Source organism: Prionailurus bengalensis, chromosome C1 (assembly GCF_016509475.1).
Source record: "Prionailurus bengalensis isolate Pbe53 chromosome C1, Fcat_Pben_1.1_paternal_pri, whole genome shotgun sequence".
NCBI classification, from domain to species: Eukaryota; Metazoa; Chordata; class Mammalia; order Carnivora; family Felidae; genus Prionailurus; species Prionailurus bengalensis.
The window spans coordinates 27,367,501-27,500,281 of record NC_057345.1 but is presented as its reverse complement, the minus strand read 5'-3'; the positions used below and the strand labels follow the sequence as shown (position 1 = coordinate 27,500,281).

Genomic DNA, 132,781 nt, shown 5'->3' with positions numbered 1-132,781 from the left:
GTCCGCTCACCCGTTAAAAAGATACAATGTGTATGTGCTCTATTAGCTTGCTAGGGCTGCCATCACAAAGTACCACAGACTGAGTGGCTTAAACACTTAAGTTAATTTTCTCCCAGTTCTGGAGGCTGGACGTCCAAGATCAAGGATTGGTTTCTTCTGAGATCTCTCCTTTTTGCTTGTAGATGACCGTCTTCTCAGTTTTCTTCACATGGTCTTCCCTCTGTATATGTCTATGTCAAAATGCCCTCTTCCTGTAAGGACACCAGTCGGGCTGGATTAGGGCCCAATTTACAGACTTCGTTTTAACTTAATTACCCCCCTTTAAAGACCTTGTCTCCAAATACAGTCACATTCTGAGATAGTACGGGTAAGGATTTCAACATATGAATTTTGAGGGGAACACGGGTCAGCTCATAACATGTAAAATGAGATATTCATTTGAGCACCTACCATGTGCAGCCAAACAACCAGGTAACTATCACATGTAATGATTAAAAATGTTAGGGGCACACCATGGCCAGGCACTGTATTGTGGACTTTATGCATCATTTAATCTTCACAACCACCTATAAGGTAGGTATTTTTAAGGAAGGTATTTGTACAGATGAGGGAACTGAAGCTCAGGGAAGATAAGGAAGTCAGTGTCTGCATCATATGATGCGGCAGTGGAGGATGGAAAAATTGGAATTCTAAATTCTGCGTTCTAGTTCTAGCTGCTTCCATCCCTGACTGGCAATGGAAGTGGAACTTTTAATTGAGTGACTAGATTTTACAGTAACTGATAACGTACGTATTCCAAGTTCTTTCCACAGCCCCATGCTACTTCTCTGCTAAACCAGATATTAACTGGAAACAGTAATAGAAGAGGGCAAGTTTAAAGACGAGGAAGTGTTCACTAAATAAGCAGAGTGGTTTACAGTTAAGAGGATAAGAAAAACCAACTGGAGGTCAGTCTTTGAGTTAAAGCTAGTAGCCACCTCCCTTTTTCTCCATTCCAGGCTAAATTCCTCCCATAGTTTAAACAGTGCTGGTGGCTTCCAGCCTGAGTTGGGTCTGACTTTCCCTCTTGCATTTCCTAACAAATTTCCCCCATGTTCTATTTGATACCCCGAGCAAAGACAATATAGCTTGTTTCCTGTACCAAAAATAGCCTTGGAAACCAGAGTGTGAAATGTATTGACCCTTCAGTTTCGGTTGGAGCTGCAAAACCTCAGTCCCTGTGTCTCAGTCTGTCATTCTTGACCACTCTGATCATCTACATTCTCATTTCCAAACTCACTCTCGCACCCACTGCTCCCTTTCCCAGGACCCTTCTGACTGAGCCCTCCCACACCAAAAGTCTGTAGTCAGTAACTCCCCTGAGCCTTGGCCTGTTCAGCAAGCCCTCCCTCCACTTCCTGCTGTGGCTCAGAATAAGCCAGGCCCCAAAATACCACTTCCCCCTCAGCTCTTTCTGATGGTGGTTACTCATTCTCCCACACTCCACACATCTATAGGATAGGGTGGGGGGTGGGTAGAGAATTTGCCCCCACTGCCCCAAACCTTGAATTTTCATTCTCATATTAAAACCACTTGCTGGGCACCTGGGTGCCTCAGTCGGTTAAGTGTCCAACTCTTGATTCAGCTCAGGTCATGGTCTCACGGTTCAAAGGATCAAGTCCTGAGTCGGGGTTTGGATTCTCTCTCTCTCTCTCTCTCTCTCTCTCTCTCTCTCTCTCTCTCTCAAATAAGTAAATAAATAAATAAAGATTTTAAAAACAAAACAAATGAAGAAACTTGCCATTTGGCCTAACCACCATAGGGCCTCCCTTGGTGGTATAATTAATTTAGCTGCTGGTTTTATGTTCAGTCCAGGATTAGCTACCATTATTATAAATCCTTGAAGGCAGGGCTTAAGCCTTATTTGGGTATTCAGGTTTGTGTCTCTGTTACTTAACACATTACCTGGCACCAAGTGCCTACTCAGGGAAATTTATGGGATGAATGAATGAATGAATGAATGATCAAGTAATGTATAAACAGCAGGAGCTAGACATTGTCCAATGGAGGGGCCTCTGGGCCCCAATGAAACCTCTGGGTGAACTTCCAGCTTCTTCAGAGCACATATTTTCAAATCTGATGATCCTGGGTTCAAATCTCAGTGCAACAACATACTAGCTCCAAGTACTTGGGACAGTCCCTTCACCTACTGCTAAAGGAGTCAGTAAGGAGGAAGTTAAATCATATATGTGCATGTTCCTGTGTGTCTGGCACAGAGTAAGTCCCCAATAGTCACTACTGTTTTCTTCCCTTCCTTCCCAACCCACCTACTCCTTGCTCAGCTAAAAGCTGCTCCCTGCCACTGTCTCCCTGTCCTTTGAGAGACAGAGAATCCAAGGTCTCAGCTCAGTCCAAGAGAGGGGAGCAAAACTGTCAGGGACTGAGCATCTTTACACATCTTGTACCTGGGCCACCAGAGGACAGGGACTTGGCTCACCCATCCCAGGGTGAGAGCCAGAACATGCTCACTCGAGGTTTATGAATGAAACTAAACCTCTCGAATGTGTCAATGCTCCCCTGAGACCAGATCGAGCCAGAGGGAGCCTTGCTAGTGGACACTGTCAGAAGGCAGGGCTCCAGCCCACAGCACTGCTTGTGACACTCCAACCCTTGTCTGGGCCGCTGCTCTCTTTTGATGTTTTGACTCCCTGGCCTCTCCTCACAGAACACTCCACAAGTCTGGAGCTTAGAAGCTGGGGAGGAGCTTCTTGGCAATTGATCGAGGGCTTTCATTCTTCTTTAGCTGGGGAACCCCTTATTCAAACAAAGATCTCAAGTGGGAGCTGAAGTGGAGCCACTTGGCTGAGGAGAGGAACCTGCATTGGACACTACTGAACCAGATAGCTTGCCAAGAGACACCACCTGGCATCCAAATGGAATTTCTGCCCACCTGCTCCTCCTCCATTGGCAGCCTTTTGCATTTTTTTTATTGGGATAAAATTCACATACTATACAATTTGCCATTTTAAAGTGTAAAATTCAGTGGTTTTTAGTGTATTCACAAGGTTGTGCAATCATCACCGCTATTTAATTCCAGCACATTTTCATCACCCAAAAAGAAACCCTATACCCGTTAGGAATCACTCCCCCTTCCTTCCTCTTCCCAGTCCCTGGCAACCACTAATTTACTTTCTGTCTATGGATTTTCCTGTTCTGGACATTGCATATAAATGGAATCATACAATATGTGCTCTTTTGAATCTAGTCTCTTTCACTTACCATAGTGTTTCAAGGTTTATCCATGTATCAATACTTCATTGCTTTTAAGGCAAATCTGTATTTCAAAGAACCTTTCTCTGCAGTAGATTTTGCACAGTTACACTTGAAAATTGTTAACTTTTTTGGCAGCTCAATAGGAAAGTTCAACTTTTTTTTTTCACGTAAACTGCTCGCTTATTAGCATTGGTACTGCAACATAACAGTTTCCAGAAGATATGCTGAGCTGCACAGAGGTGGCAGAATGAGGCAAGGCTCAGGTGCATGAACGCTGGGCTCCCATTTCTTCCACCTGTTATTGTAGTTGTCCCACTTGGCTGAGAAGCCCTGGGTCGGGCTGACCTTCATGTCAGGCATCCGAGAACCCAACATTTTAAACATGGTTGCACTGGAAAATTTGACAAGACTTTTACTTAGCACTTAAAAATATGTATAAATGTACATAAGACAAACCTAATAAGCATGACCTGGGGAAATGGTCAGGAGTTGTGTTGTGTTTTTGACTTTGAGAGTAACAAGTGACTAGAATCTGCCATGGCAACAGGCTTTAAAAAGACCCTTAAAAAGACACTGTCTCAACCATGGTGTTAGCACCAGTCAGCTCTCGATACATTTGCTAGCTTGTAGTTTTCTAGGACTGAGTAAACTTCTTTAAAAAGTGGGGGTCTGGTTTGTAACTTTCCTTGTACTTAATTTGGTCATAGTATTTTCCACAAACCACCATCTACTTTGTGAACACTCATCTTCTATTTCGTAAATTATGAACTGGTATAAATTTGTATAGTTCATATATATTGATTGTGGCAAAGTTGGAAATATTTCTGAATTTTGGATTGGAAATTTTTCTTCTCTTTATAAAAAATTGTTTCTTATCTTGGCATTAAAAATACTTCATTGCTTTTAATGCTGAATAATATTCCATTGTATGTATGCACCATATTTTGTTGATTTATTCATCAGTTGATGGACATTTGGATTGTTTTCATTTTTTGGCTATAATAATGCTGCTATGAACACCCGTTACAAGTTTTTATATGGATATGTATAAGTTTTATGTAAATATATAAATTTTCAATTCTTCTGGGTATGTACCTAGGAGTAGAATTGCTGGGTTATATGATAACTGTATGTTTGACTTTTTGAGGAAATGTTTTCCACAGTGGCTACACTATTTTATATTCCCATCAGAAATAAGTGAGGGCTCTAATTCTCCACATTCTTGCCAATATTTGTTATTTTCACATTTAAAAAATTATACCTATCTTTGTGGGTAGGAAGTAGTATCTCATTGTGTATTTGGTTTGTGTTTCCCTAAGGAGTAATGGCATTGAGTATCTGTTTATGTGCTTATGGGCCATTTGTATAACTTCTTTGGAGAAATGTTGATTCAAATCTTCTTTTTTTAACTGAGTTATTTACCTTTCTTCTTATTGAGTTGTAAGAGTCCTTTATACATTTTAAGTCTTAAAAAAATTTTTTTTAATGTTTATTCATCTCTGAGAGACAGAGACAGAGCATGAGAAGGGAGGGGCAGAGAAATAGAGTGATATAGAATCTGAAGCAAGCTTCAGGCTCTGAGCTGTCAGCACAGAGCCTGACATGGGGCTCAAACCCACAAACTGAACTGTGAGATCATGACCTGAGCCAAAGTCAGATGCTTAACCGACTGAGCCATGCAGGCACCCCTAGATCTTTTTTTTTAAGTCTGTTTATTTTGAGAGAGAGAAAGGGTGCATGTGCACATGTGCAGGGGAAGGACAAGGAGAAAGTGAGAGAGAGAATCCCAAGCAGGCTCTGTGCTGTCAGCACAGAGCTCAATGCAGGGCTCAAACTCACAAACCTTGAGATCATGACCTGAGCCAAAATTAAGTGTCAGATACTTAATCGACTGAGCCACCTAGGCACCCCTATACATTTTAGATCTAAATCCCTTATCAAATATATGATTTCCAAAACTTTTCTCCCATATTGTGGGATGTCATTGCATTCTCTTTAGACAAAGTCCAATTTTTCTTTTTGCTTTTTTGTTATCATATCTAAGAAACCTAATCTAAAGTCATGAAGATTTATTCCTGTGTTGTCTTTTAAGTGTTTTAGAGTTTTAGCTCTTACATTTAGGACTTTGATCTCTTTGGAGTTTACTTTTGTATATGGTGGGAGGTAGGGTTGAAATTCTTTCTTTTGCATGTGGACACCCAGTTGGTCAAGTACTATTTGTTTAAGACTGTTCTTTCCCTCATGGTCTAGCACACTAGTCAAAATCAATCAAATGAAAATGTAGGGGTTTATTTTGGGGCTTTCAATTCTATTTTGTCAATCTTTGTGTTTTGTTATGCTAGTATCACACTGTCTTGATTACTGTAGCTTTGTAGTTTGGAAATCAGGAAGTGTCAGTCCTCCAACTTTGTTCTTTTTCAAGATTGTTTTGGCTCTTCTGGGTCTCATGCATTTCCAGATGAAATTTAGGATCAGCTTGTCCACATCTGCAAAAAAAAAACAAAACAAAAAAACAAAAAAAAAAGCAGTTGGAATTTTGATAGGGATTGCATTCAATATGTAGATTAATTTGGGGATTATTGCCATTTTAATAATATTAAATCATCTAATCCATTAACAAAGGATATATTTTCATTTATTTAGGTCTTCCTTAATTTCTTTCGACAATATTTTGTAGTTTTCAGAGTGAAAATTTTATACTTATTTGGTTGATTTTACTCCTATTTTATTATAGTGTAAGTGGAATTGTCTTCTTAATTTCATTCTTGGATTACTCATTGCTAATGTGTAGAAATACAATTGAGGGGCAGGGACCTGGCTGGCTCAGTCAGAAGAACGTGTGACTCTTGATTGTGGGGTCATGAGTTTGAGCCCTATGTCAGGTGTAGTGACTACTTAAAATAAATAAAATTTTACAAAAGAAATACAATTTATTTTTATATTAATCTTGTGTCTACAACCTTACAGAGTTTGTTTATTGCCTCTAGCAGTTAATTTGTGTTGGGGGGGGGATTTTTTAGCATCTTCTATATATAAGATCATGTTATCTGCAAATAGAGATAGTTTTACTTTCTCTTTTCCAATATGGATGCTTTTTCTTTTATCTTCTTGCTTAATTGCCCTAAACCTCTAGTACAATGTTGAATAGAAGTGGCTTTTTTTTTTTTCAACAAACTGATGGTTACCAGAAGGGAGGTGGGTGGGGAGATGGGGGAAATAGGTGATGGGGATGAAGGAGTGCACTTGTTTTGATGAGCTTTGGGTATTGTATAGAAATGTTGAATCACTATATTGTACACCTGAAACTAACATTACACTGTATACTAACTGGAATTTGAATAAAAACTTTTTTAAAAAGTTGCCCTCTTTTCTATTTTGCAGGCAGCTTTCTACATATTCATGGTCTAGGGCCAGGAATAGAGAGACTTGGCAACTATATTTGATCTTGCCATCTCTGTCAATGAGCTGGCATAGCTACCAAGGAGAGCAGAACATGAGGCTTTGACAAACAAATCAGTTAATATGTTTGCTTTTACTTTCAGCCTTTATTTCCCCTACACTTTTGAACTGGGACATTTGACTTTGTTTCACTCTCTTCTTTAAGATGAAATAAAGGGAATGAATTAGGGAATTCAGATTTGAATTTCAGTTCTATATTGTAATTCTCAAATTTCAAGTCTATAGGCCACCTGACATTGAGTAAGTCACCTTATCTCTCTGAGCCTCAGCTTTCTCATCTGTGAAACGAAGATGACACTAACTGTTTCATAGGGTTATTTAGAGGATCAAAGAAGATAATGAATGGAAAGCATCTCACACAGTGCCTGGCACTTAGGGCTCAAAAAATGCCCAATCCTTTTGACTTTCTCCCCAGCCCTGAACAAGCCTTCTTTAACCTACAAGTTGGGAAAAAATATTAATTTATTATTTTTTAATGTTTATTTTTGAGAGAGAGAGAGAGAGAGAGAGAGAGAGACGGACAGAGCATGAGCAGGGGAGGGGCAGAGAGAGAGGGAGACACAGAATCTGAAACAGGCTCCAAGCTGTCAACACAGCCGGATGCGGGGCTCGAACTCCCAAAATGGGGAACTGTGACCTGAGCTGGAGTTGGATGCTCTACCAACTGAGCCACCCAGGCACCCTAAAAATTATTAATTTAAAAAAGACTTTTCTAATGCCTAGACTTATCCAAAGGGAGGGGTTTTCAGGAAGTAGTGAGCTCCAGACTCTGAGAGTATTGAAGCAAGTTTGAAATGATGAAAAGGTAAGGTGAGATGACTTTTATGGTTCTTTAGAGTCTATTAAGTTAATATGAAAATATTCATTGACTTATATGTTACTGAGGTTTTTTTTTTAAGTTTATTTATTTTGAGAGAAAGAGAAAGCACGAGTTGGGGGAGGGGCAGAGAGAGAGAGGGAGAGAGAGAATCTGAAGAAGAATCTGTCAGTGCAGAGCCCAATGTGGGGCTCAAACTCACGAACTATGAGATAATGACCTGAGCTGAAGTTGGACACTTAACTGACTGAGCCACCCAAGTGCCCTGACTTACATGTTACTGAGTTTTTTAGCAAATATTTATTGAGTATTTGCCATATGCCAAACCCTAGGTGGGCTAGGTAATGAAGACACAAGGATGAGACAGAATAGTGGGCTTCCCTAGACTATTCATGCAGTTCATTGTCTAGAAGTGAGACTAACAATGAAAAGAAAATAAACCAAAAGAATAAGATAATTACAAATCATGACAAGAGTTGTAGAATAAATAAAGAAAATGAGATAAAGTACCTAGGGGAGACCATTTTAGAGAAAGGAGGAAGGGATAGCCTCTCTGACACAGTGACATTTCCGCTGAGAACTTGTGGGTGGTTTTAAAATATGGCCACAAATGCTTTGACCTTTCACCTATTAAGAGGTGGGGTCTGTGTCCCCTCCCTTTGAATATGAACATGCTTGTGACCACTTTGACCAACAGAGAACTGCAGAATTTTTTTTTAATTTTTTTTAACGTTTATTTATTTTTGAGACAGAGAGAGACAGAGCATGAACGGGGGAGGGTCAGAGAGAGGGAGACACAGAATCTGAAACGGGCTCCAGGCTCTGAGCTGTCAGCACAGAGCCCGACGCGGGGCTCGAACTCACGGACTGCGAGATCATGACCTGAGCCGAAGTCGGCCGCTTAACCGAGTGAGCCACCCAGGCGCCCCAAGAACTGCAGAATTGATGCCATGTAGCTTCCATGGCCAGGTCATAAACGTCATGCAGTTTGTACCTTGCTTGTTGGAGCCCTGTCTCATAGCCCAGAGCTGCTATACAGGAAGTCTGACTACCCTGAGGCCATCACGTTGGAGAGGCCATGTGTAGGTGTTCCAGTTGACTGTCCCAGCTAACACCAGCTTTCTAGGTATTCCTGCTGAAGTGCCAGACATAAGTAAAAAACCCTTCAGATGATTCCAGCTACCTGCCATTTGAGTCACTCCTATCTATTTGAGTCTTGCTACATGAGGCTCCAGAATACAGAAAAACATTTCCACTATTATTTCTTTTTTTTTTAAAGTAAATTTTATGTCCAATGTGGGGTTTGAACTCACAACCCTGAGATCAAGAGTTGCATGCTATATTGACTGAGCCAGCCAGGTGCCCTCCACTGTTATTTTTCTGAATTCTTGACCCATAGAACTCATGAGCATAATAGAATGGTTGCCTTTTTAAAAAAAATTGAGATAGAATTGGCATAGAACATTATATTAGTTTTAGGTGTACAACATGTTTTCAATATTTGTATATATTGCAAAATAATCACCACCATAAGTCTAGTTAACATCTGTGACCACACATTGTTACAATTTTTTTCTTGTGATGAGAACTTTTAAGATCTACTCCCTTAGCAACTTTCAAATATATAGTATAATGTTATTTGTTATTTATTTATTTATTTGAGAGACAGCATGTGCACATAAGCAGAGAGAAGGGTCAAGAAAGAGAGAGAATCTTAAGCAGATTCCAACACTCCGCATGGAGCCTAATGTGGGACTCGATCCCATGATCCTGGGATCATGACCTGAGCCAAAATCAAGAGTCATACCTTCAACCAAATGAGCCACCCAGGTGCCTCTAAATGTATAGTATAATATTATTAACTGTAATCACCATGCTGCACATTATATCCTCAGGACTTATTTATTTTATAAATGGGATTTGGGACATTTTGACCCCCTTCACCCATTTCACACTCCTCCCTAACTCCTGCCTCTGGCAAGCACCAATCTATCTATTCTCTGTATCTGGAGTTTCTTGTTTTTGTTTGTCTGACTGCTTTAGATGCCACATATAAGTGAAATCATACAGTATTTGTCCTTCTGACTTATTTCACTTAGCATAATGCCCTCAAGGTCCATCCATGTTATTGCAAACAGCAAGATTTTTTATAGGCTGAATAATATTCCACTGTATATATACACAACACATTTTCTTTATTCATTCATCCATCAATGGACACTTAGATTGCTTCCATTTCTTGACGACTATAAATAATGCTGCAATGAATGTGAAGGTGTGTGTGCATATATCTTTTTGAGTTAGTGTTTTCATTTCCTTCAGATAAATACCCAAAAGTGGGTTTGCTGGATTGTATATTTCTACTTTTAATTTTTTGAGTAACCTCATTACTGGTTTCCCTAATGGCTGCACCAATTTGCATTCCCACAACCGTGCACAAAGTTTTACTTTTCTCCACATCCTCACCAACACTTGTTATGAAATGGTTGTTTCATTATGCCATTAACTTTTGGGGTGATTTGATACCCAGCCATAGATAACTATGACAGCAACAGATAAGTCTCTTTTCCTTTCCTTTCCCAGCTCTAAATCTCATTCCTACAAGTAAAAATGAGTGAAGACATGACCTAAGGGTTGTAAAGAGAAGGAGGAAAAGGAAGACAGTAAAGATCAGAGGAAAATGTAAAATGTGGAGGAAGAAGTTGAGGAGGAACATGAGGAGGAAGAGGAAGAGCATGAAGAGGAAAAGAATAGGAGGAAGAAAAGCCCCTACAATATCAAAGCAATGTGTGGGGTGGGGGTGGTGGTAGAGAGAAGACAATTAGATTCTCTTCTTGAAGCTGTAGCTAGTGGGAAATATTGAAGGAAGGAACCCTGCCTCATTTATTTCTGCATCCTTAATATTTAGCACATGACATAAGACCTTTGTACTTGTAGGCTGGGACAATTAACTGGAGCATCTACACACAGCCTCTCCAGCATGGTGGCCTCAGGATAATCAGATTTCTGACATAGCTGCTCAGAGCTCCCACACAGTGTTCCAGTGAGCAAAGTGGAAGCTGCGTGGCCTTTTATGACTCGGCCTCAGAAGTCATATAGTTCCACCATATTCTATTGGCCAAAGTGGTCACAAGCCCACTCATATTCAAGGAGAGGGGATGTAGACTCTACCTCTGTGAAAATGATGTCAAAGAATTTATTGTTATACTTTAAAATCATCATAGTAGCCATGGTTAAGTAGCTTGGAGGGAGGGGAAGAAAACTGAATGCTAGGAGACTAGAGATGTTTTAGTGCCTAGCTTCTCTTCTAGTTAGCCTGTCTGGGAAAGGAAGATATTCTACTAAAATGAGAGGGGAAGGAGTACCTGGCTGGATCAGTCATAGAGCATGTGACTCTTGATCTTGGGGTTGTGAGTTCGAGTCCTATGTTGGGCTTAGAGCTTAAAAAAAAAAAGTCCTATTTTGGATCTGTTTAATTTGAAATTCCAATTAGCTACCTGAAAGGGGCTGTCAAAGAGGCAATAGTATATTGAAATCTGGAGTGTAGAGGCCTGGTCTGGGCTGAAGATATAAAGTTGGAAGCCAATTTAAAGAGGATTACTCACTGGACATTTGTTAAAGATGGAAGGTAGATTTTATTCAAGACTATTGCAACAAGGGAGAGAGTCTGAGCTCAACTTTGAATACAGCAAAGACAGCCCGGGATTTACAGCCAATGAAAGTATGGGGGTCAATTTTACTAAGAGGAAGCATCAAGGGTAGAGGGACTCTTGATAAACTGGCTTAACAGGATTCTTGCTAAAGACAAGCCTAGGACTTAGACAAAAGTGTGATATGAGAACTTGATCAGGTATCAGGGGTGGGAGGATTCTCACTAAACTGATTTAGCAGTATTCTTGCTAAAACTAGGCAGGCTGAGAATAGGGCCCAAGGATGAGGCCTAGTCAAAAGAGGATTCAGAGGAGACTGTCTAAATCTTGATCAAGGATAGAGTCTTTGTCAGCCATCAGGTGTTGAAAACCAAACTACTTGGAGGGGCAGCTGGCTCAGTGGATGGAGCATTCGACTCTTGACTTGGGGGTTATAAGCTCAAGCCCCATGATGGGCATAGAACTTACTTAAAAAATGAAAGGAAAGGAAAGAAAATAAGAGAAAGAAGAGAAGAGGAAAAGAGAAAAGAGAAAAGAAAAGAAAAGAAAAAACCACTGGAACTGGATGAGATCACCAAAGGAGTGAGAAGACAAGAAGGCAGAGAATGAAGTTCTGAGTCACTCCAAGATTTAGAGGTTGGCTTAACAAGAAGCAGCAAAGGAGACTGAGAAGCATCAGCCAATGAGGTAGAAGCAAATGAGGAGAGTGGTATATTATCAAGCTAAGAAAAGGTGTTTCAAGAAGGAAGTGGTTAACCATGTTGAAAACTTCATAGAGGTCAATTAAGATGAGAACAAAAGAGAAGTGAATTTGGCAAACTAGAGGTCAATGATAGCTTTGACAAGAGCAATTTCAGCAGAGTGCAGAGGCTAAAAAGTTGGTTGGATCATTATCAAAGGTTAAGAAGCAGAGAAAGCAACTATAGACAACCTTTCCATAAGTTTTGTTATGAGTAGGAGTAAGTGGAATGTTAGCTAAAGTGAGATATGCTGTCAAGGGCGTATTTTGCTTGTATTCGTGTGTATTTTAAGATGAGAGGTCCTAAGGCATATGAATTTGGTGATGGAAATGATCCAGTAGAGAAGGAGAAATTGATGATACAGCAGAGAGAAGGAATTTGATCCTTGGGAAAGCAGAAGGATGTAGGATAAGAGTGTAGGCCCAGGTGAAAAAGCAAAGAATATGGATTGTAATACAGATCAGAACAGTTGGTAGAGGGGTGCCTGGGTGGCTCAGTTGGTTAAGCCTCCGACTCTTGATTTCGGCTCAGTTCATGATCTGGCAGTTTGTGAGTTCGAGCCCTGTATTGGGCTCCACACTGAGAGTGCAAAGCCTGCTTGGGATTCTCTCTCTTCCCCTTCCCCGCTCACACACATGCACACACACTCTCTCCAAATAAATAAATAAACTTTTTAAAAAGTTAAAAAAAAAAAAAGAAACGTTGGTAGATTAGGTGGGAGGAGGATGAATTTCAATGAATTACAAATTAAAGTCATATGAAAGTGAAGGGGGATCAGGTGTGTTGAAGGTTTGAAGGGAGAAGAAAAGGTCGTATTGGACAGTGGGAAAGCAAAACTATCAGCGGAATATTGCAGAATTGCTGGACTGTACTGAGTCTCATTTAAGGTTTGTAGTCAGAAATTTCATTTGAAAAACAAACTCCAGTTTCTGCAGCCATGTCCTGCTGCTCGGGAGCAGACGTGGACTACTCAGTTAGTTGGGGTTAGGAGGATTTGGAGTTCTGTCAGTCAGTGTAATGAAGAGAAAGTGACAAGAGAATTATGAGTATTTACAATATTGTGATTGCAATGATGTACCATGGAATCTAGAGTGGAAAAGAACATGAGGAGAGTGGGATAATTACTGAAAAGTGATGATGTTGATGGATCAGGGGACTCCATGAGGTTCTGATTCAACACTAGGAGATGTATATTGATTTCATTCTCTACATAGTGGAATAAAGGAGAAAAGTCATACAATTATCCCAAGAGATGCTGAAAAAGCATTCAGTAAAATCCCACACTCCTGTTAACACACACACACACACACACACACACACACACACACACACACACGAGCAAGTGGGGGAGGGGCAGAGAGAGAGGGAGACACAGAATCCGAAGCAGGCTCCACTCTCTGAGCTGTCAGCACAAAGCCCGATGTGGGGCTCAAACCCCACATCGATCTCAACCACAAGATCATGACCTGAGCCGAAGTCAGACAATTAACTGACTGAGCCACATAGGAGCCCCAAGAAGGAGATTTTCTAAATGAGTTAGTAAATATAACTAAATGAGTTTACATATGAAGCACTTTCAACAGTAACTATCACAAATATATGGTAACTTGTGCTATTGTTATTATCTTTCCACAATGTGATAAAAAGTATCTACCAGAAACCAAAGGCAAACATTATACTTACAGTGGAGGTTTCCCATAAGATGACCTCTATAAAGGCAATCATCCAGAGTTAAATAGGTATGTAAATATTATATACAGACGTATTCTATTAAATCAAATGCTTTATATTAAATGCAAATGCCTCCTATTAAGTTGAACATGTTACTGTAATATACACAAACTGTGTTAATCATTTAAGGAAGGGGTTTAAAGGGTAACTAAGAAAGTATTTGGGCAGGTCCTTAGTCTCCATGAAACTCACCTCAAGTCAACTGTTAACATCTTGTTCCTCTGGTTAGGACGTTTCTATGGGACCAAGGGGGGTTAGCTGCAGAATATCTCTTCTATGATGTCTTACTATCTGTTGAAGAAAGCAACTCTAAGTCAACAATTTGTTTAGATAGTACATTGATGCTTCTGATAATTGAGTCTACCTACGAAATTACCTATCACAATAAAAATGGCAAACCCCACTAAATTAAAGAACAAGAAAAGCATGCCAATGATCATCTCTACTAGTCAATATCATATTGGAGTACTTAACTATTGCTGAGAGACAAAAAAAGATGAGATATAAAAATTGGAAAAAAGACAATACAAGCATTTTTTAATTTAAAAAATTTTAATATTTATTTATTTTTGAGTGACAGAGAGAGACAGAGTATGAGAGGTGGAGGAGCAGAGAGAGAGGGAGACACAGAATCCAAAGCAGGCTCCAGGCTCCGAGCTGTCAGCACAGAGCCAGATGCAGGGCCCAAACCTATGAACCATGAGATCATGCCCTGAGCCAGTGTTGGAGGCTTAACTGACTGAGCCACCCAGGTGCCCCAATACAAGCATTATTTCAAGATGAGAGATAGTGCCTACAAAATCTAAGTGAACCAACTGAAAAATAATTAGAATTAATAAAAGAGTTAATAATATGGTTATATGTAAAATTATCATATAGAAACCAGTAGCTTTTCTATAGACTAACAATAATTTATTAGAATATGTCACAGAAAAGAAGAAATTCACAATTGTTGCAAAATCTATAAAGAATCAAGAAATAAACTTAGCAAGAAATGTGAAAGTCCTATATGAATAAAATTATGAAGTTTTACTATAAGATATAAAAGAATATCCAAATAAATAAAGACATATGGAAGACCACTTATTTTAAAGATGCCATTACTGGGTGCCTGGGTGGCTCAGTCAGTTAAGTGTCTGACTTTGGCTAAGGTCATGATCTCACAGTTCTTGGGTTTGAGCCCCACATCAGGCTCTCTGCTGTTAGCACAGAACCTGCTTCGGATCCTCTGTCCCCCTCTCTTTCTGCCCCTCCCCTGCTCATGGTCTCAGTCTCTCAAAATAAATAAATAAACTTAAAAAATTAAAATGCCATTGCTACTCAAATTAATCTGTTTTTTAAAATGCAATTTGGACTGTTATCTGGATCCTGAGAAACTTAACAGAAACCCATGGGGGAGGGGAAGGAAAAAAAGAAAAAAAAAGAGGTTAGAGTGGGAGAGAGAGCCAAAGCATAAGAGACTCTTAAAAACTGAGAACAAACTGAGGGTTGATGGGGGGGTGGGAGGGAGGGTAGGGTAGGTGATGGGCATTGAAGAGGGCATCTTTTGGGATGATGCCTTTTGGGATCCACTTTAATGGATAAAGTGTCCAAGTCCAGATTCTTTCCTCCATCCATCTATTTATTGGAATTTTTTTAAGTTAAAAAAAAATGTTTATTGGGGCCTCTGGGTGGCTCAGTTGGTTAATTGTCCAATTTTGGCTCAGGTCATGATCTCGAAGTTCATGAATTTGAGCCCCGCTTTGGGCTCTGTGCTGACAGCTTAAAGCCTGGAACCTGCTTTGGATTCTGTGTCTCCCCCTCTCTCTGCCCCTCCTGTGCTCATGCTCTGTCTCTCTCTGTCTCTCAATAATAATTTTTTTTTCAACGTTTATTTATTTTTGGGACAGAAAGAGACAGAGCATGAACGGGGAATGGGCAGAGAGAGAGGGAGACACAGAATCGGAAACAGGCTCCAGGCTCTGAGCCATCAGCCCAGAGCCTGACACGGGGCTCGAACTCACGGACCGCGAGATCGTGACCTGGCTGAAGTCGGACGCTTAACCGACTGCGCCACCCAGGCGCCCCCTGTCTCTCAATAATAAATAAATGTTAAAAAATTTTTAAGTGTTTATTTATTTATTCTGAGAGACAGAGGCAGAGAGAGAGGGAGAGAGAGAATCCCAAGCAGGCTCTTCACTATCAGCTTGGGAGCCCAACTTGGGGCTTGATCCCACGAACCCACGAGATCATGACCTGAGCCAACACCAAGAGTTGGTTGCCTAACCGACTAAGCCACTCAGGCACCCCTATCTATTGGAATTTAGTATATGAAAAAGGTGGCATTTCAAATTAGAGGGGAAAACAATGGCTGTAACAAATATTGGGACAACTGGCTATCCATTCAGGAAAAATAATATGCTCCAAGCGTTCTTCACACCACACACAAAAATAAATTCCTGTTTGATTAAAACAGATAAACCTCAAACACAAAGTAATAGTGCAAGCTATAGAGTATTTCTAAATTTGGGGTGTGGGTGGGTAGGAAAGGCATTCTTAAACATTTTGTTTACATGAAAAATGAAAACTTCTCACACAAAAAAACACCATATAATTAACAATAAAGGTCTCCTACAAATTCATAAGACTGACAATACAGTAGAAAAATGAGCAACTCACAGAAGAAATACAAATGCTAACAAATATGAAAACATGTGCAATTATTAGCAATGAGAAAAGCAAAGTACAGGGGTGCCTGGGTCGCTTAGTCAATTAAGAATCTGACTCTTGATCTCAGCTCAGGTCTTGACCTCAGGGTTGTGAATTCAAGCCCTCCTGGGCATGGAGCCTACTTAAGAGAGAGAGAGAGAGAGAGAGAGAGAGAGAGAGAGAAAAGCAAAGTACAAAAATGAGATATTTTAGACATCCCTAGCTTGAAAAATATTTTAAAAATAGATTACATCTAGTTGGTAAGAGTGAGGGAAATTAATATTCTCAAACAGTATTGGTGGGATTGTAAATTGGGACAGCTTTTTTGGGAGGTAGTTACTCAGTGTTTATCAAAACTTAATCGTGCCTTCCCTTAAATCCTTAATTCCATTCTTGTTCTCTGTTTTGAGAAACTTGAGCTTCTGTACACACATAATGTACAAAGATGTTTATTCATTATAGCATTGATTGCAAAAGGAAAAAATAGAAACAACCTTAACATTTATCAAAGGGAATTGTTAAAAAGTGGGTTACATTTATATAATAGAATAATAAGTAACAATTAAAATGTATGACATACATCTACATGTATTGGCATTAAAGGATCTCTAAAGTTTATTCTTTTTTTTTTTTAATTTTTTTTTCAACGTTTATTTATTTTTGGGACAGAGAGAGACAGAGCATGAACGGGGGAGGGGCAGAGAGAGAGGGAGACACAGAATCAGAAACAGGCTCCAGGCTCTGAGCCATCAGGCCAGAGCCCGACGCGGGGCTCGAACTCACGGACCGTGAGATCGTGACCTGGCTGAAGTCGGACGCTTAACCGACTGCGCCACCCAGGCGCCCCTAAAGTTTATTCTTTTTTAAAAATATATATTTATTTAGTTAGTTAGAGAGAGAGAACCCTTGTAAGAGCAGGGGAGGGGCAGAGAGAGAGAGAGAGAGGGAGAGAGAATCCCAAGTAGGTTCTGAGCCTCCAGCACAGAGCCAGACCCAGGGGCTCGATCCCATGAACCCAGAGATCATGACCTGAGCCAAGATCAACAGTCAGATGCTTAAAAAAAGAGAGAGAGAGAGAGAGAAAAAAGAATCAGGTGCTCAACTGACTCAGCCACCCAGTCACTCTTACCTAAAATATATTAAGGTGAAAAAAAAAATCCAGTTGCAGAATTAGATGCACAATATGATCTTGTTAGTATAAAATGTAATATGTATGGCACAAAAACAGACACATAGACCAATGGAATAGAATAGAAACCCCAGAACTAGACCCACAAACGTATGGCCAACTAATCTTTGACAAAGCAGGAAAGAACATCCAATGGAAAAAAGACAGTCTCTTTAACAAATGGGACCACTGGGAAAACTGGGAAAACTGGACAGCAACATGCAGAAGGTTGAAACTAGACCACTTTCTCACACCATCCACAAAAATAAACTCAAAATGGATAAAGGACCTGAATGTGAGACAGGAAACCATCAAAACCTTAGAGGAGAAAGCAGGAAAAGACCTCTCTGACCTCAGCCGTAGCAATCTCTTACTTGACACATTCCCAAAGGCAAGGGAATTAAAAGCAAAAGTGAATTACTGGGACCTTATGAAGATAAAAAGCTTCTGCACAGCAAAGGAAACAACCAACAAAACTAAAAGGCAACCAACAGAATGGGAAAAGATATTCGCAAATGACATATCGGACAAAGGGCTAGTATCCAAAATCTATAAAGAACTCACCAAACTCCACACCCAAAAAACAAATAACCCAGTGAAGAAATGGGTAGAAAACATGAATAGACACTTCTTTAAAGAAGACATCCGGATGGCCAACAGGCACATGAAAAGATGCTCAATGTCACTCCTTATCAGGTAAATACAAATCAAAACCACACTCAGATATCACCTCACTCCAGTCAGAGTGGCTAAAATGAACAAATCAGGAGACTATAGATGCTGGAGAGGATGTGGAGAAACGGGAACCCTCTTGCACTGTTGGTGGGAATGCAAATTGGTGCAGCCACTCTGGAAAGCAGTGTGGAGGTTCCTCAGAAAATTAAAAATAGACCTACCCTATGACCCAGCAATAGCACTGCTAGGAATTTACCCAAGGGGTACAGGAGTACTGATGCATAGGGGCACTTGTACACCAATGTTTATAGCAGCACTCTCAACAATAGCCAAATTATGGAAAGAGCCTAAATGTCCATCAACTGATGAATAGATAAAGAAATTGTGGTTTATATACACAATGAAGTACTACATGGCAATGAGAAAGAACAAAATATGGCCCTTTGTAGCAACGTGGATGGAACTGGAGAGTGTGATGCTAAGTGAAATAAGCCATACAGAGAAAGACAGATACCATATGTTTTCATTCTTATGTGGATCCTGAGAAACTTAACAGAAACCCATGGAGGAGGGGAAGGAAAAAAAAAAGGTTAGAGTGGGAGAGAGCCAAAGCATAAGAGACTGTTAAAAACTGAGAACAAACTGAGGGTTGATGGGGGGTGCGAGGGAGGGGAGGGTGGATGATGGGTATTGAGGAGGGCACCTTTTGGGATGAGCACTGGGTGTTGTATGGAAACCAATTTGACAATAAATTTCATATATTGAAAAAAAATTAAAAAAATAAAATGTAATATGTACTTGTATTTGCACAACTATAAATGCACAGAAAAATGTCAGTGTACTCGTGCATTGAAGAAAAAGTTTTCAGACATTAGACTGAGTGGATGTCCAGGGTTGCCTCTGCGAGAGAGCCAGCAGCAGCACCAGCCTGCATATAGCCTTTATTTCATATTTTATTATATAGAAGTATCAAAGAATATCAGAGCAAGGAAAGAGAACACAAAGGATTTTAGACATTAGCCAGACATACATCTGGTGGCTACATGAAGGCATGAAGGGAATGCGTGTGGTTTCGAGGAATGCCAGGGAGTTATAGCAGATGTTGTAGCTAAACTGTCCTTTGGGGGATCGTGGGGCTCTGTAGCTCATAATGCTATTTCATTCGACAGCCTTGAGACCAGAACATTGCTTATGTTTCAGCTATTACTGCATTTACCTTCCAGGACTTACAATACACTCTCTAGAAATAACTCCACAGGTCAGGAATTAAATGTACACATAAAGTGTTAATAGTGATTACCTCTAATGAGAGAATTTTATACATTTTATTCTATATATACTCCTATTTTCATAGAATGTTTAAAATAAAGGTAGTGTATTCATATAGTATTTGCATAAAACTAAAATAAAGAGCAATAAAATGAAAGATAATTATAGAAAGTTTGGAACATAAAGAGAAACATCCTTTTTTTTTAAGTTTATTTATTTATTTTGAGAGAGAGAGAGAGAGCAGGGGAAGGGCAGAGAGAGAGGGAGTGAGAGAATCCAAAGCAGGCTCTGCACCAGCAGTACTGAGCCTGATGAGGAGCTCGAACTCACAAACTGTAAGATCATGACCTGAGCTGAAACCAAGAGTTACGCTTAGCTGATTGAGCCACCCAGGCACCCTGAGAAATATCCTTTATAATCTCTCATCTAAAATCAGAATGGAAATTTTATTCAAGTAGTGTATGCCTGTTGTTTAAATGTTCCATACCTCTACATCTCAAGAGTCTTGTTCCCCAAAGGCAACCATTTGCAACTCTTTTGGGTGTTTCTTTGGATATTTACTACCATATTTTGAAGTAATGTGCTTAGAATAATGTTCAATTGATCAGTAAAGCTATCTAATGACTATTGTGGAAGATGTGAATTTAATGCTGTTATCTATATCGCCTTCCCTCCTTCCATTTTCCCAATAGTTATATTACATTTTTTGTTAAATTTTTGCCTTGTTTTTTTCACTACAGAATAAAGCATCCAAGATTCCCCCCTCTCTGTCTCTCTCTCTTACCTATCTACTGAAAATTAGTTCATGAAAAAAGACAATGTTTCAAACTGGAGGGACTGGAGGTTGAGAGAAATAATGGAGAGGTTGGTAAACTTTCAGCCATAAGATGAATAAGGTCTAATAAACGTGATGATTATCATTAATAACACTGTGTTACATAATTAAAATTTGCTAGGGACACCTAGCAAATTTGGCTCAGTTGGCTCAGTTGGTTAAGTGTGCGACTTCAGCTCAGGTCATGATCTGGCGGTTCTTGAGTTTGAGCCCCGCGCTGCATTCTGTGCTGACAGCTCGGAGCCTGGAGCCTGCCTGGAATTCTGTGTCTCTCTTTCTCTCTGTGCCCCTCCCCCTCCAGGCTCCGAGCTGTCAGCACAGAGCCCAACGGTGGGGCTCAAACCCATGAACCGTGAGATCATGACCTGAGCTGAAGTCGGATGCTTAACCAACTGAGCTGCCCAGGTGTCCCTATTAATATTTACTAATAAATTGGCATTTATTAAGATGAGGAAGACTTTGGCAGGTGCAGATTCTTGAAGGGAACACCAGTAGTACATTTTGAACACATTAGTTTTGAAAAGCCTATTAGGTCACCAAGTGGAGAGGTTGAGTAGACATAGAGATACACAGTCTGTACTCAGGGAAGAGATTGGTCTAGAGATATACATTTGGGAATCAACAGAAAATAGACATTATTTAAAGCCATGAGGCTGGATAATATCACTAAAGGAGTGTGTGTAGATGGAGAAGAAAAGAGATTCTGAGACTGGTAGGACCCCAGCACTGTCACATTTAAAGGTCAAGGAAATGAGGAAGACTCAGCAGAGGAGATTGAGAAGAAATGGCCAACAAGGTGTGAGGAAAAGAAGGGTGTGTGAAATCCAAGAAACGAAGGAAGGCAAGTATTAGTCCTTTATTTTTGTTTGTTTTAGTCTCCTTCATTTATTTTGGAGGCTTTCATCAAATGTCTGCTGATCCTTTTTGTCCATTCACATTGAAGAGTCAGGTATTAAAAGGTTGATTTGAATTCTGTATCCACGTGGGGAATTTGTCATTTGGTGGCTTTCCTGATAGAAGCTACAACTTAGGTCTCTGAGGCTGTTCAGTCTCTCTAGAGAAAATTTCCCTATTTTCAAACCTAGGGAGGGATGAACCTAACCACCAAATAAGGAGACTGGGAGATGGGGAGAGAGTAGACAGAGAAGCATGTTTTCTCTTTTTCAGTATATACTACAATGAGTTTCCTTTCTTCTAGTAAGGCTCCTCTCTGGTTCAATTGCTCTGCAGACTAACCCTCTAGACTCCTGCCAGGGAGGGGCTGTCATTTCACAGGTACAAGATTGCAGATGGACCTGAAAGGCTGATGGGTCATAGAGACTTTTGTCCAGTTCTCTTGTCTTCAATCCATTCTTCTCCCTGGGTCTTTCTTCCTGGGTTTCTGGGTCCTCTAGTACTGAGCTTAGCTGGCGTTCTGTGGCAGGAAATGCCTTGCTTCTCATTAGCACCACCTCTGCAGACACTTGGTATGCAGCTTTCTCAGCCCTGCTAATTTTTCCACTTGGCTTTCCATCTTCTTATCCTCTGATGCCTCCTCTCCCACTCTCTTTATCCTTGTGGGTTTATTCTGGTCTTATTCACTTGCTGTCATTTTTGTGGGGCTCCAAGAAGGAGAAGAGATAAACATATGTGTTCAAACTACCAGTTCTCAACAACAGTATTTTGAGATCACCAAATGCATAGCAATTTTCTAAGTTCTGGGACCAGAATTTTAGGAGAGATGTGAGTTCTTCCCTGGAGAAGCCACATTCTTTTGAGTTCTTGGTGCCTCTGGTCTTCCAGAGTGTCTCTTGTTTTCTTTTTTTCCAGAGGCTAGAACAGGGCCAGAAGTATTTTGGCCTGGCCCATCCATCTACTTTCCAACTACCTGACTGTGGTGATATCTCCTACTTGCCAAGGGGCCAACTCAGGTCAACTCCTCCAGGTTGTCAAGCCTTCTACGTTCATATCCACACATGAGGAATATACATACAACTATATTAAATCCTAAAAGTTATGATGGTCATAAAAAGGATTCTCCAAGCTATATGGGGGAAATATTTGGAAACTTTGGGCAGAGAGTATGTATATGGAGTGGGTAGTGGTGATCTGGGCCACAAATTTAATTTATAGTGTTGCCCACATAATATGGTCTTAGGTTGAGACTAGTCTTTCTATATCCATTACATCATTCCATTTTATTGTTTAATGGTGGTGAAAAGAATTAGCATTTATTTAGTGCCTAATGCATGTCAGTCTGAACATATACCATTTCATTTAATCATGATTTCATTTGGGGAAAACTGAATTTGAGAAAAGGGGAGTAACTTTCCTGCAGTTACACAGCTAATAAGTGGTAGAGCCAGCATCGGAACGAGGATCTCTCTGATGTCCATACCCAGGCTTGTTCCCTCTGACTCCTGCCTCACCTCGGCTATAATAACAACCCCATATTCCTGTCTCCAGTATTTCTCTTCTCAGTCCATTCTCTAGACTGTAGAAAGCTGAACTTCCTGAAACACATTTTACCTTGACTTAACATTGGTTGACTTCTCTTTGGTAATGCGGGTCCAAATTGTTTGGTATTTAATGGTGGCAAGAATCAATTTGTTATGTAATCTTGGGCAAATCATCTTCCATTCCATACTGATCCAAGCCAATTTACTCACTTATTAATTATATCATATTAATAAACTACTAATTATTGAGTGGGTTTTTTTTTTTTTTGGTTGTTATTGTTGCAAGGGTGAGGGACAGATATCAGTAGCCTTCACAGTAAGAGATGGGCCACATGTGCCTTCCTCAAATCGTACCATCAAGTGGTATGTTATAATGAAAGCAAGTCTCAGACTAAAATATGCTACTTACTCAAATATTTATTAACAAGCAAGCAAAACCAGTCATACGACTTGTTAGCTCGCTGAAGTCGTAGCTCCTGATCTTTTTAGACACTTTGCCAAGCACTTCGCATGAAAGGTTTACTTTAAGTAAATAAGACAATATTCTAGGAGCAGAATTTATCTAAACCTGCTAGTTAGAATCAGGTAACAGAATCCCCCACTAAATGGGAAGAAAAGGATTGAATAAGTCCTAGGCCATAACATCACTCTAAAAGAACCTAGTTGTTGGGGGCACTAGATTCTTACATTTTGGTTAGGCCAGGGTGGGATTGCTTGTACAATATAATGCTTCGACCCAAATCACATATCTTGATGCCACTCATTTCACTGATGAAAAACTGTATCTAACATCTAACCATATTTAACAGCTTTCTAGTGCTGATTGGAGATAAAGATAGTTGACTTCTTATAACTGCTATTGAGTATACATGCGTATATACCCTAAAACTTAATATACATGCATATCAAACTTTCTAGCCTGAATTATTTTAACACCTATTAACATATATCATATTTTATATTAAATACTATGTTATAGTCAATTACAGACATAACACCTGCTCTAGGGTTCAGTTTATTGACATGAGGAGATAGGATGAAATGACTTCTAAAGTTTCTTCTATGATTCTATAAATAGAATTTAATGCAGTTGGAAGGATCTGGGTTAGGATCAAGAAAAGACTTATTGATAGTCGGTAGAGGGTCATCAGCATGAAACTTCTTTTCTAGAACACTGTCATGTTTTTTCAAAGGATTTATTTTTCTAAAATTGCAACTCTTCTCCTTAGCTCTCAACCAAACCTGTCATCTTTAACCCCCCCTCCCCGTAATAAGCTTTTTAAAATTGAGGTATAATTGGGGTGCCTGGGTGGCTCAGTCAGTTAAGCATCCAACTCTTAATTTCGGCTCAGGTCACAATCTCACGGTTCATGGGATCGAGCCCCATGTTAGCCTCTGCGCTGACAGCACAAAGCCTGCTTGGGATTCTCCCTCTCCCTCTCTTTCTGCCTCTCCCCCACTCATGCTCTTTCTCTCCCTCTCAAAATAAATAAACATTAAAAAAATTGTGGTATAATTGACATATATTAGTTTCAGGTATACAGTGTTATGATTCAATATTTGTTTTGAATTGTTATTGTATTCAATATTTGTTGTTGACCTTTGATCAATAGGAGTTTGAACTGTGTGGGTCCACCTATATGCTCATTTTTTACAGTAGGGTACTCTAAATGTATTTTCTCTTATGATTTTCTTAATAACATTTCCTTTTCTCTAGCTTTCTTGTAAGGATACTGTACATAATACATATACCATACAAAATATGTGTTGGTGGGCTGTTTATGTTATTGGTGAGGCTTCTCTGGTCAGCAGTGGGCTATTAGTAGTCAAGTTTTGGGGGAGTCAAAAGTCATATGTGGATTTTCAACTGCATGTGAGGGTAAGCACCCCTAACCCTCCACATTGTTCAGAGGGCAGCTGTATATTTTGAATTGATCACCATGGTCTGTCATCATGCATAGTTACAATTTTTTTTCTTGCGGTGAGAACTTTTAAGATCTACTCTCTTGGGCCACCTGGGTGGCTCAGTTGGTTGAGAGTCAGACTTTGGCTCAGGTCATGATCTTGTGAGTTCGAGCCCCACATTGGCTCTCTGCTGTCAGCCTGTCTGCACAGAGCCCACTTCAGATCCTCTGTCCCCCTCTCTCTGCCCCTCCTCCACCTCCCTGCTTGCAATCTCCAGCCCCCCCCCCAAAAAAAGATCTGCCCTCTTAGCAACTTTCGTATATGCAATACAGTATTGTCAACTATACTCACTGTGATGCACATTACATTCCCAAGACTTATTTATTTTATAACTGGAAGTTTGTACCTTTTGACTCCCTTCACCCATTTCATACACCCTCCACTCTTCCTCCCCCATGTTGGGCAAATACCCATCTGTTCCCTGTATCTATGAGATCTATGAATTTGTTTTTTTAGATTCCACATAAAAGTGAGATCATATGTTATTTATTTTTCTCTGACTTTTTTCACTTAGCATTATGCCCTGAAGGTTCACCCATGTTGTTGCAAATGGCAACATTTTATTCTTTTTTATGGCCGAATAATATCCCATTGTGTGTGTATGTATGTATATTCCATTTTTTAAATCTATTCATTCATCAACGGAGACTTAGGTTCCTTCCTTATCTTGGCTATTCTAAATAATTCTGGGGGTGCATATATCTTTTCAAGTTAGTGTTTTCATCTTCTTCAGCTGAATACTCAGAAGTGGAGTTGCTGGATCATATGGTAGTTCTGTTTTTAATTTTTTGAGGAAGTGGCTGCACCAGCAGTGCACAAAGTTTCCCTTTTTTCCCACATCTTCGCAAACACTTGTTGTTTCTTGCTTTCGTAATAAAAGAAATCTTTTTGTGTTTTTGATAATAATCATTTTAACAGAGGTGACTTGATATTTCATTGTGGTTTGATTTGCATTTCCCTGATAGTTAGTGATATAGAGTATCTTTTCATGTACCTGTTGGTCATTGTATGCCTTCTTTGGAAGAATTTCAATTCAGAGTCTCTGCTTACTTTTTTTTTTAAATTTAAATTTCAATTTATTTTTAAAGTAATCTCTATATCCAAAGTGGGGCTGGAACTCACAACCTGGAGGTCAAGAGTCTCATGTTCTATCAACTGAGCCAGCCAGGCACACTTCTCTGCTCATTTTTTTTAATGTCTTTTTTTTGGGGGGGGGGGGGGAGGGGGTGACTTTTTTTATTATTATATTATTTTTTTAACTTTACATCCAAGTTAGTTAGCATATAATGCAATAATGATTTCAGGAGTAGAATCCAGTGATTCATCCGCTACATATAACACCCAGTGCTCATCCCAACAAATGTCTTCCTTAATGCCCCTTACCCATTTAGCCCATCTCTCCACCCACAATCCCTCCAACAACTCTCTGTTTGTTCTCCATATTTAAGTCTCTTATGTTTTGTCCCCCTCCCTGTTTTTACATTATTTTTGCTTCCCTTCCCCTACGTTCATCTGTTTTGTATCTTAAATTCCACATATGAGTGAAGTAATGTAATATTTATCTTTCTCTGACTGACTTATTTCATTCAGCATAATACACTCTGGTTCCATCCATGTTGTCGCAAATGGCAAGATTTCATTCTTTTTGATTGCCCAGTAATACTCCATTGTATAAATATACCACATCTTCTTTATCCATTCATCCGTTGGTGGACATTTGGGCTCTTTCCATGCTTTGGCTATTGTCGATAGCACTGCTATAAACATTGGGGTGCATGTGTCCCTTCAAAATAGCACACCTGTATCCTTTGGATAAATACCTAGTAGTGTGATTGCTGGGTCATAGGGTAGTTCTATTTTTAATTTTTTGAGGAACCTCCAGACTGTTTCCCAGAGTGGCTGCACCAGTTTACATTTCCACCTCTCTGCTCAGTTTTAAATCAGTTTGTTTTGTTTTGTTTTTATATTGAATTGTATCAGTTATTTATTATATATTTTGGATATTAACCCCTTGTAGATATATGATTTGCCAATATTTTATACCATTTAGTAATTTGCCTTTTCGTTTTGTTGATGGTTTCCTTGGCTGTGCAGAAGCTTTTTAGTTTGATATCATCCCACTTCTTTGTTTTTTTCTTTTGTTGCCTTTGGTTTTGGTGTCAAATCCCAAAAATCATCACCAAAAAACAATGTCAAAGAGCTTACTGACTATAATTTCTTCTAGGAGCTTTATGGTTTCTTATATTCCAATCTTTGATCCATTTTGAGTTAATTTTTGTGTGTGGTATAAGATAGTGGTTCAGTTTCATTCTTCTCATGTGGCTGTCCAGTTTTCCTAACACTATTTATTTATTAAAAAAATGTTTTTTAATCCTAATACTATTTATTAAAGAGATTGTCCTTTCCTGTTGTTATATTCTTGGCTCCTTTCTTGTAAGTTAATTTGCCATATATTCACAGGTTTCTTTCTTTTTTCTATTTTAACGTGTTTTTTTTTTTTAATGTAAGCTCTATGCCCAACATGGGGGTTGAACTTACCATCCCAAGATCAAGAGTCACATGCTCTACTGACTGAGTCAGCCAGGTGCCCCATTTGTAGGTTTATTTCTGAGCTCTCTATCCTGTTACATTCATCTATGTGTCTGTTTTTATGCCAATACTATACTGTTTTGATTATGATAGCTTTATAATATAGTTTGAAGCCAGGGAGAGTGATGCTTCCAGCTTTGTTCTTTCTCAAGATTGCTTTAGCTATTCAGGGTCTACTCTCTAACCCTTTATCATCCATTATTTCTCTTCCAAAACATTTATCACTGACGTTATATACTTACTTGTTTGTTTATTATCTATCTTCTACTACAAGAATATCATCCCTGTAACAGCAGAAACTTTTTTTTTTTTAATTTTTTTTTTCAACGTTTATTTATTTTTGGGACAGAGAGAGACAGAGCATGAACGGGGGAGGGGCAGAGAGAGAGGGAGACACAGAATCGGAAACAGGCTCCAGGCTCTGAGCCATCAGCCCAGAGCCTGACACGGGGCTCGAACTCACGGACGGTGAGATCGTGACCTGGCTGAAGTCGGACGCTTAACCGACTGTGCCACCCAGGCGCCCCCAGAAACTTTTTTTTAAATTGTATTTTCTATGCCTGGCCCATGGAGGTCAGGAGGTAAGAGCTTGTTTCAATTATTCCAAACTCTACTAAAATGTAGTCCCACATTTATTTGCCCACGATTCTGTAATTTGGCGAGGCTTAGTTAATCAGTTCTTTTCTTGGTGTCATCTTTGGTTGCTCACATGGTTGCGTTCATCTAGAGGCTCAATACGGCTGGATGATCCAAGACGGTCAAGTCTAGCAGTTAACTATTGGCCAAAGTGCCTTGATTCTCCTCTCTTTGGCCCATACAACAAGATACCTTGGGTTTCTTAAATGGTAGCCACAGTATTCTAACATAATGATAGTAAAAACTGCAAAGCTCCTTAAAGATTAGTCTCAGAAGCTATATATACAATGTTACTTTCACTATATTTTTGTTCATCACTGCAGGTAACAAGGACAGCCTTGTTACAAGGACAGATTTAAGAGACCTGAGAATTAGATGGCAGAGGATACAAAGAGCTGTGATTATTCTAGCAATCCATCATAATGCTCAATAAAGCTTTGTGGAGTAAATGAACAACTGTCTAAAGTTCCATGCTGCATATTCAAGGTCTGTTGTGATCCTGCTTCCCAGAGCACAGATTTCATATCTTTCCCATAGCACTTATCACAATCTGCTCTGTAATTTATTTGTGTGTGTGGTTTATCCTTGCATATATATTCCGTGTATCTAGCAGGCATTCAGACTCCAAAAAGACACTGTAGATCCTTCTCGAGTTGAATTTAATTCAGCAGTCTCGACATTCTATTTCCTACCTTCTATTCCATCATTATGAAGTCACGGGTTAAACAATTCTCTGAAAATCTTACCATCATTCCTGTCTCAGTGCTGTTACCCGTTCCATCTTCCCTACCTAAAATATTCTCCTTTGGGGTACCTGGCTGGCTTAGTCAGTGGAGCATGGGACTCTTGATCTCAGGGTTATTAAGCTCCAGCCCCACGTCTGCAGAGATTATTTAAAAAAAAATCATGGGGTGCCTGGGTGGCTCAGTCGGTTAAGTGTCCGACTTTGGCTCAGGTCATGATCTTGAGGTCTGTGGGTTCAAGCCCCACATTGGGCTCTGTGCTGACAGCTCAGAGCTTGGAGCCTGCTTCAGATTCTGTGTCTCCTTCTCTCTCTGACCCTCCCACACACATTCTCTGTCTCTCTCTCTCTCTCAAAAATAAATAAACATCAAAAAAATTTTTAAATAAAATCTTAAAAAACCTCAAACTCTCCATCTTCCTCTATGCTTATTTCAGTGTTTCTCACTGACATTTAGCAATGTTGGCCCTACCCTCTAGATTCTAGTAAACGTGGGGTCACTATGACAACTGTGATAAATCCCCTGGTTGAATATCACTAATAAAACCATCCTTTGGGCTTATAGTAGGAACAATGTTATTTTGTCTCTCCAGTACCACCTCGTGTCTTAGAAAGTGTTCCTTCTCCAACTATATTGTGCTTGAAGGATTTGCTATATTCCTATAAGATTCTGCCCTTGTAGGTGCAGTCGAACTACCTGACATGTCTGAAGTAGGCATTAGCCTGCCCATAGGTAAGTACTGAAATTTAATAGAAAATAGGAGTGGAGCAGATCCCTTTTATCCTTCTGTGATGGAATCCCCATCCCTAGACATATACATAGGGGTCTAGTCTTCCTAAACTGGTTGAGGAATATGTGATTGAGGTATAATTGACCAAGTGCTGAGGATGCTGATGTCCAAATAAACACTCTTGGCATCACCGAGCCATTAAGTCTATAGGGCTTTAGGGGAGGGTTCGGTCATGAAAATACTTGGGTTTCTGCGAAAAATGAAGCCAAAGCCTGAGGAAAAAAGACTGAATAAAGCAGGGCAGAGGAATTTTTCTTACACATTTTTCCCCCCTGGGTAGGTAGCCAGAAAGGAAAAGAAAATTAAGGAAAAGATATATGAATGGAACACAAAAAGCTGCTGAGTTGAGGTTCTGGACACTGCATGGATAGCAGTTTGGAAATGGAATAGAGAGATGGGCCTGTGCCTGGGGAGCACCTCTTCAGTCACCAAGAAAGCTAAGAGAGAGAGCTCCAGTTTGGATAATGTGTCAACAGCGATCACCTAGGAAGGGGAAACCTTTTATTCTACATTTTAACCAAGCTTTTATGCCAAGCTAAACTGAGCCTGTATTTGGAATTAATTGCCTATATTCTCAATTTTGATGAGTTGCACCATAATTGGTCACTCACCAATCCAGAAACCTGAGAGTCACCAGAGTTCCATGACTCCACTGTCTCTCGCCCCTCAAGATAAATTATTCAACAAGCTCTCCTCTGTTTTGCCTCCTTTCTTCCCCCATCCGTCTCCTCCTCTCCATTGTTACTACCATTGACCTAGTTCAGATCCCTATAATCTTCCACCTAGACAACTGGTCTTCCTGCCTCCAGTCTAATCCCCTTCCAATCCAGCCTTCATACCCTGCCAGAATAATCTTTCTCAAACATATATCTAGCCATGTTTCTCTCCTTCTTAACACTCCCCACCCCCACCCCCACCCCCAGCTGCCTAGTTCATATTGTCTAAAAACTAAAGTCTAAGCATAGCACTCCAGACTTTTTGTTCCCTGTTTACCTTTCAGCCTTCATTCGGGCCATTCCCCCCCTCCCCCCAACACATACCCTGAGCTCCAGTCATACTGACCTACTTTCAATTCCCCAAACACAACATGCTTTATCAAGCCCCTACACATACCTGAAATGCCTTCTCCTCTCTGTACTAGCCTAGAGAACTCCAGTCCATCTTTGAAACTCAGTTCAGGAGTCCTTTCCCCCTGGCTTACCCCAGGCAAAGTCAGTTGCCTTTCTCAGGGCCCCACAGCTACTTACACACACTTCTACTATTACACACGCGTATTTATTTGCCTCTCTCCAACCAGCAATGGGAGTTCTCTGAGAACAAGACTGAATTTTACTTATCTTTGTATTCTCCATGTTTAGAATAGGCTCAAAATAGATGCTTAAGGTCTGTTGAAAGAGTGGATGAATATTTGATAGGTACTTGAGCTTGCCAAAAGTTGCAGTAAAGGACCTTCTATATACAAAAATAGTTGATGGTGTGAATGCTGTCATGACTTGGGAAAAGGCCCTGATATTTTTTAGGCCACAGTATTTTAATCATTCATTCAACAATTACTTAGTAAGCACCCATTATGTGTCAGGTCCTGTGTCATTTTTATTTATTTATTTAACATTTATTATTATTATTATTATTTTTAAATGTTTATTTATTTTTGAGACAGAGAGAGACAGAGCATGAATGGGGGAGGGTCAGAGAGAGAGGGAGACACAGAATCTGAAGCAGGCTCCAGGCTCTGAGCTGTCAGCACAGAGCCCGACGTGGGGCTAGAACCCACAAACTGTGAGATCATGACCTGAGCCAAAGTCGGACACTTAACCAACTGAGCCACCCAGGTGCCCCAACATTTATTTATTTTTGGGAGACAGAGAGATGCAGAGCATGAGCAGGGGCGGGGGAGAGAGAGAGGGAGATACAGAATCTGAAGCAAATTCAGGAGCTCTGAGCTGTTTGTTAGCACAGAGCCCAACGTGGGGCTCGAACTCACAAGCTGCGAGACCATGATCTGAGCTGAAGTCGGATGCTCAACCAACTGAGCCACCCAGGCTCCAAGTCCTATGCCCCAAGTCCTGTGCCAGTTTTAAAGGTCAGGGGTACTTACATTAAGCCAGAAAAATAGCCCTTGGCCTTTTAGCAGGGCACCCTCCAGGGGAAGATTTAAACTGGAATTACGGTATGAAATTATTTTTGAAAGAAGATTCTTTAAAAAGAATGATGAAATTATCTCACCACACAAGGAAAAATTTAAACTACTCTTTGAATAATTTTAAAATGAAAAAAAAAAATTTTTTTTAGAATAGAGTGGCTACAGGCAATAGATAGCATGACATGACTGAGGCCTGCCACATGGTGGCAGTGTTTCTCCAGGGATAAAGATTTAGCTGCCTAGGACTTTAGAAAAAGCAAGCCATTTCTCACACTTAACTCCAGAGGAATAGTAGTACTAAAATTTAACATGGGAGGCTTTCTCAGTGTTCAGAAAGAGTGAAAGAAAACATAATTTAATCAACTGTTCCCTCTAAACTTTCATAAGCCTTTGGAAACTGCTTTCGTTTGTCTGCCAGTGAGCAATTATAAATACAACCTTCGAATAGGCTGACCACGTTAAATCCTGTGACTTATTTTTTCATGGATATGTAATGTCAGGATTCCTTTTTTATTTTTTCATTTTATTGTTTTTTTTAAGTCTATCCATTTATTTTGGGAGAGAGAGAAGAGAGTGCACATGCACGAGCAGGGGAGGGGCAGAGAGAGAATCTCAAGCAGGCTTCACAGCATCAGCACAGAGCCTGATGCGGGGCTCAGTCCCATGAAGCAGGAGATAATGACCAGAGCTGAGATCAAGAGTCAGACACTCAACTGACTGAGCCACCCAGGTGCCCCAGAATTCCTTTTATTTTTTTTTTTATTTTTTTTTTTTTTATTTTAATTTTTTTTCAACGTTTATTTATTTTTGGGACAGAGAGAGACAGAGCATGAACGGGGGAGGGGCAGAGAGAGAGGGAGACACAGAATCGGAAACAGGCTCCAGGCTCTGAGCCATCAGCCCAGAGCCTGACGCGGGGCTCGAACTCCCGGACCGCGAGATCGTGACCTGGCTGAAGTCGGACGCTTAACCGACTGCGCCACCCAGGCGCCCCTATTTTTATAATGTTTATTTATTTATTTTTGAGAAAGAGAGCACAAGTGGGGGAGGGGCAAAGAGGCAGAAGGAGACACAGAATCTGAAGTAGGCTCCAGGCTCTGAGTTGTCAGTGCAGAGCCCAACACTTAACCAACTGAGCCACCCAGGTGCCCCCAGAATTCCTTTTTTTATATTGATTTTATGTGACATAAGGATAGATACTAGTAGTGTCTACCTTCTATGACCAGATTAGGTGTGGTCAGTACTGCAAAGTATTTCCTGTAGAAATACTTCCTGGTGATCTGCCACTTAAATCCATTTGAAATTCAGTCTGATCTGATTGGATTGGATTCAGTGTTTTCTACTTAAAATATAATGAAAGCAAGGCTCTGAGAAGCTAAATGACTTACCTAGGTTTACAAAGCCATTTATTGGACAGGTTTAGGCTAATCTCTGCAAAGTGAACACCCCAGAGCTTTCTCTTGCTGCCATCTATCAACTTCATAAACAGAGCTTGTTGGATGATTAACCTTGAGAGTCAAAGGAGAGAGAAGAGTCAAAGTGACTCCCAGGTTTCTAAATTGGTGAATGATGGATTATGGTGCCAACCACCAAAATTGAAACTGTAGATTGTTAATTCCAAATACAGACTCACTTTAGATTAGCACAGTTAATAAATAGAATAAAAGGTTTCCCTTTCCTAGCTCACTCATTCCACTCATTGTCGAAATCAGAACTCTCTTTTTATGTTTTTCTGGTGGCTGAATAGGTGTTTTTCAAAGAGAACAAAATGCTAATTAGTTCTGAAAATGCTAATATCAGGACTATTATCTCAATTACTCACTTCCAAAGAGAGTTCAAGAATAATATACTTGTTGGGGCGCCTGGGTGGCTCAGTCGATTAAGCATCTGGCTGATTTTGGCTCAGGTCATGATTTCACAGTTAGAGAGATCAAGCCCAGCATCAGGGTCTGTACTGACAGAGTGGAGCCTGCTTGAGATTCTCTCTCTCCCTCTCACTCTGTCCCTCCCCCACTCTCTCTCTCTCTCAAAATAAATAAATACACATTAAAAAAAGAATAATATTATAATTGTCAGGTGATTAAGTTAGTTCAACAAATATTGACTGATTTCCTTACAATGAGCCAGATATGTTCTTTTTTTAAAATTTTTTTTAACATTTATTCATTTTTGAGAGACAGAGAGAGACAGATAGATCATGAGCAGGGGAGGAGAGAGAGAGAGAGAGAGAGATGCAGAATCTGAAGGAGGCTCCAGGCTCTGAGCTGTTTGGTAGCACAGAGCCCAACATGGGGCTCGAACTCACGAACTGCGAGACCATGACCTGAGCTGAAGTCAGGCACTCAACTGACTGAGCCACCCAGGAGCCCCAGCCAGATATGTTCTAAGCCCTTGCTTCTCAAAAAAGCATGGTCACCATACCAGCAGCACTAGCATCATCTGCGAACTTGTTGGAAATGCAAATTCTTTGGCCTCACATCAGACATAATGAATCAGTAACTCTGAGAGTAGGGTTTAACAATCTTTTTTACTAGCCCTTCAGATCATTCTGATGCATGCTCAAGTTTGAGAACGACTATTCTAGATGGTGACGATATGGTGTTAAAGGAAACAAAGTGCTTGTCCTCTTGGAGCAACAATATACAAATAGCTAAAAATAAAATTGCAGGGATGCCTGGATGGCTCAGTGAGTTAAGCATTGGACTCTTGATTTCAGTTCAGAAAATGATCTCAAGGTTCTTGGATTCAAGCCCCGTGTGGCATTCTGTGCTGACAGCCCACATCCTGCTTGGGATTCTCTCTCTCTGCCCCTCCTATCCACCCCTCTCAAAATAAATAAATAAACATTTAAATAAAATAAAATTGCGGCAGAGGTGTTATTGGGGAAACCAGAACATGGGATAGAGGGAGAATGTAGAGGGGACTCAGTCAAGGTCTCTCTGAAGAGTTTGAGCTCTGGAGTCAGACTGAGCAGGATATGAATATTGGCTCCACCAGGTACTAGCCTTTTTAAAAGTTAGTTTCCTGCTAAAATGGAGATAGTAGTATTACTTACCTTATAAATTTACTCTGGGGGCGCCTGGGTGGCTCAGTTGGTTGAGCATCCGACTTCGGCTCAGGTCATGATCTCATGGTCTGTGAGTTCGAGCCCCACGTCGGGCTCTGTGCTGACAGCTCAGAGCCTGGAGCCTGCTTTGGATTCTGTGTCTCCCTCTCTCTCTCTGCCCCTCCCCCGTTCATGCTCTGTCTCTCTCTGTCAAAAATAAATAAACATTAAAAAAATTTTTTTAATTTACTCTGAAGATTAAATAAGATGTTTGCAAAATTCTTGCAACTGTTTTTGTCACAGGGTAAGTAAGCCCCTGATAAATATTAGCCCTCCAAATATGAAGGAGGAGTGCTATGACGGATATTTGTAAATCATCAATGTAGCAATTAATAGTAAAGTGGATGAAAACGTGGCTAGACAGATGCGAGAGAAGAGGGTGGATAATGGGATCTTGTTTGTGTGGCAAAAGTGGGTTGGGAAGTGGTGAGGAGGTAAAGAAAGATGAAGAAAGAGAACTCTTATCTGAACCCAACTAAAGCTGGAAACTTGGAAGAGGAGGCCAGTGGATAAGGTAATTATCCTGGTTTGCCTGGAACTGAGATTCTTGGGAGATGGGATTTTCAATGCTAAAACTGGGAAAGTCCTGGGAAAATCGGGATGAGTTGGTTACCCTACAAGTGGATAGGATCACGAGAATGAAGTGGGGATGGTAACTACCATGCCTTTCTTTCTTGGTGCCCTCTGATCTTCTCCCTATAGTAATCTTGTAAAGTACTTTCCAGGGGCTTGATTCAACCAGGAGCCAGAGGGCAAGGGAGCTTGGGTAATGCAGTGGGGAGAAGTCATCCTTTGCTGGACAGAGCAGGATAAGGAAAGACAGAGAATGGACCTGGAGGGGCAAAAAGATAGTAACTAGCAAAATGACAAGGGATTAGAATTGTTTGGGATTAGTCTGACTCCAGACCTTGTATTCTTTTTCCTGTCTTGTCCAAAAAGTCTAGAAATGGTATGGGTGCATGTTTTCTGCATCCTCAAATTAAATTTAAGTATAATTATAAAGGTTATCCAAGGATATTCTTTGGTATCCGAGCAGCCCACAAAACTTGTCTGTTTGTTCAGTGGCATGAATGCTATGTACAAGAAGGAGGAAGTAGGATCTAGCTGCTCCAGGGATGGAGGTCCTGGAGAAAATCCCCACAGGTGCCTTCGGTTGCCCTGGGATCTTCTCCCAGCTCACTTCCATCCAGCCCAGAAGACTTACTCCTCACACTGCGCTGTGGCAAGGGTCAAAGCTCAAAGGCCACCACTCTCCTGGTACCGCCTCGCGAAGCCAGAGGGCCCCGACCGCCTGGCAGCCGGGAGAATCTCAGGCTCACTTAGGTTCAACAGACGAGAGGAACCGAGACCCGCCAACCCTACCCAGATTACAGTCTCCGGGCTCGTCAAAGGTGCTTCGTGATTGGTAGGACGGCATAGGGGCGTGGCCTCATGTAGAAACCCTCCTCCGGATTGGTGCAAATCGTTAGGGCGGGGCCTCCACTCTGGCTGGGCGCGAAACCTCGAACTGTGTTGCCGGGCTGGAGACCGCGGGAGCGGCTGCGCTCCGGCTAAGGGACCAGGAGACCCGCTCCGTCACAAGCGAAGCGCTAGGAAGCCGGAGTCATGACGGGCGAAGTACTTTCTGAGGTGGGTTCGTGCACTTGCCGCCATCCGCGGCTGCGGAGGCCTGGCTCCGAGGAGCGGGTTGGGGTAGGGGTCGAGTCGGGCGGAGCGGGTCGCGGCGGCACCGTGGCGGCGCGGCGCGCGGCCGGGCCTGGCGGGATGGCCCCTGGGGCTCGCGACTCTTGCGGTCCGGTCCCGCGGTGGGCTTCCCGCGCCTCGGTGAGCTAGGCGGCGTCGCTTCTGGTCCCTTCCGCGCGCGCAGCTGGCCGCCCAGCAGTTCCTCAGCCGGCCACGCCCGCCCACCTCCCCTTTGGCGCGTTTCCTGCCGCCGGAGTTCTTCCTTGTCCAGCCCCCCCAAAAGAGGAAGGCCTGGGCAGACCCGGGCCGCTGGGATGCGGGGCGGGGTTCTCCGGAAATGGACGGCGGCAGTCTTTGGGAGTTCGGAATTGGATCTACAAAGGGCCTGTGAGGTCATCCAAGGCGACCCCGAAGGAAGTAGGAGTGTCGGGCCCTCTCGGCTTGTGGCTTGATTGCTGGCAGGATTGGGCATAGAAGCATCTGTTTCCAGAACCCTGTTCTTTTCTGGGGCCGGGACTAGTGTGGGACACTAGCCTTGGGAGCAAAATTTAAGAGGGCTCCCCAAACTCAGTAATTAAGATAATGTTTTAATGCAATTTTTAAAAATAAAAGTTAAAGCAAAAATTCCATTATATGGTTTGGAACAAAATATAAAACTTTATTTATTTATTTATTTTTTGGGACAGAGAGAGACAGAGCATGAACGGGGGAGGGGCAGAGAGAGAGGGAGACACAGAATGGGAAACAGGCTCCAGGCTCTGAGCCATCAGCCCAGAGCCTGACGCGGGGCTCGAACTCACGGACCGCGAGATCGTGACCTGGCTGAAGTCGGACGCTTAACCGACTGCGCCACCCAGGCGCCCCAAAATATAAAACTTTTAAATAAAGACAAGATCTGACCCTGCGCTTGCACTACTCCACTTCAGGTGCCTATAATCCTGGCCCTGGTTCCAATAAAACTTTATTTACAAAAGTAGTAGGCTGACCTCATGAGCCATGATTTGCCAGTTTGATTTTTTGTTTGTTTGTTTTTAATGTTGTACTATTATCTCAGTTACAGGGGTTTTTCAGACTTGACTCTGTTCTTGCCCTGTTCCTGGCCCTGACTGTGGCAGATACTACTATAAATTGCATAGAAGAAAGTGATTAAAGCATGTATTGAGTTATGTGGTTATCTAAACTCAGTTTCCACATCCACAAAGAATCTTACTGCTTCAGGTGTTGGGAGAATCATCAGCACATATGTGATGATCCTCAGTGATTCCTTAATACCTGTTATCTTTGGTTATTATTTTAGTAATTATACCAAACATTTAAAACAATTTAATAGTTGTTAGAGAAGCCATTAGGGTGAGTAATGCTCGACTACATTACAGATGTTAATATCTGCCCCCCTATTAAGTCAAGTCAGAGCCCTAAGAACACCAGGGATGTAGGAGACCTGGCCTCTAGGGTCAGCCTGGTTACTTTACTGGTCATGTCACCTAACACACCCATCCTACTTATACTTTTTACTTGTGATTTTTTTTTTTTAAATGTTGTATTTATTTTTGAGAGCCGGGGTGGGGGGCAGGGGCAGAGAGAGACAGAGATACAGACTCCAAAGCAGGCTCCACACTATTAGCACAGAGCTCTGTGCAGGTCTGGGACCCAGGAACTGTGAAATCATGACCTGAGCCAAAGTCAGAAGCTTAACCCACTGAGCCACCTAGGCACCTCTACTTGTGACCTTTAAAATGGTTTTATTTGAGGGGCACCTGAGTGGCTTAGTTGAGCATCTGACGTAGGCTCAGGTCGTGATCTCACTGTTTGTGGGTCTGGGCCCCACGTCAGGCTCTGTGCTGACAGCTCACAGCCTGGAGCCTGCTTTGGATTCTGTGTCTCCCTCTCTCTCTGCCCCTCCCCCACTAGCACTCTGCCTCTCTCTCTTAAAAATAAATAAAAACATTAGAGAAAGACAAATATATGACTTTGGTAATATGTGGAACTTAAGATACAAACCAGATGAACATAAGGGAAGGGAAGCAAAAATAATATAAAAACAGGGACGGGGACAAAACATAAGAGACAAACGTAGAGATCAAACTGAGGCTTGTTGGAGGAGTTATGGGTTGGGGTATGGACTGGGCAAGGAGCATTAAGGAAGACACTTGTTGGGATGAGCACTGGGTGTTATATGTAGGGGATGAATCACTGGATTCTACTCCTGAAATCATTACTGCACTATATGCTAACTAACTTGGATGTAAATTTAAAAAAATAAATAAATAAAATAAACATTAAAAAACATTTTAATGGTTTTATTTGGAAATTTTCAAACATATACAAATGTAGAAAGGCTGTATAATGAACCTATCACCTAACTTAAATAGTTATCAAATCATGCCAATCATGTTTCATTTATAGCTCATCCACTTTCACCCTCACTGGATTATTTGGAAGCAAATTTCAGATATCATTGCATCCAAAAATATTTCTTTATACATCTCTAAAAGATAAGGGCTTTCCGAAACAGGTAACACAAATATTACCACACTTAAAATCTTAGAATTATTGCTTAATAATAAATAGATAGTGTTCAGATTTCATTGACTCAGATGTATACTTTCTGTTTATTTATTTTGTTTTAGAAAGAGAGAGAAAGAAGTCATGAGCTGGGGAAAGGGGCAGAGAGAAAGAGAGAAAGAGAAAGAATCTCAAGTAGGCTCCACACAGCGTGGAGCCCAACACAGGGCTCAATCCCATAACCCTGGGATCACTGCCTGAGTTGAAATCAAGATTCGGATGCTTGGGGCACCTGGGTGGTGCAGTCAGTTAAGCGTCCGACTTCAGCCAGGTCACGATCTCGCGGTCTGTGAGTTCAAGCCCCACGTCGGGCTCTGGGCTGATGGCTCAGAGCCTGGAGCCTGTTTCCGATTCTGTGTCTCCCTCTCTCTCTGCCCCTCCCCCGTTCGTGCTCTGTCTCTCTCTGTCCCAAAAATAAAATAAAAAAAAAAGTTGAAAAAAAAAAAAGAATCGGATGCTTAACCAACTGAGCCACCCAGGTGCTCTGTTTATTTGAATCAAGATCCAAAGTCTGCATATTGCATGGGGTGCCTGGCTGGCTTAGTAGAGTATGGGACTCTTGATCTCTGGGTTGTGAGTTCCAGCCCCATGTTGGATGTAGAGATTACTTAAACAAAATTAAAAACAAAAACAAAATGTGCATATTGCAGTTGTTGATATGTGTGTGTATGTGTGTATGTATCTTAACTCTATATAGGTCCCCCTTCCTCTCTTTCTCCTTTTTTCTTGAAGTTCATTCCAAAAGTAACACACGGTTTGTCCTATAGATTTTTTTTTCACATCAGGATTGCAATTCTGTGATGTTATTTAACATGTCATTTGGATACACTGAGAAGCAGTTCAAACAGAAAATGTGTAATAAATGCTTGATTCTTTTTATGTACCATTACTCAAAATGAATCATTGCTTCTATAGTATCCTTCAAAGGTGAACAGTGAATTTTTGTGTTTTTCTTTGTCCAGTAATTCTTAATGTCATCCCTTCATTTCAGCCTGCTTATCCTATGATGATTTGTGTATCATTATGTACTCAGAGCTTTCTGTCACCACCTGGTTAATGCAAAGTGTGTTCTCATTTTCTAGGTTCATCTAGAAATCAGTGATCCAAAACTTATCTCACAGGAAGAACCCGATAGTCCTTCAGACAGTGGACAAGGCAGCTGTGGAACAATTGTGCCCTTGAGTGATGGAGGTTTATAATAGTAATTTTATTTTTAGAAATAGAATGTGGGGGCCTGGGTTATAAGTGGATTGGATTAATTTCATTATTCTCTTGATTCTTTAAATTATTAATGCCTAACCTTATTGTTTGTCTTATTTATTATAAAAGCAAAATTATAGTGCATATACTTTTTTGAAATTAACCATTTCTATTATTAAATGTAAAATGTCTAGAAGCTACCACATTGCATGGTTGAAGGCATTCATCCTTTAATAAATGATTTTTAACACCTACCAAAAGAATTAGAACAACTTTACACTTTGTAAATGTATATAATTACATTTCTCAGTAAGAGACATTTCCAGGGAAAATGGTTCTTAAAACCTATTTTTAGATTTGCTTTGCTACAATCAGTTCTTAGTGGTAGTTACATAATTTCACAAGGTGACACAGCAGTTGGGTAATTGGATGTTTTTTAAGAGTAGTGGGACCAGGAGGAGGACAAAATAATAGTGGATCTCTGAAAAAAATTATGTTTTCTCCAGATTCAGATGAAGAGATATTTGTGAGTAAGAAATTGAAAAGCAGGAAGCTGCTACAAGACAGTGATTCTGAAAGAGAGGACACAAATGCTTTTCCAGAGAAAACTTACGACAGCGTTGAGGAGGAAAATAAAGAGAACTTATATGCCAGAAAAAATGGAAAAGTCAGAAGGATTTACAAAACTCTGGCAGACAGTGCTGGAAGTGACATTGAGGAGTCTTTGTATCAGGAAAATCTTGAAACCCAGGTGACGCCTTGCTTAGAGCTGAGTCTCCAATCTGAAAACTCTGTGGACTTTACAGTTGACAGAAAGATTTCCAAAAAACCCACACATGATAAAGAAAGAATGGAAGGAAAAGCAAAAGTAAAATCAAAGAGAAGACTTGAGAAAGAGGAAAAAAAGATGGAAAAAATCAGGCGGCTAAAAAAGAAGGAAACAAAAAATGAGGTATGTTTAAATGAATGAATTTGTTCTTTTTCTGTTTTTTATTTTATTTTGAGAGAGAGAGAGAGAGAGAGAGAGACAGAGTGCGAATCAGGAAGAGGCAGACAGGGAGACAGAATCTGAAGCAGGCTCCAGGCTCTGAGCTGTCAACACAGAGCCTGACGCGTGGCTCAAACTCACAGACAATGAGATCGTGACCTGAGCCAAAGTCGGATGCTTAACTGACTGAGCCATCCAGGTGCCCCTAAATTTGTTCTTTCTAAGGCAGATTAACATCTTAGAAAAAAATGCTTTTAGTTCTTGAGGTTTCTGCACTTAGAATATAGCTTCAAGTTGATTGGTTTGTATTGCGAGTAATGAGGTATGTAATTTAAAACTTGTTGGTGTCATTCTCTGTAAATGGATTTCTGATTTTCTCTGCAAGCACATGGAGTATTGCTGCTTGTTATCTGATGAAAATGAACTTTCAGAGGAGTATTTTTTTAGGCATCCATAAGTCAGAAGTCTTGTTTGCTAACTAGAAAAAAACCATCTTTTTATAAACTAGCTGTTTGATAAGTATTTGAGTTTTTAAAAAAAATATTTACTTTTTACTAAGTTGGTTTTGGACAGTGGCATAAAATCACAGCATGGACTTCAAAAGATGGCTGTGGGTAGGAACCAGGGAGAATGTTCTAAAATGCCAAATATTTGTCTACCGATACATTATGGGCTTTTTATGGCCTGGTCCAAATTACCTTATGATGTGAAATATTGGAGTTTGGGTGATTGGATTTTGCTTTGTCTTTATGCATTGTCCAGGAAGATGATGTGAAACAGCCATTTAATGATAGTGGCTGTCTTCTTGTGGATAAAGACCTTTTTGAAACTGGATTGGAGGAAGAAAATAACTCTGCATTAGAAGACGAAGAGTCATTAGAATCGATAAGGGCAGCTGTGAAAAACAAAGTAAGAAAGCACAAGGCAAGTAAAAGATGATTGCAAAAGAGCTAACCCACTGCTCCTAACCTTTGCTTTATTTTCTTTCTTTCTTTTTTTAAATGTTTTTTAATGTTTATTTTTGAGATACAGACAGAGCACAAGTAGGGGAGGGGCAGAGAAAGAGGGAGACAGAATCTGAAGCAGGCTCCAGGCTCTAGCTGTCCACACAAGGGCCCGACTCAGGGCTTGAATTCACGGACCGCCAGTTCATTGACCTGAGTTGAAGTTGGACACCCAGCTGACTGAGTCACCCAGAAGCCCCTTCTTTATTTTCTGATTTACTATTGAAACCATTTTTTTTTTAATGTTTATTTATTTTTGAGACAGGGAGAGACAGAGCATGAATGGGGGAGGGTCAGAGAGAGGGAGACACAGAATCTGAAGCAGGCTCCAGGCTCCGAGCTGTCAGCACAGAGCCCCATGCGGGGCTTGAACTCACGGACTGTGAGATCATGACCTGAGCCAAAGTCGGATGCTTACCCGACTGAGCCACCCAGGCGCCCCTGGAACCATTTTTTTTTTTTTTTTAAGAGAGAACACGTGAGCAAGGGAGAGGAGAGAGGGGCAGAAGGAGAGAGAGAGAGGGAGAGAGAATCGTAACCAGGTGCTGAGCCCAACACAAGCCTCGATCCAACAACCCTGGAATCTGTGCCAAAATGAAGAGCTAGACACTCAACCGACTGAGCCACCCAGGCGCCCTTAAACTTTTTTTTTTTTTAATGTTTATTTATTTTTGAGAGAGAGAGAGACAGAGCACAAGTGGGGGAGGGGCAGAGAGAGGAGACACAGAATCTGAAGCAGGCTCCTGACTTTGAGCTGTCAGCACAGAGCCTGATGGTGGGGCTCGAACTCATGAAGCATGAGATCATGCCCTGAGCCTAAGTTGTCATTTTTAACTCCAGAAAAACATGTGGCAATTGATTTCAGTTTTTTGGCTGTTAATTTTAGAATCAGGCAATGCAAGTGATAGACATGCTAACTTGTATGGAAACTAGTATTTTAATTGCCCTCATCGGAATGTTAGGGGGAAAAAGTAAGATACTTTATATTGTATAAGAAGCAGGTAAGTAATGGGACAGAGGTATACATTTTATAATCCTGTGGCCTCTAAGAAATGAACCTAAAGTGTTTCTGGAGGGGTATCAAAGAAAAGCAGCAGTCAAAACCTCATTGTCCTGAGTGTTTGGAAGCACAGTTGTTCTTGCTAAGATTACCTTTAGCTCCCTGGGAGTCATTGTCCCTCCTTAGGGAAAGATGAAATAAAGAAGTATGAGAAATTAGGGCCCTACCTTCACTTGAGATAGCAAATTTTTTTCTAGGCATTATAGGATGCTGTATGTTTAAAACTCTCTATTTGATAATTACTGACTTTTTATTAACATAGCATGATGTGATGTTGGGGTACAAAAGCAGTCTTTTGAGTAAGCAACGTCTCTTATTTCGGTTTAATTTTTGTCCATATTTTTCAACTTGTAATCTTCTCTTTTAGAAAAAAGAGCTGTCTTTGGAGAGTGGGGTCTATTCATTTGAAGAAGAAACTGAGTTATCGAAAGGCACCATACGGAAGGTGGGATAGAGCTCTGTATGTTGTCATGTTGGTTTCTTTCCCCAGGAGATTGTGGATTTCTGAGGGATAAATGTTTTATCAAGTCTATCATATTTTCCTGGTACCCATGGTATTGCTTTGTGTCCAGTAGGGACACAGATATGGATTGTATTGAATTCAATGTGATATGCAAATAAATGGTCTCCCTGTGTTTATTTTTTAATTATTTAAATTCAAGTTAGTTAGGGGCGCCTGGGTGGCTCGGTTGGTTAAGCGTCCGACTTCAGCTCAGGTCACGATCTCACAGTCCGTGAGTTCGAGCCCCGCGTTGGGCTCTGTGCTGACCGCTCAGAGCCTGGAGCCTGTTTCAGATTCTGTGTCTCCCTCTCTCTCTGCCCCTCCCCTGTTCATGCTCTGTCTCTCTGTCTCAAAAATAAATAAACATTAAAAAAAAAAATTTTTTTTTAAATAAAATAAATTCAAGTTAGTTGACATACAGTGTAGTATTGGTTTTAGGAGTAGAACCCTGTGATTCATCATTCATATTATAACACCCAGTTCTCATCCCAACAAGTACCCTCCTTAATACTCATCACCTATTTAGCCCATCCCCCACCCACCTCTTCTCTAGCAACCTTCAGTTTGTTCTCTGTATTTAAGAGTCTCTTATGGTTTGCTCCCTCTCTGTTTTTATCTTATTTTTCCTTCCCTTCCCCTATGTTCATCTGTTGTGTTTCTTAAATTCCACATATGAGTGAAATCATATATTTGTCTTTCTCTGCCTGACTTATTTTGCTTAGCATAATACAGTCTAGTTCCATCCATGTTGTTGCAAATGGCAAGATTTCATTCTTTTTGATTGCCAAGTAATATTCCATTGCGCGTGTACATTGTGTATACATGTAAATACACACACACATATATATACACACCACATCTTTATCCATTCATCAGTCAGTGGACATTTGGGCTCTTTTCATAATTTGGCTATTGTTTATAGTGCTGCTATAAACATTGGGGTATGTGTGCCCCTTTGAATCAGCATTTTTGTTATATCCTTTGGATAAATATTTAGTAGTTTATATTGTACTGAATTCGTTAGTGCTTACTTTTCCCTCTCTATCCTCTTTTCTTGGAGAGGGCAAACTCTTGAAGGATGAATGTCTTTCTGGATAATAGCATTAACATAGTCTCTTTGTTTTCTTTAAGGAACGGAAGGCAGCCAAATTAAGTAAGGAAGCGTTAAAAAAACTGCACAGTGAAACTCAGCGCCTTATTCGAGGTAATATAAACCAGTACAGTGACTTTGTGGCAAATCACAATATTTCTTTGTAAGCTCCACTTGGATATTGGGGAATTTTGGTTTTTTTAATATTCTTAATATAAATTATAATACCAAGTTTAAAATTGATCTTGGTGAATGGCCACTGTTCTAAAGCCTCTGGAACATAAGTATAAACTGAGAAAATTTCCAGAACTGTGTTATGCTAAGGAGGGAGGGTTTTTTTAATGTTTTTCTGTGGACCAGCTGTATCAGGATTTGGGAGCGTTTCAAATGTGTAAGGTGTTAGGTCCCACAGAAATTCTGATTCGGTAGGCTTGAAGTGGGGTCCAAGAATCTGTATTTTTTAATTATTTTTTAAATGTTTGTTTATTTTTGAGAGAGAGAGACAGCATGATCAGGGGAGGGGCAAAGAGAGGGAGAGACAGATGATCAGAAACGGGCTCAGCACTGATAGCAGAGAGCCTGACATGGGGCTTAAACCCACAAACCACGAGGTCATGACCTGAGTCCAAGTCGGTCACCCAACCAACAGAGCTACCCAGGTGTCCCAAGGATCTGTATTTTTTAAAAACTTCCTGAATCAGTTTAATTTCACAACTAGGTTTAAAAGCCACTGGTCTCCAGGGAGTTCTTTTGTAGTTAGATCCTGTCTTTATTAAAGCCAGGATTGTTTTCTATTTCTGGTGATGGCTTTCACTGTGCTGTTTAGTTGACTGAACATGAAGTGACATTTCAGAATATACAGTATGTGTATTTGCTTGTTTTGTTCCATTTTGTAGAATCTGCACTTAATCTTCCATATCATATGCCAGAGAATAAAACCATTCATGATTTCTTCAAACGTAAACCTCGACCCACTTGCCAGGGAAATGCCATGGCGCTACTGAAGTAAGAATTCTCTTTCCTTGAGATTGTAATTTTTGTAAATATTCAGTTTTGTAGCAAACATCTGGTGTAAAAAAGTTCAGATTCCTCAGTCTCTTAAAACTGTTATAATGGATTCATTATGTGCTGAGATGAGAGTTTCACACTTAGGATAATTTTCAACTTGAGCTTATTTTCCCCTCTCTAGGTCATCTAAGTATCAGTCAAACCATCACAAAGAAACCATAGACACTGTAAATACAAGTGAGATGAATAATGGCCACCATAACAAAGATTCTGAGCAGACAGTGTGTGTGGGACATGAACTGGAAATTAACGCACTCCCTGCAGTTTCAAAGGAACCCCAGATCACTACTGGATCAGGGGAATCTTGTAGTAAGGATATGATGGGAAGTGAAGAGCTAGAAATTCAGGAGAAACAGAAGCAGGGTGATGGCAGACCTCCACCTGAGGACAGCTCAGTGGCACATCAGGAATCCAACTTCCTCGGGAATGAGGACAATGAGGTGTGTCAGGCTGGAGGGCTTATGGCACCTGAACCTCGTGCCCTGGAGGGAGAAGAAGGCCTGAAAAGAACAGAAGAAGCAGATGAGAAGGTGGAAGAGCCCAGGCAGCAAACTAAATCAGTAGTTGTGCCACTTGAAAAAGCAAGGAGGTTCACTCTGGATAGACTTAAGCAACTGGGAGTAGATGTTTCCATTAAACCTCGGCTGGGTGCTGATGAAGACTCCTTTGTGATACTTGAAGAACCTGAAACCAACAGAGGTAATCCTTTGAGTTGTGGGGAGCCTCCAGAGTGATTTGTTCTGGCAGCTTTTTGTTATTTGCTGCTATTTGGGGATACGGAACATAGGAGAAACCAATAACTGCACACATGAGCTTACTCTATAGATACCCAGATGTGGGTACAATTCTATTTAGATAAATTTGGCAGGGCATCAGGATGTCCTCAACCTTGTTTAAAATAGAAGCCTATTGATAGGTTAACATACAAAAGAAGTACATTGCTGTCGCGTTATTGTATGACATTCAAAAAAGCATTGTTCATGTTTTTACTGTTAAAGGAAAACATTTTGGTTCAGTAAATTGTCTGCAAAACTGAATTTCTTTTTTCCCGAAGTCATTTAAGAAATACTAAACTATCCACGACATGCAAGGTGCTGTAGGGCATACCAAGAGAAATGTGATATTTATCGTACAGTTAAGGTACTTACACTCTTGTAGGGGAGATAATAAGTATGCAAATAACAGTAATACAAGAGAGAAAGTGGAAAGTGACTTCTATAATGAGCATGTATCACTGATAATTGGAAAAATTAAATGAAGAAAAGGGAAAAATAATCTCTGCTGAAAGAAACATTTAGAATAAAGTGCTATGGCAGTTTAGAGGAAGGATAAGTTTCTCCCAATAGGTGGTTAAAAGAAGGCTTAAAGTGTAGGTGGATGTAATTACTTGTTCACTGCCTTTCCCTTTATACTTTGAATAGGGATCTTCTGGCTTGTTCCCTACTCTATCACTGGCGCTTCCGCAGAGGATGACACATTGTAGGCATTTATACTGGATGAGTGATGAATGAATGAATGATCCTTCAAGACAGAGCTCAAGTATTACCATATTAGGTAGACTTCCTGACTAGTAGATAGAATTGGATATTCTCTCGTCTGCATTGAGGCAGTTTGGCATGATAATTAAGAGCTTAGGCTCTGTAGCAAGAGCAAGGTTTGAATCTGGGTTGTGCTATTTACTGTTTAACTTTGAATATGCCATTTGACCTCTCTGAGCCACCTTTTTAAAAATTTTTTCTTTAAAGGATATCTGGTTCATAGGGCTATAGTGAACATTTGTTGAAATCATGCATAGAAATGGATAACATAAAGAAGCATTCAAATGCTTGCTCCTACTTCTGTTATTAGTGAAATTATTTGTATTAAAACTATAAGAGCTTATGGTTGGTGGGTGCTCTGTTATCCACAGTATCTGGTGTGTAAAATATGCTCAGTGAGTCTTTGTTGATTGAATGGGTGGGCTTTGTGGAAGTGGAGAGAAGGACATTCTTGGAAGGGACAGAAAGAGTTCTGCATGGTATTATTGGAAGGATGTTATAAATCCATTTGACCAGAATAGGAGATGGGTTGGAAGGGTTGTTAACAGAACTAGCATAGATCCATTAGCAAAGAAATAGGAGATTTTAAAGTTTATTTATTTATTTATTTTGAGAGAGAAAGAGAGAGAGAGAAAGCACACAGCGGGGGCAAAGAGAGGGGGACAGAGGATCTGAAATGGGCTCAGAGAGAGAATCCCAAGCAGGCTCCATGCTGTCAGCGCAGAGCCCAGCACAGAGCTCGATCTCATAAACCATAAAATCATGACCTGAGCTGAAATCAAGAGGCGGTCACTTAACTGACTGACCCACCCAGGTGCCCTGAGATTTTTTTTTTTTTTTTTAATATTTATTTTTTGGGAGACTGCAAGCAGAGGAGGAGCACAGAGAGGGGGACAGAGGATCTGAAGTGGGCTTGTGCTGACAGGCTGGCAGCAGTGAGCCTGACGGCGGGGCTCAAACTCATGAACCGTAAGATCATAACCTGAGCTGAAGTCAGATGCTCAACCAACTGAACCACCCAGGTGCCCCCCAAGATTTTTTTTTGTCTGAAACTCAATGTTCTTTAAATAGTCCTGAACTGAGACAGGAAAGAGAAGAAACCTTTTTTTGAGTACCTACTGTATTAGACACTGATAGATTCTTTATTATTGTTCTTAATTCTCATGGCTGCAGGTATTACTTTGCAATGAAGAGATGGAGGCTTGGAGAGGCCGGGTAATTGTTCCAATATTACACTTGGCTTATATAGGGAACTAGCACAGTGCCTGGCACATAGTAGGCATTTGTTTTTGTTTTTTTGTTTTTTTTTTAACATTTATTTATTTTTGAGGCAGAGAGAGACAGAGCATGAACGGGGGAGGGGCAGAGAGAGAGGGAGACACAGAATCGGAAGCAGGCTCCAGGCTCTGAGCCATCAGACCAGAGCCTGACGCGGGGCTGGAACTCACGGACCGCGAGATCGTGACCTGAGCTGAAGTCGGACGCTTAACCGACTGAGCCACCCAGGCGCCCCAATAGGCATTTGTTTTTAACTCAGAATATGTTTTCCTTCAGAAATAGTATTTGACATGAAAGTTGGGTTTCCAGACCAGTCAGTTCCATAATATGTATGAAGTTAGGATCAACTTTTATTTATTTGTGTAATAAACTTTCATTTAGCATGGTATTAGATGCTGTGTATACAAGACATAGTCCCTGCTGTCAAGGAAATTAGAGTCTAATAGGAGTGAAAGACAGGCAAACAGGCCATTACACGACTGTGTATACCCTGAGCCTAGAGAAAGGGTACCTCACTTGGAGTACCTCGTGGGGAGTCAAGGAGGCTTCTGAAAGGACCTGATACCTGAGGTGACTCTTGAAAGCTGAATAGGAGATACCAAGGTAGAGAAATGAGAGAAGGCTTTCTTGGTGGAGGGAACAGACCCACAAAAGACCCAACAGAGGCAAGAGAAAACACAAGGTATCCTGATGAGGTAGGGTGAAGATTGCAAGGACTTTGGGAATGGGTAACTAGTGAGGCCAGATCATGCAAGGCTTTTAGGCCATGCTAAGAGCTTGGACTTTTGCCTTTTGTTAGTAGAGGACCACTGAAAAATTTTTAGCAAAAGAAATGACCCAATCAGATATTCATTTTTGGGACAATCTAGCGGCTAGTGTGGTGGACACATTGGAAGGGGTTAAGAGTAAAAGCAGTAGAAAGACCTTAATTTCCTTAATATCACATGGAGTAAGGTTTCCATGAGAAAAATGCATATAGATCCAAACTCTGGGGTACCAGAAATATATTACTTCTGTTTCCTGCAATAGTGTAGGGAAAGTCTCTGTCCTCAATTCCTCTACTTTCTGGACAAAGAACAATGGGAATGAGAACAGTTTTAGATTCAGGCTGCTGATGGACACTGAGCTGGAGCAGAGACTTTTCACTTAGAGAGGACATGAAAGGAGCTAGGCAAAGACTGTTGGACGGAGAGGAGCCTGAACAGAGATCCTAGGATGAGGAGGGAGATGGTTGAGCAATATAGTAAAAGGCAAAAGTAGGTGCTGTGGTGCATTGGGGATGAAGAGCTTTTAGGGGCCTGGCTTTCTCCATAAGAATGAAGGCAACCCCTCTGCCTCACTATCATTTTAGGTCCCAAGTAAATCTTCTTCCACATCCATTTCTTTTATTCTTTTGGTGCCAATAATGATTTGCCTATTTCTGTTCCCTTTCCACTGCCACTACCCATTGCTTCCAGCCTTACTGAACTGCTATAAAAGAGGATACAGAGCTACATCTTCTCTCCTTGCACTTTTGTTTGTGATATAAACATACTATCCTTTGGTGTTGGATTTTTTTGCTACTAATAAAGTTAGAGAGGGGTGCCTGGGTGGCTCAGTCAGTTAAGCATCCAACTTCGGCTCAGGTCATGATCTCGTGGTTCTTGAGTTTGAGCCCCGCGTCTGGCTCTGCGCTGACAGCTCAGAGCCTGGAGCCTGCTTCAGATTCTGTGTCTCCCTCTCTCTCTGCCCCTCCCCTGCTCATGCTCTGTCTCTCTATCTCAAAAATAAAATACACATTAAAAAAAATTAAAAAAAAACGTTAGGGACTCAGAATGGAAAGGCTTCCTTCCAGTCCTATCCCCTTCTAGGGCAAGAAAAACCACAACTAGTTTTGCTAACCACAAAACTACTACAATATGATTTGAGGGCATTTTTTAAGAAAAAGAACCAAACTTGGAGTGTCCTGGACATTTTATGGAAGAGGAGGCATCCCTCAACCCCAAAGGAATCTTTTCTCTTTATTACTGTCTCTCTCTTAAAACAGAGCTCACTGTGGTGTGATGCAAACAGGCGTGATGGTGCCCAGTAGCAGCTAGCTGAGGGAGAAAGGAGAAGGAAATTTTGAACTATGTAGCATTGGAGAAGAGGGGATAGAGCCCCTGTTGCTGTTTGACCACTGAACTTACCGCTCCTGGTATATGTATATTCCCCTTTGTATGCAAGTTGGGTGTGTGGTTCAGAGGCCACCTGTAAGTGGAATTTCCTTTCTGGTTATACTAGTATAACAGTTTCACCAACATGAGTTACATCACTGACTGGATTGATTGCCATTTTTTTTCCCCTTTTTAAATTGACCTTGCTCATATTTAGTAAGATTACTATTAAATAGTGAAATGTTCAAAATAGGAAAATTTTTAAAAAGAGGCTGAAACCTATGAAAAATTAAGCCATTGAATGATTGGTAATTATGGTGTTTGTTCCACCAGCATAATACTTTTTTTTTTTTTAAGAATTGCACACATTTAGAAACTTCAGTTGTAAATGTCTACCCTAAAATGATTTTTGAAGTATATTGAGGCAGAATAATTGCAACATTTCATTAGTTTGGGTTAAGCTACGTGAGTTTGATATAGGTGTTAGTAGCAAAGGAGTTTTTGGTGTTTTGGGGCATTTTTCTTCCCCCTCCAACTTTGTTGAGCTTAAAAACTTAGCTTAAAAACTGATTCTTAACTGGAATCTTTTTTTTTTTTTAATTTTAAATTTATTTATTTAAATTCAAGTTAGTTAACATACAGTGTAGTAGTGGTTTCAGGAGTGGAACCCGTGATTCATCACTTACATATGACACCCAGTGCTCATCCCAATAAGTGCCCTCCTTAATGCCCATCACCTATTTAGCCCATCCCCCCCCTTTACCTCCTCTCTAGCAACCTTCAGTTTGTTCTTTGTATTTAAGAGTCTCTTATGGTTTGCCTCCCTGTTTTTATCTTATTTTTCCTTCCCTTCCCCTATGTTCATCTGTTGTGTTTCTTAAATTCCACATATGAGTGAAATCATGATATTTGTCTTTTTCTGCCTGACTTGTATTGCTTAGCATAATACATTTTGGTTCCATCCATGTTGTTGCGAATGGCAAGATTTCGTTCTTTTTTGATTGCCAAGTAATATTCCACTGTGTGTATATGTATGTATACATTGTGTGTGTGTGTACATTGTGTATACATGAAAATACACCCATATACACACCATATCTTTATCCATTCATCAGTCGATGGACATTGGGGCATTTTCCATAATTTGGCTATTGTTGATAACACTGCTATGAACATTGGGGTGCGTGTGCCCCTTCGAATCAGCAGTTTTGTATCCTTTGGATAAATAACTAGTAGTGCAATTGCTGGGTTGTAGAGTAGTTCTATTCTTAACTGGAATCTTAAGGAGTTCAAGCATGGCACACTGACATACTGGTTGGTGTTTGGATCTAGAACTGGAAGCCTTGAAACAGCGTTTCTGGAAGCATGCTAATCCAGCAGTGAAACCCAGGGCTGGTCAGAAGATGAATGTGAACATCATAGTGAAAGGCGTGGGCACTGATGGAAAGGAAGAGCTAAAGGCAGATGTGGTACCTGTGACTTTGGCAGCTGAGAAGCTGGATGGAGCAAGCCACACAAAACCAGGTATTTGAGTTCATGTTTTCGTTTGCGTGCTTTATGCTTTGTACACTGGCAGGTCTTTATGGCTACCGAAGACCCTATAGTGAAAAGTTCTAGAATCTTTTTCCTTGGACAGTTTGAAGATTGGATAGCAGTACCTCTGGCATGACTCACATGTAGCATTGCTTAGATGTGGGAGGTGATAAGATGACTATTTCCAATAGTTTTTGTCTTATTAAAAAACAGTAAATATCTGTTGTAGAAAATATATAGAATAAAAAAAAAACCTTCTATGATCCTCTATCAGAGACACCTTCTATAATTATATCGTGTATCCTTTTAATCTCTTTGCATAGGTGATATGTTTTTAAAAACAAACAGGCACCTGGGTGGCTCAGTCGGTTAAGCTTCTGACTTCGGCTCAGGTCATGATCTTGTGCTTTGTGAGTTTAAACCCCACATTGGGCTCTGTGCTAACAGCTCAGAGCCTGGAGCCCGCTTCAGATTCTGTTTCTCTCTCTCTCTCTCTCTCTCTCTCTCTCTCTCTCTCTCTCTCTCTTTTCCCTCCCTGACTTGTGCTCTGTCTCTCTCTCTCTCTCTCAAAAATAAACCTTAGGGGCGCCTGGGTGGCTCAGTCGGTTGGGAGGCTGAGTTCGGCTCAGGTCATGATCTTGCGGTCCGTGAGTTCTAGCCCCGCGTCGGGCTCTGTGCTGACAGCTCAGAGCCTGGAGCCTGCTTCAGATTCTGTGTCTCCCTCTCTCTGACCCTCCCCTGTTCATGCTCTGTCTCTCCCTGTCTCAAAAATAAATAAACGTTAAAAAAATTAAAAAATAAATAAATAAACCTTAAAAACATTTTTTTTTAATTTTTTTAACCTTTATTTATTTTTGAGACAGAGGGAGACAGAGCATGAACAGAGGAGGGTCAGAGAGAGGGAGACACAGAATCTGAAACAGGCTCCAGGCTCTGAGCTGTCAGCAGAGAGCCTGACGCGGGGCTCGAACTCACGGACTGCGACATCACGACCTGAGCTGAAGTCGGACGCTTAACCGACTGAGCCACCCAGGCGCCCCAAAAACATTTTTTTTAAACAAACAATAATGCAATCATATTGTACATTCTGCTTTGTAATCTGCTCTTTTGTTTTAACAATGTCTGTTGTTTCCAGATGTCTATTGTACTTTGAAAGTACAAGTGACAGGGGCACCTGGGTGGCTCAGTCGGTTAAGCATCTGAGTTTGACTCAGGTCATCATCTCATGGTTCTTGAGTGTGAGCCCCACATCGGGCTCTCTGCTGTCAGGGCAGAGTGCACTTCAGATCTTCTGTCTCCCTCTCTCTCTGCCCCTCTCCCCCTCATGCTGTCCCTCTCTCTCTCAAAACTAAACATTTAAAAAAAAGTATAAATAATATATCACATAGAAAATGGAGACACTGAGGAAAAAGTATGAAATGAAAAATTAGTCTTCCTAAAGGCAACTGTTAATTTCTTGTGTGTCTTTGGAAGAAAATTCATATGCGTACACCATTATGGGTGTGGGCATGAGAGAGAGACAGACAGACAGACAGACAGACAGACAGACATTGGATACTCACTTTCTGCTAGGCATTGCTCTAGGTGCTTTACCGTGAATAACATTAGTATTCTTATTTTATATAGGAGAAAACTGATATACAAAGAATTTAGACAACTTACTCAGGTTTGCACAGCTCATAAGTAGTAGAACCAGTAACCTAATCCAGACCTCCTAACTTCAGAGTTCAGATACACATTATATTGCTTTTGAGTTTTTTAACAGCTGCATAATATTCCATTGTGTGACTGTAACGTGATTCGTTTAACCATACTCCTGTTAATGGACATCTTGTTTATTCCAGTTGTTGTTATTTCATACAATGTTGCACCATAGTATCAGATATATGTTGGTTTATTTGGATGCAGAATTCCTTATAGTGGAATCATTGAGTCAAATTTTGATATATATCATCCTGTTCTTCGAAATAGTTGCACCAATTTATACTCTGAATCACAATATATGAGTTCCTGTTTCTTCCTGTTAATATGTCAAAAATGTTATCTCTTACTTTGATTTATAGCTCTCTTTTTTTTTTTTTTTTTGATGTTTATTTATTTTTGAGACAGAGAGAGACAGAGCATGAACAGGGGAGGGTCAGAGAGAGGGTGACACAGAATCTGAAGCAGCCTCCAGGCTCCGAGCTGTCAGTAGAGCCCGACGCGGGGCTCAAACCCACAGACTGTGAGATCATAACCTGAGCTGGAGTCGAATGCTTAACCGACTGAGCCACCCAGGGACCTTGATTTATATCTCTTTAATTAGAAATGAGACTAGGAGCATCTGGCTGGCTCAGTCAGTGGAGCACGTGACTCTTGATCTCGAGGTTGTGAGTTTAAGGTGCACGTTGGGTGTAGAGAGTACTTAAAAATAAAACCTTTAAGAAAGGAAAAAAGAAATGAGGTTAAGTGTTACTTTTAATTTGTTCACTAACGATGTATGTTCAATTTTTCTGTGAACTACCAGGTCATATTCTTTGCCCATTTTACTCTTGAGTTGTTTCTTTTTTTCTTTAAAAAATTTTTTTAATGTTTATTTATTTTTGAGAGAGAGAGCGTGAAAGCAGGGAGGGGCAGAGAAAGAGGGAGACAGATCAGAAGCAGGCTCTGTGCTTACAGCAGACAGCCTGATGCAGGGCTTGAACTCATGAACCGTGAGATCATGACCTGAGACAAAGTCAAAGCCAGATGCTTAACCGACTGAGCCACCCAGGTGCCCCTTCTTTTTTTCTTTAATATAGGTATATTTATCAAGGCTGTCCTTCATGGCTTCTGGGCCAGAGACTTTCAGAGTCCTACTCTTGCACCCCATTTTTGTCCTCTTTAATAACTTTTATAATCTCTGTGTAGTATATTATCTCAGAGTGTAGAACATAACTATGAAAAGTTCTCTTTAGTTCATAATAATCCTTATTTGTTAAGATAACACCCTCGAGTAATAAGGCCTCGGATTTTCCTTTTGGGATGTAACTGGAACACTCCTGGGGTTGTCTGAAGTGCACACTTCCGTTATTGCAGTAGGTAGTTGGTCGTTATGTCTAAAGCATTTTCTCCTGTTTCTGTTCAGGTGAAAAGCTTCAGGTGCTGAAAGCTAAGCTGCAGGAAGCAATGAAACTCCGTAGGCTTGAGGAGCGCCGAAAGCGCCAAGCATTATTTAAGTTAGATAATGAAGATGGATTTGAAGAAGAGGAAGAGGAGGAAGAAATGACAGATGAGTCTGAGGAAGATGGAGAAGAGGAGGAAGAAGGAGATCTGGAGGAAGAAGAGGAGGAAGAAGAAGGCAATCAGGAGGTTTCTGATAATTATTTCATTTTGTTATTTGTTTAGGATGGATAAGGGAAAGAGTAAATCAGATTTGAATAAGAGTAAGGTAAAGTAAGGTAAGCACATTCAATTGTATAAGAGATTTTAGGGGCAGAGATGGTGTAAGTAGCTCACAGGTACCGAAGTCTTTGCATTCAGTTCTGTTAGCACCTCTAGATACCTGCAGTTCACAGAGGCCTAGCCTTAGCTTCTACCTGTTAGTCTACTCACTGAAATAGAAGGCTAAAATGGAAATGGCTTTGTATTAATAGATGCCTTTATCTTTGATGTTTATTTAAGTTTTCTCTATTCAGAATGAAAAGCAGTCTCAACCTTGGTCAGGTTGAGGTCTGGAATAAATTCTCAGGCAGGCTGAGACCTTCCTGAGTTAATTTCTTTCTTGGTTGAGGAGGAAATTTATAAAAGGGCCTCTTGCCGTTGTTCTATACTATTGTCTTCTGCCTAGGGTAGATGATGACAAAGTTTTTGGTAGTAGAAAAAAAGAAGACCCCCCCCCCTTGTTTGAACTCTGCAGTCATTTGAAAGAGTTGGTTCATATTTACCCCTGGGTAAAGAAAAGAGGAAAGCAATGGCTGAACCAGGTAGCATGTCATAGTCTGTGTTTGGTTTAAGGCCACTAGTTGTCCTGCATTCTCAGGCTAGTTATTTAACCTCTCATTGCCTCAGTAAAATGATAATTCGGTCTTTTTTCAGTCTTGTAGCACTTTGGGGAGGGTAAAATGTAAAAAAGTACAAAAGAGCTCTAGAAGTGTCAGGGAAAGTTATGTTAATGATGATGGTCAGACCAAGTCTCCTTTGGGTTTACCTTTTCAGATTTACGATGTGACCTATAACCAAGCAGCCATGCATGATGCTAACAACATATTTGCTTTTAAATTTTTTTACTTTGGTTTTGGGTGGCATGATTGATGAAGGTTGCAGAATTCCTTCTCAGTAGTGAAGAAATAGAAACCAAAGATGAGAAAGAAATGGATAAAGAAAACAGTGATGGCAGTAGTGAAATTGGCAAGTCAGTTGGCCTTCTCTCTGTCCCCAAACCTCTGTCATCTGATTCTACCTTACTTCTATTTAAGGACAACTCTTCCAAGATGGGGTAAGTAATTCTCTTTAGGGAAAGATAAGATTCCCTTAGGTTTGCCCCTCTTGTTAGAACCAGAAGCAGATAAACAATTTACCTTCTTATTTTGTAGTTACTTTCCTAGTGAAGAAAAATCAGAAACAGATGAAATCTCAGGCAAAAGGCCTAGCAAACTGGGTAAGTAGTGACTCTTGTGCCGAACTTGACTTTTCTTAGCTCCTCCAGCTTTGATACTTAAGGACAATTCCATAAGATTCCATTTTTTTGAGCTCTAGTGGACTTCACTCTGTCTTACTTGTGGCAATGAAAGGAACTTATGAATTAGAACATTTTTCTTGATTCTGTTTTGGAAAACTTACATTCAGTTTCTTTGTTACTGACCATGGACACATACTAGGTCCTTAGTAGTGTGTGTTGAATGAGTGAACCATGAAACATTTCAATCATATGTAGATGAACAGAAGATGTATACGTGATTGGATAATGGAGAGAGTGATTATAGGCATTAGGCAGGGTGAGACAAAGATGGGAACTTTCAGGGGTCACTTAGAGTGATAAATCTTGATTGTATAATGCTATTTCAGTACTATAATTTACCTTCAACTTCATGTTTTAGAACATAGAACTTGAGAGATTTGCCTATGGATGTTACCTGATAGCTTTACATTCTCAATTCTTCTTCCTAAACAAATCCACCTTATTTCTGGAATCATGTACTTAAAAATGATTTCTCTTTCTTTAGATGAAGATGATTCATGCTCATTGCTAACAAAGGAGAGCAGCCACAATAGCAGCTTTGAGCTGATTGGCTCCACAATTCCGTCCTATCAGCCTTGCAACAGACAAACAGGCCGTGGGACCAGTTTTCTCCCCACAGCAGGAGGATTCAGATCTCCTTCCCCTGGGCTATTTCGAGCCAGTTTGGTCAGCTCAGCTTCTAAGGTAAGATGGTGATGGTTTTCTAATCTCCTCCCCCTTTTGCTTCCCACACTGCTAAATAAAGTGTGTCCAAGCCAACCAACTCCCACTACATTATGTATGTTCAATTTAAAGAATCCACCCCCTTTGTGTATTAAAAACAATCTTCATCCAGTGTTCTTACATTCTTGAAGGTATTTTTCTTTATGCTTCCCTTGGCTATGCATTGTCCTCCTTAACTGCAATTGCCTTAGAGTAGATGAAATACTGCAAATAGCAACTTCTGTTGTTGTCATGACAGTGAATGACAATTATAAAATGTTTTGTTTTTGTTTGGTTTTGTTTTGGTGCCAGAGTTCAGGAAAGCTGTCTGAGCCTTCACTTCCCATAGAGGATTCCCAGGATCTGTATAACGCCTCCCCAGAGCCTAAGACACTTTTCCTGGGAGCAGGAGACTTCCAGTTCTGTTTAGAAGATGACACTCAGAGCCAACTGTTGGATGCAGATGGGTAGGTAGTTTTATGTTTCTGTGGGTGGGATGGTGCTGGGTACTGCTTAATTTTGTTTAAAAATAAAGTAAGCTTCTGTCACTCCATCTGTGCTTTCTCTTCTGAGAAAGAGAAGGTGTACAGACCATTAGTATTACATTCTGCAAGTCTGAAGAAAATCTCTCCAGAAAATAAAATGTAAATAGTCCTAGCTACCATTCTGGTCCTTTGATCTCTGCTTTACTTGAAATGCACAGCTCCTGTAAGGGCATCAAATCTTCCTGTATCCATTCTGCTGCGTGTAGGCTTGTTGTGTGGAATTGAGAATGGAGACACCCATGGCACGTTACATGGACATAACACCAAGTTCTATTCTGGCACCGTCTGAAGCCAAAAATTATCCTTTACCCTTACCTTTCGAATATCATTTATTCTTTAATTAAACCCCCTCCCATTTTAGATTATCCTAAGGCTTCAGTTTGAATCCTCTGTCTTCTGGTTTGGGATTCGGCTTCTAAGTTCAGTTTTAGAAACATCAAAATTTTTCACACACTACTTTGTTTTTTCCCTAGGGAATTTCTTATAGTCTTCATTGTGCTTGTAGGTTCTTAAATGTTAGAAACCACAGGAATCAGTACCAGTCTCTGAAGCCTCGATTGCCATTGGCCAGTATGGATGAGAATGCCATGGATGCTAACATGGACGAACTATTGGATCTGTGCACTGGAAAGTTCACATCTCAAGCTGAAAAAACTCTGTCCAGGAAGAGCGACAAGAAAGAGAACCTGGAGGAACTTCTGAATCTTTGTTCAGGAAAATTCACTTCTCAGGGTAAATATCCAACAGAGTATCAGGCTCTCCCTAGCCAAATATCTTAAGTCAGTGTCCTTGAAAAGAAGCCTGTTACTCTTGGGTGAAACGTTCACAGAAAACAGGGCTGTGATGGATTCTTACGTGCGGGTTGAATTCTTAGCTTCCTGATATTTAGAGCCCTTACTTTCTTAAGGTGGTAAAATGTCAACTTAAGACTGCTTTAGCTTTTGGTACACCTGGGTGGTTCATTTGGTTGAGTGTCCAACTCTTGATTTTGGCTCAAGTCATGATCTCACGGTTCGTGAGGTCTGGCTTTGTGCTGACAGGTTGCAGCCTGTTTGGGATTCTCTGTCTCTCCCTCTTTCTCTCCCCTTCCCCTGCTTGCATGTGTGCACTCTCTCTCTCTCTCTCTCAAAATAAATAAATAAACATTAAATAAAAAAAAAGACTGCTCTAGCTTTTGCCATGTGATTTCTCATTTATGGCTAATATGTATGCAAAGCTTTGAACAGTGTTGGTGTGTAGTAAATTTCATATAAATGCTTACTTGTTTCCACCTGTATGCTCCTTTTTCCCCAATGCTAGAATGTTAGCTATGTGGGAGCTGGGAGTTTTGTTTTGTTCACTACTGTATCCCTGGTGCCTGGCATATAGTAAGTACTAAATAAGGATTTGTTGAATGAATGGATGGTGAGCTCTTTTTGGCAAGCTTACCTTATAACTGTATTGAGCTGGCATGTCTTTAGATGGCTGGGGAAAGAGGATAAAGCTGTTATTTCTTGGTGACAAATCTTTTTCATTGTTGTGATATAGATGCCTCTACTCTGGCTCCATCAGAGTTAAATAAGCAAGAAAAGGAGAACAGTTTGGGTGATCCCATGGAAGAAGCCCTTGCTCTTTGCTCAGGCTCTTTCCCCACAGACAGGTGAGTCTCAGTGATTGGAGGGAACTTCAGAAGGCCCAGTTGTCTGGTAAAATCCTGGGGTCCACAGTAATGAGTCATCTTAGGAGCTTCATATCCTGTCCGAGAGTCTTGCAGTGTGTTTGAGTCTTATTTGCAAAGTAAGGAAATTACAGTACTTTCATTTAGTTGGTGGAGAACAGGGTTAAAAAAGGCAAGCATAGAAATCTAAAGGTAAAGCTGGGAGGCAGACAGTGTAGACCACCGGGTGCTGCCTATTCTTCTAGCTCTGATCTGCTGTTGTAATGGGTCTAATCAGGCCTACGTCTACCTTCTCCTTGAGCAGGCCAGTGATCCCATCTACACAGTCATCCTACAGCAGCTCCCCACTCCAGGTTGCCCAGTGGGAGTTCCAGACCAGTGTTGTTTCCTGGAACATTGACACAGTAGCCAAGTTTATTGGTGCTGGGGCTGCCACAGTTAGTGTGGCTGGCTCAGGGGCTGGCACCAGAACGGCATTTGGCAGTTTGATCATTGGCTATGCCAGGAATCCATCTCTGAAGCAGCAGCTCTTCTATGCCATTCTCGGCTTTGGTGTGTCTGAGGGCATGGGGTTCTTCTGTCTGATAGTCATTTTCCTCATCCTCTTCGCCATGTGAGGGTCCATGGGAGTCACCTACCTGTCCCTGCTGCTTTGACTTCAGGCCCTGCCTGGTGCTAAAAGTGTGCTAAGCTTTACCATTAAACAAAACATTTCTCTTTAAAAAAAAAAAAAAAAAGACAAGAATAAGCACATGAAAGTGTTCAACACTGATATTTAGGGAAATGCAAATCAAAACCACAATAAGATACTACCTCACATGCATTAGATGGCTACTGTTAAAAAAAAAAAAAAACACCAACCACAAAATAAGAAGTATTTGTGAGGATATGGAGATATTGGAGCCCTTACCCACTGCTGGTAGGAATATAAAATGTTGAAGCTGTTATGGAAATCAGAATGGCATTTCCTCAAAAAACTAGAAATAGAATATGATCCAGCAATTCCAAGTATATTCACAAAAGTGAAAATCGGGTCTCAAGTATTTGTACACCCATGTTCACAGTAGCATTATTCATAATAGTAAAAAAATGGAGATATCCCAAATGGACAAACAAAATGTGGTGGACACACACAGGAATATTATTCAACCTTAAAAAGGAAGGAAATTCTGACACATGGGGCAACATGGATGAATCCTGAGGATATTATGGTAATTGAAATAAGCCAGTCCCCAAAATACAAATATTGTAGGATTTCACTTACATGAGGTACTTAGAGTTGTCAAATTCATAGAGGCAGAAAGTAGAAGGGTTGGATGCCAGTTGGTGAGGGGAGGGAAGAGTGGAGAATTGTTGATTAAAGGGCATAGAGTTTCAGTTTTGAAAGATGAAAGGAGTTTTGGATGTTGGTTGGACAACAATGGGATTATGTTGTATGTTTTTTTTACAATTAAATTTGGCAAAGTATCTTATTTCCTATTTCTTAAAGAGATTGTTGGTGCTAATAAAATATTTTCAGTTCCTAAGTTGGCTGACTTCTTATTGTTTGGTTCCAACATCTTATTTATTAATTTCTTGATTTGCATTTTAGGGAAGAAGAAGAAGAAGAAGGGGAAGAGGAAGAATTTGGAGACTTTCGGCTTGTCCCAAATGATAATGAGTTTGATAGCGATGAGGTGAGTTTGAAGGGTACAAAGTAATCATAACTGAACTCCATGTATTGCTGCTGTATGTTTTTTTTTCTAGTCTGAGTTCTTGAGAATTCTGTTTGTCATGTTAGCAGAAGCAGTTTCCTAGAATGAGACATTTGGGCAGAAATTTATAAATCCTGTTTTAGTTGAGGACACGTTTTATTCTGTTTAACTTTGTGTGTGATATTCTATGATTTTTCAGGATGAACGCAGTAACTCTGATAATGAACATCTGGCACTGGAAGACCATGAAGATGATGATGAAGAGCTCCTAAAACAGTCTGAGAAGTTTAAAAGGCAAATGTAGGTGTTCTGTCCATTCCTTCCATTGCTAGAGAAAGTTCTAACAGTTAAATTGTAGCTTGCCACTGTTTTACCTATGTTTGCTTGGTTGTATTGCTTTTAGGCATTAACACAGATTAAACAAAACCCACTCATGTGATATCACTTGAGTATTCAGAGTTGGTTATGTACTCCTTAGTGATTTCTATACTAAATATCTCTAGTTCCTACTGCTATTTCTCACATGACATTGCTTCTAGACTCCTCATGTACTGGGTATTCTCTTTATCCTCAGGTGTGGTCTGACTACTGCTGTATGTAGTGCTACAACCACATCCCTTGTTCTGGATGCATACTGCTTGTAAAGTAACCAGGGATTGTAAGAGCTGAGTCACGGTAGATCCTGAGGATCTAGTAGACAGCTAAAATTCCTGGGTCTTTTTTTTCCTCTGAATTACTGTCATTTCAGGTTTTCCTCATTCTAGTCTTGGGTAAATGGGTTCCCCGTTTATTTTTTTTAATGTTTTGCTGTTCTGATCATGAAAGTAAACCATTTATTTTATTTAAAAGAATACAAAAAGATATAAATAAAAAATCATCTGTGTTCACCATCCAGAATATTTAATGAAAGTGTTGATGGTAGTTATTGCTTTGTAGCCATTTTTATGCATATATTTTCATATAGTTGATATCTGCAATTTTTTTATGTATAATTTTTCATCTTTTTTCCCCACTTAGGATAAACATAAGCATTTTCCCATGATGTTAAAAGTTTTATAAAGACCATTTTAATAGGTAATCAGTATTATATTGTATGTGGATGACTTTTGGAATTCACATACAGGATATCATATTGATCCCTACTAGATTTAATTATTGTTTCTAGCCCATCATTCCATTCTATTAAGGTCAGTTTGGGGGCGCCTGAGTGGCGCAGTCGGTTAAGCGTCCGACTTCAGCCAGGTCACGATCTCTCGGTCCGGGAGTTCGAGCCCCGCATCAGGCTCTGGGCGGATGGCTCAGAGCCTGGAGCCTGTTTCTGATTCTGTGTCTCCCTCTCTCTCTGCCCCTCCCCCGTTCATGCTCTGTCTCTCTCTGTCCCAAAAATAAATAAACGTTGAAAAAAAAAAATTAAAAAAAAAAAAAAAGGTCAGTTTGGGGTTCTAATTTCTCACCTGTCAAGTTAACTATCTCATACAGCTTTGGGTCATCTATAGATTTTTCTACAGCAGTGGTTCTTTTTTTTTTTTTTTTTAATGTTTATTTTTGAGAGAGAGAGAGAGAGGCAGAGTGTGAGTGGGGGAGGAGCAAAAAGAGAGGGAGACACAGAATTCGAAGCAGGCTCCAGGCTCTGAGCTGTTCACAGAGTCTGATGCGGGGCTTGAACTCATGAACCACGAGATCATGACCTGAGCCAAAGGTTAGTCAGATGCTTAACTGACTGAGCCACCCAGGCACCCCTAAATTTTTTTATGTTTGTTATTTTTAAAAAAAAAAAATTTTTTTTCAACGTTTATTTATTTTGGGGACAGTGAGAGACAGAGCATGAACGGGGGAGGGGCAGAGAGAGAGGGAGACACAGAATCGGAAACAGGCTCCAGGCTCTGAGCCATCAGCCCAGAGCCTGACGCGGGGCTCGAACTCACAGACCGCGAGATCGTGACCTGGCTGAAGTCGGACACTTAACCGACTGCGCCACCCAGGCGCCCCTATGTTTGTTATTTTTGAGAGAGAAAGAGAGAGACAGAGTGTAAGCGGGGGAGGGGCAGAGAGAGAAGGAGACACAGAACAGGAAGCAGGCTCGAGCCCAATGTGGGGCTTGAACTCATGAACCGGAAGATCATGACCTGAGCTGAGGTTGGACACTTAACTGACTGAGCCACCCAGGTGCCCCTAAGGTGGTTGTTCTTAAACCTTATTTAACTGTAGAGTCCTTTGTTCAAATGAAATCTTAGAAAGACAGCTAAAAGTTGAACAGCTCAAAGTGGGTAGATGGGAAGATTGGGGAACTTAGTGTCTGGTAGCCCTTGAAGGAATTCCCTAGGAAGCCTAGGATTTAGAGAAATTCAGCTTAAAAAAAAAATAACACAAGTCTTTAATAAAAATCAGCCTTCAGGGCGCTTGGGTGGTTCAGTCAGTTAAGTGTCTGACTCTTGACTTTGGCCTGGGTCATGATCTCATAGTTCGAGAGTTTGAGCCCTGCATCAGGCTCTGTGCTGACAGCGTGGAGCCTGCTTGGGATTATCTTTCTCTCTCTCTACCTCTCTCTCTCTACCTCTCTCTCTCTACCTCTCTCTCTCTGCCCCTCTCCTGCTTGCTCTCTATCGCTCTTAAAATAAATAAAAATGAACTTAAAAAAAATTAGCCTTCAGAAAGCCATCAAACTTCTGACACTCATGACTGTAGATGGCAGTACTTTGAACCCAAAGTGAAAGCAGATTTGTTCTCAATGGGAACTGAAGTCACAAAAACTTACTAGTAGTGGCTTTGCTTACCAGTAACTCTGAGCCTCAGTCATGTCTCTAACTCGGGGGTCAAGATGTGGTAGCTGTAAGAGATCCGAGTCTATTACCTTTCTATTCCATACCATCTCTAGACTGTCTCCTAACACTGGTGAGCTTAAATACAGAACAGAATGATCCAAACTTTCCAGCAGTTATGTTTCAAATGTATAGAGGAGATTGGGAGTTCTGGCTTTAAAGAACCTGATTGAATCCAGGCTCTGCTGCCTCCTAGCTATGTGACTTTGGGTAATTTATTTACTCTCTGAATTTCAATTCATTCAACTGCAAATTAAAGGAAATAAAAGTGCTCCCTCCTGAGATAATGCTATGACGCTTGTAAAGCACAGTTATTGGCACACAGTATATATTAAATGATAGACTTTAAGTATTATCAAAATGTATTATTATAAATTTAAGCTTATTATTAGAAGTGGCTCTGTGTTCTGCTTTTCTCATTACATCCATAATCTGTGTATGTATTCATTGTTGCATTTTCTTAAATTTTTTTTAATGTTTATTTTTTTGAGAGGGAGAGACAGAGTATGAGCAGGGGAGGGGCAGAGAGAGAGGGAAACACAGAATATGAAGCAGGTTCCAGGCTCTGAGCTGTCAGCACAGAGCCTGACGTGGGGCTCGAACTCACGAACCGTGAGATCATGACCTGAGCAGAAGTTGGACGCTAAACTGACTGAACCACCCAGGCGCCCCTCATTATTGCATTTTCTAATCTTTGAAATTATTTTCTAGGAGATTGAAGAAATACCTGGAGGACGAGGCAGAAGTGTCAGGGAGTGATGTGGGAAGTGAAGATGAGTATGATGGGGAAGATATTGATGAATATGAACAGGAAGAAATTGATGAAGTACTTCCTTCTGATGAGGAGCTGCAGAATCAAATCAAGAAAATACACATGTCAGTATCCCAGCAGGTCCTTCTGAGTAATGGGATGTTTCTTAAGTCAGGCCCTACGATCAGCCAGAGTGGTCCTGGTTTTGTACACTATATTTTTCCTGTAGGAAAACGATGTTGGATGATGATAAGCGACAGCTACGTTTATACCAGGAGAGGTACCTTGCTGATGGGGATCTGCACAGTGATGGTCCTGGACGAATGAGGAAATTCCGATGGAAAAACATAGGTATCTTGGATGTTGCTGTTAGAAATAAATGGTACAATGTACATGTTTGTCCAGTTTAAGACTGTAAGTGGAAATCAAAACTGTAGCAGTCTATTGTGGAGGACCTGGCTAGAACTTACTTTCTATTAATGAATGGGACGAGCTTGTATTGGTATATGGTAAATGATGAGTTCATTTGTGTCTGTCTGGCACCTTATCCTATGGGGATTGCAGAATGCTGATAGCCTTAACTGTTTGCTTTAGATGATGCTTCCCAGATGGACTTGTTCCACAGAGACTCTGATGATGATCAGATTGAAGAGCAGCTTGATGAGACAGAAGCCCATTGGAGGAAGGAAAGAATTGAAAGAGAGCAATGGCTTCGAGACCAGGTAGGAAGTCTGCAGGAAAGTCGCCTATTCTGACTCTATAAGGAGGAAAAGACCCACTCACCTTGCTTGTCAGGATAGTTTTGAAATCTTGGGCAACTAACTTATTGCTGTCCCTTTTAATACTTGAATTTTCTTTTATGCTTTGAGAAGATTACCATGGGCAGTTCAATTCATGTTTGTTTGTCCAATATCAGTTTTTTGTCTAAATCAACAAAGGTTGCAAAAAGGAAAACAAATGATATCCCAGGTCCAGGCTATGCTAAATATTTCTGGAAGTGGTAGACTTCTTTTATTGTTGTCTGATTTTTATTTTCAGGCACAGCAGGGGAAAATTGCAGCTGAAGAAGAAGAAATTGGGGAAGACAGTCAGTTTATGATGCTAGCCAAGAAAGTTACAGCCAAAGCACTACAGAAAAATGGTGAGCCCTTGGTCCTCCTCTTTGTCCAGCCCCCTGGATTGTTGGTGTTGGAGCCTTGGAAGTGACTCCAACCTTTAGGGGCTGTTGCAGCTCAGGCATGGGCCTTTGTCCAATACTGTCTTAAAGAGGCACCTCAGAGATGGGAAAGACAGTGTTCTTGGATCTTAGACTATTTGACAGTGGACATTGTACTTCTGAGTACATGTAGCTGGTTTCACTTTATCTTCTAAGGCAGCTCAGAGTAGGAATTCTGGCTTTTTTTTTTTTATTAATTTTTTTTTTTTAATGTTTATTTATTTTTGAGAGAGAGAGACAGAGTGCGAGCAAGAGAGGGGCAGAGAGGGAGACACAGAATCCAAAGCAGGCTCCAGGCTCTGAGCTGTCAGCACAGAGCCTGATGCGGGGCTTGAACTCCTGAATGGTGAGATCATGACCTGAACCAAAGTCAGACACTTAACTGACTGAGCCACCCAGGCGCCCTCAGAGCTGAGGCTTTTAAAGACTATTCCGTACTTTTGTCACTCTTGTTTTTTCTTATTACTGTTAATGATTTGTCGATATCCAACTTGGTTGTCTGTCTTCTTGGAGCCACTTAATATAGTTTAAAGTCACCATTATAAAATAATCAGAGTTCCAAAGCTTTAGTTTAGTTACAGGTTTCTTAGCTTGTTTAATTTACCTAGCTTTGCCCAGAACAAGCCTCTCTGTCTTTTCTTTTCAGCCAGTCGCACTGTGGTTATTCAAGAACCAAAGTCTTTACTCAGAAATCCTTTTGAAGCCATCAGGCCAGAAAGTGCTCACCAGGTTGGTTGGGGACTTTGTTAACCTGATGTCATAATCTGCAAGTTTATATAGGTCCCGGTCAGGCTAAGGGAATACTCTATCGTCAAGGGGAGGGAGGTGGCTACAGGAAATGAAAGTAGATGTCAAAGGAGTTTGCTGTTCCTTTTCTCCTTGGTGGGGTAGGAATATGTCCCCTCAAGACCTGGGGGAGGCAGGGAAGGACTGACTTCTCATTCTTTCCTTGACACTTGGGATTTGATGCCAAACAACTCTTCTCTCTTCAGCTGAAGACAGGCTCACTGCTAAACCAGCCCAAAGCCGTGCTTCAGAAACTGGCTGCCCTCTCTGACCTCAACCCCAGTGCGCCCCGAAATTTAAGAAACTTTGTCTTCCACACACTTTCTCCTGTTAAGGCTGAGGCAGCGAAGGAATCATCTAAGCCTCAGGTAGGGAATTTGAGGACTTGTTTGGTGGCTCTCCACAGCAAGATTTATTTATTTATTTTTAAATAGAAAATATAGATATTTCTGACTTAAAGGCTTATGCTGCAGGGTTAATCTTGCACTCCCCATAAGGTACAAGAGGACTGCTACACCCAGTAGGTAATCAGCTTTGAAACTTTCCTGGAAAGTTTATATTTCTTTTTTTTTTTCTAAACATCCATGATTTAACTATGAGTTCCTAAAGAGCTAATTGAAGGTAAGTACTTGTATGAGGGTCTTGAGCTGATCCTGATTCTTTCTCTGCTCTCTAGGTAAGGAGAAGGGGTCCATCTTTAATGACATCCCCTTCACCTAAGCGCCTCAAAACAGATGATAGTACTTCAGGATTGAAGCAAAGCATCTTCAGATACTTGGAAAGCTAACACCATCAGGGTTGATGGCACCTATGTTGAGACTGCTTGAGAAGTTTCTGGCATTGAAGGTTGGAATCGATGTTCATGTGGATGATCCCTGCCCCCCTTCCTTCATAATCAGTGCATTAAGATTATGGACAGAGATTCCAGTTCTTTCCACTGCATGGCTCTGGACATCTTTTTCCTTTCTTAGTATTATTTCCTGGGTTAGCCACTAATCTTAATTCTACAGTGTTTACAACAATAACTCATGGGTACTTGGGTGAAGGCTCACTTCCTCCATTATATATTTGACATTTTGTCCTAGCAGCCTCCTGGGTTGATAGGGGTGGTTAGAGGAGGTTAGGTGTGAAAGGTGTGGTTAGAGGAGGAGAAGGAGAAGAAAAAATGTGTCATTACAGAGAAAAACAGAAAACAGTGAATGTTGACACCAGAATGAATCCTTCACACACTAAGACGTGTACCACGGTGACCTGTACTCTGTGAAAGAGAGCCTTTTTAGAGGACCTGGGAACTAATAGATGGGCCTTTATATTTGTCTTGCCCCTTCTATTTTCCTGCATGCATCTTCCCTAGGCAGCCTCAACTTGCCAATTAACATTTGCTTCCCTTATAATAAGGACTCAGTTGGTCCCCAGTCAGAAAGATCTTGGCCCTAATTTTCTGGACTACAAGGATAAAGATAAAGGGTTACACCCAGTGTCTTTCCACATTACATATCTGATGGGGAGTGCAGAGAGCTCTCTCCTGGGACTAAATTCTCAACGTGCAACAATGTTGCTCAAGGACCTCCCTTCTCATCGTGACACACACAAAAATATAACTATTATTTATCACATTCAGCTGGGTTTATTACATTGCCCTGACCAGAGGACACTTTAATCTGTCATTACTTATTTAGAAAGAAGACCACTATGGAGTTTATAATCAAAATATTGTTGAACGTAATTCCCCCCACTCCCAATTTTCCCTGAAAAATCATGAGGCTCTTAGAACTTTAGGCAGATCTTTTCCCCCCTTAGAACTGAGTGTCACTGCTGCTTTGGAAAAACGTTCCATGTGAATACTGTGGTTTCAGTGACAGGAGCTGGACTTGAGAAATTGGATGAATTGTGCCAGTTTTTTATTGGCAAATGGGAAACACCAATTTAATTGCTGGAATTAGGGTATAGGTTTTCTACAATTGTTTTTAATACACAAGATGCTGACTTTGAGAGAATTTGTATATTTGTAATCTTTTAATGGGGAAAATGTATATAAAGATGTTTTAATATGTATGTAGTGTTTCAATAAATCTCAATGCCTGAAGGCAGGGTTTGCCATCCAGATTGGGTGCTCATTCTTAGGTCAGTCCCTGTGTAATATCGAGGAGCATTGTTTTCAGGCTGCCTCCCTCCCAGGGAAGCCCTCTGGGTCTAGAGAGAGAGGCTGGGCAGTTGTCCCTCCCTGACCTCTCAGCTTAATTGATCATATTCACTCCCAAAGTGGTTTGGGTTCAGTACAGGTAAAGAGACTTTACATACATGGTACCTGTTGTTAGAGCCCTCTGATTGGCAGCTGTGGGTCCAAAATGAGAGTTAATGCCCCTCCCTTTGAGCTTTTTTTTTTTTTTTTTTTTTTTAAGAGAGAGCGAACACATGAGTCGGGGAGAGGGGCGGAAGGAGGGAGAGAGAATCTCAAGGAGGCTCCATGCTCAGTGCAGAGCCTGACATAGGGCTTGATCCCACGACTCTGGGATCATGACCTGAGCCAAAATCAAGAGTTAAGATGCTCAGCCACTCAACTGACTGAGCCACCCAGGCACACCCCTTTGAGCTCTTTAAACAGTGCCCAAGACAGGTAGCCTTTGCCTTGCAAAAGAACTGGGAAGGAGGGCTAGGTATTTCTCCCCTCTTGCTTTCTCATATCCTTTTTTGGGGAGGAGAGATGAAGAGGGTTGGAATTGATTGACCACTGAGGATAAGAAAAGCAGTGCACAAGAAATCTAGCGTATGGTTTCTGTTCTAGGCTCTGGAAAGAAAGCACTCTTTGGAGAAAGAAAAGTTGAGTCTTAATCACTAGGTGACTTTTTCCCATGCCAGTATAGTTGTTTAAGGCAAACTAAGTCTTGACCTTGCTGACAAGATTGGAGCAGAGAGTTGCAACCTGACCCATATGCTTGTGCCCAAAACATTGAGCCATCAGCTTCAGCTATGTTCTAATGAAACCCCAGGGCCTGCTGTTATAGCTCCTGCTAGCACTCAGCTCAACTAGCTTGGAAATGGCATACCTGGAGGGGTGAGAGCCCATGCATCTGTGAGATAGATATGCTCAATGTCAGCCCTTTTGCCTCCTAGTTCCACACCATGGGGTAGGAACACATGGCATTTACTTCACGTAAACAGGTCTTTGATCTCACTAATTCAGTCTACAGTTGCACAAACCATTCTAGGGCCTCTTCCATAAAGCATCAGGTTCTGTTCACCAAAGCACCATAGGGACAAGCTGCTCAGCTCCCTGTGCAATCCCCTCATCTCAACTGCTCCATAAACTGTACCCTTTGAGAATTTCTAATGGTTCAAACTGCACATTTTTGGTCTTTGTCTCCTGTACTTGTTTAATAACTCATGGGGCTTCCCGTCTTCAGACTTGTTTACCTAAGGATAGGGGAGTGTATTTCTGGGAAGAGTGTCATGCTATCTGATTATATCATATTTGAGATGGTAGTCTGTCTTCTGCCTTGCATTCTTTTTTTGTTTTTTTTAGTGTAGATTTTATTTTTAAATAATTTTTACACCCAACGTAGAGTTCGAACTTACAACCCCGAGATCAAGAGGCACATGCTCTACCGACTGAGCCAGCCAGATGTCCCTCTACTCATTCCTTGACACATGGCCTGGAATGTAGTGTTGCCTGGTAAAGGTTGAATGAATACTAATACCACACCTTTCAGAGCCTCCATTTATATGTATAAAATGAGAATAGTAATTCATGCCTGTCTCAGAGTTGCTGTGAGGCTTAAGTTGGAAAATATGTGAACGTATTATGCCAAGTGCTACTCTGCAAGCATAAATATGAAATTCCCGTTGTCACAATCATAATGTTTGTAGACAACTCGTTAAAAGGCCCATTGTCTCATAAGCATCTCAAATGTGTGATCTTAAAAAGCATCTTAAAAATGTGATCTTCCTTGGGGTGCCTGGCTGGCTCAGTCAATGGAGTATGCAACTTTTGATCTTGGGATTGTGAGTTTGAGCTCCACGTTGGGCCCAGAGCTTACTTTAAGGGGGAAAAATGTGATCTTCCTTCCTTCTAAAAATCTGCTCTTACTCCAGCATTCCTCATTCAGTAAAAGGTACTTCATAAACCCAGTCACTCAGGCTAGAAACCTAAAAGGCATTCTTTTTTTTTTATTAAGTTATAAAAATTCTATTTCATTTTATCATTCCTTCAAATCTGAGTTGAAAAGATTTTCTTTTTAGTTGTTGTAATTGACATGTAACATATTAGTTTTAGATATACATTATAATGATTTGATATTTGTATATATTGTGAAATGATCACCATAGTAAGTCTAGTTAACATCTATGACCACACATAGTTACAAATTTGTTTTTTGTGATAAGAACTTCTGTGATCTACTCTCTTGGAAACTTTGAAGTATGCAATACCATATCATTAACTATAATCACCATGCTGAATATTACATGTCCGTGACTTATTTAATTTATAAGGCCGTTCTTTTTTTTTTTTTAATGTTTGTTTATTTTGAGAGAGAGAGGGCATGTGTGAGAGCTAGGGAGGGGCAGAGAGAGAATCTCAAGCAGGTTCTGCCCTGGGATCATGACCTGCACCAAAATCAAAAGTTGGACACTTAACTAACTGAGCCACCCAGGTGGCCCCCCCACACACACACCCTTTCTTAAGATTTTATTTTTAGGGGTACCTGGGTGGCCTATTCGGTTAAGCATCTGACTTTGGCTCAGGTCATGATCTCGCGATTCATTAATTGGAGCCTTGCATTGGGCTCTGTGCTGACAGCTCAGAGCCTGGAGCCTGCTTCAGATTCTGTGTCTCCCTCTCTCTCTGCCCCTCCCCCTTTCACGCTCTGTCTCTGTGTCTCAAAAATAAATAAACGTAAAAAAATTTTTTTTTAAGATTTTATTTTTTTATTTTATTTTTAGTTTTTAAAAAAAAAATTTTTTTTTTTTCAACGTTTATTTATTTTTGGGACAGAGAGAGACAGAGCATGAACGGGGGAGGGGCAGAGAGACAGGGAGACACAGAATCGGAAACAGGCTCCAGGCTCTGAGCCATCAGCCCAGAGCCCGACGCGGGGCTCGAACTCACGGACCGGGAGATCGTGACCTGGCTGAAGTCGGACGCTTAACCGACTGCGCCACCCAGGCGCCCCTAAGATTTTATTTTTAAATAATCTCTACATCCAACGTGGAATTTGAACTCATAACCCCAAGATCAGGAGTCACGTGTTCCACCAACTGAGCCAGACGGGCACCCCTATAAGGGCATTCTTGATATCTCCTTCCTTCCAAAACCAACTCCTGTTATTTCTACTTCCAAATTGCACCTTGAATCACCTCTCTTCCGGCTTTGTAGCCAATGCCCTATTCCAAGTTTCCATAATTCTTGCCAGGGTACTGTGGTAGCCTCCTGATCTCTCTCCTAGTTTTGCTCCCTTTCCACTCAATCTATGCACAGCAGCCAGAGGGTAACCTTGGTATAAACATAAATTGGAGGATGCCATGTCCTCATTTAAAATCTTTCGATGTCTTCCGTTGCATTCGGAATGAAGTTCAAGCCTACAAGGCCCTCTGTGATATAGCTTTGTCTCTCAATCTCCTTTCCACTCTTCTTCCACATCAGGGCCTTCCAGAGTGTTCTTCCTTTTTCCTGGCATGCCCTTCTCTCCACGCTTCATCTTTGTCTGGCTAATGTATAAATCTCCAGGTGTTAGCTTCGATCTAACTTCCCCTGAGAAGCCTTTCATTACCACCCCTTTTTTAATCAGTTTACCTCTGCTAGTTTTCCTTTTCTTTTGGATCTTTTATCACAGTTTGTCACCTTAATGTTTGTTTAGGTCTGCCTCCCCCATTAGACTAAATTCTGTAAAAACAGACCATATCTGTTTTGTCAAAAAATGGAAAGAGGTGCCTGGCTGGCTCACTCCATAAAGCATGCAACTTTTGATCTTAGCATTGTGAGTTCAAGCCCCATGTTAGGTGTAGAGATTAGTTAAAATCTTTAGGGGCACCTGGTGGCTCAGTCGGTTGAGTCTCATGGCTCATGAATTTAAGCCCTGCATTGGGCTTTCTGCTGTCAGCGTAGAGCCCACTTTGGATCCTCCCTTCCCCTGCTTGAGCTCTCTCTCAAAAATAAACACTTAAAAAATAATAATAAATAATAAAATCTTAAAAAAAAAAAAGCATAGATGGTGCCATACCTGGCATATAGAATTACTCAACAAATACTTACTGAGCAAGGAGTGATTTGAAGCCTGGAAGAGCTAATGGTGAAAAGCTTGGAGCTGAACTGCATACAAAGAAGCTTTTCAGTGTGGGACAGAATAGAGATGATAGCTGTGTGAAACCATAAATCCTTGTTCTGCAGCTTACAAGTGGCATGACCTTAGATAATTCATTCTCTGAACTTTTTTCCTCAACTGGAAAATGAGGCCAGAGTGAAATGGCTTGGTCTAGCTCACAGGGTTGTGGTTAGGATCAGAGGTACAAATTAATGTGAAATGGTTGAGTACATGTAAGAGACTGCACTAATGCCCACTAGCCCACTGCTGAGGATGGGGTGAGGCTCATGCCTCATTATGATCTGCTGAGTGGGGAGAAGTCAAGCCTTGCCAGAGCCACCAGCCCATGCTGCCTGGGTTGGCTCTATGCTGGGACCGGTGGGAGTGGTTGGGATGGAAGCCAGCTGTGTACCTGGACACTCGCAGCAAGCTGGGGAAATAGGCATGGCTTTATGGACAGCTGGTGTCACCTCAGACTTTACCTTTTGAGATGTAGGTGCTGATCTCTGTCCCTAGTAGTTGTATTGTCTGTCTGTACTATCCACGTCCTTCCCGTCCCCTCTTCCTGTCCTCTCTTCTCTCACCTTAAAGGTTTTCATTTTCAGTTTATTGATCTAGTTCTTCCCTGTGGTGGGATACATAATGGGAAGAGGGGATTTGAAGTAGCTACAGCCTAAGGGTGATCAGAGGAAGCTATGGGGCTGAACACCTGGGTTCTTTCCCTTCATTTCAGAAAGAACCACAGTCTGTTGTTCTTGAAGGCTGGTGGGCTCTGGGTGGGGGTGAAGAGGCAGCTCCCAGCTGCAGGCTGGGGAATCGCTGGGCCCAGTCTAAGGGGTGGAAAGTGCTAGGGCAGGGTTGGGAGTGAGTCATGGTACATGTTTTTCAAACCCTGTCTTTCTCTCAGAGGCTGAGGAAAGGAAAAAAGCTGACTGCCCACCCCCTCTTTGTCTTGTCTAATTTAACTTATGTTATTTATCAAAAAGACAGGTTATTTGGAAAACCAGATGGACCCAGGCAAAAATCATCTGGATTTTCCAAATGTGAAAAATTAGGTTCTGGGGGCCCAGGAGGAAAGGCGTGTGTGTGTGTGTGTGTGTGTGTGTGTGTGTGTGTGTGTGGCTGGGAGGGGGTGAGGAGTATTGAGGGTACTTTGTTTCTCTGTAGTCAGACCCAGAAATTGCTCCATGATACCAAACTTCCCCCTCCCCACCTCATTTTCCTTCAAGTTCTTTATGATTGGAATCTAAATGAGAAAACTAAAATCTTTATGTTGCTGGCTGGGAGTGCCCAGAGAACTCTCAACAATGAGAACCTGTCAGGGCTGTAATTGAACAGCAGCTGACAACTTTCTCTATCTCTCCAACCCTTACCTCCTACAAAATTGGGTTAGTGAGAGGTACAGGGTACAGAGAGGTTTTAGGAGCAGAAACCTCCAACTCTTGTCCCTTTAAGGTTATCCCCACATGATCACGCAGATCGGGAAGTTAGACATTAGGGGTAGAAGTCAGCCTTTCATGACTTTCTAATTATCAGATGGCCTAAGAACACTGGGGATTAAGAGTGGTCTATCCTTTAAATATCCAGGGAAGGAGGTAGTTCTGTAGCTACAACCAGGAATTTTTAAAGCCCATACTTCTGTTACCTCTGGGGAGAAACGCTGTTAGAAAGGATTTCAAACAAGTGGCCATGAAAGCAGGATTCCATGTGATAGAGAAAATACTCTGGCTAAAAGCAGAGAGAGAGAGACATTTCTCTACATATACACATGCACACACACAGAACAGAGCCAAGACCCTTTGTGGCCCGAAGAACCCTTGACAGCAGCAATAGCACTTGTCCCATTGTGTCAGTTTTTAAAGTGTTGCTGGACTGTGAAAGCCACTTAATAACTTGATCTCATCTGAATAATCTAAATTAATACTAGCTTCACAGTTGTGAGGATTAAGAAAGAAAACCATTTGTAAAGTGTCTCCCTCCAGGCCTGGCACTGGTAAACTTCAGTGAATGTTTGTTGAATGAATGAACCCATGAATTCAAGCATTAAGGCTCCCTTGACCATTTCCAAAGATCAGTTGCTTGAATAACAGACCTGTGGGCTGTCCCTACTGAGTCTGGAACCTGAGGCATGATCTAACCGTGCCACTCACTTAACACAAGTTTAATGAGTATCTGTGATGTGTGGGGTAGAGCATGATGGGCTGCCCTGTTCCCCTTCGAGGAAGGCCTTTTTGGCCCAGTTGCTGGGAGCATTCTCTGCAGACAGCCTTCCATGGTCAGCCCCTTTGGGAATTGCCTCCGTAGCAGAGAACCCCTTGCCTGAGATCATGCCACTTTCCAGCATGGCCCTCATCCAATGACAGGAGTATAAAGGGCTGCCCATCTCAGCTCATTTGGGGATAATTCTGCAGGGCCATCCAACCTTTCAGAGTTCCCTGAGGGGCTGACTGAGGCTATCAGGGGCCTGAATGGTAGTTTAGCTTCTTTCTCCAACCTTCCACAGATACTGATCCCAAAGGCACTTAGTAATAAGTGTCCTGCATGCTAAAATGTCTCTGCATCTGCTTCCTGGGGTGTGCTAGTCCTGGTGGCCAAGACTTTAGAACAGGGAAGGACAGACTCCAGTTTCCAGCAGGTTTCCAGCATTGGAGGTGTTGATACTGTCTTTTTATGCCCACCAGAGGGCAGCAGCAGCATAGCAGCCGCCGCATAGCAGCCGCCCTCCCCACTCCTCGAAGTGGGCTCCCTGACTTCCCTCTGACTTCCCACCACTACTGTTCAGTATTAGGAAGATCACCTACCTCCCTTAGTGCATCTATCCTCCTGTCTAAGGGAAGAAAACTTTCTGAAATTCTCAAGGCTTTAGATTTTGTCAGTCTCAAACCACCCCCCTCTTGCCCAGCACCAAAGGCCAATCTGTCTTCCTGTTGCACCCCTTCCCCCTCTTCAGCTGGGCAAACCCCTTGCCCAGGATCTCCCACCTCCCCACACTTCCACCTGCAATAGATTTGTTTTCTGTGTGACAGGGTAATTATGAACTTGGGGCCAGGAGGCCCAGGGGCCAGTCTGAGGATGGTCACTTCAATCTGGTGCTCCCTGTTCTGCTAACATTATTGATTTTTAGTTTTATTTATTATGATGATTTTTTTTTTTTTTTTATCTGGCCCTGGTGACACATGAGGTGTGGAGGCTAGAAGTCAAAAACAAATGTCACAATTCAGCTTCTTGAAACCACCTACCCACCTGACATTTTTTTCAAGATTTTTTTTTTTTTAATTTAAGTTCAGTCTACACCCCCTCCAACGTGGGGCTTGAACTCATGCCCCCAAGATCAAGAGTCTCATGCTCTACCCTCAGTCAGGCACCCCCTCCCCAACATATTTTTTAATCTACTGGTTTTAGCATCTCTGCTTAACTGTCTTCATTCTGTTCCCTCATCCCCAAAGTTTCTCCCAAAGATTGTAACAGGAATCAGAGCCAGGTGTGGCTGGAGGATGGGGGCTGGGGAAAGGCGTGGGGACAACATATAGGGTACCTTTTGTTAGCAGCCAATAACTCACCCAGAAAGCCTTTATGGCACCCCCTTTACTTGTCAGTTATTTCCAAGCTGAACCCCCAACTCCCTGCTTCTTTTTCAGTCCTTCCCCTGGGGCAGTCCTGAGGTGGGTCAAGCTATGTGCCCTTTTTTTTTTTTTTTTTCTTTTTCTGCATCAGTTTCTCTGGCTGTGAAATGGGTTTGAGAAAAACCTGACCAGGAAGCTTTCTGAGACAGTGAGGTTGAGATTGGGTGGAGCCAATTCACAGAGCAAGGCCGCCTGAACTTCTGGCTACCAAAGGCCTCCCATAACATCATACTGCACTCTACTTGCTGGTGGGGAAGAGGAAGGGCAGGCTTTAGGCAAGACATTACAAGGGGGAGGGGGCACTCGGAACTGCTGTGATTGCCATGGGAATCAGCTGAGGCCACGGGCGATTTGTGGGGCCACGTTCCCCAAGCCTGTTTTCTCTGTGTGTGCTGGGAGAATGAATAAATCATTGTTCAGGGGTGGGATGCAGCTGCCGGGCTCCACCCCTCGGCACATGCCCCGACTCCAGCTCCTCCATTGAAGACTGCTGGAGCAGAGAGGTTTATACACCCAGCTCCCCAAATCCTATTGAGGCCTCCCCCTCTGCACGAGCCGCCGGCTCCAAGCCCATTCAGCCTGGCCCTTTGTGTTGGGGGTTAAGTGGTTACATGTGGGGGGCACCCAGAAAGGACCTGTCAGGCCCTGAAAGGCTGTACTGATACGGTGCCCTCCTACTGATGAATGGGGTGGGTGGAGGAGTGGTGGGCGGCCAGAGGGTGCAGTGGGGGAGAGGGCATGGGGATTATGGAGCCCACAGAGGCAGCTGCTAGGAAGGGGGTGGAACAGGCACTCCCTTCTCTCAGTCCTCCTGATCAACTCTAGCTCACTCCCTCTGTTGTGGGCTGTAGAGTTTCCCATAGCCTCGGGATCTAAGATTTGTCTCTCTGGTCTCCTGGTGGAAGAGGCCATTTACCACTTGGGTGCACTGAGGAGAAAGAGTCTACACCACCTTTCATTCTCCAGCAGCTCCAAAACACCCGCTTGTTCCCTTTAGGGGAGGCAGGGATGGTGAATGGAAGGATCTGTCTTCTAGGTTTTTGTGGTGCAGGGCATTTGAAATTGTGCCTTGACTGAGCTTTAAAAGCTTCCTGTGAGCTTCTTCGGGAGCCATTTATAGTGGAGGGCTCAGGGAGGAGACAAGATCTCAAACTGGATATACTGCATAGATTTTGTTTGGGGAAAAAAAAAAAGATTCCAAGGTTTAAAAAAAAAAAAGCTTTAAAACTTCAGATTTGATATACTTCCCACTCATTTTAACAGCTGAGAAAACAGCCATATTGGGGGTGGGGAATGGACATGTCTTACCTAAAGTGATCACACAGCAATTTCTTTTTTTTAATTTTTAAGTTTATTTATTTATTTTGAGAGAGAGCACACGCACAAGCAGGGGAGGGGCAGAGAGAGGAGAAGCGAGAATCCCAAGCAGGCTCTGCACTGTCAACCCAGAGTCCAACATGTGGCTCGAACTCATGAACCATGAGATCACGGCCTGAGCTGAAACCAAGAGTTGGATGCTTAACCGACTGAGCCACTCAGGTGCCCCAGCAATTTCTTGATAGAGGAGAGTGTCATTTTACCTTTAAAAGGCAGCAGGGAAATGGATGAACAAAATAAGTAGGTCACCAGCTTTGTAGGCCTTCTTTCCTAAGGTGAGCAAATTCTGGGGAATGATTTCCTTCTAATCTTCCTTAAGGATTCTCTGGTACATCAAAGGTCCTCCAGGGCTGTGCTTAGCCCTGGGAGTCCAGTGTTCACAATTACAATGTTCAAGGCATATTATCTTTATTTAATCTGGGAAGTTGAAAATGTTTTGATTTGCCTAAGTTTCCAAAGCCTTGTGGAGAAGTTGACAGATGATCTGAGCTCAGGGAAGGAGAAGAAAGCAGGTGGCAATATAGCTTGTCCTCCAGGACTAGACGCCTGTGCTTTGTTCTGACATGGAAGTTTTGGGGGCTTGCTCGGTTATTTCCCTGCTGCCCACAGGGTGAAGCTCAAGCTCCTTGGAATGATGGTCAAAGCCTTTCACAACTGGGCCAACTTTATCCTCTAGCCTCATCTCTTACCTCCATTTCCCCTCAAGCTCCAGTCACCCTGGCCACACTCTGAACATACACACCACATACAGTCTCCTCTGCTTTCTCCTGCTTTCTCTGGGTGAGCTTCCATTCATCCTTTAAAGCCCCCTCTGTGAAGGCTTTCCTTACCCTCTTTTGTACTCATTGCTTTTTCCTTGTAACTCTGTTGTAGGACCTATACATTGTATAGCCCACTCTTTTCTATTTCCCTTTCTAAACAGGGAGTTGCACAAGGTCACCACCAGCTCTGATCCTGCTCTGAATCCCCAACACAGCACCTGACCCAAAGTGAGCACTCTGTACTGAATGCGAGTGAATGGATAGGAAGAAATAATGTCTTTGAGGCTGAAACACCTTGATCCCACCCACCTCTTTCTTCCTGGAAGTACTGACACTGAGAAATTATCCACCTATAGAGGAAGCAACTCTTATGCCTGTCCTATTTCCTGGGGTAGAAATACCTCTCATCTCCCTTATCTCCTTGTCTGACACTCTAGGCCCTTTAGCACCTAGCACTAGTTACTCATTGCTAGTCTCTCTTGGCTCTGACATCTGTCTGCCTGCCAGGATATCTACCCACTTCCCAGGGCTGGCCTATTTGGGCTGCTACTGGCCATCTCTAGTGATTTCTGTGTCCTTGCCAATTCAGTCTTTATAATCTATGTAGCTGGGTAGACACAGCCACAGACACCGCTCTACCTGGAATGACTGATTCCTTGGCATCCTGACTGCAGAAACTTCTGGTGAATGGATCATGGACATCTATACATCTGCTTGTCTGTGATCATGCAGACATGGACACCCCCACCTTCCTAGGGTTTTTTGTTCTCAAGGCTCCCAGCCTTCTGAAAATTATGGAGCGGCCAGGACCACTGTCTGAGCACTTACTGCATTAATTACACAGTGCTGGAGTATCCCACACAACTTTACCCTTGACTGAGAGAAGAGAGGCTACAACAATCTGATGCTGTGGGAATTCACTTGACTTCTCAGATATTAAGTTATTTAGAACTATGCCCATTTGTGTGCTGCCCTGCAGAGTACAAGAGGCTTTAAGTCAACAGTCAGTATATAATTCTTTGTCATTTGTAGCCAGAATCCGTATGAAGAGGCAGAGATAGGTGTGGCATGTTACGTGAGTATACCTAATGATGTTCTCGAAGAGTTTGCTTCCTGTTTCTGACATTCTAGCTTCTACAGGTCAGGAGGTTTCAGCGTCTTGGGAGAAATGATTATAATGTGGGAACACTGAGATGATTCCACTGCATTTCAAAGGAGGTCACAGTGTAAGCTGGATTGCTAATGGCTACCAAGGGGAAACAGAGATGCCACTCCTTAATGAGGGCTGAGAGGTATATGAGGGGGACCCCTGGGCCACTACCTTGTGCTCTTGTATTAATCAGGATTCTTTTGATTGCCAGCAAAGGAAATTCCACTCAAGGTGGGCTTGAGAAAACAAGGGCCTTATTGGAAGTTATAGAAAGGCCTCAGGAAACAGGGACCAGAACATCACCAGGACTTCTGTCTTTTGTCTCTGCTTCTGTGTGTAAGCATCATTTACTCCTACTCCAAACTGACTTCCACTTGGCAGGGAATGTGGTTGCTAAAGCCCTGCCCATACATCTTCTCAGCTTTGTCTTCCTTTTATTTCAGAAAGTCCCAGAGAAGGGACTCACCTGGAGTGGGGTTCCTATGCCTGGACTCACCGGGCTCCCATTTGACCCACATGGTTAGAGCTGGGAGAGATGGAGTCCACAAGAGAGGCAGAGAGGAGCAGCTCTGGGCCCACCAAACAACTATCTGACATGGCTGTATGGCACAGGAAGACCTGCATAACTCTAAATCCCCCCAGGCTCAGAGCCTTTAGGAGTGAGGATTTGGGTCACCTCATTGGGTCACCTGTCTAAAGGCAAGGGGAACTTGCAATGGGTAAGGGAAAAAGGAAGACTAGTTAGGCTTCAGCATCTGATGTAGAAATGGGGCTGAGGTCTAAAAAAATAGCAAAAGCTGAAGTAGGGGACTGGGTAGCAGGGTGACTCAGTTGGTTAAGAATCTGACTCTTGGTTTCTGCTCAGGTCATGATCTCATGGTTTGTGAGTTCTAGCCCCACATCAGGTTCTGTGATGACAGTTTGGAGCCTGCTTGGGATTCTCTCTCCCTCGTTCTCTCTCTGCACCTCCCCTGCTCGCTCTGTCTCTCTCTAAATAAATAAACTTAAAAATTAAAATAAAAAAGATGGAGTAGGAGATAAAAGCAAAAGAAAGAGATGAGGGAAAGACAAGAGCATTTTAATTTTTTTAAATGTTTATTTATTCATTTATTCTTGAGAGTGATAGAGAAGCAGAACATTGGGGGGGGGGGGGCGGGTAGACCGAGAGGGTGACACAGAATCCAAAGCAGGCTCCAGGCTCTGAGCTGTCATCACAGAGCCTGATGCCGGACTTGAACTCATAAATTTCAGGATCATGACCTGAGCTGAAGTTGGACCCTTAACCAACTGAGCCACCCAGGCGCCCCAAGACAAGAGTATTTTAAAATGTTTTATGTTTCAAAGATGAAGCCATATTAGTTTTGTTTTATTTTGTTTTTAATGTGGGGAGGACATGAAGGAGGTATAGCCAATTGCTCGGTTTGCTTGGTAAAGTAGGGGTATGGAAGGGACCTTCTAGAACCCTGAAGGCTAAATTTGTCCTCATCTCCCTTCTAGGGCTACCTTAGGAAATTATTTAAGAAGCCCTAACTTTCCTAACACCTGCCAGTGCTTTCTTATCATTTAGAGTCAGCACCAACTGCATCTCTATTCTCTCTGATTGCAAACTGAATCCCCAACCCTCCACTTTTCCTCCAAGGAAGAAGGGAGTGAGGAAGATCAGGCTTCAGTCAGTAGAAACTGAGAAGGGTTCACGGCACAGCCACTATGGAGCAGTTCTCTGCCCTGCAGGGAGGAAGGTGCCAGGGCCTGAGTGTAGGACATAAGGCCCAGTCCTGTCCCACAGCAGATAGTCTTTCTTTTTTTAAAACATAGCTTTCGGGGCGCCTGGGTGGCTCAGTCGGTTAAGCGGCCGACTTCGGCTCAGGTCATGATCTCTCGGTCCGTGAGTTCGAGCCCTGCGTCGGACTCTGTGCTGACAGCTCAGAGCCTGGAGCCTGTTTCAGATTCTGTGTCTCCCTCTCTCTGACCCTCCCCCGTTCATGCTCTGTCTCTGTCTCAAAAATAAATAAACGTTAAAAAAAAATTTTAAAAAATTGCTGCAGCCTTTGGATTAGGAAGGGCAGCCTTTATTTAAATAAATAAATAAATAAATAAATAAATAATAAAACATAGCTTTCATGGGGGTGCCTGGGTGGCTCAGTCTCATCCCTACTCTTGATTTTGGCTCATGTCATGATCTCATGGTCGGTGAGAACAAGCACTGCATCGGGCTCTTCACTGACAGAGCAGAGCCTGCTTGGGATTCTCTCTCTCTCCCTGTCTCCCTCTGGCCTTCCTCCCTTGTTGTCTCTCAAAACAAATAAATTGAAAAAAAAAAAACAAACACATAGCTTTCATTAAGTGACCTTAATGAAACAAGCACAAAATGAATATATCATTTCAAATTGTGATAGATGCTCTGATGAAAAGGAACCAAGTGCCCTTGAGAAATATAAAAGGGGAAACTAATCTTGTCTAGGAGGTCAGAGGAGGTTAATCTGAGAAGAGAGCTGACATATGAGTAAGTTGAGAAGGGGAAGAGAATTTTAGGTAGAGGGAACCGTGTGTGCAAAAGTCGCGTGGCATAACGGAGTGTGAAGCCCAGTTGCAGAGATGGAGGGCAAAGGATGAAGCTGGAGAGGTAGACAGGACAAGATGCTCAGAACCCTGTGGCCGCTGCCTCAAGGATTTACCCTGCAAAAGGGAAGCCATTTGAAAGGCTTAAAAGCAGGAGGATGGTGACATGATTAGATTTTCATTTTGAAAATGTCACCGTATCTGCAGTGACGCAAAGCGATCCGAGGGACCCAATGGATGCAGTGGGAAGATAAAAACCGACCCGGCAGGCCTCGGTCACGGCTGCAGGAGGCGGGGGAGTTGGTTCCGGCGCTCTGGCCGGACTAGCCTTTCGCTCAGCGGAACCCCGAACCGGCCCACGTGGGCCCGGCCGCCCCGCCCCGTCTGCCGCGCTGACGCCGCCCGACTCTGCAGTCCGGGCCTGGGGCTGGGCGCGTCGCCGGGGAGCCCCGCACCCCACGCCCGGCCCGCGTGGCCGCCCAGGCCAGTTCGAGACATCCCCCTCCCCCCCTCCAGCCTCCAGAGACGAGTTCCCGCCGCGGGGCCCGCGGGAGCAGAGCCAGCCGCGCCGGGGCGGGCGCGTCCAGGCAGTGAGTCCGGCAGGAGGGGAGGGTTGGGGGCCCAGCCCCCCGGGACGGGGGGGGGGGGGGGCAAGCAGGGGATCGCAGCCTCCTCCGGGCTGCCCCCTGTGGGGAGCTTAGGGAAGCATGGTCTCTATCCTCTATCTGCTGGAGGCGGAGGGGTGGGGGTGGGGGTCCTCTCCCGCAGGGCTACGCAGGAAGGGAGGCGGCCTCCCCAACCCTTACAGAGCCATCTCCCCACCCCCGCCGCCTTACACACCCCGGGCCGACTGCGGATTAGCTTGGACGGAAGCCTGATCCTAGGGTGTCTGGGTTCCCATTTTACCATCTCTGAGAACCCTGTGAGCCTTAACACCTAAGCCGCCGCATCTCAGCTTCCCTCGCGGCCACTCCCAGTTTAAGAAAGAAAAAAAAAAAAAAAAACAAACCGACAACATTTGGGCCTGGAAGGTCCCCAAGACTGCTTAGCGGGATGGGAGTATGTAGGTCACTAAAGGACCGTCGCTACACCCCGAGGACTTTTGCCCACTACCACCTATAAAGACCTCCTAATCCCTGCTATACTTACACTATCCCTCACTCTTACTGATCCCCCATTTTTCTAATCCTTGTAATATGTAGTCAGTAGAAACCTCTTGTTAATTCAAACCCTAATTTTGGTAGAAATGGTTGTTAGGGAGGAAAGAATGGTGTGATACGCCCTCCCTCTGGGGCCCCTGGATGGAGCAAGCTAGGGGAGGGGCACAAGATAGTAAACCCAGAGGGAAGAGGGCAAGGTCAGAAGAGAGGCTTGTCAATGGGGATGGGGATGGGGCGGGGCGGGGGTGCGGTTGCTCACTAGGGCAGAGGAGGTAACTGGAGCCGTATCTTCTATCCCTGGGCCTGAGCAGTAGCCTCTCGCTACCGTTGGCTTTCTCTTTAAGAGGATAGATAGCCCAATGCAGTCCCTCTCCCCCATTCACTCTCACAGCAACTATGTACTGACACCTGCTTAGTGCAGGAATATGACAGAGGATATATAGAGGAGCTCGGTATCTAGTCAGGAAGCCAAATGTATAAGCTGCTATTAGAAGATAGTCCCCAAACAAAACCAAAAACAACTAAATGCACAGTTACTGGCCATCAACTATGCACCAGGGTCAAGAAACAGATATGAACAAAACAGTGAGTACCAGTGCAGTGGGGACCCAGGGGAAGGCATAGTTAACTGTGCTTATTTATGTGTGCTGGGGCTGTGGGAAGAACTTCAGGAAGGCTTCAGAGAGGTGGGGATCAGACATCTGCGTTTTGAAGTACAAAAAGGAGTTTGCTGGGTGGAGAAGGAAGGAGTTTACAGGGGAGGGGAAGGGAAGGGTATTGTGGACCAAGGGAATTGTGTGAATAATGACACATTATTGACACAGAATAATGACACATTCTGAGATCTCTGAGAAATTTGGGATTCTGAGAGGGGCAGAGTGGCAAGAGGCAAGCCTGAAATGGGGAGCAGGGGTCAGCTGAAGCACAGCCTTGTAGGCCATGTTGAGGGTTAGCAGTTTAGGGAGGGCTCTCAGAGCTGTGACCAATCAAGTTTACATTTAAAAAAAATTTTTTTTAAGGTTTATTTTTGAGAGAGAGAGAGAGACAGATAGACAGAATGTGAGTTGGGGAGGGGCAGAGAGAGAGGGAGACCCAGAATCCAAAGCAGGCTCCAGGCTCTGAGCTGTCAGCACAGAGCCCGACGTGGGGCTTAGGCCCACAAACTGCGAGATCATGACCTGAACTGAAGTCGGATTCTCAACTGACTGAGCCACCCAGGTGCCCCTCAAGTTTACATTTTTAACTGGAGGCACAGAGGTCAGAAAAGGCTGCAGCAGTCAGTCAGTAATCCCGGTAAGAAATGGCCTGAACCAAGTACAAGTGAGTGTTGACGTATATGCATACATACACAGGTTTTTAAGAGAAAGAATTGTCAGCATTTTGTGGTCAATGAGATGGGGGAAGGAAGCAGAGTGAGGAGACCAGGATGCTCTCAGGTTTCTGGCTGGAGTGACTGAATGCAGGGTGGGCCATTTTTCTGAGGACACTGGAGAGGGAGAGCTGGTTGGGACATGTAGAATTTGGGGGGCCTATGGATGGTTGCAGAGTTGGATAGCAGTCGGATCTGGGCTGGAGACACATCTGAGAGTCACCAACACCTGATGGTTCTTGAAGCTATAGCAGAAGATTAGTTCATCTGGGAAGACGTGCACAGAATAAGGAGACAGCCTGCCTCGGAGAGCTGAGGGAAAACCCTATGCAGGAGACCGCGAATCAACAGAGAAGGAGTAGGAATACCACAAAGGGAGGTGTTATCAGAGGGAAAGGGACTGGGAAGGAGCATCCACCTCCTCCACACTGCTTTGCCCCCACAGCTAGGTTGCCACGACTTCAGGCACCCCACCCTGTCCTGCTTTGACTCATTCTTCTGCTTCTCCTTTGCAGACCAGATGTTTGCCATCCAGCCAGGGGTAGCTGAGGGGGGCCAGTTTCTGGGGGGCCCGCCTGGAGTATGTCAGCCTGAGCTCCAACCAGACAGCAACTCCAACTTCATGGCGAGTGCCAAAGATGCCAATGAGAATTGGCATGGGATGCCAGGCCAGGTGGAGCCCAGCCTGATGAGAGGCTCCTCTGAGTTGCCCTCTGACAACCAGGCCTTCCAGGCCCCTGGACTCCCTGATGGGGAGGTCCGCAGCCCACCAGAGGGGGCAGAAATCGCCGGAGCTGAGCTGGAGAAGATGAGCGGCGCCAGCACAGTCTGCTCCCCTCTGGAGGACAACGGCTATGCCAGCAGTTCCCTGAGCACCGACAGCCCCAGCAGCAGCCCTGAGCCTGTCTGTGGGACCCCTCGAGGCCCAGGCCCTCCAGATCCCCTTCTGCCCTCAGTGGCCCAGGCTGTGCAGCAGCTGCAGGCTCAGGAGCGCTACAAAGAGCAGGAAAAGGAGAAGCATCATGTGCACTTGGTGATGTACCGTCGCCTGGCCCTGCTGCAGTGGATCCGGGGCCTGCAGCACCAGTTGGTTGACCAGCAGACCCGTCTGCAGGAGAGCTTCGACACCATCCTGGACAACCGAAAGGAGCTTATCCGTTGTCTCCAACAGAGGGCGGTCCCATCCAGGCCCCAGGATCAGGGCTAAGGGTGTGCCTCCACAGGGGTGCAGGGGTACATGTATATATTTGTAGGCATGTGTATGGTTGCGCACAAGTAAGTACATGATTATTGCTGGTATGAGTGCAGATAAGCGTGAGTATGTACGTGCTATCATGTAGGCAGGTCCAGGCGTGTGTGAATCAGCACCTGTGCATCAGCTTGTGTGTGCCATGAGTACACATGAGCTAACTGATGTGCAGGTCTGTGTGTGGGTGTGTACATATGTGTGTGTGTAGCATGTATGTAAGAGGGAGTATGTTTGTATATGTATGCATGAACCAGGTGTCCAACAGTGTGTATATATGTGCACGAGTGAGGATATATATGCAAAAGGTATGTGTGTGTGCATATGAATGAGTTTGAGTGTGCAGGCTTGTGGTGGGTGTCTGTGAGTGAGCCTTGTGTGTGCAGGCCTTTGTGTGCAAGTAAGTGCAGGCATGGGAAGGGTGTATTAGGAGCATGGATTTGCAGGCCGACTCACTAGCAGGTGTGTGCAAATACATATTCAGTTGTGTATGTCGGGCATCCACACTCTGTGTTACCCATTGTCAATCCTAGCCTTTTTTTCTCCACAGGGTCCAATTGTTCCCTGGAGAGAGGGCTAGCGTCATTTATCTGAGGGTTGTGCTGATCCACTTTCCTGGGATTTCCCAGGCCACCTCTCCTATTCCTTCCCCATCACTCCTCCCAGACTTTGCTCTACTGAAGCTGTTGTCCCTGATGGTGGATTTGCTGTAGGAAGTGTGGTGGCTGCTCTGGCCTGCCATGGCTTTTTGAGCAATTGGTAGAGAATTAGTATGAGGGAGGGAAGCTGGGGGTGGTGATTGACACGTGGCAGGGATGGGGGATGGGATCAGAGAAGAAGATAAAGAACTGTCCCTCTTGAACTCTGCCCTGGGGCACATGGGAGATGGGGACGGGGGAGATGATAAGGGAGATGATAACGGCAGAACCCTGTGAAGAATAGGAGAGTGGGAATTCTAAAATATCAGTTTGAAACAAACCACCCTTCTCCACAGCAAAGGAGCTGTTGCAGACCATATTGATTTCAGCTTCTGATGAAAGCGAATGTGTGCTTATAAGCTTGCAAGGAATTGGCATGGTATTCCAAGGCTATTGGGAAAAAAAAATCTGTTTCCTCTCTGTGCCTCTACTCGCTGTGCCTTTCTGGCTTTAGCAACACTGGACATCAAATTAGGTTGGTCTGTTTTTTCTGAAATCAGGCTGTCTGGGCCCAGAGGAGCCACATTAACCTTTGGCGGGGGGTGGGGTGGGGGGGGTGGGGGACAGTGAGTGTCAGCTCAGCCCAGCCTCTGGAAGCTCTTAGCATGTTGGGTCATAATCCCTTCTGTCACTGCATGGCCCTTTAAATGGGGGTTGACAGGCTAGAGCAGAGGCTCTGTGAAAAGGAGAGTGGGTGAATTTTGGGGAGAACCAAGGACTAAGGTAGCCAAGCTCTCTGCTTTACCTCTGGAGCCATGAGGATGCAAGATCCTGATGAGTGAGCAGTGGCATGATGCTTACTCTCCTTATCTGCAAAATGGGGGTGCTCTATCTGTAAAGAATTCTATCTCTGATGGGTGGGTGGGTGAAAGGTATAGGGAGTGAGGCTGAAGCAATGGTCCTGGGGGCTTTTGTGTCTAGCCCTTGCATGTTGACTATGAACCTGGCCTCTGGACCAAGCCGTGGTGAATAAACTGGGGCAGAGAAATGCATTTCTTGAGTTTGTGTTTCTATTCTACCCATTGCCTGGTGGCCTCTTTTCCATGGCGTCTGAGGTGCCCTTTTGGACTGGAAGCTGGGGGACAGATGTGGGGGAAGTCACTGGGGAGGAGGTATTCAGCCTGCTGTGGCTGATGGGGCTGGCAAGAGGTTTCTCCTCAAGGGCCTCTCAGTCTGACAGGGGAGACTTGGCCTGAGAGCCCCGTATGGGATTGTTCTCATCCTGAGGCACCTTTGAGCCTGAAGATGGGGGGTGGGTAGGCATCGATTGTGAGGGATACATATGCTCCCCCCCACACACACTCCTATTCAACCCTGCCCTAGAGCCACCACTTCCCTGAAGGGTGCCCTGACTGCAAAACACTGAGTTAGGCTCCTCAGCTGGTTCTGACACATATGTGGTTATAACACATGTATATGACTTCAGATATTTGCTGTGCCAATCTAGACTACACTTATTTTACATTGGTTTGTATGATGACTTATTAATTAGTTTATCAAAAATTCATTATTTGTTGGGGCGCCTGGGTGGCTCAGTCGGTTAAGTGGCCGACTTCGGTTCAGGTCATGATCTCGCGGTCTGTGAGTTCAAGCCCCACGTCGGGCTCTGTGCTGACAGCTCAGAGCCTGGAGCCTGTTTCAGATTCTGTGTCTCCCTATCTCTGACCCTCCCCCGTTCATGCTCTGTCTCTCTCTGTGTCAAAGATAAATAAACGTTAAAAAAAAATTAAAAAAAATTTCATTATTTGTATAAAGAAAGGTTACCTATTGCTGCATGACCAATTACCCTCAAACTTAGGGACTTAAAACAATACTCATTTGTTATCTCATGATTTCTGTAGGTCAGGAATCTCTCACAAGGCTGTAAGCAAGGTGTTAATCCAGGGTCTGTGGTCTTATTTGTTGGGAACATTCAGTTCCTTAAGGGCCATTGGCTGGAGGTCACTTTCAGTTCCTTGCCATGTGGGTTCTCCCAACATGACAACTCACTTCATCAAAGCACGGCAGCCAAGAAAGTGATAGGGTACTAGCAAGACAGAGGTCATGATTTTCTGCAACCTACTCACAGAAAGAACAACCCCTCAATGTTGCCATATTCTATTGGTTAAAAGCAAGTTACTCAAAGAGAGGATATTATACAAGGCTGTAATTACTAGGACGAAGAGGCTATCTAACACAGAAGGCGTCTTTTTTTTTTTTTAAGAGAGAGCACATGCATGCACAGTGGGAGGGGTGGTGTGAGGTGAGGAGGGGAGAGGGGGGAGAGAGAGAGAGAGAGAGAGAGAGAGAGAGAGAATCTTAACCAGGTTCCATGCCCAGAGCACAGCCTGACATGGGGCTCAATCTCATAACCCTGAGATCATGACTTGATCCAAAATCAAGAGTTGGATGCTAAATGGACTGAGCCACCCAGGTACCCCCACAGAAGGCATTTTTTGATTGATTAAATAAGGGCATATTTTATGATTGTTTTTTAATCACAGAAGTAAAAATTATGTTCTACTTATATAAACTGAAACATTTCAGAGAAATATAATGTCTCCCTGTACTTCTCCCCAAAAAGATGTATATTTTTAAACCTCACAAAGTGTACTTTTCACTGAAACAGCGGCCCAAGGTATTAATAATTCTTGTCATCTTGACATTGGACATTTAAACAGAAACAATATGGAACCAGTTTTAACAAATTCCACTTATTAAGAGATGTTGTTCTAGCAAAGAGCTATAGCTAAATTCAAACAATTGAAAACTAGTAAAAGGAAACCTCATTTAAAATGGAGTTGGGGGGGCTCCTGGGTGGCTCAGTCAGTTAAGCCTCAGACTTCGGCTTAGGTCATGATCTCATCACTCATGGGTTCGAGCCCTGAGTCTGGACTCTGTGCTGACAGCTCAGAGCCTGGAGCCTGCTTCAGATTCCGTGTCTCCTTTCTCTGATCCTCCTCCACTCATGCTCTGTGTGTCTCTCTCAAAAGTAAAAAAACATTTAAAAATTTTTCTTAAATGGAGTTGGGAGGCCAGAAGGGGGAGCTCGCACCCCTATCACTCCTAGTCAATTGCAGAACCAACAGGAAGGGACTACCTTGCATTCCAGACAGGAAGAACCCTATACTTTACTACCCAAGCTGGAGGAAGAAAGGTTTTCTCCTTGCCTGGCAACATCCCAGCCAATGAGAGACTGTCATTACTCAGCTAGTGATGGCCTCTACACTTCAAACTCCCAGGTTACTCCAATGAATTTTTGTTTATAATAGCTCCTCCCAATGGTTTGCTGAAGCTTGATTATTCTGAATTGCAATTCTTTGCTATCTCCAAATAAACCCATCTCTCCTGGTAAAGTAACTGACAGTTTTATTTTTAAGGTTAACAACTTTAACCATGGAGATTTCTAACAAGGAGACAACGTCAAGCTCTCAGAGCACAAGACAGTGAATTTTTAGAAGGGGCTCTTTCCTAAGTGTGTGAAGGCTCTTCTGAGCATAGCCAGCAGTTAAGAGCACAGACTCTGAAACCAGACCCCTGGATTTGGATGTTGGCACCATTGCTTTCTGTCTCTGTGACCCTTGGGGTAAGTCAATTACATTCTCTGTGCCTCAGTTTCCTCATCTTAAAATGGAGACAATAGTAGTAACCACCTCACAGGATTGTTGCAAAGATTAAATGAATATATAATATGCAAAATACTTAGAACTCCACTTGGTATATAGTAAACTGCATTAATGACAGTTATTATAAATAGTGCTTTTGTGATACACACTTAAAATTTTCATTAAAAAATCAAAATTTTCTGGGGCACCTGGGTGGCTCAGTCAGTTAAGTGTCTGACTTCGGCTCAGGTCATTATCTCACAGTTTGTGGGTTCGAGCCCTGCATCGGGCTCTGTGCTGACAACTTGGCACATGGAGCCTGTTTCAGATTCTGTGTCTCTCTCTCACTCTCTGCCCCTCCCCCACTCACACTCTGTCCATCTCTCTCTCTCTCTCTCTCAAAAATAATAAAATAAAGATATATTAAAATCAAATTTTTCCTTAAGGAAATTCAATCTAAAATTTGAAAGTCATCTTTTAAAAAAAGCTTTTAAAAATAAAGCTGCTTGGGTGCCTGGGTGGCTCAGTCAGTTACGTGTCCGACTTCAGCTCAGGTCACGATCTCACAGTTTGTGAGTTCGAGCCCCATGTCGGGCTCTGTGCTGACAGCTCAGAGCCTGGAGCCTGCTTCGGATTCTGTGTCTCCCTCTCTCTGCCCCTGTCCCACTCGCACTCTTTCTCTCTCAAAAATAAGTAAGCGTTAAAAAAGAAAGAGAGAAAGAAAAAACCTTGTTAAATAAATAAATAAATGAGGCAGGACTCCAGTGGCTGCTGTTGCCCATCAGCTATGCTGGAGCTGCTGACACCACTGCTGTACTTCGTATGTGGAGCAGGCAGGGTCCAGAGACTCTCTAGACTACCTCCGTCTCTTCACCTGTGGCAACTGTACAGTCTGAATGAGGAAATGAACCTGAAGATGCTTCATATGCATTAAAACACACAAGGCCTGGTGGAGCCCTCCTCTGCCCTTGAGCAGGTCTTGCCTGAACAGGCAGATGAGACTTGCATCCCAAAGACTAATGCACAAGCCATTCTGAGCCTAGGAGAGGGGAAACCTGGCTGGCCCTCTGTGCAGCTCTCTCGACCAGAGACTTCTTTATTGGGAGGTTATTTTAAATTATTTATTTATTTGAGAGAGAGGGAGAGAAAGAATCTTAAGCAGTCTCCACACTTAGCACAGAGACTGACAGGGGTCTCCGTCTCACAATTATGAGATCATGACCTGAATAGAAATCAAGAGTGGGACACTTAACCAACTGAGCCACCCACGCACCCTGGGAAGTTGTTTTAAAATCATTGGGTGGGGATTGCTTAGTCCCTGGGACTGTGAGGGGAGTAGGGAAGGTCCATGCTCTAAGGAGGGGATTAGCCACCTTCCCCTTCCAGCCAGAATGGAAGCGGAGCAAGGAAGAATGGACTAGGAGCAAGGAAGTGTAACTAGGTTTCTGGTGCTACCTGAGGAGTCCTGCTTAGTAAGAAGAAGGAGGGTTGAGATTGAGGCTGATAACCAGAGACCCACAGGGGCAGGGCACATAGCAGAAGCCTGAGCAGGCTCCAAGGACAGGATAAGGCATGGAAGGGATTGGCGGGGAGGGAACACAGGGCTGGGTCCTCTGGGGAGAGAAAAAAGGGCTAGTTCCATGGAAAGCTTTTTCTCTCCTAGGAGAGAAATAGGTCATCTCCGGTAAGTGTGGCAGAGGGATTGGGATTAAAGCCTGGGGTACAGGGAGGCAGGGAGTGAACTTGGAACTGAGGAAGAGTGTAAAAATTGGGGGGCATAGGAGGCTTCAGAATGTGGTGGGTAGGCTCCCCAGCCTGGCTTATCAGGGCTGTGTGGTGGCTATCTCAAAGGAGATTGAATGCCCCCTCGTGGCAGCCTGTGACCTGTCTGCCAGCCTCTGTTTCCTATAAGCTTCATGGGGAAACCCATGCTTTGGGGTCTCCTAATCATGGGGTGAACAGGTGACAGGAACAGGAAAGTGATGAAATCTGTGAGCACCTGATCTAGGAAGGCTCCCTGAAGGAAGAAGTTCCTAGAGGATGAGTAGAAATTGAAGCAACAGAGGATAATGATTTCTAGTGTAGACTCGACCAGGATGTACTGGATCCTCCACTTACTAGCTGTGCCTCGTTTTTCTCAACTGTCAAATGGGGATAATTAGTACTTCTCTCATAGGATTGTGTGAGCGATAAATGAATTTACACATGTAAAGGGCTTATACCTGAGCCTGGCACAAAGACGCAGTCTGTAAACGTGAGCTGTTAGTAGCTGCCCAGCAGAGTATGGGGAGGCATCAGAGGTAGAAGAGGCAGCTGGGCCATTGTGCTGTATATTAAAAGCGTTGCTAAAGGACCTCGAATCCCAGACCCACGAGTTTAATGGAATGTTTGTTGGTGGCGAAGCCCATGAGATGGGGACGTTCTGGGGTGTGAGCCAGACCCCAAGTCTACTCGCATATACATGCCCACACCCACCAGGCGCCCCCAGACACAAGGGCACCAGACCCACACCTATGCATGAGCGCGCGCGCCGCCCCCCCCCCCCCACGCAAATTCGCTCACACTCACAAATGCACACTTCCGGCCACAGACCCACATGCTCCCTCCTCCTCCCCCAACCTGTCTCAGAAATAAGACTGCACCCAGCCTGGGGAGGTGTTTATACTCCTGCAGACCCCCGAGACTCTCCCAGCCTCAGCACCAGACAGCCAGAAAATGTGTCTGTTTCCCCTGTCCAAGCCTGGAGGGTTCTCTGGCCAAGCCTTATTCTTGCCTTGCTCCTTCCCCAAACCCTCAAGCTTAGAACCGGTCGATCCTCTAATCGCTTCATTCTCATTTATCACCAGTAGATTTGAGAAGAGATTCATCTGGTTATGGGACTCACAGCCGGAACGGGGGAGGTGGCGCGCGAAAAAGGCGGGGGGGGGTGTACTCGCACAAATGTGGGGGCCGGGGGAGGGGCTAGATCCCCCCAGGTGGGTATCCGCCCACACCCGGGAGGAGAGAGTGCTCAGGCCCTGGGATGGGAACAGTCCGAGTGCCTGGGGCGTGGGGGGGGGGGGGGGAGTGACCTTGCCACATAAGCGGGGGAGGGGGGTCAAGGTGGAGCTCCAGGGCTCTGTGCTGGGGAAGAAGAGGGCTGGAGGCCCGCGTTCAGCTGGTGTTCAGAGGCCGGGGCGGGGCTCGCCCCCCGAAAGGAGCAGACAAAGGGGCGGCCTCCCCGGAGCCCGGCGCCGCCCGGAGCCGGGGCCCGGCACAAAGCGGGGGGCGGGTGGGGCCGAGGCCGCCCCACGCGCCCGCGCGCCCCGGACTGCTGATCCGCACGACTGGGAGCGACGTTTCCTGCGCCTAATCCCAACAAGCATGAAAACGGCTCGGGCCGGCCCGCCAGCAGGCCCTTTGTCCCGGCTCCTCGCGGGACAGCTGCAGCCGGGGTCCCTCCCCCTCTTTGTGTCTCCTCCCCGCGCCCCACTCCTCCCTCCCCACCTCAGCTGCCCGGACGGCCGCGAGCCTTCCAGGGCTTTCGCCTCGGGCACTTGGGCGCACAAAGGGGGGCAGCGCCCCTAATCTGGGGGAGGGGAGGATTAACCCCGGGGTCTGCAGGGAGGGGCGGGGCCGTGGGGGGCAGAGCAAAAAGGGGCTGCGGGGCGTGCCCCCCGCTTGGAGCGCAGTGGTGTGCAAGTGGGAACACAGGTGTGGGACCGGACCTGTGGGTGCGAGGGAGCAGGCTGGCTCTGCATGCTTCTTAGACTCCCCTAGCCAGCCCCTAGCAGTCAGTATTCAGACTGCTCTCAGGGCAAGAAACTCCCTTGATGCTCCCCTGGGCTGTCCTGGGACCTCTTCTCTTCACTCTCCTCCTGGGATCTATTCCACTCTGTGACTTCAGTCCCCCCTCTCCCCCATCCTTGGGACTCCTTCCCCATCCTCTGTCTCCAGCTGGGCCTCTGCCTCCCACCCCACCTGCATATTCAGCTACTTACGGGATAGCTCCACCCAGATGCCCCATAGCACCTTAAACTTCCTTGTGTCCAAAACTGAGCCCATCTTCTTCCTACCCATAAACCTGCTCACTCCACTCAGTCATCTGGGGCCCTCCTAGTCAGTCAAGCTGACTGTCACCAAGTGCTGTGCTTGGTTTCCTAAGCAATTTTCCAGGCCACTTCTAGTCAGGCTCCCTCCCTTCCATTCACCACACAGCTCTGGAGTGGGCTTCTATAAGACTCCTCCAACTTAAGACCTTTCGGAGACTCTCCAGTGACTTGACTTACTTAGCTTGGCTTGCAAGGCCTTCTCTGGTTCCTGCATGCCTGCTGGCCTGATCTTTCCCCAGGGTCTGGTGTTCTGCAAATCTATTCCGCAAAGACCTTCCTCAAGAGCCTTGATGGAGATTTTTCCCTCTCAAGAAAGGGAATGAAATTGCTGGCTTAGCCTTGTTGCTCACAAGAACCATCCTTCAATGCCCCAAAGTCCAGGGCACTACAGGGCAGTGGATGAGTCAGGGAAGCCAGGCTCTTCAAAGATGATGTATGCTGCTGGCCCAGCCTTACCCACACTGTGCCTGCCACATGGAGGACAACAGAGTTCCTTCCAAGCTGATGAGGTCCTGCTCTTCCTTGGGTTCTCTCTGGCCACTGCAGCTACAGAGGCCACTTCAGATGCTTGGATCCCCAGAGATGCTGGACATCCTCATCTCTGTCCCAGATCCCTCAGGATGGATCATATCCCTGGTAGACCTAGAACGCCACAGTCTGCAAGCATATCTGTGTCACTCTGCTCCTGTCACCATTGTCACCAGACACCTCCTCCCAGGCCCAGCCAGGAGCCTCCAAGGTACTCTTCATGTCCTCATCTTAGTTACAGACAGGAAATTCCTGCATTGAACATTACTGTCTACCATGTGCCAGACTCACTGCTAGGCACCGGGGACCTGGATGAATCAGAGACAGTCCGAGCCTGCAGGGATTTCACAGTCTGTATCCGGGGAGACAGACTCACACACGAGGAATCTAGAGTGCAGTGTGGTAAGTGCCAATAGATGTCTGTACACAGTGCTATGGAAGCACTTTCCAGAACATGGTCAATAGACAGGAAGTAAAAGATTACCATGATCGCCCTAGGTGGCTCAGTCGGTTAAGCATTTGACTTTGGCTCAGGTCATGATCTCACAGCACATGTGTTCGGGCTCTGTGCTGACAGCTCGGAGCTTGGAATCTGCTTCAGATTCTCTATCTGCTCCTCCCCCACTCACATTCTGTCTCTGTCTCTCAAAAATAAATAAACATTAAAAAAAAAAAAAAGATTACCATGATCAAAGGGGCTTGGGAAACCCTGGGTTTAACCATGTTAACTGGACTTCTTTACTGGAAGACTCCTCTGGGTCTTTACTGTGCCAATATGTGTTGTTAGTTCCTGAGAGGAGAACACCGTATGAAAAGGGATTCTCAAACTTGTTTGAGTATGCAACCCTTTTCTCATGGATCATATTATATAGATTGAGTGTTCCAGAGATCATATTTGGGAAGCACATTGCCATGGGAACCTAGAGAATGGAGAGACATTCTGTGTCTGAGGTGGAAAGAGGAATGAGGGAGGTAAGGGGGGGGGGTCAAGAAAGAGTTCACAGAGGAGCTGGTGTCAATTTGGAGGATGAGTAAAAGTAGGTGAGGAAAAGAGCATCCTAGGAAAAGGGAAGGGGCCTTGCCCTGGGGAGGCAGGAGCCCAGGGCCTCTGAGGGTTCAGAAGCATGGCATTGTACGAGAGACAGAGGAGTCTTTTGGAGGCAGCAACTGCAACATGGGAAGGGGCTTTATCTGTGCAACTGTTATGAATATTCACTCTCATCAGCTTGGCCTGAGACATCATATCACTTCCTGGGATGCTAGGCAGTATAATAAGGTCAATAAAATATCCCACTTGTCTGTGGGCCAGACATACCTCTGTCTTCAGGTACACCCAGGACCTTCACAGTTTGGGTGCATATGGGGTTGTAAGGGACGCAGACTGGGAACCCCAGAAGCCAGTCCTCTTTAAAGAGGAGTTCTGTACCAGGGTCGCTGGGCTTCATCATAGGAGCCTAGCAGACTCCTTCAAAAGGCTCTCCTTTGTGTTACTTGAATTTGGTTCTGCAGGAACCCAACACAGGCTCCCTCCAGAACATGCAGGTGTCTACAGATGGATATGTGTGTGTCCAGACTCCTGGGAAGAGTCCCAGACTCCTGGGAAGAAGCCCAGAGCTTCTTTTCTCTGGTTGTTCTGGCAGCGTTCAATGCCATGCTCTCCCCAATTTTATTCTTACTGTCCCCCTGTGGCCAGTGCCTCCTCTGACCATTAACCCCATGGTTTCCACCTCACTTCTCTACTGCAGCCCAAATCATTTCCCTAACAGCTACAAGAGAAAGAAGCAGCTGGAGGAGGAGAAGGGAGAGGAGGGGAAGGGGGAGGAGGAGAGCATGCCCCTAGTGCCCTTACTTTGTGCCAGTGCAGGCACTCTTCTTGGCACTTTACATGTGTTAACTCATCTAATGCTCACAATAACCACAGGAGAAAGATACTATTACCATCCCCATTTCATGAATGAAGAAATTGAGGCCCAGGGGTGTTGAGCAACTTGCCTAAATTCACACAGTTGGTAGGAGGCAGAGACAGAATTCAAACCCAGACAGTGTGGCTGTAGGATCAGTGCCCTCACCCCCTCAAACTCCACACTGCCCCACCTACCTCTGTGAATATTTCATTTCATCCCACACATATCCCCACCCTAGTCTCCACACCCAAATGCCATTATTATTCTGTCCTGAGCACATTATTCCTACCCCACTTACTCCATGCCCAGTTTCATTCTATTCATCACCAGCATCCCATCAACCTTCCCATCTCTATTCCCTTTCTCTTCCCTGTACTCCTTAGGAAACTGGCTTTACAGTCTGTTCTCAAGTTCATTAGCCCTGTGACCAAGAGATAAATTCACTTAATCTTTTGGAGACTTAGTTTCTACATCTGTTAGAAGGGGGGAAAAGAAAGCAAGTTTCATCTACTTTACAGAATTGTTGTTAAGTATTAAATAATGCTCTTGAGAGAGCTTTATAAATTGCAAAATATTTTACAGACCAATATGCCGTTTTTTTGTTAATTTGCCTTGATATTATTTTTCACCCTTTCTGGAAGCAAATGTTTTATTTCAGTAGTTGACCATTTGTTTTCTTTTTTAGTTTTACTTATTAAAAATTTTTAATGTTTATATATATTTAATTTTTTTAATATTTTGTTATTAAAAATTTTTTGTTTACATTTTATTTATTTTTGATAGAGAGAGACAGAGCACAAGTGGGGGAGGGGCAGAGAGAGGGGAGACACAGAATCCAAAGCAGGCTCCAGGCTCTGAGCTGTCAGCACAGAACCTGATGCGGGGCTTGAACTCACACATTGTGAGATCATGACCTGAGCCGAAGTCGGAGAGTTAACTGATTGAGCCATCTAAGACCTCCCTGCCCCCTGCCCTCTTTTCTTTTTTTAAATGTTTATTTATTTTGAGAAAAAGAGAGAGCACAGGAGAGGCAGAGAGAGAGAGAGAGGGAGAGAGAGAATCCCAAGCAGGCTCCATGCTGTCAGCACAGAGTCCAAAGTGAGGCTTGGTCCCACCACTGTGAGATCATGACCTGAGCTGAAATCCAGATTTGGACCCTTAACTGACTGAGCCACTCAGGCACCCCAGTTGACCATTTGTTTTCTAAACAGTGACATTTTTGTACTGTTTTGAAATTAATTTAATGGAGGCTACTGAAACGGTAGTCTTTATTGTTTGTGATTCATATTTTTTTTAAAGAAAAGGCTGCTTTTATTCACAAGGTTGGGAATACTTTCTACGGGAGGTTCCACTTTTAGTGTTCCTAAAAATAGAATGATTGTGAATGAAGGTGCTATAGAACTGGATGGAAAGGAGGTGAGATGGGAATGGGGAATGAAGACGGGGCAGTGGATGGGAATAGAGATAAAGAGCAGAGAAGGGTTATGGGTGAGAAAAGACTGGCCAACATGTTTCAGGCCATGTGCCATTTCTCTGTTATCCCATTTTGCAGGTGAATAAACAAAAGTTACTTTAGGTGGGTTCCTTTTCTGGCAGGACTGACATACCACTCCACATTCTCACATCCTCCCTCTAACCCAGACCAGGAAAAAAACAAGGTGACAGACTCTTTACCTGAGAAACAGGCTCATCTGTACTCAGTAAGGGTTCTGTAAGTTAGGGAGTATCCTCACCAATCCACCTGGGGCTAAGTTCTGTGAAACTGAGCAAGAGGAAAGGGCGGGGGGGGGGGGGGGGGGGGGGGAACTGCAATTGAAACAGAAGGGGGAGGGAGACGTGGAAGCTGATGTCTCCCTCATGGTACAGCTTTACAGTTAATGCTCTAGATATTTGAAACTTCTTCAACTCATTTATTTTATTTTTTTTAATAATCTCTACACCCAACATGAGGCTCAAACTAAGAGTCCATCCAAGAGATCAAGATTCAATTGCTCTTCTGACTGAGCCAGTCAGGCACCCCTAGAGTTAATGCTCTAAATGACTGTTTCCTGCTTCTTATGGGAAAATGGTGGGAAGGGAAGGTGCTACTTATCCTGCTTCCTGTGCCCAGAGTGCCTGGAAACCTCATACAGCCTCCCAGGACTCACAGACCACCTTACCCCTGAATTCCTTCCTATCCCCAAACTCACAGCTAGGAACAGACTCTTTTATTGATTTCCTGTCCCCTCCCCCTCAATTTGCCTCAGGAGCACTCATCACCTTCATCTCCATAATGAACTTCTTCATTTTTTTTTTTAATGCTAATTCATTCTTGAGAGAGAAAGAGAGGGGGACACAGAATCCAAAGCAGGCTCTAGGCTCTGAGCTGTCAGGACAGAGCCCAACGCGGGGCTTGAACCCACAAACTGCGAGATCATGACATGACCCGAAGTTGGACACTTAACCAACTGAGCCACCCAGGTGATCCTCCATAATGAAACTTCTTTTATATGAGACACTCAGATACTCCCCTGATTCTTTTTAAAATTTTTAAATATTTCTTAAAATTTTATTTGAGAGAGAAAGAGAGCAAGTAGGGGAGAGGGGCAGAGGAAGAGAGAGAGAATCTTAAGCAGGCTTCATGCTCAACACAGGGGCCAATGCGGGGCTTGATGTGGGGCTCAGTGTAGGGCTCAATGTGGGCTCCATCCCATGACACTGGGATCATGACCTGAGCTGAAATCAAGAGTTGGACACTCAACTAACTGAGCCACGCAGGCACCCATCCCCTAATTATTAATAAGATCTAGTTTGTGTGTGTGGGCATGCATGCATGCATATGCATTTTGGGGATGGTGAATCAGTGTATGCACTCATCTAACAGATGAGAAGACTGAGGTGCGGAGAGGAGAAGGCAGATTTTCTATGGCTCATTTGGAAATGACAGATTACCTTATTGAGACGTCCTTATTGAGACTTCTAGTACCTTGCCTCTTCATGATATTTAAGATTTTTCAAACCACTTCCAGTTCTGCTATTTGGCTATAGAGCAGGTGCAGTGTACCCCAGGTGCATTGTACCCCATTTTTCAGTGGTGGAGCTATAGCCAAGGACAAGCAGTGTTAACTGACTTTGTGACCTAATGAGTTCCTCACTGGTGAGGTGGGAATGGTTATGGTCCCTTTGGCCTTATAAACTCTTCCCAGAGAAGCATAACTACCATCAGGAGTTCCTTACATTCTCTAAAGGGCGATCAGAATTCTGTAGTTTAGGGATGCCTGGGTGGCTCAGTTGGTTGAGCCTCCGATTTTGGCTCAGGTTGTGATCTGGTGGCTTGTGAGTTTGAGCCCCAAGGCAGTCTCTCTACCGACAGCTTAGAGCCTGGAGCCTGCTTCGGATTCTGTGTCTCTCTCTTTCTCTGCCCCTCCCCCGCTCATGTTCTCTCTCGCTCTTTCTCAAAACCATTAAAAAATTTGTAGTTTATAGAACCCTTTCCCTCTATTTTCCCATTGTTTTCCCACGACTACACAGAGAAGTAAGCATTATGCTTTTTTATAGAAGAGGAAATACTCTGAGAGGTTAAGTGATTTGCGTAAGATTGGACACCTTGCATTGAAGCAAGGACCCTGCTCATTCAACTAATTACTCAAGCGCAGGTCTTGGTTGAATCCTACACAACAGCAGGGCAGGACTTACAGGAAAGGCTTGCGCATGCGTGCAGGGAGGGTTGCCAGCTCAGTGGGAGTGCCTTTGGCATTTGGATAATTCTTTGAGTGCACTGTTCTAGGCAATGCAGTGTCACACTTTAGCATCCCTGTCCCCAGAAATGAAATATGAATACGACTGCCTATACAATGATCGAGATGACAAAGACATCTGTCTCATATTTTTAAAAGCCTCCTAAAAGTGTGGTATTCCCCTTCCACCCCACCCCATCCGACCCCCAACCCTACCCCAGCCACTTAAAACCGCTTAGACACAGGGCTAGTGTCTCAGTTTTGGACCTCTCCTGTGGGCTTGCTCAGCAAGAAAGTGTCAAGAGTTACTGAGGCTTGAGTCCCAACTAGCCTCAGAAACCTAAGGAGGCTGTTCCTTTAAGGAGGGTGGTTCCCAGGACTAGGGTGGAGGTAGTGGAGATTGGGGGGTGGGGGGGTGGGATGGGGGGTAGGAGGAGGGGAGGGAAAGGACCCCACCCCCAGTCCCTGCAGGCCTTACCTAATCGCCACACTCTGCATTATTACCCGCCTAACGCAGCGTGCTTTTAAATAAAATATGCAAAGATTTCCCTCTCAAATTATCTCCCCAGGCGAGCTAGCTCAACTCCAGCTTGTTAATGGAAAAAATGCAAATAGGGCCTCCCACCTCTCTCCTCCAGCCCTTAGGCTCTGGACAGCTAATGTAATTTCCTTCTTTTTGGGAATTTCTGTTTCCATTGAAACCATTTTTTAGGGGCAGGAGGGTTTTTCCCAGGTGCCATCCAAAGAGAGAGTCTAGAAGGGAGAGAACAGCGCAGGTAGAAGTTTGAGGAAGTCACTCTGCTAGGGAGCCAGGCTCTTTCGAAGCCTCATTTTTTTCATCTGAGGTCTCAATTAGTCCCTCCTAAGGCTGCTCTAAGGCTGCTCTGAGGCTGAAGGGCGGCAAAAGGCTGGGGCCTAGGGTAGGTGCAACTTTCCTGTTTAAACCTGCTTTGCTTGCTGGATACAGAGATGGAGACAATAGATAGGGCTTCTGCCCTCATGAAGCTTACAGTCTAGCAGGAAAAAGCAAAAAGCAAAAACCAAACCAAAACAACAACAAAAAACAACCAAACAACCAAAAACAAACAAACCCAGATCATTTAAAATTTTAAAAGCCGTTATAATACACCTTAATCAAGCAACCAAAATCGTATCATCATAGTGAGGCAAATGGCCTCCACCTCCTGGTACGAAGCCTGGAGGACACACTGTCATCTAGGTAGCATTCCTGACAAAAGATGCGAACCTGAGGGATGCAGAACCAGGAGCGAAACCATCAGACAAACCCCAACTCAGGCTAGGAAACATCGACATCATGAAAGAGAATTAACTTCCAGATTAAATGCAGTGCATGATTCTGGATCAGATACTAGATAGGAAAAAAATTCTGTGAAGGACAGCATTGGGGCATTTGGCAAAATGTGAATATGGATTGTATTATACATATTTTATCCTGTGTATCTTAAATTTCTTGAATATGATCAGTGTATTATGGTTACATAGAAGAATCTCCTTGTTTGGGTGAAATAAATGTGGAAATGTATAGGAATGGAAGATCATGGTTTTCACAAATTAGTCTCAGATGGCTCAGAGAACAAATGTGGCAAAATGCTAAAACTTGGTGAATTGGGCGAGAATTTTAGTGTTGCTCATTGAATTACTCTTGCAATTTTTAGGTAGGTTTGAAATTTTTCAAAATAAAAGGTTGAAAATAGAAAATTATAATAGGTTTTAAAAAAAATATGATGATGATACCATAACTTTGATTCTTAAAATCCTTATCTTTTATTCACTTAAAAAAATTAAAAAAAATTTTTAATGTTTATTTATTTTTGAGAGAGACAGAAACAGAATGCGAGTGGGTTAGAGGCAGAGAGAGAGGGAAACACAATCCCAAGCAGGCTCCAGGCTCTGAGCTGTCAGCACAGAGCCCGATGTGGGGCTTGAACTCACAAGCTGTGAGATCATGACCTGATCCGAAGTCAGACGCTCAAATGACTGAGCCACCCAGACGCCCCTAAATCCTTATCTTTTAGAAGACACTTGCTAAGTCAAACATTTTCAGATGAAATGAAATAATCTATATTACTTGCTTAAAAATAATTACAGGAGGAGGAAAGTAGTTGGGAGCTCAGGGGAAACCAGACGATGTGAATTGATAACTGAAGTTGTGTGGTGAGCATATCCTCTTTTGTTTTTCTTACATTTGAAATTTCTATCATAAAAATGTATTGTTGGGGCACCTGGGTGGCTCAGTCGGTTAAGCATCTGACTTCAGCTTGGGTCATGATTTCGTGTTTCATGAGTTCAAGCCCCGCATCGGGCTCTGTGCTGACAGCTCGGAGCCTGGAGCCTGCTTTGGATTCTGGGTCTCCCCTTCTCTCTGCCCCTCCCCTGCTTGTGCTCTCTCTCTGTCTCTCAAACAATGAATAAATGTTAAAACCACTCTCAGATACCACCTCACGCCAGTCAGAGTGGCTAAAGTGAACAAATCAGGAGACTATAGATGCTGACGAGGATGTGGAGAAACAGGAACCCTCTTGTACTGTTGGTGGGAATGCAAACTGGTGCAGCCGCTCTGGAAAACAGTGTGGAGGTTCCTCAAAAAATTAAAATTAGATCTACCCTATAATCCAGCAATAGCACTGCTAGGAATTTACCCAAGGGATACAGGAGGCACTTGTAACCCCATGTTTATAGCAGCACTTTCAACAATAGCCAAATTACGGAAAGAGCCTAAATGTCCATCAACTGATGAATGAATAAAAAAATTGTGGTTTATATATGCAATGGAATACTACGTGGCAATGAGAAAGAATGAAATATGGCCTTTGTAGCAACGTGGATGGAATTGGAGAGTGTTATGCTAAGTGAAATAAGTCATACAGAGAAAGAGAGATACCATATGTTTTCACTCTAATGTGGATCCTGAGAAACTTAACAGAAGACCATGGGGGAGGGGAAGGAAAAAAAAAAGAAGAAAGGTTAGAGAGGGAGGGAGCCAAAACATAAGAGACTCTTAAAACCTGAGAACAAACTGAGGGTTGATGGGGGGTGGGAGGGAGGGGAGTGTGGGGGATGGGTATTGAGGTGGGCACCTGTTGGGATGAGCACTGAGTGTTGTATGGAAACCAATTTGACAATAAATTTCATATTTAAAAAAATGAATAAATGTTAAAAAAAAGCGTATTGTTGGGGTGCCTGGGTGGCTCAGTCAGTTAAGTATCCAACTCTTGATTTTGGCTCAGGTCATGATCTCAAAGTTCAAGGGTTCAAGCCCCACATCGGGCTCTGCTTGGGATTCTGTCTCTCTCTCTCTCTGTCCCTCCCCTACTTGCTCTCTATTTCTCAAAATAAATAAAAATAAACATAAAAAAGTCTTAAAAATGTTTAATGTTTATTTTTGAGAGAAAGAGAGAAAGAATGTGAGTAGGGGAGGGGCAGAGAGAGAGGGACACACAGAATCTGAAGCAGGCTCCAGGTTCTGAGCTGTCAGCCCAGAGCCTGAGGCAGGGCTCGAACTTGTGAACTGCAAGATCATGACCTGAGTCGAAGTTGGACGCTTAACTGACTGAGCCACCCAGGCGCTCCTGTATTGTTTTTAAGAAAAGCAATTACAAGAAATATGATGAGTGTCAGTAGAGAAGTACAGCTCTAGTAGGGGGACACAATCCAATCAATGGATTTGGAGCACACTTTTTAGAAGGGGGAGTGGTTAAGCAGATTTTGAGGGCAGCCAACATAAGCAGGGGCAAGGTAGGAAAGAGCTGTCCAGGGCACTGGTACAAAAGGTAGAAGAGTGAGACCCAGTGTGGTGGGGTTTGTAGGATGTGAGGATAAAGCAAAGAGGGGGAGAAGCCAGGTGGAGAGAGGAGACAGATGAAGCTAGAGAGAACCAGGCTTGCCAAGTATGGGCTTGGGTATTTATCCTGAGGCCAGTAGAGAGCTTAAAGCAGGGAAGTGACAAGATGGGATTTGCAGCCGAGAAAGACCACTCCAGTGCTTTGTGGGCTGATGAGAAAGGTTTGAGGCTGAAGACAGTTGGAAGTTGCTGTCCCGTAAGTTGGATCTGAATCACTTCCCTCCACCAAGACTTCCTGATCTTCCCAATTAAGGGATGAAGCTTGGGTGCCAGGTTTCAAACATGAAACCAACCTATCCCCAAAGCCCAGATGACTGTCTCCCATTACCAGTTCCCTTTGCCTCCACCATCACAGGGAAGCAGTATGGCTGATGGTTACAAGTTCAGACTCTGGGACCAGGCTGCCTGGATTCAAATTCCACTTCTGTCCTTTACTAGCTGATAACCTTGGGAAAATTTCTTTACCTCAACTTCCTCGTGTGTGAAGTAGGGATAATAATAATATTACTTAGTCATGGGGAAGTTGTGAGGATTAAATGCACTGATGTGTGTTAATTACTTAAAAGAGTTCCTGTCCTGCAGTGAAGACTCAGTAAGTCCTCTGTACCCAGGACTGTCCCAGGAGGATGCCAATGCATGGAAAGGGAAGAGAAAACAGGTTCTTTGTCCTCAAAGATCTCAGCTTTACGGGACAGATGGAACACAGATCGAAAAGCAGTATCAAATCACTGTACTATTGCTTTATTTACAATATTTTATACAGCTGGAAATGACCGAGGTCCATCAGTATGGGAATGGCTAAAGAAATTGTTACATCCAGTAATGGGAAAATTCCCATTTTATCACATTAGGTGAAATGCCAGAGGCAAAACTACAAATGTCATGTGACTTTAGGCATATTTTAGAAAGAGTAGAGAGGAAAAAAAATCACACTGACATATTTACAGTGATCACCTCTAGATGGTGCTATTTGGGTGTGGTTGAATTTTTAAAAGAGACGTTTCCAAAATATCTAATAATATGCATGAATTACTTTTATAATGGGAACATTTCAACTTTATTTTGTCAAAAAATTCCTTTTGGTTACAAATGAATAATGGTGAACATCATTAGCTGTCAGGAAAATGCAAATCAAACCACAATGAGATGTCACTTCACACCCACCAAGCATGGCTATAACCAAAACAACAGATAATAGCAAGTGTTGGTGAGGAGTGGAGAAATGGGACCCTTTGTGACCTGCTGGAGGGGATGTAATATGATGCAGCTGCTTGGAAAACAATCTGGCAATTCCTCAAAAGGTTCAAATGGAGTTACTATAATTCCACAACCAACTAATTTCACTCTTAGTACATATATTCCCAAGAGAATTGAAAACATACAGTCTCTCTCTCTCTCTCTCTCTCTCTCACACACACACACACACACACACACACACACACAAAACATGTACAGGAATGTTCACAGCAGCATTTCCCATAATAGCCCAAAGTGGAAACAACCTTTAAAAAAAATCCGACTGAATAAATTTAAAGATCTAATTGGCTTTATTTAATGATTCATGAATTGGGCAGCAACTCATCTCAGCAGATAGAAAGGAGCTCCAAGGAGCTGTGCAAAATGGAAAATTTTATAGGCAGAAGGAGGTGGGGTAAGAAGAAATTCTAGCTGAAACTGAAGTTAGGTTAGGTATTAAGTCTTGGTTGCTAATGCAGGCTTAGCACCAGTGATGCCATTTTGAGCTTACTGTTTCTTTTTTAACAAACCCAAGTATCCTTCAACAGATGAATGGATAAACAAAATGTGGTATAACTATACAATGGAATATTACCTAGCAATAAAAAGAACTAAAGCACTGATACATTTTTATTTATTATAGTTATATTACATTATATATTACATTATATCATATCATATCATATCATAAAATAATGCCATCAACTACAAAGTTGTAAACTAAGGTTGTGGGATTATCGATAGCTGGTGGTGACTCCATAATTATTGTGTAAGAGGGGTTTCAGGTAGCATTGTGGTGGAAGGCAGTGAATCTTGGAATTGCATTTCCATAGCACTTTATACACTAAGAAAATAATGTTGTCAATACCAAAGATGAGGAGGAGATTATGGTGAAAGAAGAGTAGCTAAAGATATCAGGAACGACTCTCTTTTCTCTAATACAATGACTCTTAGCATGTTGGTGTATTTCCTTTCAGATTGTTTCCCCAATCACATTTTCTACATCATCGCAACCATAATGTGTAAGTGTGATAAATCCCAATTTTGTTTACTCAACTTTGCAGTAATCATTTTCCATGCTGTTACACTATTTGACCATTATTTTTTTTAATTTTTTAAAAAAATGTTTATTTTTGAGAGAGGGAGAGAGAGCGTGCATGCGGGGGAAGGGCAGAGAGAGGAAGACAGAGGATCCTGAAGCAGGCTCGATGCTGACAGTGGAGAGCCTTATGTGGGGCATGAACTCACAGAACTGTGAGATCAAGACCTGAGCTGAAGTCGGAGGCTTAACCAACTGAGCCACCCAGGTGCCCCTTGACCATTATTTTTAATAATTTTATAATGTTACATAGAACAAACCACAACATACTTAACTCATACCCTATTGTTAGATAATTAAGATGCTTCCAATTTTTTTTACTATAATGAATAATGCTATAATTAACATCTTTGTTCATATTTTCCCTCATAATTCAAACTAACAGTTAGGATTCCTAGAACAAAGGGTCTTTATTGCTCTTGAGAAATGAAGACATCTTTGCAAATTTAATAAATTCAAAATCACTAATTATTAGATATAATTGTATATGTAACTAACAAAATATACTCTATATTGGTATATATAATGCAGTTAACAATATGTTATTAGAACTGTTATTTTAATTTTCCTCCTTTTCTCTTCCTTCCTTCCTAATTTCTGAGGAGGTTGAGTATCACTCTCTTTTTTTTTAACAGTATCCCAGTAAAGCTTTCATGCAGCACCTATTCTGTGGTAAGTGGCTCTTTCCCCTGAGTCTGTTGGAAGGTGATTGAAGTACAGTGCTATAACAAGGTTGTGAGGGCTTGGTGAGGGCTTGAGGCAGGTCCATGGGGGTGGGGAAGGAGGTGATGGGGATGAATTCAAGAGACTTTAGGCCAAGTCTAATATCCTTTATGAGGTATGTCAGTTGGATGTTGGGCAAAGGAGAGGGGAGATAACTGACTCAGACTTGACAAGCCTAAGAATTTGGTAATAACATGAGAAAGAACCCAGAAAAGGAGCAGGGGCAGTTCAGTCTGGGGCATATCAAGTTTGAGATACCCAAGGACGTCCAAGTGGGGGCTGGTGTAGCAGATACTGTGGTATGTCACCCAGATCCCTCTCTCAAGTCCAAAGCACTCATTCCCCCATCCTGGAAGTGTTGGTGACTGAGGGCTCTCCACTGAGTCCCAGTCTGTATTTGTACCTGTCCTCAGCTGATGAGGCCCAAGGTCACACTGCCTTCCTAGGCAATCAACATCAATGACTAACCAAAATGGAGATATAAAGGTCAGGCCCCCTTGCTCAAAGCAGGACAAATATGAAGGCTGTCCAGATTCCCAAGCTCATTACGGGATTGGTGGTGGCTTTTGTTTTGACCATTCAGTTCCTTCATCTGCCCAATTATACTTCCTCTCCTCCCCCATTGATGCTGATACTGAGAGTACTCCCCCCAAAACTTCCTGCCTACAGATCTCCATTTTGGAGTCTGTTTTCAGGGAACCAATTCTACACAGTTGGAAATACATATCTGGGCTTGGGAGGAAAGTTTGTTTGTGTGAGAGAGATTTGGGGACCATTTGTCATAGGAAAGATGGTGGACATGGGGCTGTGGGGCGAGATAATGGAAGATGAGGGGCCCCATGAGTCTTAGGGAATGAAGGCTTACACAGAGGGGCTGGGAAAAGGAAGAATAGATAGACAAGAGAACAGAGGCACAACAATGTAAGGTGAAAACTGGTGTTTTCAGGAAGGGCAGCCAGTCAGGGCCTCTTGGAGTTTGACAGAGTCCAGGCTACTTTTATTTATTTGAGTATATAGGTGCATTAAACATGTCTAATACCAAAACAATGTGCTTTAAATGTAGTATAATTTAGATGCTTCCTTTAATAAATTCATTATTTTAATTGTAGTATAAAAATATAACATCTGTGTATAATCTCATTGGAAATAAAATTTTAAATACAAAATTCAGGCTCCTCATGCATATTAAGCCTGGGCCAAAAGTCTCTTGTGGCCACTGATTGTGCCACATTCCTCTGCACTAAGCCCTGCAGTCAGCAGAGGCTGACTTGGTCAGAAATTAGAAAACAAAAACAGAAAATAGCACATGTTTATGAGGATGTGGAGAAATTGTACTCTTTGTGCATTGCTGGTTAGAATGTAAAATGGTGAAGATGCTGTGGAAAACGGTATGACAATTCCTAAAAAATTAAACGTAAAATTACTATATGATCCAAAAATTTCATTTCTGGGTAAATGCCCAAAAGAACTGAAAGCAAGGATTCAAACATGTTCATAGCAATATTATTTTTTAAATTTCTTTTAATGTTTATTTATTTATTTTGAGGGAGTGGGGAAGGATATAGAGACCAAGAGACAGAATTCCAGGCAGGCTCTTTGCTGTCAGTGCAGAGCCTGACGTAGGGCTCGATCTCACAGTTCGTGAGACCTGAGCTGAAATCAAGAGTCCGATGCTTAACCAACTGAGCCACCCAGGCGCCCCATAGCAACATTATTCACAGCTGCCAACGGTGGAAGCAACTCAAGTGTCATCAATGATGAATTGATAAGCAAAATGTGATACATACATATAATGTAATATTAATCAACCTTAAAAAGGAAGGAAATCCTGACACATGTTGTAGCATGGATGAACCTTGAGGACATCATGCTAGGTGAGAAAAGCCAGTCAACAAAGAACAAAAGCTGAATGATTCCCCTTATATAAAGTACTTAGGATAATCAAATTCAGAGGCAGAAAGTAGAATGATGGTTGCCAGAGACTGGGGGAGAGAGAGAAATGGGGAGTTATTATTTAGTGACTATAGGGTTTTATTTTGCAAGATGAAAAGAGAGTTCTAGAGATGGATGGTGGTGATGGTTGCACAACAGAGGAATGTACTTAATGCCACAGAACTGTACCCTTAAAAATAGTTAAGATGGTAAATTTTTTGTTATGCATATTTTACCAACATGCAAAAGTGAACAAACAAACAAAAGTGATTGCCGTGAGCTCCATTCTTGTGCATCTGTCACTGACCACTGCCAGGGGTTCATCAGAGCCAAGTGACCTCATGCAATCCATAATCAGCAGCATCACAAGCAAGTGGCATAAGTTACGACCATCAGAGCTTAGGAGTGAAACTAACTCTGTAGGTGATGCGCTTTACAAGTCATGATTGAAAAATGAATTACTTGTGGTTGGTGACCAATAAAATAATGATCTTATACCCACTGCAAAAAAAAATCTACAAGCAAAAATGCGGACAGCTTAAATCAGGTGTTGCAGGTGCGTGGACAGGGGCAAAGCCCAGGGGAGAAAGCAACCCCATTCCTTCTCAGGACTCTCTTTATCCCTCTTTACAACCTGTTTCCTGGGGGTCTTTTGTGTAAATGGAGTGAGAGCCAGCACAGAGCAAGCCTCTGGCTCTTTATTAAAGGTGTGTGTGTGTGTGTGTGTGTGTAAGGAGAGAGACCTGTGCTGAAAAATGAACGTGTCCTTTTTCCAATTTTCCCACAGCTCCCACCTCCCAGCCCTTCTCGTCTGTGCAGGTGGACCCCAGGGTTGTCATTAAATCTCCGTCTCTGACACCTCTGCAGCTTCCATGCCTGGGGCACCTCTGTGTCCCCTCTCCCTGCCCCTCCCCCCTCAGCTTCAGTTGCAAACCACCCCCTCACCACATCCCCAAAGCTGCCCCCTCCAGCCCCAGTGCCCCACCCTAGTGCCAGCCCTCAGAAGCAGCCCTTTACAAAGTAACTCCCCAGCTCCCTCCAATCTTGGCACTGAGCCCCAAGATAACAGCAGGATGAGAGAGAGGAAGGAAAAAGAGGAGGAATACAGAGAACATAACCCAGTCTAGAAAGGTTGAGTTTAGGGAGGAGAATGAACCTGTCAGTCCAGCTATTTTGTTTGTTTGTTTGTTTGTTTGTTTATTTAACATTTCTTTTTTTTTAATGTTTATTTATTTTAGAGAGAGAGAAACAGAAAGAGAGGGAGACACAATCCGAAGCAGGTTCCAGGCTCTGAGCTGTCAGCACAGAGCCTGATGCTGGGCTCAAACTCACGAATTGTGAGATCATGACCTGAGCCGAAGTTGGATGCTTAACCTACCAAGCCACCTGGGCACCCAGTCCAGCTATTTTATGCTCATCTAGTCACCTAGCTGTCTGCCCCCTGCCTGTCTCTCTCTCTTTCTGTTTTCCTTTGATCTATTAGTTGTCATTCACTCATTCATCTATGCATTCATTCATTCTTCATCTACTGATCAAGCCCCAAAGAGAATGACAAAACAATTCACATATATGAAAAATTTCCAAGCTGCACTTTTGGAAATGTTTACTTTCACACAGTTCTTGCACTCTTGCTTCCACTCTCTGCCCAAGGATGGTTTACCTACCCACTTCTTTTTTTTTTAATTTTTAAAATGTATTTATTTATTTATTTATTTATTTATTTTGGAGCGACAGAGACCATGTGAGTAGGGGAGGGATAGAGAGAGAGGGAGAGAATCCCAAGCAGACTCCGTGCTGCCAGTGCAGACCCCGATGTGGGACTCAAACCCACAAAACCATGAGTCAGACTGAGCCAGCCAGGCGCCCCTGTACCTACCCACTTCTCTTTCTCTCTCTCTGAACCCTTCCTCCACCCAGCCCCACCTGTGCCGGCCCTACCTTCTCACCAGCACCCAAATTCCCTTACCCTTGGCCTTCTGCAGCATCTGCCTGACTAATACCCACTGCAGGCTGGCCTGCTGAGGGTTGTGATAGGGGGATCGCAGGGCCTTTCTGCCCTTGAGGGGCATTCAGTGATGCTGCCTCTCTTATCCCCACCTCATCCCACATGCTCAGACTTGTTCAAGCCCTACCTATTCTGCTTCTGCTTCAACCAGGGCCAAGCTACTGGCTCCACTTAGCTGTGGATATGAACCCCCTCAACCTGCCGCTCCACCCCCAACTCAAATGATCTCTGCTCTCCCATCTTTCTCTCTCAATTCTGATTTCGCCTTCTGGGAAAGGCCAACAACTACTTTGCTTTCATTGTTATTGTTATTATTATAATTGAGGTATAATTGACATATAGTATTATATTGGTTACAAGAGTATAGGATAATAACTCGGTATTTGTATATACTGCAAAATTATGACCATAATAAGACTAGTTACTATCTGTCAGCATACATAGGTTACAGATTTTTTTCTTGTGATGAGAGCTTTTAAGACTTACTCTCTTAGTAATTTCAAATATGCAATATGGTATTGTTAACTATAGTCACCATGTTGTACATTACATTTCCATTACTTGTTTATTTAATAACTGGAAGTTTGTACCATTTGTTCCCCTTCATCCAGTTTTCTTTTTAAGTGTTTATTTATTTATTTTGAGAGAGAGAGAAAGAGTGTGTGCGAGGAGCAGAGAGAGAGGGTGAGAGAGAGAATTCCAAGCAGGCTCCACACTGTCAGCATAGAGCTGAATGCAGGGCTCAATCTCACAAATTTTAAGATCATGACCTGAGCTGAAATTCATCAAGAGATGGATGCTTTTAACCAACTGAGCCACTAAGTCATCCCTGTGTTCCCCTTTATCCATTTCACCTCTACTCCATTCCTCCACTCCTCTGGCAACCACCAGTCCATTCCTGTATTTGTGAGCTTGTTTTTGTTTTTGTTTTGTTTGTGTGTGTGTTTTGTTTTTTAGATTCCACATATAAGTGAAGTCACATGGTATTTGTCTTTCTCCATCTGACTCATTTTACTTAGTATAATGTCCTCAAGGTCAATCCCTGCTATTGCAAATAGTGAGGCCCATTCTTTTTTGTGGCTGAGTAGTATTTCATTGTGTGTGTGTGTGTGTGTGTGTGTGTGTGTGTGTGTGTGTGTGTATGCCACAACATCTTTATCCATTTGTCAATCAAAGGACACTTAGGTTATTTCTATGTCTTGGCTATGGTAAATGATGCTGCAATGAACATGGAGGAGTATACATCTTTTTGAATTAGTGTTTTTGTTTTCTTTGGATAAAATACCCTAAAGTGGAATTGCTGGATCGTATGGCAACTCTATTTTTAATTGTTTGAGGAAAATTCATGATGTTTTCCATAGTGACTGCACCAATTTACTTTCCTGCCAACAGTACACAAGTGTTCCCTTTTTCCCCTATCCTCACCTACACTTACTATTTCTTGTTTTGATGATAGCCATTGTCAATAGCCATTATCACCAACAGGTGTGAAGTGATATGTCCTTGTGGATGACTGTGAGTTTGACCCCTGCCTTTTTTAGCCTTTGTGGAACATCTTTTCTTTCCTATGTCTTCTTGCTCTTCTGCCTTCACTGTTTCCTTCCCTTAGCCCACAAATACCTAACTCCAACCCCTTGTCCCACTATCACCAGCCCAGTCTCCTCTCTGCAAAGTCCCACTTCAGAAGGAGAACCTCCTATCTCTCTCTCTATTTTCCCCCTTTTACTCTTTAGTTCACTACAATTAGTCTTCTGTTTCACACTGCCCCATGAAACACTCTCAGAGGGTAGTCAATAGCCTCCATGCTTCACATTTAATGGTATCCATTCCATTCTTATTTCACTTGCCCACATACAATATTTGGTATGATACACTTGATTCCCTTTCTTCAAACTTTTTTCTCTGTTGTCTTCTGAGACATAATTGTCTCCATGTTATTGTCAAACCTTTGTTATAATTTCTTCATAGAATTTCAGCATTTCTATTTGAGATGTCAGACTGAGCTAGAATTTTGATCCAAATACATAGAAATGAGAGATAGAAAGTTCTAGGTTTTTTCCTTCCAATTAAAAAAAAAAGTGTATCTGAGCTTGAAAGCAACGAAGGGAAAATTCCAAATGTCAAAACAACACTAGGGATTTCTTTAGTGTGAGTGTGAGCTAAGGCCATGTAGCCCATGATGGGGTTGAGATCTAAACTTTGGGGCTGGGCTTTTAATACTAGATGCCAGCTGGAGTTAAGACTACAGGATAAAATTAGGCTCCTAGCATAAAGATGGAGGTAGGAAAGGGCTGTATTGTCTGTTAATTTAGATCTATGGAACTCTTCCCTGGTTCATTTCCTGGAGAATACGGCAGAAGTGGAAATAGGCCACTTAGTCTAGACTAGAAGTGCTTATGTCAACCCTGAGAAATCTGACCCTCTGGCCTGATCAATATGTGAGTAGAAGGCTGTGATTCTGCACTACCTTTCTTTTTATGCACTACCTTTCTATTTATGATATAGAAATCTCAACCTCAAAGCAGCCCCCACCTAAGATAAAAATTGATCCTGAGCCAGCAAACTGCATTGGCCAGAGGCAATCCACAATCTACTGCACAACCCAGGGCACTGATAGAATCCTATGAATGAAACTTTCCCAGAAGATATGCTCACAAATAAAAATTACAAAACAAATAAGGAAATCAAATAGCAGAAGAGATAACCTGCAAAGAATAGATGATAATCTAGTGGAGTATAAAATGGCCAAGGAGAGAAAGAAAATAACAAAGTACATAAGGCATAAATAAGGTGCCATTAAAAATTAATAGGTGAATTTGAAATACAATTCTTTAAAAAAATTTTTAATGTTTATTTTTGAGAGAGAGAGAGAGAGAGCACAAGCCAAGGAGGGGCATAGAGAGAGGGAGACACAGAATCCGAAGCAGACTCCAGGCTCTGAGCTGTCAGCACAGAGCGTGATGTGGGGCTTGAAATCCAGGACTGTGAGATCATGACCTGAGCTGAAGTCTGACACCTAACTGACTGAGCTACCCAGGCACCCCGAAATAAAATTCTAAACATAAAAATTGTAGTATTTGAAAAAAATAATTCAGTGGAGGGGGTGCCTGGCTTGCTCAATTGGTAGAGCATGTGACTCTTGATCTCTGGGTTGTGAGTTTGAACCCCACACTGGGCACAGAGCTTACTTAAAAAATTTAAAAATTAAAAAAATAATTCAGTGGATGAGTTAAACAGCTAACTAGACATAACTGAAGAGAAATTTGTTGAATTTTAATATATAGATCATTGGAAATAACTTGGGATCTATTACAACATAAAGATCTGGGGGGAGGGACACCTGCATAGCTCAGTTGGTTAAGCAGACAGCTGTTGATTTTGGCTCAGGTCATGATCTTATGGTTTGTGAGATCGAGCCCCATGTTGGGCTCTGTGCTGATATCGTGGAGCCTGCTTGAGATTCTCTCTCTCTCTCTCTCTCTCTCTCTCTCTGCCTCTCCCCTGCTCCTGCTCTCTCCCTCTCCCTCAAAATAAATAAATTAAAAAAAAAAAAAGATCTGGGAGGAAAAACGCAGACTCAAATAGTGGTATTGTAAGCTTCAAAATACATCTCATAGGAATTCCAGAAGGAGAGAGCTGTGAGAATGGGGGAAAGACAATATTAGGAGAGATATTGGATAATAATTCTCTAGAACTGATGAACGATATGAATTCTCAGATTGAAAATAAACATAGTGTCCCAAGCAGCATAAATTAATATAGAGTCACAGCTTGTACATAACAGTGAAACTACAGAACATTAAGGAAAAATAGAAAATCTTAAAAACTACGTAAAAGAGAAGATATATTACATAAAAAGGAATTGCAATCAGACCAATAGTCTCTATTGAGACTTCTCAGTAGCAACAATAGATGCTAGAAGGCAATAGAATAATATCATCAAAGTATGAGAAAAAAAATAACTATCTACTTAGAGCTCTATACCTGACTGACTTATCACAGAAAGTTGATGGCAAAACAAATTGATTTCAGTCACATAAAGGCAAAAACAGTTTTTGCTAAAAGGATTATTAAAGGTTGTATATCACTAAGAAAGACATTAAATCCAGAGGAGGTGTAGGATGTAAGAGACAGTAATGTTCTAAATGTTAAAATGTTTCTAAATGTTAAAAAAAGATTCCATTTCCTGTACAGATTTCTCCTTCTCTATTCACCCCTTAAATATTGTTGTTACCTTGAATTCTGTCCTTTTTTTTTTTTTTTACTCTATTTGGGCAATTATATCTACACAAATGCTTTCAACTATCATCTATTAACAGATGCTTCAGAAGATTCTATTTCTGTTCTTGACTTTGAGCCCATATATGCAACGGATGGGCATCTCCATTTAAATGTTCCAAAGACTCCTTCAATGCATCATGCTCAAACTAAATTCACCACCTTCTCCAAACCTGTTCCTCCTCCAGTTCCCCTCTCACAATGAATGTCACTAGTACCTACTCAGTCTCCCCAAATCCAGTCGTTTACTGACTTCTAAAATGTTTCTTTAATCATGTCTTCTCCAAGTCATTGCCTTGATTCAGGCCACCATCATCCCTAGCTTTGACTGTATAGGCAAGGAAACTTTTACTTGTAAGCCTTGACTTAAACAAGGCGAAACAACTGGCACGGTGCCTGTCAGATAGTGACAGACTTAATAAGTGACAGGTTTTTTTTTTTTTTAATTAGTTGATCATGAACACTTTATGATGTAGGTTCTACTCTTATCCTTATTTTAGAATTCAGACAACTGATGTTCATAGAAACTAATGTCACCCACAGTGATTGAAGACCTCAAGCTCTTAACTACTGTGTACTTACCACATGATGTTTTAATCATGGACAGAAGTGTCTATTTTCCTCAAAATACCAGGAGCTGCCCAAGTTCAGGGGCTGGACTGGATTTGTTTCTGCACTGTTAATAGATACTTGCTGAATTGAATCTGATTGAGAGCTTTGAGGATGAAGTTGGCACTGGATGGATACCCACAAGGACTAATGGCAGAGTTAGTGAAGAGATTAGCAAGGAGAGGGTGTTTGTGGGCAAAAGGTAACTTTGGAAGCTAATGGAAAGAGGGGCTTGATGTGTGGGACACCTGAAGGACACTGCCTGGGAGTTTGGGCCTCTGGTCCTATAGCTGTACTTCCTTGATGGTTCTTTTGGCTTTCTTTGCGGGGAGCAAGGTAGAGGTGCAGGGGAGCGACACTAGAATCGAAGGGGTCACATTGTGAGTATCTACACTCTCGACCTGTGGATGGATGAGAGAGAAATTTATGGCTCCTCTCTCAGGGAGAAAAAAATGCCTGCTTCAAAGCTAGGTATACAATGTAAGTTTCTTAGTTTTGACAAATAGGCCTTGGCAATATAACATGTTAGCAATGGGGAAGTTGAGTGAGGTGTGTACAGGAATTCTCTGTAGCATCTTTGTAACATGTGTGTAAATCTAAAGTCATTTAAAAATAAAAAGTTTATTTATTTATTTATTTATTTATTTATTTATTTATTTTAATGTTTATTTTTGAGAGAGACAGAGACAGAGCGGGAGCGGGAGAGGGTCACAGAGAGAGGGAGACACAGAATCCAAAGCAGGCTCCAGGCTCCAAGCTGTCAGCACAGAGCCCAACACGGTGCTCAAACCCACAAGCTGTGAGATCATGACCTGGGCCAAAGTCAGACGCCCAACTGACTGAGCCACCAGGGGCCCTTATAAAAAGTTTATTAAAAACTGAGAATGCCTTCCTGTGAACAAAGAAAGGAAAGCTTCTCTTGTCCTTGGACAAGCTACTTTGCTTCTCTGAACTTCAGTTTGTTCATTTGTACAACGGAGAAATACACTTTTGCAGTATACCTGCTGGAGATACGATGATAATGAAATGAGTGAAAGACCAGGAAGGAGGTCAGGATCCAGCAGAGCCATGAGATTGAGGACCAGGGACTAGGTCCATCAAGGAAGCAAGCTCAAGCCCTAGGCAGAGTCCATGGTGGCATCAGGTTCAGTTCATCCCAATACACCAGATACTGAGGTGGGATAATTCGAGGTCCCTGCCTTGAGAGATAAGGCAGTGGTCCACTTGATGGAACAGGGGCAGGCAGACACTAACTCTTTCTTAGAGATGATGTCCCAAAGCCCTGGGCTATGGATGGCATATCTCTGATTCATCCTGTCCTCCTGGATCCCTGGGAGAGATGAACAGTTCAGAGGAGGTTGAGAGGGCCAGGACCCTGTAAGAATAGTAGCCCAGGTTCTGGCCCAGGGGACAGGTCCTCCACCCCCATCAATGGAGTAGGAGGCAGGTAACAGCTTGTGGCCAGAGGAACAAAGTGGCAACTTTGAGCTGGGGGCAATGAGTGAAGCTGGGCTCTGTCAGGTAGAGGCTGAGCATTTCTGCACTCTTGGGCCCTCCTTTGCATTAATTACCCACTGACATGGTTTGTGCGCCGCTCTCCCTTTGTGCTATTTTAATTAACAGAGATCTCCTCCGAGCAAACCAGCTGCTGTGTAAGTTGTCAAACTGTCAGCACACATAGGATGGGTGTCATGGGGGCATTAAATGTGGAAACTACCGATGGGCTCCCCATCTCCTTGGTGTATTTGAACCTCCCTTGAAACCCACTCCCTGGGCAAGAGAATGCCAAGACTGACAATTGGCTTTGGGTTCAGATAGACTTAGGAGGTCTGACTGTGACTCTGCCATGAATTTGCTGTGAGACTTTGGACAAATAACCCAATTATTCTGGATCTTATTTTCCTCATCTGCAAAATGGGAATCATAATACTTATCTTGTCACAAGGATTGTGGTAGATTATCTAGTGCCCATAGTGCCCAATAAATATGATATGTTATGAAATTGGTTCTCCTGGTCATATAGAGTTCCCTCTCTGTCCCTTTGTAAGTTCATTATGCTCAGAGAGGAAACTTTAACTGAAACATACATGGGATAAATCTCATAGTTCTCAATATTAACTTTTATTTTTGTATGTATTGCCGTTCTGTGCTCAGTGAACCCTCTTTCTCAGTAGTTTTGCCTCCCATCAAGTAGTTAGGACCCTACAGTCCTCTTCCCTCATTTTCTTTTTCCTAGCAGGTCCATGGGTGGAATGGGAATTCTCCTTGAGGGTCTTAAAGTTTACATACAGGTACTCTCACTTAATAAATGAACAGGTGAATGAAAGGATGGATGGAGTCGGGAGGGTTTTAAGGTGGAGCCAATGGTGGAGTTGAGCCCTGAAGGACAAGTTATTTAGGAAAAGGGAGGGAGTGAAGGTAGGGAAGTGTTCTAGACAGAGATAATACCATGTTCAAATTCCTAAAGGCAAAAGATAGCATCCTGTATTTGAGGATCTTAAAAGGGCTTAGCCAAATAGAAAAGGCATGTAGAGGGCAAGGGGGTAGGTGTGAGAGGTGAGGCTACAGGAGAGGGTGAGAGTGGGATCTGAACATAGGCCTTGTTAAGACTTCTTTCAGTGTTTGGATTTTTATCGTATAGGCAATGAGAGGCCAATGAGGGATATTATGTAGTAGAATGATATAATCATATTTGTATTTTAAAAGGATAACTCAAATGAGGTGTACATAGTAAGTTAAGAAAGGCAAGAATGGATCCAGGGAATCTAGTTAGGAGGGTGTTGTTTGAATCAAGATTAAAGCTGAAAGCTTCACTTGGTGAAAAGAGAAGTAGACTTCTCTTCCTTTAGAGATCTTTAGGGGGTAGAAGTTACAGAATTAATATTGATTGGACATGGAAAGTTGAAGAATAAGACAGAGGAGGAAGAATCCAATGAGAAGTGGCCAGAGAGGTGAGAGGAAGATGAAAGAGTCAAAACTTGCCAAGAGAGAAGACAACCGGGGGAGAGAGTCCCAAGGAAGGACTGGTCAATAATATCCAAGGCTGCCAAAAGCTTCCAACTATAGTGACTGGGAAGTCAGTTCAAAAGACATGGCTGGTACCCTTGATGGGCAGCTGTGTGTGGGTGGAGTGGGGGTGGGTGGAGTATAGAAGATATTGCAGTGATTTGGGAAATGCAGGGCCATAAGAAGAGGATAGAGTGAGAGGACACAACTTTTCAAAGAAAACTGGCAATGAATTGAGGGAGACAGAATGGCAGAGAGAAGGAAATGTTTTATAGAAGAATAACTTGTTTTTAAGATGGGAGGGATATGAGCATATTTAAATGCAAGGGGAAGGATCTAGTGGAGAACAAGAGACTGAAGATATAGGAGGTAGGGAATAGGTGATGGAGAAAGGTTCTAGAAAAGATGGGAGGGGTGGGATGCAGAGCATCAGTGAGCAGTTAGTTGTGGACCTGTCGTAAGAATGAGAACAAATTTGAGGAGGTTTCTATTGGGGAATGTTCAGGAAGCTAAAAGTGTCTGCTTCTGATGGTCTCTAAACTATGTATGTTCTCTGTAAAGAAAAGGGCGAAATTATGTGCTGAGAGTGAAGCCAGAAGGTGGTGGAAATGTGGGTTTGACAAGAGGGATTAAAACAGCTGTTTAAGGAAAGGCTGGGAACTGGTTGGAGGTTTGTGAAAAGGCCTATGTGCCAGGCTGAGGCCCTGATGAAACAAATATGTGCCACCTCCTGGATAGAGTTCCTCCTTTCTCTCACTCCATTTTTTCATCACCCAAGTGGAGGTCCATCTGCATGCACACTGCTCACCTGCTGGGGATGCAGTAGTGAAACCAGGAGAGAAGAGGCTTGGGGCAACGGAGTTTGTGCAGACATCCTATGAGATGTATCTGATGACTGTGGCATTGGCATGGGGGATGGGGGCTCTCCAAGGACAGGAACTGTGGCTCTGAGGATCCCCAGCTTCTGCCCAGAAGTATGGGAGTTGGGACCCTTGGGCATCTAAAAAGAGGCAGACAAAGAGAGAGAGGGAAGAGTTCTGTTCTTCCAAACCTTCTCTCTCTCTCTCTCTCTCTCTCTCTCTCTCTCTCTCTCTCTGCTTCCCTGCCTTGGCACAAGACAGGTTCATCATCTCTGATGATACAAATGTCTTGGCACAAATCTACAGGTTGGCAAAATCACGTCCTCCCTGGCTCATCGATGTCGAGTCAACTCTCCTCAGGCTGGAAGACTTTCAGCTAAATTTTGTGCAGCCATGTGGTCCTCTGTGAGTGTGTGTGCACAAATTTACCTGCACGTATGTGAGCCTAAATGGGAGTACATGAGTGTCCTTTTCAGTGAAAGTGTGCTTATGAACTTGGACATGTGTAGATTTATATGGTAATGTGGTAGACTGTGCATGTGTTTTAACCCATACATATTTGTGTAGGTCTACAGAGGAGTGTGTGAGTGTGTCTTAGTGGACTCATGGGCCAGTGTGAAGAGATAGGCACCATTCAAACAATGTGAGCTTGTGTGTGAATCTGTGTGTGCAAGGTTGATGTATGAAGTCCTCTGCATTTGGGGCTTATGTGTAGGTGTATTTGTATGAACCTGTTTATCAATAACAATAGTAACAATCCCTAATACAGTAAAACCTTGGATTGTGAGTAACTTGTTCTGTGAGTGTTCTGCAAGATGAGCAAACGTTTCTAATAAATTTCAACTTGATAAACGAGCGTTGTCTTGCAATATGAGTAATATGTGACGTCGAATGTCACATGATCACAACTAAGCCAATGGTTCTTGAAATTCACTTTGATATATGAGTGCTTTGGATTACAAGCATGTTTCTGGAACGAATTATGCTCGCAAACCAAGGTTTTTCTGTATTTGTGTTATTCATATTTTACAGAGCATTTAGATATATGCTTTTCATTTCATTATGCTTTTCACAACCTTGTGAAGAACATAGGATGGAATATTCTATAAAAATTGTGCTTAAATTAACAATGTGTTCTATGTGTCCAGTGTGTTGGAAAGGGTATATTGAGTCTGGGGATGGGAATGAGAGTATGTGTGGTTAATCTCAGTGTCAGCATACCCACATCTGCCCATGTGAAAGGGCAAAGGGGTCCCCTTTGTCAGCACAGGTAGAGCCTGAGTCAGTCTGGGCTCTCTGACTGCACACAGGACAAGGACAGGGGATGCTCAGAGGGAGCCTGGACATAATGAGCTCTTAGTCACCCCTTCACTCTTCTGTATCTTCAGTTTGCATCTTCATTGTCTCCCAATCTACTGGCTCCTTCTTTTGCCTATAAACTTGCTTAGGTCTTCTCCCTTCCAAAATGCGCTTACCTCAAACCATCATTCAAATCTTCTTCCATTCACTTCCAAAATTCTTGGAAGAATAGTTGTGATCAGTGGATATACTTCCTTCCCTTCCATTATCTTTCAAAACACTGCAGTCTGGCTTCTGCCCCACCACTCTTGATAGAGCTACCAATAAATATGAATGCCAATCCCAGTGGCCTTTCTCACCACCCATCTAAAACATTTGACACTGTAGACCTTGCCTTTCTTCTGAGACCATCTCCTCCTCCCTTGTGTTGTGATGACACTCTATGCTTGGGGAGGCTGAGTGGCTCAGTGGGTTAAGCATCTGACTCTTGAACTCAAGGTTGTGAGTTCAGGTCCTGTGTTGGGCTCCATGTTGCATGTGAAACTATTTTTAAGGAAAAGTGAAAAACAACACTCTATGTTCATCTTATTTCCTCCTTTGTGATACCTCATTCTTGGTCCTTTGCTTCTCTTTCTCCACTCCCCCTTTATTTATTTTACTTTATGTATGTATGTATATAGGCTCCATGCCCATCATGGGGCTTGAACCCACAACCCTGAGATCAAGAATTGCATGTTCTACCAACTGACCCATCCAGGTGCCCCTCCACCCACCCTTTAAATGCTAGGGTGGGGAAACTTGGTGGCTCAGTCGGTTGAACTGCCAATTCTTGATTTCAGCTCAGGTTATGATCTCGAGATCATGATCTCACAGTTGTGAGATTGAGCCCCGTGTCAGGCTCTGTGCTAGGCATGTGCTAGGTTATTCTCTCTCTTCCTCCCCCTGTCTCTCCCCTGCTTGTGCACATGCTCTCACTCTCTGTCTCTAAAATACAAAATTAAAATTAAAATTAAATTAAAAACAGGGGCACCTGGGTGGCTTAGTCAGTTAAGCATCCGACTTCGGCTCAGGTCATGATCTCGTGGTTCATGAGTTCGAGCCCTGTGTCGGGCTCTGTGCTGACAGCTCGTGGAGCCTGGAGCCTGCTTCGGAATCTGTGACTCCCCCTCTCTCTCTGTCCCCTCCCCAACTCATGCTCTGTGTCTGTCTCTCAAAAAATAAATAAACGTTAAAAATTTTTTAAAAATTTAAATTGAAAACAATAAATGCTGGAGTGGACTCCAATCTGCTTTTCCTATCTATAAATCTCATCTCTATCCAAGTCATGTTCTTCCAACTCCCTGGTCTCTGTCTCCCACCTGGATATCTCTCGCTTGGAATCTGGAAACATCTGTCCCGTTCCTATTCGATGTCCACCCCCAACCCTTCGACCCTTCTCACGTTCACTTTGTTGAGCACATTCATGTTAGGTACATTCACATTGTTGTGTAGCTGTTACTACCCTCCAGCGCCAGAATTCTTCACCATGCAGACACACCTCTGTGCCCATGAAATAATAACTCCTGTTCCCCTCTCCTCACAGCCTCTGACAGCCACCATTCTACATTCTGTCTGTACGGATTTGACTACTCTAGGACCTCATATAAGTAGAATCATGCAGTATTTGTCCTTTCATGACTTGTTTATTTCACTTATCCTTATGTCCTCAAGGTTCATTCATGTTGTAACATGTGTCAAAGTTTCCTTCCTTTTTAGGGCTGTATGCTTATGCCACATGCAGTTTACATCTTATATCCTTACTTAACCTGCATAATTCTGTACAGTAGAGATTACTGTCCCCATTTTTCAGATGAGGAAACAGACTTAGAAAAAGAGTGGCTTGTGGCTTGTCCTAAAGGCAGAACCAGGGCTAGAGCCCAGGTCCCATCCTGTTTCTCTCCTTGCTCCTTACTTCATTATAAGCCCCCCAGGCACAGGTCTTATGCTCATCTGTGACTGAGATTCACCTATGATTGAGATTATCAGATAGATAATGGTGGGAGATCCACTCCATGTCCTGTCAGCACGCAACTCACCATAAGCTAGTTAGTCATAGGAGATACAGACTGAGACAGGGACCCAGGCTCCACATGAGCTTCCAGGGACAGGTTAGGGAGAGCCCTTGGTTATAGGTGAGGAGGGGGCTTGTTAGGCAATCTTTGGCTCTGGGAGAGGCAGTAAGACCTGACTCTGACCTTAGGGATGGGACCCTTGGATGGAGGCGGGATGAGAGGTTGCGGGGGGGGGGGGTAGGTAGGTTATTCCCATGAAATAACAGGGAAAGAAGGTTTTGTAGGATTTGGGCAGAAGTTTCTCTATGCATTTTCCAGACAGACTAGCCAGATGCCCAATTGCATTACCGTGATGCAAACTGTTCCAGATGGAACATCAAGGGTGGGAGTGAGTGGGAGAAGGGAAACACAGAGAGCAGAGCGCCTTTGCTGAAGCTGGCCGTTATGTACAGGCATGTGTGAGGGTGTGTTCAGGTATGCACTGTGTGTTAGAAAGTATGATGCCACGTACAGAATCACACCCAAGTCCGGGGCGGGGTGGGGTGGGGTGGGGAGTCTCATGCCATCTTGGTCACTGCACAAAGACTCTCTGTGTCCACCCCCATCCCCAACCCAGGCATAAAGAGGACAGATCACATCACATCAGAGTCTGCCATGGCCAGGTTCATGGCATCCTTCAGCTTGTCTTGCCCTGGTGGAGGCCGTCACAGAAGCCCCCTGGATGTTGCCTGGTCCTCATTAATGGCATTACTGAGCTCATTAAACTGATCTTTCTCTTCTCCTTAGTCTCTTAGCTCTGAGCTGTCGCCTCAGTCCTCCCAGACCAGGGCTGGGTTAACCCTTTCTGGCTCCAGCAGAGAAGATCCTGTAGAGGTTGCTCTTGGTCCCATGACACAGATTCAGAAAGACCAACCAGAGCTCTCTTTGGGGCTGGATTAGTTTGCTAGGGCTACCATAGCAAAGTACAACAAAGTGGCTTCAAGAGCAGAATTTGTTGCACAGACCTGGAGGCCAGAAGTCTGAGATCAGGATGTCTACAGGGTTGATTCCTTCTGAGGGATGTGAAGAAGAGTCTGTTCCAGGCCTTTCTCCCAACTTCTGGTGGATTGTTAGCCATCTTTGGTATTTCTTGACTTGTACAAATATCACCCCCATCTATACCTTCATCTTCACAGGGGGATGTCGATGTGTGTGTCTGTGTTTGAATTTCCCCCTTTTATGAGGACAGTAGTCATATCAGATTAGGACCCACCTTAATGACCTCATTTAAACTGGATTACTTCTGTAAAGACCTTACCTCAGATAAGGTCACATTACCAGGTACTGGGGGCTAGGATTCTAACATGTCTTTTTTGGAGAATGGAATCCAACCCATCCAACCTGTAACAGGGGACACAATCTTTTGTGCTTCACAATCCCCCTCTGACAACCATGTCTCATTGAGAAACACCTAACCTTTGCATCCAGAATGGCATAGACTGATGCTCAGAAATAACTTTCTAATAGGACATGGTGATAAATGTGTCTATGGGCAGGGGGGAGAGAAAAGAAGAGAGAGGGGCAGGAAGAGAAGACAGAAGAGGAAGTAGAGAAGAAGAGGGAATGAAGGAGAAAAATAATAACCAAACTCACTTTCGGGACAATGCTAATAAGAAATGAAGCCATGGCCAAGTCTCTCTAAAGACTTGGGTTAAATATCTCTCCTGGACCCAAACCAAAGCCTTGGGCAGGAACTATGATTTATACTAAAGAACCTTCCACACAAAATGCATAGTGAAAGAAGTCATACGTAAAAGAGAACTTACCATATAATTTCATTTATATGACAGTGAAGACAAGACAAAATGAATCTATTGTGATAGAAGTTAGAAGTGGTTGGGGCACCTGGGTGGCGCAGTCGGTTAAGCGTCTGACTTCAGCCAGGTCACGATCTCGCTGTCTGTGAGTTCGAGCCCCGCGTCGGGCTCTGGGCTGATGGCTCAGAGCCTGGAGCCTGTTTCCGATTCTGTGTCTCCCTCTCTCTCTGCCCCTCGCCCGTTCATGCTCTGTCTCTCTCTGTCCCAAAAATAAATAAACGTTGAAAAAAAAAAAAGAAGTTAGAAGTGGTTACCTTTGGGAGGTATTGATCTGGAGGGGCATAGAGGGGTTTCTGGGGTACATGGATCTAGGTGGTGGTGTACACATATGTGACATCACAGAGCTTTATATTTTAGGTGACCTCACTTGACTGTAAGTAAATTATTCCATAGACGAATAAAATAAACTCATTCCTTATGTTTCTCCTCACCACTGATCACCCTAGGCCACTCTGTTCAGTTCTCAGGCTGTTTCCATACTCTTTGTGTTTATGAATACTCACAAGCATGAAATAATATCGATAAATATGTAGCATGATGTCCAGCACATAATAGGTACTCACAAAATGCAAATTCATATCATGCTCCAATGCATACCATGGAGGCGGAGAAGAGGCAATGTCCAGAGCAGATCTGGGCTCTCTCTTCATCTCCAATCCACAGAGCACGATGCTGGGCCCTGGGAGTAGAAGGGTGTTCAGGCCTTGGTGGAAGACTAGTAAAAAATAATATCCCCTATCCCCAGGAACAGAACACAGCCCAGCAGAAACCCCAAATCATAATTAAAAGATGCCCTGCAACTCTCTTGGCAGCATAAATTTTGAAGATGAAAGTAAATGATTAAAATAATTAAACACTTCAAGCTGACAAGCTGGAGCAGAATCTTGCCAGCGGACGTTTGTCAGTAATTAGCTAATTAATCCTGGCGCAGATTATAAGCCATAACAAACCAGTCAGGCTGAACAGAGCCGGCTGCTCAGAATTAGACTTTTAAAAAAGAGAAGAACTGGTGGGGGGAGGAAAGGGCGGATAAGAAGGAAGGAGGAAAAAATAAGAAAAAGACATAGTGTTTGTGGCCACTTGGCCTTCTCCTGGCAGATGGTGTGAGCCCAGCGTGTCGGGGGCTTCCTGGGTCTAGCCAGAGACCCAGCATGTGCTCAGACTTCAGGCAGAATGGACACTGGGGAGGAGGAGAGGGCATGCTCTTGCTAGAAGGAACAGTGGGGAGGAGTCCAGGCGGGAGGTGATGTCCACGTCAGGTGCATACAGCATTATTCCATTTGTTAGTCCATTCAGCAAGGGACCCCCACAGTGACAAAGGTCCCATTTCTGTGGAAAGGAATTATAAGATCCAAGTAGTGGATCAGGGCCCAGCCAAGCAGTCTGGGATCAGGACAGGCAGCAGGTTAGTGCTGTCCAACATAAATATAATGCAAACTACAAATGTAATTAAATAAAGTAAAAATAAACAGAATGAATTAATTTTAATGTATTTTATTTAACCCAGTAGCATATTCAAAAGGCTATCTTTTCAGCATATAATTCATATAAAAACATTTTTCCCATGATAATTCATATAAAAAGATTTTTCCCATGAGATATTTTACATTCTTAATTTTTTTCTACTGTCTTTAAATTCTGATATGTGTTTTATACTTAAACAGCTCATATCGATTCAGACTAGCCACATACAAAGCTCCAGACAGAAAAGAAGTGGGGAATTGGGATCCTGAGCCCTGGGATAGGAAGAACACCCTTCTACTCCCAGGGTTACAGATCTGTAGCAGGGTGGAGGCGGACCACAGTGACATGACCTCCTTATTATCTTTCTCTTCTTGGCCATTCTCCCACCTAGCTGCTCCTGCTGGCTATTTCCAGCCAAATCCATCTCTGCTTCAAGGGTCTCCAAGATGAAGGGTCTGGGTAGGACAGGGAACAATGCAGAGGGATTGGATTTCTGCCCTAGTACACACACATAGGTTAGGTAGTGCTGCTCTGGCAGGCACTCTGGGAGTTGTGCCAGGCAATCTGGGAATGTGTGTGTGTGTGTGTGTGTGTGTGTGTGCACCTGTGTATTTCCAAGGCACTCCAGGACAGAAATAGTGACCCTGAGAGAGTTCCTTGCAGCTGCAGTCCTCAGGGAAAGCTCAGGTTCCTTCATAATAATCACACCAGTCAGGGAACACAAGATGGTATATTTCACTCCAATGGAATGTTCCATAAAGACTCAGACAGAATCTGTTTCTTGGAAAATAATCAGGATCTCTTCTTTTGCCATTTTCATTCTATTGTGGTAAAATACATGTAACATAAAATTTACCATTTTAACCATTTTGAGTGTACAGTTCAGTGGCATGGAGTTCATTCACATTGTTGTACAACCATTACTACCATCCATCTCCATAACTTTTTCATCTTGTAAAACTGAAACTCTGTATTCATTAAACAATAACTTCCCATTTGTCCCTCCCCCAACCTCCTGCCAACCACCATTCCACTTTTTGTCTCTGAATGTGACTAATTTAGGCACTTCATATGAGTGGCATCAGACAGTATTTGTCTTTCTATGGCTGGCTTATTTCACTAAGCGTGTCTTCAAGATTCATCCAGGTTGTAGCATGTCAGAATTTCCTCTTTTAAGGCTGAATAATATTCAGGTATACAACACATTTTACTAATCACATTTTAGCCATTGTGAACAATGCTGCTGGTCAGGATATTTTTGAGGTCAAGACCAACTTTTTCTGGCCAGAGACCAGTCCCTTTCCACCACCACCCTGGCCTAAGCTCTCTGCGGATATAAACTGAAGCTCTCAGAACCCACATCAAAGCTCTGGTGAGAGGGAAGGAGTGAAAGGGCATGGCCTCTGGACCAGTGGCATACACTTGTTGGTGCAGCCACTGCCCCCTCTGCCTGGAGGAGACATCTAGAGAGAGGAGAAGAGGCAAGAGGGAGGAGGTAGACCTGGAGGACTGTGGCCACAGCTCAGATTGCAGGCAATGGAAGCTACTTTGACTCCTAAACTCAATATCAAAGAAACAAAACACTTCTCCCTTGCCCCAAACCTCATCCTTGTTTGGCCATGCCTGTGTCTCTTGCCTGGAAGGAGGAGGAAAGCTCTTTTGTTGTACACTGAAAGATCCACATTTTACTATGCATCTTGGCCACTAGCTCTGTGCGCACAGTGGAATAAAGTAGCATTGCTTAGGGGAGGTGCACAGAGAATCCTGTAGTGGCTCAGGGCCCAAGGCTCAGGGCCATCTTGTTAGCTGGGTTGGTCAGGGAAGGCCCCAAGGAGGAGATAAGCTTGAGCTGTACCTTGGAGATGAGGAGGAATCAGAGAGCAGAGAGAAGGAAGGAGGGAACTTTGGTAGGGGAATTTAACATAGACTGGCTCATTCACAGAGCTCTTTAAAGCTTACAAAGTATGTTCACATGTGTAACCTCATTTCATCCTCATTGGGCTGTAGGATCCCAGAGGTACTGTCTCATTTGAGAGGCAATATAGCATGGTAATTAAGAGTGAAGTCTTTGGATTTCTGGTTAAGTGTGGCAGATGGAAGACATGCATTTATATCTGCTCCCTCAACAAGCCTCACTAAAATAAAAGTAAAGGAATATAAAAGAGGCAATGGTGGACCACAGATGTCAACACATTTTTGGAAGATTAGCAAATGGATGGAAGAGTTGGCAGAGCTCGGATAGCTGCATAGCAGGTGCTACCACAAAGGATGCCAAAGAGGAGTCATCCAATTGAAGACCCAGGGCCAAGGAAAGAACAGATATCGGAGGTAGCAATTACAGCAGAAGATGGGAGTGAGGCATCATACTAGGAACATGAGAATGGGAACAAGGGAACATAAGAAACAGACCCCTTCCTCATTACATACAGATACCTGACTACATCTTCCGTAACCTGGCAGGGACTGGATGCTTTTTCTGTTTAAAAAGTGAACCAGAGGGGCGCCTGGGTGGATTAGTCAGTTGAGCTTCTGACTCTTGATGTTGGCTCAGGTCATGATCCTAGGGTTGTGGGATCCAGCCCTGCATCAGGCTCCATGCTGTGAGATCATGACCTGAGCTGAAATCAAGAGTTGGATGCTTAAGTGGCTGAGTCACCCAGTGCCTTGCATGTGGAAAATAGCATTCAGAAGATTTTTTTTACATTCTGTTGAAAAGTTTAGGGAGAATTTATAAGGATGTGGAAAACTAAGAAAATGGGAGAAAGGAGATAAAACAAGGCTGTTAATACAAGGGAAGATTTAAAAAATTGTACAGGAAAAGTAATACAACTTTACTGTCAGCAGTGAACCATGTGTGCAAAATCAATAAGGCAAACTCTGAATATTGATTTAACCAAAAATTGTGATATAATTATATTAGAAGGATGCAAGAGGGAGAGGTATAAGGTTGGAGTGCTAAAGGATTGAATTATCTTTCATAATATATTACTAGATTAAAAACTAACATAAAAGCATATTATTTAGATATTCAGAGGTAGTAGTACTAGCTGACTTTTAAAAATCATGTACATGTATTGATTTGCTTTCAAAAAAGAAATGTACAGTGGTATATTATTCAGCCTTAATAAAAAAGGAAATTCTGACATATGCTACAACATGGATGAAATTTGAGGACATTATGCTAAGTGAAATAAGCCAGTTACAAAAAAGACTATGTGATTCCATTTATATGAAGTACCTAGATTAGTCAAATTCAGAGACAGAAAGTAGAATGGTGGTTGGCAGGGGCTGGGGGACAGGGAGAATATTTAGTGGGTACGGAGTTGCAGTGTTGGAAAATGAAAAGAGTTCTACAGATGGTTATATATATATCCATCTATAATGGTTAAAATGGTAAATTTTATGTTATGTATATTTTACCACAATTACAGTTTTGTAATTAAAAATGAAAAGAATACATCCTACAATCCAGATTTCCAGAAGATTAAATGTAGGATTAGAATGTAAGGATTAAATGTAAACTCCCAGAGGGCAGGAAGTTTGGTCTGTCTGCTTACTGCCATAGTCCTGGAGCCTAATACAGTAGTCACTCAGCCAACAAATACAGTTGACTACTGAACAACACAGGTTTAGACTGCACAGGTTCACTTATGTGGATTTTTAAAATATAATGCAGTATTATAAATGTATTTTCTTCATGCTTTTATTCATAGTTTCTTTAAATTGCTTTTTCTGTAAGAATACAGTATATAATACACATAACATACAAAAATACGTGTTGATGGCTTGTTCATGCTGTCAGTAAGGCTTCTGGTCAACAGTAGGCTATTGGTAGTTAATTCTTTTGCGAGTCAAATTTATGTGTTGGTTTTTGATTGTGCAAGAGGTCAGCATCCTTAATACCCTGTTGTTCAAGGGTTAACTGTATAGTGAACACTCAGTAAATGCTATCTATTATTATTCTTTGTATTTGTCTTCAGGACATATCCCTTTGTGCTGAACAGCAGCATTGCTTTCCATGCAAGTACAATTATGTGCATACATGCATGCAGGTATGCAGGTAAACCTCAGGGCATATTCCTTCAACAAGTACTTGCTGTATGAATTAAGAATAACTCCACAAGTAAGCATTAGTATCCTATATTTCAGATGAAAAATGGGCCATATAGCCCATAATGGGATAATTCTCATTTCCAGTCTTGGTCTTCAGACTCTGAGTCTGGTGTTTGTCCCGCATCAACCGCAGTTGAGGAGTTATAGAAGCACATTGCTGAGAAATCACCTAAATTTAATGACAATGACAAATGTGAGGAGGATTCGTGCAGGGGAGGAGTGGGTGATGACTGGAAATGTGAATACTTGTCAGATGGTGGGGAGAGCCTTGGGTGTCAAGTGCAAGGGTCTGGAAATTATTCAAAAGTGATGTAGATCCAGTGAAAGTCCCAGATGAAAGAGACCTTTGAGGAAGCATCATTTGGCAGCAGTTGGCAGAGCATACTGGAGTGGGAGGCCAGGGTATGAAGGCCTCTTAGGAGGCTGCCACAATAAAATGATAATGTTCTAAATTGGCACAGTGGAGGTTGTGGAAAGAATAATGAAAAATCAATGAAGTTTATAAATCTCTAGTCAGACTCATCAGGAAAAATGGAAAGATACAAATTACCAATATCAATATAAGGAGGCAGAAGGGGTTTATTGCTACAGATCCTACAAAAATCAAAAGGTTAATCAGGTGATGCTATGAACAAATTTTCACCAATAAAACTTGGATAAAAATATAATTTCCTCAAATTATTTGAGAAGAAATAGATAACCTGAATAGCCCAGAGTCTGTTAAAGCCGCTCAGCATAGAGGTTCCTCAAAAAATTAAAAATAGAACTACCTTGCGATCCCCAGCAATTGCACTACTGGGTATTTTTTCAAAGGGTACAAAAATGCTGATTTGAAAGAACACACACACCCTAATATTTATAGCAGCACTATCAACAATAACCAAATTATGGAAAGAGCCCAAATGTCCATTGACTGATGCATGGATAAAGAAGATGTGGTAAATATATACAATGGAATATTATTTGGCAATCAAAAAGAATGAAATCTTGCCATTTGCAACAATGTAGATAGAATGTGGAATTTAAGAAACAAAATATGGAATTTAAGAAACAAAACATATGCACATAGGAGAAGGGAAGGAAAAATAAGATAAAAACAGAGAGGGAGGCAAACCA

General features: G+C 42.8%; 3 protein-coding genes across 5 annotated transcripts; all 3 read left to right on the top strand.

The window, feature by feature from the left end:
* Positions 1-36,104: 36,104 nt before the first annotated feature.
* Positions 36,105-69,311, top strand: CLSPN (claspin). 2 transcript variants are annotated; one of them, XM_043574466.1, is made up of 25 exons: positions 36,105-36,323; positions 40,025-40,133; positions 40,649-41,094; positions 41,893-42,054; positions 43,562-43,639; positions 44,828-44,900; positions 45,683-45,791; positions 45,976-46,553; positions 52,138-52,329; positions 55,445-55,668; positions 56,616-56,794; positions 56,892-56,956; positions 57,522-57,721; positions 58,052-58,206; positions 58,790-59,016; positions 59,812-59,923; positions 61,533-61,617; positions 61,835-61,935; positions 65,166-65,330; positions 65,435-65,556; positions 65,800-65,927; positions 66,244-66,346; positions 67,068-67,150; positions 67,414-67,575; positions 67,884-69,311. In XM_043574466.1, the coding sequence occupies exons 1-25, from the start codon at positions 36,300-36,302 to the stop codon at positions 67,992-67,994; spliced, it is 3,993 nt and encodes a 1,330-aa protein (XP_043430401.1). In that variant the 5' UTR covers positions 36,105-36,299; the 3' UTR covers positions 67,995-69,311. The 2 variants fall into 2 exon arrangements, with proteins under 2 accessions (XP_043430401.1, XP_043430402.1); XM_043574467.1 differs by having other exon boundaries at positions 59,812-59,924; positions 61,540-61,617.
* On the top strand, positions 59,938-60,657 carry LOC122480272 (ATP synthase F(0) complex subunit C1, mitochondrial-like). The gene has a single exon (XM_043574470.1). The coding sequence runs from the start codon at positions 60,205-60,207 to the stop codon at positions 60,556-60,558; it is 354 nt and encodes a 117-aa protein (XP_043430405.1). The 5' UTR covers positions 59,938-60,204; the 3' UTR covers positions 60,559-60,657.
* Positions 69,312-83,339: 14,028 nt separating the features above from the next.
* Positions 83,340-88,441, top strand: CC1H1orf216 (chromosome C1 C1orf216 homolog). Of its 2 annotated transcripts, none has more exons than XM_043574464.1 (3): positions 83,340-83,566; positions 86,021-86,714; positions 87,302-88,441. In XM_043574464.1, exon 2 carries the CDS (start codon positions 86,026-86,028, stop codon positions 86,710-86,712), a length of 687 nt encoding a protein of 228 aa, XP_043430399.1. In that variant the 5' UTR covers positions 83,340-83,566; positions 86,021-86,025; the 3' UTR covers positions 86,713-86,714; positions 87,302-88,441. The 2 variants fall into 2 exon arrangements, with proteins under 2 accessions (XP_043430399.1, XP_043430398.1); XM_043574463.1 differs by having other exon boundaries at positions 86,021-86,738.
* Positions 88,442-132,781: the final 44,340 nt, after the last annotated feature.

Bases quoted from the DNA above. Each gene is read 5' to 3' on its own strand.
- CLSPN (XM_043574466.1), top strand. From the start codon at position 36,300: ATGACGGGCGAAGTACTTTCTGAG. The intron at 46,554-52,137 runs GTAATCCTTTGA...GTTTGGATCTAG, and splicing joins AGAACCTGAAACCAACAGAG to AACTGGAAGCCTTGAAACAG. The intron at 59,017-59,811 runs GTAAATATCCAA...GTTGTGATATAG, and splicing joins AGGAAAATTCACTTCTCAGG to ATGCCTCTACTCTGGCTCCA.
- LOC122480272 (XM_043574470.1), top strand. From the start codon at position 60,205: ATGGGTCTAATCAGGCCTACGTCTACCTTCTCCTTGAGCAGGCCAGTG.
- CC1H1orf216 (XM_043574464.1), top strand. From the start codon at position 86,026: ATGTTTGCCATCCAGCCAGGGGTAGCTGAGGGGGGCCAGTTTCTGGGG.